The sequence below is a fragment of the Nicotiana tabacum genome, chromosome 2, assembly GCF_000715075.1.
Source record: "Nicotiana tabacum cultivar K326 chromosome 2, ASM71507v2, whole genome shotgun sequence".
Classification (NCBI taxonomy): domain Eukaryota; kingdom Viridiplantae; phylum Streptophyta; class Magnoliopsida; order Solanales; family Solanaceae; genus Nicotiana; species Nicotiana tabacum.
Genome location: NC_134081.1, coordinates 97,535,944 through 97,680,122, shown reverse-complemented (window position 1 = coordinate 97,680,122; position 144,179 = coordinate 97,535,944). Strand labels below are relative to the sequence as shown.

Genomic DNA, 144,179 nt, shown 5'->3' with positions numbered 1-144,179 from the left:
CACGGAATTAATCCCGAAGAGATTCAAAATGCCCGGAAGTGCCGAAGTAAGACGGAACATCAGATCCACAGGAGCAGATTACCACCTATACAAAAGCGGTGAAAGAAAATGATTTGGCTCCTCACGAAATTGAATCCGTATTGCTAAAGAAATTTGGTGAGACTCTCACGAGGGGAGCTTTAACGTGGTATTCATTATTGCCCGAGCATTCCATAGATTCCTTTGAGATGATCGCAAATTATTTCATCAAGGCTCATGCTAGTGACGAGCGCAAAACATACACTTAAATTGTGCTCGCTAGTCAAAGATAGTATAGTATAATTATCGTCTCCACAGGGATTCGATTTAAACAGTATTATCGTAGTTCGTAGTTCTTAGCTCGATTTCTATCCAGGAGGATCAATAATGGAGATTTATACAGTTTAAGAATTGAAACTAAATAAGAACCTAAACTATTGACTAATGACAATCTCAATAAAGGTAAGCAAGGAAGTGATCAATGGGAGCAAATATGGGTTGATAGGATAGGTGCAAGATAATTATTCGGGATCTAACTCTAGATAATTTACTTTTAATGTTCAAGTGAGCCTGTCAAATTCACTTAATTATCAGTACAATTGTTTAGTAGGAACTCCTCTCTCGATTAAGTCTCAACCTCACAATATGAACCAATTTAAGCTCAGTGAAGATATGCAAGAATTCGTAATGGATTGGTCTTTAGGAGAACCTCTTTCGATTATCCTGCTAACTAGGTTTAATCAATGATTCAACTAGCCTCTTTCGATTACTTAGAAGAATTTATGAACTTAACCAATAATATAGTGCAAATATATCACAAGTTATGCCTCTTTCGATTACAAGAACAAGTGAACATTGATGCAACAATTAAATCTTCCAAAAACGATTCAAATGCATAAACATAAAGTTATAATCCACTAACAACCATCAATACACCAAATCCATCAAAACCCAAAAGGTTCTACTCCATAGACATGAAGAAGTTCTTCACAAATGAAACAAAAGTATAGGAAAACATAAATACAATCCAAACTCGGATCTTGAGTGAGGAAGGAAGGATAAAATCATTGTGCTCTAGCTTCTCCCTCTTCTCCTTAGCTTTCTTAGGTCTTGGTATGTCAAAAGTGTGTCAAAATGGTGTTTTGGGGTATTTAATCCGCCCCCAAAGCAAATGCCAGATGAAAATACCCTCTCTTAGCGAAATAGGGCCTTTCCCGGACAGGACATGCACGACCGTGCACCTGGTCGCGCACTTTGCACACCATTCTGCCCAAAGTGTGCGCCCAGTGCGCGACCGTGCACCTGAGTTGTATAAGTTGGGAATGTGGGGAAGTGTAAAATATAAAAGTTGTATTCCTTTTAAATATATTTCCAACGATATATTGTGGTGTCAACACGGAGTTCCGAGCTAAAAGTTATATACATTTTACTTGACACTGCGCAATATGCCTGTTCGATTCTTCGTTTTGTTCCACTATCATCCGTTGATCCCGAACTCGATCCCGACTTAATCCTTGTGTTTTTACTCAAACTTCAAAACTAAAAATAGCATGAATTCATGCCACAACATCTACATAGCTCGGAATCACTCCTACAGGGCATAAAACACATAATAAGTGCAAAACGATTCAAATACATAAACATAGAGTTATAATCTACTAACAACCATCAATACACCAAATCCATCAAAACCCAAAAGGTTCTACTCCATAGACATGAAGAATTTATTCACAAATGAAATAAAAGTATAAGAAAACATAAATACAATCCAAACTCGGATCTTGAGTGAGGAAGGAAGGATGAAATCCTTGTGCTCTAGCTTCTCCCTCTTCTCCTTAGCTTTCTTAGGTCTTGGTATGTCAAAAGTGTGTCAAAAATGGTGTTTCGGGGTATTTAATCCGCCCCCAAAGGAAATCTCGGACAAAAATACCCTTTCTTAGCAAAATAGGGCTTTCCCCGAATAGGACAAGCACGACTGCGCACTTGGTCGCGCACTTTGCACACCATTCTGCCCCAAGTACGTGCCCAGTGCGCGACCGCGTACTTAGTCACGTACCTGAGTTGTATAATTTGGGAATTTGTGAAAGTATAAACATCAAAGTTGTAGCACTTTTAAATAGCTTTCCAACGATATATTGTGGAGCCAAAAAGGAGTTTCGAACGCAAAGTTATGTGCATTTTACTGGATATTGCGCAATATGTATGCTCGATTCTTCGTTTCGTTCCACTATCATCCGTTGATCTCTGAACTCGATCCCGACTTAATCTTTGGGTTTTTACTCAGACTTCAAAACTCCAAAATAGTATGAATTCATGCCACAATATCTACATAGCTCAGAATCACTCCTACAAGGCATAAAACACACAATAAGTGTAAAACACGCCTAATTAAAGCTCAGCATAAGTAAAGTGCAGTGAATTAGAGTGAAATAAGCGACTAAAATACGGGATTATAGCCTACCATCAACACCCCACACTTAAACCATTGCTCGTCCTCGAGCAATCAAACTACACTCCACTTAGACATGACCTTTTTAAGCAACTCTGCTAACTCATCACACCAAAAATATTAGAACAGATTATGCACAAGACCGTAACATCCTCGCCTCAAGAGTTGACTCAACAGCACCATGCATTTTTCACAACCTGCTCACTTACTCTAACACAGAGGTCAATGATATTACCATTCCTTCATAAATCAAGTGCCCTCACATAAGAATAGAGAGTGGTTCCACAAACAATAAAGTTTAAGAACAATTAGGAACTCAAGATAGGAAGAATTTGCTCACTCTCAGAACAACATTCATGTGCAACAAAAGATGTATCATAAGCTTGCCCGTAGTGTACTACTCTACTAATTGAGCTTATTTAGTCAAGGATCAAGTAGGACTTCAATTGGTTGTAATGTAGGCTGTGGGATGGGTAGGATACATTTGGATATATTGACTACACCTCCCTAAGCACTTTAATACATTCAATTGACCGTTCAAAATCCCACACTTATGTCAAACCATAACTCTACCTTCATATCAATATACATTAATTCCCTACTTCTTTAAGCACAATTACATCAAGCAACCACTATCAAGGAATATTTTTCACAATCATACACTTATTTTTTTTTCTTTTTCAATTCAACTGGCTCTTTCTTTTTCAAAATAGTGCACATTTCTCATTAGTTCAATAGTTCCACTCAAAAGCCAAACCAACCACCCCACACTTCAACTTTTACAAAGTTCATAGAATTTTAAGTGCTCACGAGAGGTAAATGGTTTAAATAGATGGTCAATTCAAATAAATGGATAAGGCTTATAACGTGGTTGCCAAAGAAACAAGATTATAGGCTCAAAGGGGTTAACTACGATACATAACAATTAGGTAGGTAAAACATATAACTGGCTCAATAAAGAAATGCCTATATCACTTCCAAGACTAAACAAAACTACTATTTCACTTTGCAAATACACGGGGCAAGTTGTAGACATCAAATGTAATGCACAGAATAACACAAAACCTCACACGCACATGGCACATGACTCACTCGATATTGGATTATCACAACACTCTAGTAAAAGCAATTAAGCATAGTTAAGACCATACAATTTAAGGTACTTATACAAGTGTCAAAAATTGAGTCTAAGTGTCACGACTAAAGCACTCACTATTCTCAAAGCATAATAAAGTCAAGAGATATTGTTTCAACTCAAATCATAGCACAAGGTTTTCTACTACTACAAAAATAAAAACTAACTACACCCGGTTCAAACAAAATCCTTGGAAAAGAACCGCGGCACAAAGAAAAACTAAGGGGGAATTATTATACTAACTAAAGAAAATATATATATTTTTTCTTAGACTTTAAAACTTTCAATCAAAAGAAACGAAAACACACATAAGAATAAGAAACGGAAAACAAACAGTTATTTTATTTACATATTTACATCTCCACCCTACACTTTAAATTGTGGCATGTCCCCATGATACACAAATAAAAAGCAAGAGGTAAAGAAAACTCCCCTGGACTTTTTCCGCTTCCGAGAACTTGTGAACTCCACCCCTAATTCTAAATGCATTTTTCGATTTTGCTCCTCGGGATTCTTTATAGAGCTCATCAGGCCAAAGTCCTTTAGGGATTTTTGAAAGACCCGCTCTTTTCTTTCTTTCTTGGCCTCATTTTGAGCGGAGGATTGTTCTTGTAAGATTATCCTTAACTTGTTTTTGCATTCATTTACAAGATCAATCCCTGCATATTCCTGTAAATCCCCAAAAACAAAATCCACATGATCAAGGTTAGAGTAAGAAAATGAAGAGGAAAGGTCATGTGAGTACTCCTCTGGAAAGTCTAAGACCATTTGTTCCTCATTTTCTTCTACTAAAAATTGTAATTGTGGATAGGTGTATAGAGGGTTGAACTCTTCTTGTATTGCTTCATAATCAACCAAAGGCTCATTTTCAATCATTTCAGTTGAAACAGAGTCCTCTTGCAGAGTGGACAACTCTCTGTAGATGTTCATCATCTCGGGTAGGCTCATTCTCACCGGTTATCTCCTCCATATATTCACCATCACAATGCAATGAGCTTTCTGAAAGTGTACTTATTATTTGACTCACTTGCATTGTTAGGTTGTTAATGGTTTCATCATCTTGTGTAAACCTCTCTTCCACCTTATTTATGAACTTGTACATAAGCTCTTCTAAACTACCATTCTCAGCTTGAGGTGGTTGTCTCACTTCGCTTTTATTCCAGTCATAATAAGTGTATTTATCCCAACCAGAGTCATAATTGTAACCATATGAATCATCATACTTGTATGGACTAGAGACAGAGTGGGAGTTTTCAAAATGTGAAACATAGGAAGAATACCTACCTGCTTGACAATTAACCCATAGATGATTTCTACCGCATTTAAAATACATAGCAGATCGTTAACAATATTCAGTTGCTAACTCTTCAACCGTTTTCTTAGGCTGGTTGTACTCTATCTTTACAACATTTAGAGTTCAGTATCAAGAATATGCTCTTCAAGATTTCTTCATCAAAAGAAATTTTGAAGAGAAATTAACATAACAAAACTAAAAATAAGAGAAAGAAAAAAAAATATAAAAACTAATTCCTGAATTAGCACTACAAACTATTTCAAACACTATTGATTGCCAATCCCCGGCAACGGCGCCAAAATTTAACGAGCACAAAACACACACTTAAATTGTGCTCGCTAGTCAAAGATAGTATAGTATAATTATTGTCTCCACATGGATTGGATTTAAACAGTATTATCATAGTTCATAGCTCGATTGCTATCCAGGAGGATCAAAAATGGAGATTTATACAATTTAAGAATTGAAACTAAATAAGAACCTAAACTATTGACTTATGACAATCTCAATAAAGGTAAGCAATGAAGTTATCAATGGGAGCAAATATGGGTTGATAGGATAGGTGCAAGATAATTGTTCGGGATCTAACTCTAGATAATTCACTTCTAATATTCAAGTTAGTCTCTCGAATTCACTTAATTATCAGTACAATTGTTTAGTAGAAACTCCTCTCTCGATTAAGTCTCAACCTCACAATATGAACCAATTTAAGCTCGGTGAAGATATGCAAGAATTTATAATGGATTGGTCTTTAGGAGAACCTCTTTTAATTATCCTCCTAACTAGGTTTAATCAATAATTCAACTAGCCTCTTTAGATTACTTAGAAGAATCTATGAACTCAACCAATAATATAGTGCAAATATATCACAAGTTATGCCTCTTTCGATTACAAGAACAAGTAAACATAGATGCAACAATTAAATCTTCCAAAAATGATTCAAATGCATAAACATAGAGTTATAATCCACTAACAACCATCAATACACCAAATACATCAAAACCCAAAAGGTTCTACTCCATAGACATGAAGAAGTTCTTCACAAATGAAACAAAAGTATAGGAAAACATAAATACAATCCAAACTCGGATCTTGAGTGAGGAAGGAAGGATGAAATCATTGTGCTCTAGCTTCTCCCTCTTCTCCTTAGCTTTCTTAGGTCTTGGTATGTCAAAAGTGTGTCAAAAATGGTGTTTTGGGGTATTTAATCCGCCCCCAAAGCAAATCCCGAACGAAAATACCCTCTCTATAGGGCCTTTCCCGGACAGGACATGCACGACCGTGCACCTGGTCGCACACTTTGCACACCATTCTGCCCCAAGTGCGTGCCCAGTGCGTGACCGTGCACTTGGTCGCGCACCTGAGTTGTATAAGTTGGGAATGTGGGGAAGTGTAAAACATGAAAGTTGTATCCCTTTTAAATATCTTTCCAACGATATATTATGATGTCAACACAGAGTTCCGAGCTAAACGTTATATGCATTTTACTGGACACTGTGCAATATACCTGCTCGATTCTTCGTTTCATTCCACTATCATCTGTTGATCCCTGAACTCGATCCCGACTCAATCCTTGTGTTTTTACTCAGACTTCAAAACTACAAAATAGCATGAATTCATGCCACAATATCTACATAGCTCGAAATCACTCCTACAAGGCATAAAAAATACAATAAGTGCAAAACATGCCTAATTAAAGCTCAACATAAGTAAAGTGCAGTGAATTAGAATGCAATAAGCGACTAAAACACGGGATTATAGCCTACCATCAGCCGGTGCCAGATAGGTACAAGTCCAAAAGGCCGACATATTCAGGATCGTATAGGGAGAATCTGAGTTATTATGAGAGTTCGTTACCCGATTCTAGAAGGAAAGGATGTTACTACCAGCAGTCCCGGATGAATGGGTAGCTGAAGCGTTCACCAAAGGTTTAAATCCAAGAAGTTCAGACGCTTCCCGAAAGTTAAAGTAAAGTCTGCTCGAGTTTCATGCGATGGCTTGGGCGGATGTCCACAATCGGTACGAGTCAAAAATAAGGATTGAAGATGATTAGGTTGGCTTTCCATCGTCTACCAAAGGACGGGAGAAGAACATAGAAAAAACAAAAGATGATATTGACACGGATAGACGAACTTCGAAGGGCCGATTTTTGCCCTACAAGCGGACAAAAGGTTGTGGCAGGAGCTTTCGACAACAGACAAGTTCACCGTTGATAGAAGGACCGATCGTGGCCGGAACAGCAGATCGCTGTAGGATAAAGCAATCTTGGGGTCACTAGATTCTTCTTACCCAAAGTTATTAGAGTATAACTTCAACGTTAGTGTAGTGGAGTTGGTGTCAACCATAAGAAATATCATAAAGGCACGATTCCCGAGACCTATGAGATCTGATCCCAACCAGAGGGATCCCAATTTATATTGTGAATACCATGGCACTAACGGCCACCGGACTGGGGACTACCGACACCTCCGGGAAGAAGTGTCAACACTGTTAAAGAATGGTCACCTCAGAGAATTCTTGAGTGACCGAGCTAAAAACAATTATGGTCGGAACAGGGGTGATGCGGAACCCTCAAAAGCAGGAGAAGAACCCCCACGTCAAACGATCAACATGATCTTCGGAGGAAATGAGATTAATGGGGTCACCTTTTCAGCAGAAAAGAAAACAAGAGTATCGATAACTCATAGTAAACGGCTCCGGGAAGACGATATCACATTTACGAACGAAGATGCAGACGGATTGCTGCTACCACACAATGACGCACTGATAATTTCTTTAAATGTGTTAGATATTAAAATTAAACGTGTTTTAGTGGATCCAGGAAGTTCAGCTAATATCATACAATGGAGAGTACTGGACCAAACTAAACTCACCGGAAGCATTATCCCGGCAACGAAACTCCTCGATGGATTTAACTTCGCAAGCGTGACAACCCGGGGAGAAATTTTGCTGCTCACGAACGCTGAGAGAGTAATGAAGACAACTCTCTTTGAAGTGGTAGATGGGGACAAGGGGTATAATATCATCTTGGGAAGACCATGGCTGCACGATATGAAAGTTGTGCCTTCAACATATCACTAATTGTTAAAGTTTTTGACACCCGAGGTAATTAAACAGATAAGGGGTGATCAACCGGCAGCAAGAGAAATGAATGCAATTTCATTCTCCAATAGCAAAGGAAAGGAACGTGCGGCATAGCAATTACTGGAACCGGCACCAGCCCCCGAACCAGAGGAAGTTAGCCCGGGGGCAGAAGAGTCGGAACAATATCAGGTACCAAGGTATTTTCAAGCACCAGAAGAGACGGATGCGATGAAGTCCACGGCAGAAGAACTAAAGCAAGTTGCATTATTCGAAGAATTCCTAGAAAGAAAATTCCATTTGGGAACAGGACTGCACCTAGTATTAACGCCGATTATTTTGCACCAAGGTATTAACGTCGATTGTTTTGCATGGTCGCACGAGGATATGACAGGAAAACCGATGGAGATAGCCATACACAAGTTAAGCTTGGATACCAACATACCTCCGATAAGGTAAAAGAAGCGCCCTATTGCTGAAGCAAGGGATAAATTCGTCAAAGAAGAGGTAACCCATTTACTTAGTATTGGTTCAATCCGAGAGGTACGATATCCGGACTGGCTAACCAATATAGTAGTAGTTCCTAAGAAAAATAATAAATTTCACATGTGTGTAGATTATAAGGATCTTAATAACGCGTACCCGAAAGACTCATTCCTATTGCCAAATATCGATCAAATGATTGATGCCACGGCCGGGCACTAGTTAACGAGTTTTCTCGATGCTTATTCTAGGTATAATCAAATCAAGATGAACCCAGAAGACCAGGAAAAGACTTCATTTATAACGAATTTTGGTACATATTGTTAAAATGTGATGCCCTTTGGGTTAAAAAAATGTCGGAGCCACTTATCAACGGCTCGTGAATAAGATGTTCGAAAAACAAATTGGATAGACTATAGAAGTATATATAGACGATATGCTCGTTAAGTCTTTGAATGCAGGTGAACACCTGAAGCATTTACAAGAAATATTTGACATCTTGAGGGAGCATAATATGAAGCTTAATCCCGAGAAATGTGCTTTCGAGGTCAGTTCAGGTAAGTTCCTAGGATTCCTAGTCTCACAAAGGGGAATTGAGGTAAATCCCGACAAACTCAAGTCCAGAGAGGACATCCCGGATCAATTGTCTAACGTAAAAGAAGTCTAGAGGCTCACAAGGAGATTGACAGCTTTGAGCAGGTTCATATCCCGATCATCAGAAAGATGTCATCGCTTCTTCGCACTACTCAAAAAGAAAAAACAACTTCGAATGGACAACGGAGTGTCAGCAAGCCTTGAAAGAGTTGAAGAAATATTTGTCAAGCCCTTCATTGCTTTCAAAACCAAAAGGAGGTGAAACATTGCTAGTCTACCTCGCGGTTTCAGAAGTTGCGGTAAGTGTAGTTTTAGCCTGGGAGGACGAAGATACGTAATTTTCCATTTATTACGTTAGAAAAATTTTAACCGGAGCAGAAACTCACTACCCACATTTGGAAAAACTAGCCTTAGCTCTCGTAGTCACCGCCCGAAAGCTGAGGCCCTACTTCCAATGCCACCTGATAGTTGTGGTGACTACTTTCTCTTTGCGGAACATCCTCCATAAACCCGAGCTCTCGGGTAGATTGACCAAATGGGCTGTCGAAATGTGTGAGTTCGACATAGAATATAAACCGAGGACTGCAATTAAGTCGCAAGTCTTGGTTGACTTAGTGGTTGATTTCAGTACGGGACTATTGCCTCTGGCAGCCAAGGAGGCAATAATGGTGTCAGAATCGACATCGGGAGTTTGGGCCTTATTTATGAACGGAGCTTCAAACGTAAAAGGGTCCGGGCTCGGAATAGTATTAGTCATGCCTTCGGGGGAAACCTTAAGGCAAGCCATCAGAACGATTCCTTTAACTAACAATGAAGCGGAGTACGAAGCTTTGATTGCAGGGCTCGAATTGGCCCGGGGACTTGACTCTAAAGTCATCGAAATCAAATGTCATTCGCAGTTGGTGGTAAATCAGGTCTATAGAACTTTGACACGAAAGAGAAACGTATGCAACAATATATGGTAAAGGTTCAAGCTTTATTGGCGTGATTCCGGGAGTGGTCAATTACTCATATCCCGAGGGAAGATAACGCGGAAGCAGATGCATTGGCAAATTTAGGCACATCGACAGAAATCCAGGGATCGAAATCAGGGACGGTAGTACAACTGATGAACTCAGTCTTGGACACAGATGGTTTTGATGAGGTGAATTCGACTAGTTTGGTCTGGGACTGGAGAAACGAAATAATCAATTATCTCGAGCATGGAAAGTTTCCCAAAGACCCCAAAGCATCAAAAGCGTTACTCGCCAAAGCTGCACGATATAGCTTCAAGAAAGGCCAATTGTACAAAAAATCCTTTCGAGGCCCGTTGGCCCGGTGATTAGGAGCATCAGAAGCTAACTATGTCATAAGAGAAGTCCATGAAGGGATATGCGGCAACTACTCAGGTGCAGATTCTTTGGTGCTTAAATTAGTTCGGGCAGGATATTACTGGCCCTGTATGGAAAATGATGCCAAAGACTTAGTACGAAAATTTGATAAGTGTCAACGCTACACACCACTAGTACGTCAACCGGCAGAACCCCTACATTCGGTTCTGTCCACGTGTCCGTTCATGAAATGGGGGATGGACATTGTCTGACCGCTACCACCAGCTCCTGGAAAGGTAAGGTTTCTTTTAATTTTGACTGACTATTTTTTTAAATGGGTGTAAGCAGGTCCTTATCAGAAGATTGGAGAACATAAAGTGGTCGATTTCCTATGGGAAAATATAATTTGCAGATTTGGAATACCAAAGGAGATTGCATGCTGCAGTTTATCGGCGCAAAAGTTACAAAGTTCCTTGAAGATCATAAGATAAAGAGGATCACCTTTTCACCCTATCATCCGAGCGCAAATGGTCAAGTAGAATCAACAAATAAAATGATTATTCAAAATCTCAAGAAAAGGTTGGAAGCAGCAAAAGGCAACTGGCCTGAAGAATTACCTGGGTTCTTCATCCTACCGAACAACGGCCAAGTCAAGCACAGGAGAAACCCTTTTTTCCCTTGTGTACGGCGCAGAAGCTTTGATATCGGTGGAAGTAGGGGAACCAACCTTAAGGTATTTCCAGGCGGACGAAGAATCTAACAACGAAGCAATGCTAATCAACTTGGAGCTACTCGAGGAGTGCAGGGACTTGGCGCATGTAAGAATGGCAGCTCAGAAGCAAATAATGAAGTGATATTATAATCGAAGAGCCAACCTCCATTATTTCAAAGTAGGAGACTTGGTCTTGAGGAAGGTAATTTAAAATACTCGGGAACTCAATGCAGGCAAGTTAGACTCAACATGCTTACCGGGTTTCAACTATCACTAGGAAAGGATCATACGAGTTGGAGAACCAGAACGGAGACAAGTTACCCAACAACTGGAACGTGGCTCACCTCAAAAGATATTACTACTAACGAACAACAGTCAAACAGAAAGTATATGCTATACTCTTTTTTCCTTTGTTCAGTTTTGTCCTAATTGGGTTTTTCTAGCAAGGTTTTTAATGAGGCAGCGACGAAAAGCATACTACGAAGACAACAGTGATAAGACCTTTGATAAAAAGGCAAACAAACAAGTTTCCACTCGGGGACGATTAGATAATCTTGCTTCGATAGAAAATTCCTACTGGGAAATTAAGTTTGCTGCCTAACAGAGGTTACCCGACTATTCACGAGCACAAACCACTAGAGGACTGTTAGGTATTCTTTCGCTCGATAGCATGAATTCCTAAGGGAAAGCAAAGTATGTTACCTAGTAGAGGATTACTTAGCAATTCATTGATGGAGCCTTCGAGGGTACAAGACTTCCAATGTTCCAATTCGCACTCTCCACCTTCGAACACTGGGGAAAAAATATGAGGATACAACAACAATGACTACCACGTCAACCGGGAACGAAAATCCGAAAACAAAAAGCTTCATCGGGACTGGGGATTGCACAGCCAGCCCCGCAGAAATAAGTTGTACAAGATAGCCACATGTAATGGAAATTTTTTTTGTATAGCAAGATGCTTATGTATTGTTTGAAATAAAAGGAATAAAATGAAATCCTTTTGCTTTTATCTTGTTTCTTGTCTGAACGATGAGCCAACCTTGTTATTTGAAAGTTAAACAAGTACTGCAAATGTTAGTGCCGTAATAAACAAGAGACGTCCTCTTCAAGAGCACCGTAAATATAAGAGGGCCCTCTCTTATAAAAACCCTCACGTTAAAGGGTTGGTTCTGGAAGAATTTATGTCTTGAATCAAAAATGCTATCGGAGAAAAATACACCCGAAACAGCATATGAAAAGGACGCAAAAAGCAAACTTCCGCAAATACTTATTGAAACCCTCACGTAAAAGTGACAATTCTTAGAAATAAAGTGCATCGAAGAAAATACATCCGAGACCACATACAGAAAAATGTGAACAGAAAAACATGCGCGGAATCCATAAAAGAATATGAGGGTTAAAACACTTGCATGGATATTCAAGCAAAAGTAAGACTCAAATAAAATATTTGAGCAAAAATATGTCTTCATGTACAAGAACGTGCCAAAAGAAATACAAAACGGGAAAAGATAAGTAAAGCTAAACTGCAGTGCCTCCGGGCCCAGGAGAAAGAGAAGTGTCCACACCCTCGGGAGTGGTAGACGGTTGCATCGATGGCTCGAGATTTTTCCCAGTCTGATCTTCAACGTCGTCGCCCTGCGATTCTTTTTCAGTTCCCAAAAATTTGGAACCAGAACCAGATGGGCCCGATACATCGGACCTCTATGATAGGCCAGTCTTAGCGGCTAACTCAAGCTCACGTGCCTTAGCAATTTTGGCATCAATATCAATGACACCGGCTCTGGATTCTTCCAAGGTTTTTCTCATCATACTGTATATGGCGTAAGTTTTTTCAATAATGAGGGAAGCCTCTCGGCGCTTGAGTTCTTCTTTGAGTTGAGTTATCTCTGCAGAAAGATTTTCCCGGGCAGACCTAACAGATTTAAGGCTGACGTCAAGCTCGCGAACAGTTGAATTAAAGAGCCTGTTTTGCTCTATAGTTTTCCTATACTTCTCTTCTAGTTGGGCATGTTTCGCCCCCGCGCTAGCAAGATCTTCGACTTTGGAGTTCAAGGCTACTTCCAAGTTAGTTAACTTTTCAGTAGCAGCAGCCTCGTGCTCGGTTGCAGCAAGAATGGCGTCCTGGACTTCAGCCCATTTAGCCTTGGCTTCATCAAATCTAACCCTCAGCGGGCCAACTTCTTGGCTGAGGGTTATCACTTCTTGCTAGCTTTAATGCAAACGAGCTTCCAAAACGTCGGCCTTGGTGGCTCTGGTTTCCAGTTTTGAGAGACGGAGAATGGTTTGGTACCGTTACACTAAAAGCTGATCCCGTTCAGAAGTAAGTCCTTCCTTCTCACGAATCAACCTTTGAAGGCCCTCAGAAGCAAGGAAGTTGGCCTACAAAACAAGAAGAAGTAAAACTTAAAATACATTATATTCATTCAAAAGTAGAAGAAATAATAGAGGAAGAAAGAAATGTACCGCTGCGGCACTATGCATAGCATTGTTCAACAAACACTCTCCCGATAGTGTCTGAATCTTTTCCCAATCCTTCTCTGAAGCCAAAGGCTTCAGATAGTTAGCAAGCTCCACCGGCCGGAAAAGAATATTTCACCCGGTAGAGACAAAAAGAGTATCATTCCTCCTCCTCTGAGGATCTTCAGAAGGGGCAGCATAATTTTGCCCTAAATTCCCATGAACTGGGGACTGTGGAAGAGGAACGCCCTCTTCATGGTCAGGTGCGGCCGCTGGAGATGATGTTGCTGGTAGAAGAGTGGATGAAGATGTAAGTGATGTAGTAGTTACTGGTGTTGAAGAAGGTGGTGATAAAGCTCATGGGGTAGAAGAATGAGAAACAGTTGTGTCAAAAGCAGCACTGGATGTTGGGTGCTCGCCAACCGAAGACGGCAAGGGCCCGGTACTCTGCCTCGCAGTGTCGGGCACAACAATTGGGGCCTGAGAACTGGAGTTGGCAAGATATACCAAATCAAATTCTCCCCAAAGTGCCGAGACATCATCCACGGTTGGTATGACTATCTCAGCAGGTTGAGCATCTTGTTGAGATGATAAGGATCGTCGCATTCTATGAAGAGAAACTCCCTCATCAATAGATTCTTCAGCATCATCAATTATCACACTGTCTATGACCGGCCCGGAAGGAGGACCAAGCGTCATCGCCATCGGAGCGTCCTGAAGCAACCTCGCTGCATCAACGGGATCAGGCAAAACATCCTCCTCGGGTACAGCAACAGAGCCCGCAGGTAGACCTAATTTCATAAACAAGTAAGAAAGGTTCAATCGATATGTAAAGCAGAGAAAGATAGAAGCGAGGTAAGTTCACATTACCATGATTTTTGGCCTTCCACTCGTATTTCGGGTCCAGCTCTTTCCACAACCGAGTTTCGGGCGTTGCGGCATCCAAAATTTTCTAAACCCATCGGTCTAAGACTTTCACCACGGGCGGAACCCATCGAGTTGCTGAAACATACGAAGAATGAAAACATAGCCATAGAAGAATATTTAATGAAAGAAGAAATATTCGAGATCTTACAAGCGCAGTTCCAAGCGGCTGGAAAGGATGAAGCCGTTGTTGGAATGATACTGCTACTGGCAACCGCAGCAAACTGTTCCGTCTACATGCGGTCACTATCATCATCCATGCTAGTCAACAAAGCATGGTGTCCTCGTTTGCAGAGATTTATCATAACCCCCCCCCCCCAACCCCTCGAAAAATCTTTGTGGAGTAGGGATTCATCATGTGAGCTAATGTTAACTATTCTCTAGTTTCTTGGAACAAGCGTCAAAGGAAGGCAACCGTTCTCTACACAAAAGGACTTACCTGCACAAACACACCTGATAGCGGAGGCAAAATTTCACAATCATGGAATCAAGCTCTCCACTCAAAGAAAACACACCCAAAGTAAAGGGATACATGTAAAAGTATGACCATCCTTGGGAAGGGCCATTCACTCTAATAAATCGAGAGCGATGATATCCAATTCATGGCAACGACAATCTTCCTTCATAGCGAGAATACTGGAAGGACGAATGAATGAAGGGTACCTTCCAACAGCCTATGTACGAGGGTTAGTAGAAGGGAATTTCTCCTCAAAATCCTTTGCGGTATTGAGTATTTTTGTTATGATGGAGTCTACGGTTGGAATGACAAAGTCGTCGGTTTTGTTTTTGCCTTTTGAAGAACCAGTACGTTTTAAGGAGAAAGCAATCGAAAAAGAGAAAGGGTTTTTGTTTGAAGAATATGAAGACTTAGTAGGCAAAATAAGATGAAGGAAGTTGGAATACAAGGGGGAAGTTGATACGTATAAGTAAAGTTTTGGCGGCTAAATTCTTGGCTAAGATTACCTCGATAACCGGTAAAAGGCGTACTAAATTATGGGAAGACGCGTGTTCGGGGCATTAAATACGGAGAGACAGGCATCTAATCAACCGGCAGTATCCTTCAAAAGAAATTATAGTAATTCCCGCCAAAAGAGTGTTTCTACCAACTTCCTGGTAACACAAAGTTATGTCACCGGAATCAGAGGGACTATCTGTATAAGGTAAAATCTGTTATGGTACGTGGCCACCCAAGAAGAGGACACGTGGAATCTAAGGCGGGAGGATGAAAAAACGGACGGAGATATCCCGTTTGTCACCGAAAAAGATAACGTTCATGAAGGCATTGAATACTCTGCGCCCGGTAGCATTCAATGAGGAATATTCCACAACATTAAAGAGCAACGGCCCGTTACAGAGAATTTGGCATTTATGTTCACCATTACGTCTTCATCAATGCTCCTCATAATTGACATTAAAGAAGGGCACGACACTAGTACCTTCTTCATAGCTATAAATAATAAGCTCAATGATCATTGTAAGGGAGAGGAATTTTCTCGTTAACTTATACTACTTTCTATACAGAATTTTAATGCCATTGTGTTTTCTCGCTTTTTGATCTCATCATTATTATGCTCGAAAACAGAGACGGACCTACCTTGGAGGTAGGGGGTCACTGGAACCTGTTAGGCTCGGCAAAAATACTGAAAAAATATTTTATGCACATTTGTATATATACTAGGGACCCCTCAAATAATTTACCTGGCCCCCTTAAGTAATAATAGCCGGACAGAAGTACTGGTTTTGTAGCCTGCTCAAGTGCTTTAGTTAGTTGATGGACCCAGGTTCGAAACTCAACTCCGTCACCTAACTCCTTCCCTTTTCCTTTTTTTAATTCAACGATTGTTTACTTAGTACTAATCTACTGCTTTTTTTATTTTATCTTTTCTGATTTTTTTAATGCTTGTACCAATACTCAACCTAGATTTTTAACCTTTTTAAAAACCCCTCGCTCACTCCTTCTGCTTAAAAATAAATATTCTTTTTCAATTGATTGTTTTAACCTTTTTCTGTATTTGCTGAACTCTAATTGTACGAATCAGCGACAGTGACTCAGTTTGAGACTCTTCTTCAGCTGAAACATGCCCTTAGTAAGTTTTTTTTTTCTTTTGAAGATATTAACTTAGCAAAATAATCTGCTATCGAACTTTTGCTTTCTGCAAAGAGCCGAGTTAAAAGAGAACGCCAAATTAATGTCGTGGCTAGTAGGCATTTGAAAATTGAGTGCTAATGTTAATTTGAAATATTCTTTCACTGAAGTGTTTGTCTTCAAACAAAATTGTATTTGAAAATTAGTATAAAAGCAAAATTTCGAATTAGGATATCTTTTATAGGATTAGGGTGAAATTTTAAACTTGTTTAATTTAATTAATACTTGTTTCCATAATAGTTAAGTTAAGTAGTAAGCCTTAAAATCTTATTATAACTTGAACATTGGAACTGTTTTTATTAATAAAGTATATAGTAGAATAATATTCATTTCTTACAAATGGATTTTGGTCTTTGGATAACTTTGTTGTCCACTTGGTAACTTTTGCTTTCATCAAAGAGTTGAGTTAAAAGAGAACGCCAAATTAATGTCGTAGCTAGTAGGCATTTGAAAATTGAGTGCTAATGTTAATTTGAAATATTCTTTCAGTGAAGTGTTTGTCTTCAAACAAAATTGTGTTTAAAAATTAGTATAAAAGCAGAACTTCGAATTAGGATATCTTTCATAGGACTAGGGTGAAATTTCGAACTTGTTTAATTTAATTAATACTTGTTCCCATAGTAGTTAGGTTAAGTAGTAAGCCTTAAAATCTTATTATAACTTGAACATTGGAACTATTTTTATTAACAAAGTAGTAAGCATTAAAATCTTATTATAACTTGAACATTGGAACTGTTTTTATTAATAAAGTATATAGTATAATAATATTCATTTCTTACAAATGGATTTTGGTCTTGGGATAACTTTGTTGTCCACTTGGTAACAATACGGTATTTACGTATATAAGTAATGATATTTAATAAAATTAAAGTTTGTATTTTGCTGATAATTTATCATAATTATATGTATTTATACTATGTATTGACTTCCCTTAATTTTTTGATATGTTTACTTTTATATATTTGGAAACCTCTTAACGAAAATTATGGATCCGCCATTGGCCAGTAATTGATACGCTTAATATAATAGTGCTCCCGTAATGCTCAAATCCTGGGTCCGCCTCTGCCCGGAAACCTTGTTCCCGGACTCGTCAGTTCTGTCATTTCATCTACGTTCTAAGGCTAAGTATTTTATATTTCATCAGTTATTTCGTTACTTTTTGGATCAAATTAATTCACTTGTCTAGAAATCACGAACAAATTCAAATATATCATTTTACGGGTAAACAAACAAATTTGCAAAAGTGGATTGAATTTTTTTGTGCCAATTTTGCGTAGTTAAAATATATTTGAGAGGTGAGTCTGATTTTGACACTTCTAGAATATTTATAATTTATTGCTAAAAACACACTTCAAAAGTTGATGGACTGCTGGTCAACGTCAACAAAGCAGCCAAGTAAGTGCCAATGCCAGCTAATAAGTTTAAAAACTCAATTTGCAAGTGGACTCATATCATCTGCAGTATAAAAGTGATGTTGTCTTTATCAGGGTCGTCTCTCTCAGAATCTTAATCACTATATCAAAATGAACAACTTTTTAATTAACCTCGTAATTTTTATGGGGAACCTATAAATATTACTACATAATTTAATGACACAAAGAACCCCACGATTTTAACATTTTTTGGTGGTTTCATAAATTTAAAACAGCCTAAATTGTGTCCCCATCACTTAGTATTGCCATTATTAGTGACTTAGTGTTGTCTCTGAAGATATGGGGATGAAACATTTTAAAACAATAATAGATGAAAAATATTCCATGAAGACATTAAATTATCTTAAAGAATGGGAACATCATTTATCAAAGTTGACTAGTTAAAGTAAAGTTTTTCGTAATTGCAACTATATAAGCAACACTTCTAAAAGAAACATCAATTCACCTTTAAAATTTTGAAACTCTAAGGGAGAAGATTGCATCTAATAAAATAAAGTGAAATACTCTATTGAAATTCACAAGAAAGCAGAACAGAAACCCAAGGAGAAAGAGCATCGAATCCAATTTTTGCACAATATTATGGAGTAACCTTTTTGAGGGATCTTTATCCAACTAGCCGAGCACATTTATTATTTATATTTTCTAGCTGGTATATATATATATTATACATAAATTATATATATATATTATACATAAATTATATGTATGTTATATATTCGTCGATTATTTTTTATTTAAGGTGGGTGGATGGTTATTTAAGTTAATTATTTCTATTTTAACTCTCCTCTGTTTGTGATAGTGTTGGTATCTACATCCTCAAATTAAATATGATAATTTGACTAAATTACCCATTTATATCTCCTCAATTCACAGTTAATGATTTTTGTTTTCCTAAAGCAACACTTATTTCGAACCAAATTAATTTACACTTATTTTTGAAAAAAAACTACTAGTATTCAAATGGTAAGCCAGTACAGTATGTTATTTCGTCTTATTCAAATTCAGATACTCTATCAAAATCAATTTATAACAAGATGAGCTTATGACAAACGCGTTTTCCTGCCAACCTTCTTGTCTCTAATTTCCCTTTCCATAATCATAAGCGCGTTTGGGCAATCACACCGCAGCCTTTGAACTTCTTTATAAAAATATTCGCCATGCATGCAAAATAAAGAAAGAAGGGACAAAAGAAGACTTAAGTCAACTTTTTAATTTTAATATTTGTTCTCATTCAAAGAACTACAATTTGAAAAAGGTGACGATTTTTTCAATTATTAATTATTCAAAAGATTATTTTATCTTGGAAGTGTTAGGATTTAGATTATATATATATATATATATATATATATATATATATATATATATATATATATAAAAGATTTTTTCAATTATTAATTATTCAAAAGATTATTTTATCTTGGAAGTGTTAGGATTTAGATTATTTATATATATATATAACTCACGTCCATAACTTGAAATTTATATACTCCATCAGTATTATTTTATGTATGTTTATTCGTCTTTGCATAGAATTTAAGATGTAAGGAAGATTTTTGTATCTTGTAATTGTTTACCCGAAAAATCGGATAATGTTAAATTTATGTATGATTCTAAGGATACGTAATATCCTTTGATACAAAGATAACAGTACAAGTGTTTTGACTATGAGAATGAGAATGAGAATGATGAACGGAAAAACATGCCCAAGGAGAAATCTTTGTCTATAAGAAAAGGTCTTTTGTTTTTCCAATCTATCTGATGTTTACAGGGATCCCCCTTTTATAATAAAGGGTCATTACATTATTTATAACAAAAATAATAAAACAAAGTATATAGTGGAGAACCCATGATGATTTGTCTCTCCCTCGATTACCGCCAAGATTCTCTCTCTTGGTGCGGTTGTAACGGCTCTTGTCTGTGAGCTCGATACTGGCTCGAACTCGGTACTGGCTCGAACCCGTCACTGGGCGGCCTTTCGGTCTTGGCTTGAGTTCGACCTTCGGGGTAGGCGTGATGCACTTCCGACCTCGAAGCAATGCCTCTTATCGAGCCGACTCCTCGAGCAGCCTTCGGACTCGAGGCTCGTTTGTTCTATTTTCGTAGCTTATTGCCAAAATCCTACTACGGTTTCTTGCCACTCGATCTCGATCGAACGTAGAAAAATCGAAATCTATTTTGACCGCATACAGATAGTCCCCTCGATTCTCATAAAAAATATTGTGAGAATCGACATGATCTTCGACGGTTCGATCGGACAACAATCTGACGTTTTATCAGGGACCGGTTATGACGTATGTGATAGATGTCCCATCGATTTAGTCTTTCAAGGTATTTAATGCTTGTCAGATGATGGTTGACCATTTCTGATATTGAATCGGCGTGATGCGAGCCTATAAATAACCCTTCCATCTAACTTTTACCACTTTTACGCCTTCGCTCTTCCAAATTCTCTTATCTTTTCCCTCTGTTTCGTTGCCCTAGAGCCATCTACACCAGAGTTTTGGTGTCGTCAATTTTTCATTTTCTTTTATCTTTCTTCCTCTCATATCAATGGCAAAAACTTCAAAAATTGTACCTCAGAAGGAGAAAGCTTCTTCTTCGCGGTCGTCCGGCGACAAGGCGCCGGCAGAGCCATCCACCTATGACTGCGTTCCCGGCCCGTGCACTCTGAAGATCGATTTTAAGATTGAGAATCCTTCATCTGTTCCGGGTCGATGCGAGCATGTGTCGATGTACATGTGCTCTATAATGGAGGGTCATCTCGAGACCGTCAGAAAAGACTGCAACTGGGGTCCCGAGGTTGTATTGCAGATCCCATCTCCTGAAGAGAACGTCATCACTCATGTGGAGGGGTTTTTAAGTGTTTACACTTATCCCTTCACGTTGGGACTCGTCGACCCGATGAGCATTGATTTCTGCAAAAGATATCAGGTCACCCTCGGTCAAATTCATCCCTCTCTATGGCGTATAGTGATCTTACTTCGCTTATTCTCTATCAAAGCCGGGGGGCTGGATATTTCTCTAAATTACCTCATACGATTGTACCGGCCTCAAATCTTTCGAGGACTAATTAGACTTCACCGTCGGTCATCGAAGGCTTTGATGTTGAGCATCGACGAAGACAAGGATCGAGGTTGGATGGGTCATTATATTTGGGTGAGGACCTGTGACCTTATTCCGGAAGGGAGGATGTCGTTCCCCGAGGAAAGGAATTTCGACCGTAAGTGTTTCTTGTTAGTTTTTAGTGTCTTTTCCCGATTATTTCTGATGTCTTTCTCCGATATTCAGCTGCCCCGTGGATGCCACAAATGGTACCTGACCTCGAGGACTGGGTTCGGAAGTTAGCCTAGACTTCCTCTTATGCCGAACGCGTTTGGCGTGATTTGGCTAAAGGTAGATGGGAGGCCAAGAACCATGGTAAGGCTTCGCTTTTTGTTTCCTTCGAAGTATTCTTTGTGCTCTATCTGTTATTGATTTCCTTTCATGCAGGTGTAACCAAGGATGCCACTTTGAGACCTTCGAGCGGTGAAGAAGAAACCAAGTCCCTGGCTCCGAAATCGGGGAAAGATAAGAAGCGAAGAGCTGCCTCTCGGTCAGAGGACCTCAAGCCCAAAACTCAGAGGGTGAGGAGGAAGGCAATTGCCCTTCCGATTGACTCGATCCAACGATTGAGAAAAGAAGAAAAAGAAGAAGAAGAAGAAGAAGAAGAAGAAGAAGAAGAAGAAGAAGAAGAAGAAGAAGAAGAAGAAGAAGAAGAAGAAAAAGATAACGCCTCGGCTTTGGTGATCAGATCTGCGAAAGCTATCGAGGTTGCTAGAGCTCCTGAGCCGATGGCGGCTGTACCGCTCGGGGTCGGTCCTGAAATACTGAGTCTTGATCGGAGCACCCCAAGTGATTTTCTCAGGGTTATGATAGTGGGTCATTCGCCTTCTCTTCCAACCTTTTCCGAGGAGGCATTAAAGGAAGCTCGAGAATTAAAGACCCCCGATATGGGCGGAGGCTCTAGTGTAGAGGACCCTTTTCGGGATTGCTTCACTGGTGTCGATGATGCTTCCGATATTGGTGACGCTTCTCTTCTGCTAGAGGAGGCCCAACGTTTCATTACTCGGGTAATGATTTTTCTACACTTGGTCTATTTGTTCTTTTCCATACTTGACTTGTATTTTTTCCCTACAGTGCAGGCCATTAGTAGGTTTCAAGTCGATCTCAGTCAGTGTGAGGCCGAGCTTCAGAAGGTCTCGGGTGAGAGAGACGCCCTGCGGCTTCTTTGCAGCTAAAAGGACGAGGCTATAAAGGACCTCCAAGCGGAAGGGGCCGAACTCGATAAACAGGTGAGCCTCGTTCTCTTAAAGTATGGGTCTGACTCAACTGTGGAAGTTAACCCTTCGTTGTCTCAGCTGCAGCAAAAGGTTGAAAAGATCGGGTTACTTCGGGAAGAAGTCGATCAAATAAAAGTTGAATGTAATCGGTGGAAAGAGACTATCGACCGCCTGGCAGCGGAAAAGGAAACCATTTTGACCAAATTACTATCGGTCGATGTTTAGCTTTGAAGTATCAAGCAAAATGGGTCGGCTCAGGCAAAAAGGATCGAGGAGCTTGAAACACGTCTCGCTGAGGCCAAGGCGGAGGTTGAGTGGTCAAAAGTCATGGCGGATAAGTCCATTGCTGTGTATCGGGACGATGCCAAGGCCGCTCAGATGGAGGCACGGGAAGCGGCAGATACTGCCGACGCTCGAGCTCATTTGGTTGCCGAACTTGCTAAATATACATCTCGGAGGGAGACCCTCGAGGAGATACATGCACGAGGTTTCGATCTTACCGAAGAGATAAAAAAGGCTAAAGAGCTCGAAGTTGAAGCTGAAGCCTTGGCTTCTGATGATGATGATGGGAGCAAGAGCGGATCCGAGGACGGGGAAGAGCCCGACAGAGAAGCGAACGCCCCTGAGGATGACCCGAAAGCTTAGTTCTTAATTAATTTTTCGTATATCATGTAGACAATTCTGTATATATCACGCCAATCAATCATGTAGACAATTTTGTATATATACAACTTGGTCGACAATTTTGACTTCGTAGTTTCTATGATCGATCGATTGTTTTTTCAGACTTGAAGTGATGTAGCCCTTAGGCTTGCTATTTAAGTTAATGGTTCGAACTTGAAAAAACATAGCCTTTAGGTGTGATGGTCGAGCGAGTGCTCGCTCAAACTTAAAATGAAAGCATCTTATAGGCTTAATATCCGTCAAGTGAATGGTTCGAACTAGACGTAATATAGCCCGTAGGCGTAATGGTTGAGCAAACATTTCTAGTTTAAAGTAATGTAGCCCGTAGGTGTAATGGTCGAGTGAGTGCTTTCTCAAACTCGAAATCAAATTAACCCGTAGGCTTATTAATCGAGTGATTATTTCGAACTCGAAGTAATGTAGTCCGTAGGTGTAATGGTCGAGTGAGTGCTTGCTCGAACTCGAAATCAAAGTAGCCCGTCGGCTTATTAATCAAGTGAATGTTTCAAACTCTAAGTAACATAGCTCGTAAGAATAATGGTCGAGTGAGTGCTTGCTCAAACTCAAAAATAAAAGTAACCCGTAAGCTTATTAGTCGAGTGAATATTTCGAACTCGAAGTAATGTAGCCCGTAGGCGTAATGGTCGAGTGAGTGTTTGCTCAAACTCGAAATCAAAGTAGCCCGTAGGCTTATTAATCGAGTGAATGTTTCGAACTCGAAGTAACGTAGCACGTAGGCATAATGGTCGAGTGAGTGCTTGCTCGAACTCGAAAATATAAGTAGCCCGTAGGCTTATTAGTCGAGTGAATGTTTCGAACTCGAAGTAATGTAGCCCGTAGGCGTAATGGTCGAGTGAGTGCTTGCTTGAACTCGAAAATATAAGTAGCCCATAGGCTTATTAGTCAAGTGAATGTTTCAAACTCGAAGTAATGTAGCCCGTAGGCGTAATGGTCGAGTGAGTGCTTGCTCGAACTCGAAAATATAAGTAGCCCGTAGGCTTATTAGTCGAGTGAATGTTTTGAACTCGAAGTAATGTAGCCCGTAGGTATAATGGTCGAGTGAGTGCTTGCTCGAACTCGAAAATATAAGTATCCCGTAGGCTTATTAGTCGAGTGAATGTTTTGAACTCGAAGTAATGTAGCCCGTAGGCATAATGGTCGAATGAGTGCTTGCTCAAACTCGAAATCAAAGTAGTCTGTAGGCTTATTAGTCGAGTGAATATTTTGAACTCGAAGTAATGTAGCCTGTAGGCATAATGGTCGAGTGAGTGCTTGCTCGAACTCGAAATCAAAGTAGCCCGTAGGCTTATTAGTCGTCGAATTTGTCTTGATTCTGATTGTGCAATAAATCTCAAAAATAGAGGAATTTTCTTGGACGTTGGTAAAGAGGGAGGACTTTCTTTGCAAGTCATTACACATGTGTTCACGTTTTGCACCTGAGTTCGGGCCAATCCACATGAGCATTGTTCGTTTTCGACCATTTGGCTCTTACAATTTATGGGAACCATGTTGTTGCGAAATAACTTTCTTGCATCTAAACTCGATGTATTTGAGGGATATATTTGAGGGCTAATGCCCCCCAGTATTCGAGGTCGATTGTAAAGAGGCCTCGGATACTGTTGTAAGTGCAGCACGATCATTGGTTGCCTCATTAAAAACCTTGCCGAAAAACCCATTTGGGATAAAACCGATCTAAGGGAAAAAGAGTGCAACGCGTGCTTTCAAGCGGAAGATCCATCTTAGCTCTTGTTCGGACTCCTGCAGGGGTCAGTTTCAAAATGTAAATGAATATGGAAAGGTCGTACCTTAGCAGTAGTATCGTTTTAGATGTGATACATTCCAGTTGCTTGATAACTGTTTGCCGTTTATAATGCCGAACTTATACGATCCCTTTCCGACGTTCTCGAGCACCTGATATGGTCCTTCCCAATTTGGTCCTAGTTTTCCTTCATTCGGATTTCGGGTATTGATGGTGACTTTTCTTAACACTAAGTCCTCGGGTTTGAAATGGCGGAGCTTAGTTCTTCGATTATAATATCTTTCGATTCGCTACTTTTGGGCGGCCAATTGGACGATAGCAGTTTCTCGTCTTTCGTCCGATAATTTGAGGTTGGTATTCATAGCCTCGTTATTTGATTCTTCGATCGTGAATCAAAATCTGGTACTGGGTTCACCGACTTCGACTGGTATCAACTCTTCGAACCCATATACTAAGGAGAATGGGGTCGCCCCCGTACTGGATATGCCCAAAGGACTTCGGGCAGGATTTCCCTCCATTTTCCTTTAGCGCCGTTCAGCCTCTTCTTTAGGTTTTGAATGATAGTTTTGTTCTTTGATTCAGCTTGTCCATTCCCACTGGGATGGTATGGCGTTGATATTATCTTTCTTATTTTGTGATCTTCGAAGGAATTTTGTTACTTTGCTGCCAACGAATTGTTTCCCATTGTCGCATACTATTTCGGCGGGTATCCCAAATCGGCATACGATGTGATCCCAAATAAAGTCTATAACTTCTTTCTCTCTTATTTTCTCGAACGCCTGCGCTTAAACCCATTTAGAAAAATAGTCAGTCATAAATAAAATGAATTTGGCTTTACCTGGAGTCGATGGCAGAGGGCCGACGATATCCATTCCCCATTTTATGAACGGCCCCAGGATAGGACTGAGTGATGTTGTTCTTCGGGTTGATGGATCATTGGCGAAAACCTTTGACATTTGTCGCATTTTCGAACAAATTCCTTCGCATCTTTGTCCTTATTGATCCAATAATACCCTGCTCTGATTATTTTTCGAACTAATGTATCGGCGTCGGAGTGATTCCCACAAGTGCCATCGTGCACTTCCTCTAGGATGTAATCGGTATCTCCTGGGCCCAAGCATACTGCCAATGGCCAATCGAATGTCCTTCGATATAGCGTTCCATCGGAAGCCATGGTGAATCGAGCTGCTCTAGTCCGTAAATCCCTGGAATCTTTAGGGTCCGATGGGAGTTTTTCACTTTTTAAGTATTCAATATACTTGTTTCTCCAATCCCAGGTTAAGCTTGTAGAATTTATTTTGACGTGACCGTCTTTGATTACCGATACCGAAAGTTGAACGACAGTCCCCGAGCTCAAGTCATCTACCCCGACCAACAATCCCAAATTCGCAAGCGCATCGGCCTCATTATTCCGTTCTCGTGGAACATGTCGTATAGTCCATTGTTTGAAATGGTGCAAAGTGACAAGTAGTTTGTCTAAATAACTTTGCATTCTACCTTCTCGTACTTTGAAGGTTTTGTTTACTTGACTCACCACTAGCAAAGAGTCACAATTGGCTTCGATGACTTCTGCTCCCAAGTTTCTAGCTAGCTCGAGACCTGCAATCATGGCTTCATACTCGGCCTCGTTGTTAGTCAACCTGGTAGTTTTAATAGATTGCCTATTAGTATTACCCACGGGCGATTTCAAAACTATGCCAAGTCCGAACCCTTTTACGTTCGAGGCTCCGTCCGTAAAAAGGATCCACACCCCCGATGATGTACCCGATTTCAATAGGAGTTCTTTTTCGACTTCGGGTACGGGGGTTGGCATGAAATCGGCCACAAAGTCTGCTAAAATTTGAGACTTGATGGCGGTACGGGGTTGATATTCGATATCGTACCCACTGAGTTCGACGGCCTACTTGGCCAATCCGCCTGATAGTTTGGGCTTGTGCAAAATATTACGAAGTGGGTAGGTGGTTAATACGCATATGGGGTGACATTGAAAGTACGGTCTTAACTTTCTAGGGGCGTTTATCAGTGCAAGCGCCAATTTTTCTAGGTGTGGATACCTGGTTTCTGCTTCTCCTAAGGTCCGACTTATATAATAAACGGGAAATTGCGTACCTTGCACTTCTCAAACTAGGACACTGCTCACGGCGACTTCAGATACTGCCAAGTACAAGCAAAGTTTTTCGTCTGTTTTTGGAGTGTGAAGAAGTGGGGGACTCGATAGATATCATTTTAGTTCCTCTAATGCTTGTTGGCATTCCGGTGTCCAAGCAAAACCGTTCTTCTTTTTTCGTAGAGAGAAAAACTTTTGACTTCAATCTGATGATCTCGAAATGAATTGGCCTAAGGCTGCAATCCATCCAGTTAGCTTTTGTACAGCTTTCACGCTGTCCACGATGGCGATGTCTTCGATGGCCTTGATTTTTTCGGGGTTAATCTCGATTCCTCGATTTGACACCATGAAGCCGAGGAACTTGCCCGAGCCGACCCCGAAAGCACATTTTTCGGGGTTGAGCTTCATGTTGTATTTCCTCAAAATCTCGAATGTTTCCTGCAAATGGGTTAAATGGTCCTCTGTGCATAGGGATTTGACTAGCATGTCATCAATATAAACTTTCATTGATTTACCTATTTGTTCTTCGAATATTTTATTTACTGGGCGTTGGTAAGTAGCCCCTGCATTCTTTAGTCCGAAGGGGATCACATTATAGCAATATGTTCCATATTTGGTGACAAACAAAGTCTTTTCCTGGTCCTCTGGGTTCATCTGGATTTGATTATATCCGGAATAGTCATCGAGAAAAGTGAGGATCTCGTGGTCGGCCGTGGCATCGAACATGCAATCGATATTGGGCAGCGGAAAGGAATCTTTGGGGCATGCTTTGTTCAAATCCTTATAATCCATACACATTCTAAGTTTGCTACCTTTTTTAGGCACTACAACTACATTGGCTAACCATTCGGGATATTTTACCTCCAGAATGGACCCTATCTTGAGAAGTTTGGTTACCTCGTCCTTTATGAATGCGTGCTTTTCCTCGGACTAGGGTCTTCTTTTTTGCTTCACCGGTCTGAACCTAGGGTCCAAGCTTAACCGATGCGTCGTTATGTCCGATGGGATCCCTGTTATATCTAAATAGGACCAGGCAAAACAATCAATGTTATCGATAAGAAATCGAACAAGTTTTTTCCTAAGTTCGGGGCTCAACCCTGTCCCCAGCTATACCTTTCGTTCGGGCCAATGTTCGATTAGTATGATTTGCTCCAGTTCCTCAATTGTTAATTTGGTGGCGTCAGAATTATCGGGGATCACAAAGGATCGAGGGATCCTCTGATCATCATCTTCTTCGATCTTCTGGTTATCTGGCTGGGTCAAAACCGACATCTGTGATTGCTATTTGGTGTACCGTTCTTCTTCTGATCCCGATCCCTTTATCGGCGAAGGTGAGGATATTGATTTCGCTTCCTCGACGGTGAACATTTCTTTTGTGGCCGGTTGTTCTCCGTACACTGTTTTGACACCTCTCGATGTTGGAAATTTGAGGACCTGGTGTAGGGTCGAAGGCACAATTGTCATGTTGTGGATCCATGGCCTTCCAAAAAGGGTGTTGTATCTCATATCGCCTTCGATCACGTGAAACTTTGTTTCCTGGATGGTTTCAGCCACGTTTATTGGTAGGATTATCTCACCTTTGGTGGTTTCACATGCCATATTGAATCTGTTTAGAATCAGAGTCGCGGGTACTATCTGGTACTACAGACCGAGCTGTTCCACGACCTTCAATCTGATGATGTTGGCCGATCTACCTAGGTCGATTAACACACGCTTAATTTTAGTTTTATTCACGAGTACAGATATTACCAGTGCATCGTTATGAGGTTGGATGACTTCTTCTGCATCTTCATCGTCGAAGGACAAAGTCCCTATGGGTGCATAATCTTGAGTCCGAGATCGTTTTTCCCTCACAATCAATGTTTTAGTGCGTTTAAGCATCGGTCCCTGAGGGGTATCGACACCACCGATGATCATGTGAATGACGTGCTGCGGTTCCTCTTGCTCGTTTTGCTTGCCGAAATCCCTATTTTTAAAATGATTCTTCTCCCTATCACTCAGAAATTCTCGAAGGTGCCCTTTGTTAAATAAGCGGTCTATTTCCTCTCTTAATTGCCTACAATCATCCGTTCTGTGGCCATGGGTGCCATGATATTCGCACATTTGATTGGGATTCCTTTAGGCAGGATCGGTCTGCATGGGTCGAGGCTATTTAGTGTCTTTGATGCGTTCGATAGCTGACACGATGGCGGATGCATCAACGCTGAAGTTATACTCTGATAACTGAGGTGCTTCTATAGGATCAGAATATTTATCAAATCCTCTTTTGCTCATAAGTCCCCGAGAATTTTTCCCTCTATCAATCCTTCGATTGTTCCGAACTGTATTGCATGCTGAACCGTTGTTCATCCGATCTGTGATGTACGGTTGGTAGCGGTCCCCGATTCTTGCTCGTTTGATTTGACTACGGCGGGCTCCATTCTGGGGTAATTTCTTGAAGCGGATTGGAATCCGGCCTGCTCTGTATATGCGTTTGGCTCTGTAACTGAGCTATCGCTACTTGTTGGGCTTGTAGCATCTCGAAGATCATATGCAAGTTGACCCCGATTTCCCCCGCGTTATGGGTGTCTCGGGCTACGGATCGAGTTCCGCCCTGAATGCTTCTTTCCGGTTCGGAACGCTGATGCGTCTCTAGAGCTATTTGTGAATTGACATCCAATGGTACTTCGGCTCGTATTTCGAGTGCTTCGATTCGAGCCTCAGTGCCATTATCGAAGGGCCTTCCGGCCCCGGGTGCCAAGTTATTGGTTTCACCTTGAAGGCCGGCTTCGTGGTCGATAGGTAAAGCCATTGCTGATTTGAAGTTGTACGCTGGTGTGTACTGTAGGTTTATATCAAACAATCACTGTTATCCTTAGCCCCACGGTGGGCACCAAACTGTTTACCCGAAAAATCGAATAATGTTAAATTTATGTATGATTCTAAGGATACGTAATATCCTTTGATACAAAGATAACAGTACAAGTATTTTGACTATGAGAATGAGAATGAGAATGATGAACGGAAAAACAGGCACAAGGAGAAATCTTTGTCTATAAGAAAAGGTCTGTTGTTTTTCCAATCTATCTGATGTTTACAGGGATCCCCCTTTTATAATTGAGGGTCATTACATTATTTATAACAAAAATATAAACAAAGCATATAGTGGAGAACCCATGATGATTTGTCTCTCCCTCGATTCCCGCCAAGATTCTCTCTCTTGGTGCGGTTGTAACGGCTCTTGTATGTGAGCTCGCTACTGGCTCGAACTCGGTACTGGCTCGAACCCGTCACTGGGTCGGCCTTTCGGTCTTGGCTTGAGTTCGACCTTCGGGGTGGGCGTGATGCACTTCCGACCTCGAAGCAATGCCTCGGACTCGATAAGATTATCGAGCCAACTCCTCGAGCAGCCTTCGGACTCGAGGCTCGTTTGTTCCATCTTCGGAGCTTATTGCCAAAATCCTAGTCCGGTTTCTTTCCACTCGATCTCGATCGAACGTAGGAAAACCGAAATCTATTTTGACCGTATACAGTAATCTTAAACTAAAGGTGTGTATATAACATTACCAAAAATACCTTTTGAATCTTATGGTTTGAAACAGTTCTTGCCATTCATATAATGTAGTATCATTAAGGATAATATGAGAATATTAAAATTATGAACTTATAAAATATAAAAAATAGCAGTTTTTTCTTAAACAGACTAAAAATAAAAGTAAAAACACGTTCACTGAAAGCAAAGGAATAATAATAAAATTTCAGCTCTTGCTTAAAATAATATTTTCTAAGTTAAATAGATCAACACCTAAATTCAGATTTATCGATGAACCAGAAGATTTATTTGATTTGATTTGTTAATTTCTGTCGGACTAAAGCATAGCTGAATACCCCCAAAAATAATGTAGCACTGTTTAGTTGTGCTTTCTAATGTTTGTTGTTATAATAAGACTTCAAAATATTTTTCTTCAAACTATTAACTAATTAAGAAAGCAACAAACAGATCTCTCCAATACCATCCTAATCATAGGTACCAATTTCGTGCTTTCGTTTTCTCTTATTTCACCCAATAGAATATTCCATCCAATGTTTCTCTAGTGTTAATTAGAAAAGAATTTCGTGTTACATAATGGTTTTTTCACAATCTTGCAATCCTTATTCACCAAAACTCTATCACCACACGATTTTACTATATCAAGTTAGCTGCTAAGTTGTGTTTTTCAAAAGTCAAACTAATAATTTTGACAATCACTTTAAGTTAATAGCTATTATAATTTGGAAAGTTTATAATATATTTATATATAATATACTTCCCAGTATTTAAATCTAATTGAAAAAAAAATTAGATTATGCCCGATAACAAAAGTGAAGCTAGCATGACGGACCAACCTCCATTGTTGGCTGTCCTCAAGCTTCTACAAAGAGAGAAATGGAAGGTTCGAGAGAGAGAAAATTGGGGAATTTTCTGTATGTTCTTTTTCTTTATTAACTACAGTACATATATACATGTATATTGAAAAACAAAACACTAATGACAGCTAATTACTAAACTACCCTTGTAACTATCCAACCAATCTCAGCTAACTAACTGATAAATATAATACACTGATGTGCTGCAATTCTATAATCTCAACACCCCCCTCAAGTTGGAGGTGAGGAACGCACTGGCAGCTTGTCTAGAAGATCTGAATGTTTAATTCCTGTGAGAGCCTTTGTTAAAATGCTAGCTGATCATGAGTAGAAATGTGATGAAGCGTAATTAGACCATCATGTAGCTTGTCTCGCACAAAGTGACAATCGACTTCTATGTGCTTTGTACTTTCATGGAACACAGGGTTCCTAGCAATGTGTACAGCTGTGCTTTGTACTTTCATGGAACACAGGGTTCCTAGCAATGTGTACAGCTGCTTGGCTATCACAAAACACTTGAATGGGATCAGTACATGGAACTGCGACTTCCTCCAACAATCTTTGCACCCATACCAGCTCTCCAACCACCTTTCTCAGTGATCTGTACTCTGCTTTTGCGGAAGATAGTGAGACAATAGTCTGCTTCTTTGATTTTCAGCTAATGGGGCTACCTCTAAAGAGCACTAGATACCCACTTATAGATCTTCTTGAGTCAGGGTATGCTACCCAATCTGAGTCACAATAGGTTATGACCTTGTAAGAAGGATCATTGGACAGAAAGATGCCTAGAGTAGGATCATTCTTCAGATACCTGAGTACATGTATAGCATCCTTCAGGTGAGGCTCTCTTGGTGCCTGCATAAATTGACTTAGGTGTTGTACACTGTATGCAATATCCAGCCTTGTGTTTGTGAGAAAGTTGAGTTTCCCAACTAGTTTTCTATAATATGATGGGTCAGACAGCAGAGTACCCTCTTCGGCCCTCAGTTTGATTGAAGACTCTAGTGGAGATGAAATAGCAGAATACTCCAGGCAATCATACTCTTTTAGTAGGTCAATGGTGAATTTCCTTTGGGAGATCAACACTCCATCACCCTTGTAAAGCATCTCTAGTCCCAGGAAGTGGCGTAACTTGCCTAAGTCTTTTATTTTGAATTGATTATGTAAGTAAGTCTTCAGTGCCTTAATTTCCCCAAGATTAGTCCCAGTAAGGATCACATCATCAACATATACAACTACAAAAACTGATGACTCACCTTGTTTTTTGTAGAACAAGGAGTAATCATTGGTTGAATGTCTGAAACCTCTAGAATACAGGGACTCTGTCAGCTTGTCATACCACTGTCTACTAGCCTGTTTGAGGCCATACAAAGACTTCCTTAGTCTGCAGACAAGTTGTGTGTCTTCTACCTTCAGACTCTGTGGGATTTCCATGTATACCTCTTCATGTAGGTCTCCATGTAGGAATGCATTATTCACATCCAGCTGATAAAAGTCTCATCCTTTCTTTACTGAAGTGCTAATCAGGGCTCTAACAGTGGTCATCTTCACCACAGGGGAGAAAGTATTTGTATAGTCAATCCCAGCTTCTTGTGTGTATCCCTTTACCACAAACCTTGCTTTGTATCTTTCCACACTTCCATCTGCTTTGTGCTTTATCTTGTACACCCACTTGCATCATATGGCCTTCTTTCCTGCAGGTAACTTAACTAGATCCCAAGTATGGTTAGTATATAAAGCTTCAAATTCTTGTGTCATTGCTACTTGCCAGGCAGGATTCAAGGTTGCCTCCTCATAAGAGTATGGTTCACACTCATGTGAAATGTTCTTAACTAATTGCTGGCTATTATGGCTCAATGTGTTGAAAGACACAGAATGGTTGTTGGAAAAAAGAGCAGTAAGTGAATTAGGAGTAAGTGAAGCAAGAGCTAATTGATGTTCAAGGTTTGTGTTGTTGTTTAAGTGACTATTTGGTTGTAAATTGGGCAGTGTATAGACATAGTCTTTGAGGTGTGAGTGTGTGCTAAGTGTCCTGCTTGATCTTCTATGTTGATTGGTTGGTTGATCAATATTAGGCTCTATGTTATGTAGTGCTTGGTTGAAAGATGCAGTGTGGAGTTTTGAGTGTTCTACAGATGAAGCATTTGATTCTGGATTTAGGCTTACATGTGAAATATGATTTGGTGTGCTTGTAGAGTTTGACAAAGGGCTAATGTCTGGTGTATCAGATATAGGACTTTCAGTGACAGAAGTTGATGCATCTCTATCATTATTACAATGATCATCAAGTGTATTTACTGTGGAATTGGGACATGGGGAATTGTGGTTTATCATATGCAACACAGAAGGGAAAGAGGAATGTTCATGTGAAATGGCAAAAGGGAAAACATCTTCATGAACATAACATCTCTAGACATATGTACCCTCTTTGTGGCTAAATCAAGGACTTTATATCCTTTGGTTCCAAAGGGATATCCTACAAACACAGGAGGAGTGGCTCTAGGTTCAAATTTGTCTTTGTGAGTTTTGAGTGTGGTGGCATAACACAAGCAACCAAAACTTCTAAGATATGAATATGTTTGTTTTATGTTGTGAAGAAGCTCAAAGGGGCATTTATTGTTGATAATTGAAGAAGGCAGTCTATTTATCAAATATATAGCAGTTAGTATACACTCTCCCCAGTATCTCATTGGCAATTTGGATTGATAAAGTAAAGCTCTAGCTGTTTCTAGCAGGTATTTGTGTTTTCTCTTAACCACACCATTTTGTTGTGGTGTGTATGGGCAAGTTTTCTGGTGGATTATGCCTTTCTCTTGAAAAAATAACATGGTTTTATTGTTCACAAATTCCAGCCCATTATCTGACCTGACAGTCTTGACTGATGTACTAAACTGATTTTCAATCATAGAAACAAGAGCTTTGATGGCTTGAAAAGTGTTACTTTTGCTACTTAAGAGATGACTCCAGGTTGATCTACTAAAGTCATCAACCATGGTAAGAAAGTATTTGTAACTGTCATGTGTGGTTGTGTGATAGGGCCCCCATAAATCTATGTGTAAGAGTTCAAATATTCTGGAAGTGGATGAAGTTCTTTAGCCAAAAGGTAACCTTATCTGCCTTGCCATAGGACAAACATGGAAAGTGAATGGCTGCTTGTGGAAAAATTCAACAGGTATAGTGGAGATAGTTCTCATTTTTACAAAGGGTACATGGTCCAGCCTGTTATGCCATAGATTCTAATTGTTATTTTCATGAGATGATGAAGACAACAAAAGAGAGAACTCACATTAAAGGAAGAGTCAGTTTTACTGCTTGAGTGAAGAGTATTTACATTGACAGTGTTATGTGACTGAGATAACTTATTTACACTTGACAAGGATTGTATGGGTGAATTGTGACTCTTTCCTCTATTTACAACATCAGTCAATGCAGGAAAACAAGAATGAGAGTAAAGATTGACAGGAACAGAAAATGAACCAGACTCTGAACACCCATGACACTCAGGGCAAAGGAAGTACAATCCACTCCTTGCCTTACCAATCTCCAGAGGCCTCTTCATTGAAGGGGCCTGCATCGTGCAAAGGTATTTACTGAAGTTAACTATGTAATTGAGGTAATCAGTTAAGGAGTAAATAGAGATGAGGTTGTATTTGAAAGTAGGCACATATAATACTCTAACTAAGGTTAGCATAGGACCAAGAGATGCATCTCCAATTTCTGTCACATTCACTATATATCCGTTAGGTAAGGTAACTAGGAAAGGATAGGGCAAGGTTCCAACATTATTTAAAAAGGATTTTCTATATGTCATATGATTTGAGGCTCCACTATCTAATATCCACAAGTCAGCAATTGATTTAGAACATCTACACACGGTTGTTTCAGCAATCTCTTTATAGGTAGAGCAAGCTAGAATACCTGCGAAGTTTGCAGCTCCACAAGTCATGTTGTTGTTAGGACCTTCTCATGTGTTTCTTCCTCGGAATTTCTCCAGTAAGCTAAGTAATTGGTTGTACTGCTCTTTTGTTAGGCTCTAAAGTCCCTGACTTTGATTTTCTTCTTTCATCTCCTCATAATCTACACGAACATTTGCAGCAGATGCTGCATTTCTCCCTTTTGTGAACTTGAAGTCCTGTGAAAACCCATGAATTATGTAACAGGTGTCCCTGGCGTGTCCTGGCCTTTTACAATAGTCACAGAACATTCGAGACTTAGCAGTTGGATAGTTTGATTTGTTTGAATTGTATGGGTTTAGCCCAGTACTGCCTCCTCTCTGATTGTAATTGGTCCTGAACTTGGCATTACCGGGTCCATTTGCACTCAATGAGGTGGACTCCATGACTAATTTGTTGTTTGGTCTGACTTCTCTCTATTTTTCTTCCTGGATAAGGATAGAGAAAGCCTGAGCTATGTTGGGCAATGGATTCATCATCAATATACTGCCTCTCATAACTGTATAAACTTCATTCAGGCCCATTAGGAACTGAATTAGTCTTCGATCCTGCTTAGCTTTATGCATATTTGCCTTTGCACCACAAGTGCATTGGCAATTGCACTGTGCATGTGCATTCAAGGTGTTCAATTCCTCCCAAAGTCGTTTCATTTTAGTGTAATACCCTGTGATGTCCAAAGCCCCTTGACTAAGGTCACTAATTTCCTTTTGCAGTTGATAAAGTTTTGCTCCATTAATTTGATAATATCTGTCTTCTAACTCTTGCCATAACTCCTTAGTGTCGTTGACATATTGTAGACTATCAGCTAGATCCTTTGAGAGTGAATTCAAAATCCACGATGTAACCATATCATCACAACGAGCCCACTGATCGTAGGTCGCTTCATCAGTGTTAGGCTTCTTACACTTTCCTGTGATGAATCCGACTTTGTTCTTTACTGACAAAGCCCTAAGGACTCCTTTTCTCCAGGATCTGTATCTGGTTCCGTCAAAAACAACAGGAACTAGCGTCGTTCCGGCACTTTCCGACGGGTGCATGTACAATGGGTTAGTTGAATTCAAATTACCAGTTGTACTTTGAGTTTCCTTATCTCCAGCCATCGATTGAAGTGGATCGGAGCAATTGATTTCTCAATTTGAAGAAATTAGATGAAAATTTTCAGAAACCCTTCCGTCAAGGCGTGAACTCGTACTTGCTGAATTTGAGAATCGAGAAGAGAAATTGATGAAATTTAGAAGGATTTATGTTGAGAAATTAGAGCTTAGCTCTGATACCATAACAAAAGTGAAGCTAGCATGACGGACCAACCTCCATTGTTGGCTATCCTCAAGCTTCTACAGAGAGAGAAAGGGAAGGTTCGAGAGAGGAAATTGGGGAATTTTCTGTGTGTTCTTTTCTTTATTAGCTACAGTACATATATACATGTATATTGAAAAATAAAACACTAATGACAGCTAATTACTAAACTACCCTTGTAACTATCCAACCAATCTCAGCTAACTAACTGATAAATATAATATACTGATGTGATGCAATTCTATAATCTCAACACCCGAAAATCTGAACATTGATAAATAGTGTTCTCGATAAATAAAAGAAAAAATAAATTTTCACAACCATACTCTTTTCATTCCCTTTTACTTGTCACTTTTGCCTTTTGTACAACACTTAAGAAAAAATAACTAAAAGGATAATTTGACAAAATAACCGTCATTATATTATCTCAAATTTTTTACTGCTTGTTGTTTTTACCACATTAATCTCCCTCTAGATTTATTAAAGTAAGGTTAAAATTGAAAAAGGGAATCAATTTTCTCTTGTTTTTTTTTTCCGAAATTGCAAGTCTTTTGAAACAGTAATTTTGTAGTAAACGTGACAAGCAATACGGAGGGTGTAATAAAAAATGTTAGAAGCGGATTTCACCATCAGCTAATAGAAAGGGGACCGTGCCGTACTATTTCACAACGCGTAAAACTGTGTGTCGTTTAATAAGTTTGACCGGTTCTCATATATTCTTTCTCCCAATTAGAGGCTATTATTGGTTAGCAAAAAGCATTTAAGTAACGGGTTGACAATTTTATGTATTTAGATCCTTTGACTTTACGGGTCAGATCTTGTCAATTAATATACTGTCGGTATTTCGCCTCTTAATTTTCTTTCCGAGAAATTAAAATAAAATAGTCCTTTTTTCGTCAAACGAGAGATAATTTGACCAATGAGAATAGAAGCTTAAATTATAGAGAGGCAAGAAAAGAGCCAAAACAAAAATATTGTATTATTATCGGACGTTCAAGTAGCTTAACCCAAGGCCTCGTGGTGATTATGCACACAATTGTTCAAGGAGTGGCTTACTGAACAAATAAATATTCAACAAATTGTGAGTCGCAGTTGGGAAATCGGACCACTGTAGGAAGCAGAGGCGGATCCAGGATTTAAATCCTATGGGTTCAATTTTAAGATTTTTAACATTGAACCCATTATATTTTTAAAGTTATGGGTTCATATCTACTATATTTGCAATTTTAATGAATTTTTATATACAAATTTTTACTCCGCATCGAAAGTTTTCAGTTGAACACGTAGCTAGTAAGCTACATCCGCCTCTGATAGGAAGAACATTATAGACAAAATGACAGTCCACTTCTATGTGTTTGACGCACTCATAAAAATTATACTCCTAATAATGCATTGTAGATTGGTTGCGCAAAAAAGATAACCTAGTCGAAGAATAAGGACATCAAAATCACTCAATAAACAAATCAACTTAGTAACTCAGCAACAACTTTTTGCAGCTCAATATTCAGCTTATATCAGTTAGTCTGTCATTTTTTTTGTTGACAGAAAAAAAGATAAGAAAATGGCTCCATGTGCTCTGATTCATTATTTGGGAGCATTACCAAAGTGTTTCAAAGGTGGGATTATCTTGACGTACGTCTGTCTCTGCCCTAGATCAACCTAAGTTTAATGAAGTCTCTATCGTTCTGCTGAAAAAATAAAATATGAATAAGGAAATCGCGGTTTGCTTTTTAGACTTCTATCGATTAGGACTACTTATGAGTTGAATAAAGAAGTGGCTTGTGTATATAGAGAAGTCATCTATAGCAGTCATGTAAGTATCCTATGTAGTTAGTACTTGAGTAAACTGTAAAGTATTTGAGAACATGATAGGCAATCTACTTCTGAGGATAGAGAATGAAGGGTTTGCAAAAATTGACTTAATTGTTGTGTAGCAAAATAAATGTCTGATTGTTCGAGCGTGTAAGAATATGTTTAACTAGTCAAATAAGTTGCCTATTCGAACTATGATTAGGCAAATAAGCCACTATAATCATGCTTAAGTTTGAAATTAAATATCTGGGAGACTTATAACAGAGAACACATCTAACATGAAACATTAGACTCTGCAAACAAATCCATGCATGGTAAAATTCTTTTGGCAAATCAATAAACCATTAGAATCGAGAATGATCTTAACCCAAAGAAGGTATGCAAAGTGTCTAAGTCCTTAATTTTGAACTGCTTAATTAAGTGATATTAAGATGATGAGAAGTGGATAATTTTTTTTTATTTCAAGTCACAGATTTTATTACCACTACTTATAAATGCAAAAGTTATAGTGTTGAGAAGAGTGGATATATTTACCTGCACATCGTGTATGTTTTAATAAAATAAACACATCACATGCGTATTTTAAATAAATATTATTTATTCAAATTAATTAAAATGTAGTCTTATCTTAATTAATTACTGGTCCATGGTAAATTTAACTCGGTCTAGTACATACTACATAGATAAAATGCAGACTTTTATCGAGAAAGAGGTGGAGTGGCTGGTTCTGTAGTGTGTATGCTACATTTGTATTGATTCCTTAGTGGCAAGCAATCTCTTCTTTTATCTTTTAAGGAAATCATTATCTGAAAGTACTAACCGTTTCCTGAATCGTGTCTAATTTAACATCTCAATTCTGGTCTAGACAGATACTTGAAATAGTAAAATAGAAGAATTATTCAGTGTTTAATATGAAGATATTAGGTCTTAATTATGTGCTAAGTACTATTATTGAATTTTTTAGAATAAAATACAAAAAATATAAACTAAATATAATAATAGTTTTATATAACTTTTTACAAAATATAATATGAGTAAATTTTATAATTTTGGAAAAGAAAGTTATTTTAACAAGTAAAGAAAAAGAAAAATAAGGTAGAGTAAATGTGGAGTTTGTTTCAGTTTGCACTAAAAGGTTAAATTGGTCGGTGAAATGAGTTCACTATTCAATCAAAACGCGCCAAGTGACAGTACCGAATGGGAGAAATTTAGTATACAGTGTTTCAAGAATCTGATTAAAATATTAAAAACACCACAAAAATAATTAAGAGAAAATTAATCTTAAAGAATTTACAATATACTAGAGTAATAAAAAGATCCAAGAAAGGGGTGTCGCAATTGTCACTACCAACCAATCCCCTCTTTGTTCAAATTAATTCTCTTATCTCCTACATATATATAATGCCCCCACCTCATCAGCACTTCACTCTTATAAAATGAACTTTCACCCAATCTTCTTTTTTCTTGTCCCTTGGAGTACTGAAATTCTCAAGTATTTCGTATTGCTTACAATTTAATTATAGGTAGCTAGAAAATGAGCATAATGCTTCTTAAATCTATATTCTCTTCTTCTTTTTTCCTAGTTTTCTTCACAGTTCACTGTTTAGCAGCCAGTAATTCCAAGTCCAAGCTCCATCCAGCAGAAGGTAATTATAAACTTGTTTAATTATTGTCTACACATATATATTCCTACTTTGTAAAATATTATCTGGTTTTTCAATTCCCCTTGGGTTCATTTTTGGCTATATATATGCAGTGAAAGCATTGAAAGAGATAGCCAAAAAGCTTGGGAAAAGAGATTGGGATTTTGACAAGGATCCTTGCAGTGGAGAAGGGAATTGGAGTGTTGCAGTTACTGTTAAAGGACTTGAGAGTTCTGTTGCTTGTGATTGCTCTTTTAACAACAATTCGACCTGTCATATTACCTCCATGTATGTATAACATCCCCTCTATTTAATTTGTTTTTGAACAAACATAATATAATCTGCGGGAAGGGAGTCTCGGAGCAACAGCAAAGTTATCTTCACGTGACATATATCACGGGTTTGAGCCATATAGTCAATCATTGAGGCTTGTATTAGGGTAGGCTGACTATCATTACACTCTCTTGGATGCGGCCCTTCCTCAAATACTGCATGAACACCGGATACAGACTGTCTTTCTTTGTTAATAATAAAATTTGCAGTTTTTTATTTGTTGGCAAAATGAGAAGATTGAGGTTAAGGGAGTTGTTCTTGATTTCAAGTTTGAAAGGTTGAGACTTTGATTGAATCTGTACATTTGTTTTGATCCTGCTAATTCTACAGGGGCTCACCTTTTGCGAGTGGGAAATGAAATGAATGTGTTCACTTTAAGTAACACTTACTTCTATGGTTCACTGAAAATTGAGTCAACGTCTTATTTGGCTGTCCACTCCAGCTTGTAATGAGGTGTCAGTGGACCCATGAGCTTAAGTAGCATTGTCTTAGTAAAGTTTTCAAAAACTTAGAGATATTTCAATTTTTCCAATAAGTGTATTAAAAAAATACTATTTCGAGAAAAAAATTAACTTATAAAAATTATTTAGAGTTCCAAGTTTTGTAATTCAGATTACCAATTTCATTATTATGGACGACACTGGTAGTTTGGTACAACGGATTAGTATAATAATTCGAGGATAAAATTTATAATTGTATTTATTTTATGTTTGGTCATAGGTATTAATTAATTTCATGATAAATTTTACACTAAAATGACGAGATTAACTATCCAATATGGAAGGCGTAGATAATTACATGAGATATCTAAGCCCATGCAAGTTTATCCCAAACGACCCCCCTAGTGTATTGAAGTTGAACTTTCTCAAAAACCTACCAAATAAACAACATTGTATACTTCGTCTTTGTCTCGATTAAGTTATGTAAAATTTCATTTAGCCCATCTATGTTGAACTTACATGCAAATTTAATGCAACGCCACTAGTCGCAATTAGCTAAACACCAAATTTTATATGCCACAGAGCTCTGAAAGCACAGAATATTTCAGCAAATGTTCCACCAGAATTCGCCCAACTTCGCCATCTTAAGCAATTGTAAGTCCTCGTTACAACATTACTTAATAGACTTTATCCTTTGATATATATTTAAATGTTTAAAACTTAGAATCTGCACTAATCCAACAAAATGATGATTATGCAGGGACCTCAGCCGTAATTATCTCAATGGTTCAATACCGTCTCAGTGGGCGTCACTGCGCTTGCTTGGCCTGTATTAACTATTTCTCACCTTAAATATTTTCATTACTGCTTAATTTTTCTATTCTGGTTTAGAATATGCTATTTGGCATGTAAACACTTGTTATTTAAATTTGCAGCTCTGTTATGGGAAACCACTTGTCTGGTCCATTTCCAAAAGTTCTCACCAAAATCCCTACGCTTAGGAACCTGTAAGATCAATTCTTTTTATGATTCCTACTAGTCATTTATACTGTTGCATTTAGTTTGTGCTGAAATGTGTTATTTCAATCTGTTTTCACCATAGAGTTTAAGTTCTCTTCACTGACTTTATATAATATTTATACAATTAGGTCATGTATAAGGTAATTACAAGTAAATTTCTATGATAAGCACCAACCTGGTCAAAATGGTAACTTAACCTGGCATTATAGGTTAAATTACACTGACAATATAAAACAAATCTTTGCACTGTCTGTGACTTAAATCCTTTACCATTTCAGTCTGGTGATTTCTTGATTGAGCATATTACACTACACTGTGATACTGAATTGAGAATCATATTGTGGCGTGTAGGGAAAAAAATCCCTATAAATCATGTCTCTATGTGTACATTTTTTTTATTATCCTTTTCCTAAAGCATTTTACTGGTAGGGTTTTGCCCTGAATTTCTTACCTATTACGACTCTCTTTTTTGAACGAGGAATAAATCTTCTAATAATAAATTATATGTAGGTCGATTAACCAAACCATAATAAACTATTATGCCTAGTTTAGTATATTTTTCTTTGCATGCATCATGTTAGCTTCCGCATGCACCGTGTTATTTAGATCCCAACATTTATTTCAAAAGCAAACTGCTGCTCAGACAAAGAAATTATGATCACCTGTATTGGGTTCTGTGAGAGTTAAAATACTTCTTCTATGATTGTCAATACAGGAGCATTGAAGGAAACAGATTTTCAGGATCAATTCCTCCAGAAATTGGCAATTTGGTTCATATGGAAAAGCTGTAAATTCTTTTTTTCTCCTATTATATTTATGCATGTTCTTTTTTTCGATCTGGATTTCTTTAGTCATTTTCACGTTTTATTAATGCATCTCTGCCTTAATTTTCAGCGTGTTGTCCTCGAATGAATTCACCGGAGCTTTGCCACCCACATTAGCCAAGCTAACCAACTTAACTGATTTGTGAGTTCACAGTTCAAATTCTCTCTCATTTTGCTCATTCTTTCTTTCCTTTGTGATGAATGATCACATAATTAACTTTCTTCTTTTTGAGTTTTCTTTTGATTGCGGTTATAGCACTAGCTTCTATTACTAACTGTCTATTTCTTCCACTGATTCTGCTACAATATCCTTGAGGATCTTAAGTTGACATTTCATTTTATAACTATTTTTGTTCTGCTATTTGTTCCTTTGTAATCAAATTCTACAACTAACTCATAATATGCCATGTTGTTTGGCGATATTAGGAGGATAAGTGACAACAATTTTACTGGAAAGATACCAAAATTTATCAGCAACTGGACAAAAATTGAGAAACTGTAAGCTTTCTTTTTCCCCTACTACTCAGTAGATGAACTCTAGTTTCTAGTTTCTCAAGAATATTAGAAGGCAAAACTCCAAATTTTCCTGCATATTTCAGTTGTTGCTTTGATCTCATGAACCTTCAATGTTACTCTAATTTTTGCAGGCATATACAAGGCTGTTCTCTTGAGGGTCCTATCCCTTCTGCTATATCTTCCCTTACAAGCTTAATTGATTTGTAAGTCAATGTGAAACTCCTGTTCAGCTGTGGTTTCTTTAAGAAGTAAACTAACTAATTCTTTTTTTCTGTGATGAATTTTAGAAGGATCAGTGACCTAAAAAGTGGAAAATCTGGTTTTCCACCATTAGATAATCTAGAATCCATGAAAGTACTGTGAGTTTCTTTACTTCCTCTTCCTCTAATGGACTGATTGGAGGGCATTCCATTTCAAGAATTTGGAAAGATTTTCGATCAAAGATTCTTAATTGCTCTTGCGCAATGCAGAATACTAAGGAAGTGCTTAATTCATGGTGAGATTCCTGAATATATAGGGGACATGAAGAAATTAAAGACACTGTAAGTTTTAAGAATTTCAATAATTCTTTTTCGATTGAGTTCTCCTGTTTATTGAAACCTTTACTTTGGGGAAGGGGGTTCTTTCTGGCAGTGCCCTGAAGAGGCAAATGCTGAAGATACCAAACCTCACTGTTCTGTGTATGGAGGAAACATGTTGTGATTAGTCAAAAATTAATAACGGCAATCAAAGATGATATTTTCCAGGAAATGGACTGGGGTAGCGGAGTATCTTGAATGTCTAACTATTAGGATATTGTTACACTGACAACTTTTCTATTGATGATTATACATCTGAAATGAAGGAAGTATCTTTTCCTCCTTTGAACCGATGAGTTATTCTATATTTTGTTCCATGAAAGTCTTACAAAAATTGAATGAGGTGCACAAAATAATGACTGTGGCCTTTTAATTTAACTCTGACAGTATCTTTTGATTTGTATCTTCAGGGAAAGAAAAATGTCTATCTGTTTTCATGCTATATACACATTCGTTATGATTATGAAAATTTTCAGCTGAGATTTGTTTTGCAATGGAACTTACTATTATTTGCTTTGTGAATTTAGGGACCTTAGTTTTAACAGCTTGTCTGGTGAGATCCCGTCATCTTTTCTACACCTATCCAAAGTAGATTTTATGTAAGTGGATATTCTTCAGATATCCTTGTTTCTTTCTAGCCATATGCTTATCAATGTAATTCTTACATTTTTCTCTTCTTTTATTCTTCTGGTACTTTGCAGGTATTTGACAGGAAACAAACTTACTGGACCTGTTCCTGAGTGGATATTATCAAGAAATAAGAATGTGTATGCTGTTTTCTCAACTTAATTCCTATAAACTTGCAATCAGTTGGCAATTGCTGAATAAAAATTTGTTTATGACCTGCATCCCTTTTGTGCAAATAGTGGCTTATATTGAGTATATCATTGCCAAAGAAGAACCGCAAAAAAAAATAAAAGATAGAATAGATTATTGCCAAGCTTCAAAACCGATCGAGGAAGAGGTTATTATTGTTATTATTGTTATTATTGTCGACTTCCTAAACTTTCGTTTTAATTTGGTCGTTTGTTTGCCTCACAGAGACGTTTCGTATAACAATTTTACATGGGAAACCACAGCACCTATTGAATGCCCGCGTGGAAGCGTGTAAGTTATCTGATAAAATTGGTTATTCTTCATCTGACTTATTTGTTTGCAGTAATTTCTAACAATAAAACAATTTATCCAGAAACTTGGTGGAGAGCTATTCTGCGTTGGGACAAGAATCGTAAGACCAATGTGCCTATGTCTCATTTTTCTGTTGCAGTGATCCTTCAGAGGAAACTATTGTTTTCTCGAGTTTTCCTATAACATTTGCTATATGATATAGAACTTTTCTAAGCACACTAACGACTTTTTTGTTGTGTCTTCTGTATAACAGAAACAAAGTTCATCCTTGCCTGAAGCATGATTTCCCTTGTTCAGAACCAACAAATAAGCGTAAGTAGAGTTTTACGAGTTCATTACCTGATTGATAGCAGAACAAAACCTTTGTCTCCTGTCAGATAAATAGGTGGACTTGTAGTGTGAGGTCAGCTGTTGGTAGAAAATACAAAAGTGAAACAACATTGTCATTTATGAGTTTTACACAAATTTGACTAGCATGCTGAAAGACGAAAGCTTATGGCTGTTGGATCGATAGAGAAGTATCTTCTTTTCTGAATTGAAAAAGATCTATGTATAATAACTTTCCATTTGCTTACAATTTATCTACTTAGGCATATGAAAAAATAAGGGAACTAATCATAGCGATATCCAGTAACATAAATTCAGGAATTCTAATACTGAGAATCCAATAACCGTATTACTGTCTTCTGATCTGTCCATATGATTTTCTGCTGAACTTTCATTAAGAATTCCATTGTTTACTGGTGAGCAGAACAGTATTCTTTGTACATCAATTGTGGAGGCAAGGAAGTATCGATCAAGAATGGTACAAGCCGCAAAACATATGAAGCTGATTTAGAAGCCAGAGGTGCTTCTATGTATTATTCAAGACATAACTGGGCATTTAGCAGCACAGGAAATTTCATGGACAATGACGTTGATTCTGATGTCTATATCGATACCAATGTCTCTGCCCTGCTTAATGTCAAGGCTCCAGAAGTTGAACTATACAAAACTGCACGTGCATCTCCCCTCTCCCTCACATATTATGGACAGTGTCTAATGAATGGAAACTATACTGTCAAGCTCCATTTTGCGGAGATAATATTCACAAATGACACTTCATTCAACAGTCTTGGAGAACGGATATTTGATGTGTACTTGCAGGTAAATTTCATAGACGGGAAAAAGAATGAGTATGAATTTCATGTTTGCTGTTACCAGTGTATTTATTCTGTCTTCTTGAGACAGGAAAATTTGGTGTTGAAGGATTTTAACATTGCAAAAGAAGCTGGTGGGCCGGGGCAGCCCATTGTGAAAACTTTCACTGCAGCTGTGACAAGCCACACGCTGAAGATCCATTTTTACTGGGCAGGAAAGGGGACTACAGGAATTCCCGTTAGAGGGGTTTATGGTCCTCTAATTTCTGCTATATCAGTGGATCCTAGTATGTACCTTTACTCTCTTCAAGTTTACAGTTATCTTACTCATAGTTGCATATATGAATCCTATTTACTGAATGCCATAGGGGGCATATATCAAGGCTTATAAAAGGTTTTTAGGTTGTTTTGAATGGAATAACCAATTCACACACTGGTAAAATTTCAGGTTGTTATGTGCTTTGTTATTAGAGAGCACAAGGCTTATCATTTTAAGGGTCTGTAACCATCTAATTGTCATATGTTAGTGTATTTACACTGGAACCTAAAAAAGGTTGTCATATACCCTTAGTTTGCATGATGCATTTTGAGTACAGTGAGGGGGCCTCTTATACGTCCCCAATTCAGTTCCTTAATCTTGTTTGGTAGTGGAAGCATCCGGATTTATACTACGATTTACTAGAAAAGTGTTTCAAATTGCATATGCAAGTCAGACTGGCTTGCCAAAATTATCAAAAGTCTTGAGATGTCACATTCTTTTTCCTTCTCCATGCAGATTTTACACCTCCTTTGCCTGCCGCTCAACGGAGTAAAATTCATGTTGGCATATTGGCCGGGGCAATAGCTGGATCGGTGTTTGTTTTCCTTCTGATCATTGGTATCTTATATAAGAGAGGTTGTCTTGGAGAAAAAGTATCTGCTGATAAAGGTAAATAACTATTGGAATTTTACTTTTGAAAGTTCTACCATAATATCATTTACATCCCGTTTTATTTGACCTTCCTATTGGAGGGTTAACAAAAATCTTCTTTGGTCTTCTTTGTACCGGGCATGTCATTCATATTAAATCATTTGACTACAACCTTCTTTTATAGACTGTTAACCTACCGCAACTCTCCTCCGTTCTCCTCCTTTGATAATTTGACCATAATCCTGTTAACTTTGTTTATGAAATGATTTTGAGTTCAGTGGTTGTTTATCTTGTTTCCAGATACTTTCCAACTACAATTGGCTGTTCTTGGGTACACAACCAAAATAAATATGGATGGGTACATGTGATGGCTAGACACCCAGACATGCACCTACTGGCACACACAACAAAGAATATAATGCTTTTGTACAATATCTTAAGTTAAACGCTAAGCTATATGAATAGTTCTAGCTATTATTTTACTTCTTACCAAAGTATATCACCTTATATACTTGAAGTTATTCTTTACATTCTTTTGACTCGTTCATCTCATCAATCAATTTAGGCTTTCAAAATCATTAATGGTCTGAAGAACTTGACCAGGTCCTATATGAACCTCGAAAGAAACGCAGTAGTGTTATAGCCATTAGCTCCCACTGAGATACTTTTCCTCTTTGAACAGAACTTCAAGGACTGGATCTACAAGCTGGACTATTTACTCTCAGACAGATTAAAGCCGCGACAAAGAATTTTGACCCAGAAAACAAGATAGGGGAAGGTGGTTTTGGCTCAGTTTATAAGGTAATCATCTCTCCCACAGCATATTAGATCAACCAAGGTGTACTATCTCCAGTAACTTAGCATGTCACAGCTTATTGTCAATTTGTCATCTATCTATAGTCATCTTGCTAGCTTAAGTTGACCATAAGCTGCTCAACTGTGAACTGAGTTTTGAATCATGATTCTTTTATACAGGGTCTATTATCTGATGGAACAGTAATCGCAGTGAAGCAACTTTCTTCAAAGTCAAAACAAGGAACTAGAGAATTTTTGAATGAAGTAGGCATGATATCTGCAGTACAACATCCGAATCTCGTGAAGCTTTATGGATGTTGCATTCAAGGAAATCAACTATTGCTAGTGTACGAGTACATGGAAAATAACTGTGTATCTCGTGCTCTTTTTGGTAAATACTTCCTTACTCTCACAAACAAAAACATGTCTGCTGCTTATGCACTTGACATTGTTTATCTTACTGAGCTGATTTATTCTTATTTTTCTTTCTCTTACATTAGGCAAAGGCCCAATCTGCAAAATGAAATTAGACTGGCCGACACGAAGGAAAATTTGCCTAGGAATTGCAAGAGGTTTAGCATACCTTCACGAGGAGTCAAGCATGAAGATAGTCCACAGAGATATCAAGACCAGTAATATTTTGCTTGACAAGGACTTCAATCCTAAAATATCCGATTTTGGCTTGGCAAAGCTACATGAGGATGATAATACCCATATTAGTACGCGGATTGCAGGAACTGTGTAAGTATGATGAAACTAGTTCCTCTTGTTCCAATACCATTAGAACGACCTTTGGTTGATACGATTCAGAGAAAATGGTTTGACATTTAATCCTCTCATGTATTTTGAAAAAATCATGGTACTGTTCTCATCACACAACATTTTTGCAGGTATAATCTCCTAAAAAGCAAAGAAAGCCAAAAACTTATTAGTTACCTAGAGAAATATAGCTTTTTTCTAGATATTAAACCGCCATTATATCATATACCTCCACCTCTCTTTCCCTGCCATGTAACTCCTTGGTTTACTAATTTTTAGCACCATGACATCCTACTTACTTTAATTGTAATTCCCATTTTGGATTTCAAAAGAGCTATTAGTGAACTTAAAAAAACACTAGCTATCTTATTGCTACTTCAAATATTAAGAACTGAGGAGATTGTTTAATGTCAGAATTCTCTGTAAATTAGCAAGTAACTATATTAATGGCAAGGAAACCAAGATCTGATGTGTTGTAACTTCTTCGGTTATTTGATGATACAGGGGTTACATGGCTCCAGAATATGCAATGCGCGGCTACTTAACTAGTAAAGCAGATATTTACAGCTATGGAGTTGTTGCATTGGAGATTGTTAGTGGGAAAAGCAATACAAATTATAGGCCAGCGGAAGATTGTGTTTATCTTCTTGATTGGGTAACTGTATTTTCCCTCTTAAGATTGAGTATTTTTGCTTCCATCATCCTTAAAAAGGACTTCCCCTTCTACTTTCAACTTAATTAAAACTGAGTAATGGCATATTATTATTGTTCCCTACATCAACTTGAACGTTCAGAATCAAAGAACTTCTCAAAATTTGCTTAGCATGTCATATTTTCCCAGTACATTAACTGTTATTTATTTTGATCTGTTTGGGTTAGGCTTATGTTATGCAAGAGCGCGGGAGTATATTGGAATTGGTTGATCCAGACTTATGTTCCAACTACTCAACACAAGAAGCAATGGTGGTACTAAATGTTGCACTTTCATGCACTAATGCATCTCCAACACTTAGACCAACAATGTCTCAAGTGGTAAGCATGCTCGAAGGCCAAACTCTCGTTCAAGATGTCCTTTCTGATCCAGGGATTTCAACAACCGGTTCAGGATTCAGATCGATGAGAAGTCACTTCTGGCAAACTCAAAGCCTGTCAACTGATGGTACGCGTACTGATTCCACTATCTCAATTGGAGATGGAGAAGAAAATGGTATACTTCAAAGAGTTGAATCTTCTGTACTATCTAATAAGTAAACAAAATGTCCGTTAACACATGTAAGTGTACATATGAACATTTAAATGTAGAATGAATCATTACTTTATCCAAAGAGCTGCAGCTTGAATCTTCATACCAGTCTTAAACAACTACTAATAGAATCTTTACTATGTCATGGTAATGAACATAATTTAAGAAACTAAAGAGGCCTTTATTTAGATCAAAGTGTTAACGAAAATCGTACAACAAATAGGCAAACGAATTTATTTGAATTGCGAAACGAATTGATGAAATGAGTTGAACATCTAATCTAAACCTTACTGAAGTGACATATAAAGCAGCTCTTTATCTTTTGTAAGATAGAAGGCTGAATCACTAAGAAAGGAATTCATAAGAAATATTATTCCTGTTTTGAAATTCCAAAAAGAATATGTTGGATATGTTTTACGAATATGGTTTACTAATTTGAACATTAAATATTGCATGATTATTGGCAAAGGACCTTAAGATAGGTTCACCACTGTAATATGAGAGGGGCCGCTTACTACTACCAAGTGCCAACCTCATCCTAATAATTGCCGATGATAATTTTGGACATCATCATTTATAGTTCTACTTTTTTTCTTTTTTGATACGGTAGAAAATACTAAATAGAAATATTAAAATCTTATGCAAGTTACATTGCTTAAATCTACCAGAATCAAAAACTCCACCTCTTTTTTCGCCTCTTCTCATACTAGTAGATCTTGTTTATGTCTATGATCTTCATTTGCGAGAAAGTCTGCATATTTGTTTGTAGATGTGTATGATATTTTTCTTTTTGGCTTCAAACCATTGTATCTGCAATCTAGCCCTAAGATCATGATATTGTATGTCATCTTCTTTGATAAGCTTAACAACAAATAGATAGTCCGTTTTCACTCCTTCAAATGAGATAAGTGGCTTACTAATCAGTTATAACTTGGATGTCCCTTTTTTTCCACTTGCATCCAACACTCTCTATGTCACCGATACCAGATAGAAAACCAACCACATCGACAATATCAATTGAAAGAAGTAGTCATTTCAAAATTACATTGGTATAAAGAAAAACGTACCAACAAACATTGATCGTAATCAGTATACCTGATAACATGGTGTTTGTTCAACCTTGAGTCGATCATTTTTGGTTTTATAAACTAAAATCCATTCATAGGAATATTAACAATATCTTCTCGTTGTTTCTGGAACGCAGTTGTTAGGAAGAAAGAAATTTTCCTCAACTTTACGGATTTAATCTTTTTGCTGTAGCGGCTGATCTGCGTGTGCTAGTTATTGTCGTTAATTTGATTCGACTTTTCAGTGAGTCCTTTGTGATTTCCACCACTTGCTCATCCTTTTGCTGGATAAATTGCCATTTGATGCAATATTTGACTCGTGTATTGAATTCTCTATTTGTGTGCAGCTCTCAACATTTGGAACTTTCTTTTACTTGCAATTAAACAACAGAATGATCTTTGTCAAGATTAACCTATAAAAAAAGATTTTAAAATATTAGTACTACTTTAGTATAAATTGGTAACTATTAGTCATCGTTTGCAAAGTCATTGAAAAATAGTGGAAAATCCTAACATAATATACGGAGATTGGAGCACCTGTGTTCTTCGATATGTTTTTTCATAGAAAAAAATTAGGAGCACTGATGAGCGGAATTTATTTGTAGTATAAGCAGGACCTTATAGTTTTTGATCAATCTGCCTCAGATGCAGTTTTAGCTATCTTGCGCTTGTAAACTTCCAAATCGTCAGCACAAAGCACAATGAATTTAATTATTCTATTCTCACTCGGAAAAGGTAATACTATCTCATGGTCTGCTGAGCTTACTTCTCTGCCCAGATTCACTTTAAGTGAAAGAAAGAAAAATTACCAGGGAAACCATAAACACTGATTTAACAATAACACTTGCATAGAATATGTACGGTTTCACCGCATCAATATCTATCGAAAGCCCATACTGCCATTAACATTCAACAACTGAAGCTCGACTCAAAGAATAAGCACGGATGATGTCCTTAATGCAAAGCTCAGGCGCCAATGTTCTCAATCACAGCACCTTTGTCCATCCTCTTCACAATACCGGCAATAACCTGAAACATAGGATTCCAAAACAAGCACTTGCTGAAGCAATGAGACTATAGGTTATAAAGCCATAAGCTGCCTCTCTGACCATAGTGATTTTTAAATCAAAGTCGCCTAATCAGGTATAGCAGTTAACTGAAGATTTCTGAGTGTTATGAGTCTCACCTTTCCAGGTCCTAATTCATAGCTCTTCTTTAGCCCTTTTGTTAGGAGGGTTTTCACTGTGGTCTCCCATTGAACTGGTGAAGTCACCTGCATAACTCAAACACGGCAAATCAACATTCGCAGATTGTGTCCATCCATAATTAATTAACTTAATGCTGTGGATATACTGTTTGTGTCCTTACCTGGCAAGCTAATATTTTCTTAATTGTGTCTGGATCTGCATGTGGTTGCGCATCAACATTTGATATTACTGGTATTCTGGGAGTTCTGATCTCTGTTGCACCTAGAGCAGCTTCTAGTCTTGAGACAGCTGGATTCATAAAACTTGTATGGAAAGCACCAGCAACAGCTAGACGTACCTGGAACAATCAAAATCCAACGTTAAGATGTGAACACCATTGGCAGTTGGCAGCCAAAACCACAGGATTTGGAGATAGGAAATACCGTCATTCGAGCTTTGAATGATTTTGCTTTTGCTTCTACCACTTCCACTCCTTTAAGACCTCCGGAGACTGCATAATTTCCCTACAAAATATACAATGTCAACAACAAAACTGGAAAATGCTTAGCCAGGTGCAATATTGCAAAATGTATAATAAATATGGAATTTAGTCTGGTTACAGAGCATTTGAAAAAACTCACAGTGCACAAGAAATTTGCAATCTGAACTTTGTTTGCTTCATCAACTTCCTCATTAGCTGCATCACACAGTTTTTGTACCTTCTCGGAGTCCAGTCCAATTATACTAACCATTGCACTTTTTGCAGCATCAGCAGCGTCCTGAAGGTAAGGGAAAGAGTAGATATTTTTAGAGTTCCATGCAAGATATATATTTTTTTTATCATTGGATTGTTGAACATTACCTGCATAGCTTCTCCTCTTAGCTTGACCAGCTTAAGCCCATCCTCGAAACTGGCAGAGGCAATAGATTAATGGGGACAATAATGAAATTTAAGTACATGCCTTTTAAAGAGTGGTAAACACTAAAGGATAAAAAGTAACATCTAATACATAAGCAACACCTAATGTATGTCTTTCCATGAGGTTATGCAGGGTAGCAACCTGAAAGCTCCCGCAAACGCCAGAGCAGTGTATTCGCCCAAGCTTAGACCACATGTGACATCAACAGAATCAATTATTTGCTGACCGCCCTCACGAGCACGGAGTATCTCTACTGCAGCTAAGCTAGTGACATAGATCGCTGGCTGGGAATAAGTAAGTTATGAGCGAGTCAAAAATTGATGTTAAAGTTATATCCTATTGTCATCACAAAGATGATCCATAAAATCATCTCTGAGAAGAGCAAAGCAAAAAAACAAAGGCATGCATTAACAGCAAAATGTGCATACATTACAGAAGCCTTCTACTTTTCCTTTTCAGCATATTGTTTAGGGAATCAATATGTTGTAACTATTAGGAAGTCATTTTATAAAACCTCAATACCAAACAGGATATGTGGAGCAACACAAAAGGAAAATGAGGAAATGATTAATGAAAGAATACCTGACTTAAAACAGTGGAGTCTAACTTCTCTTTTGGACCATTAATACATATATCCAAAAGGTCAAACCTGTAAACCAAGAATAAAGGAATATTAAAATAAAATGCTTGAATATCAATGAATACATCTAGACTAGAGAAAGTTAGAAATGACCACATTTTCAAGAAGGTTCAAGTAGTACACATCGAGGATAAAATGAGAGGTCGCTTGACAAGGTATGGTCATGTCCTGCGTCACCACCAGATACACCGTCCAGTAAATGTGAAATCATTGGTGAGTGGAAGTGTTAAAAGGGTATGAGGTAGACCTAAAATCACTTGGAAGAAAGTTGTACCGAAGGACCTATAATTTCTTGGTGAGTGGAAGTGTTAAAAGGGTATGAGGTAGACCTAAAATCACTTGGAAGGAAGTTGTACCGAAGGACCTATAATTTCTTGGGATCCATGCAGACTTACCAAAAGATAAGACACAAGGAAAGAAAAAGATCTATATAGGACATACCTTGTAGTTGAGAATATGTTTGGTTATGTTAGAACTTTTACTTTATGCCTATGCTTTTCTAGGAATTGTTTAGCCTTTTAGAGATTTATACGTCATAGAAAATATAAAGAACTTCTAGTACTTTTTGTCTTTATTTTTATTTTTACTTTATGTAATATTGGCCTGAGATGAGTTTAAATTGAGTAACATGGTCAATGAGGATTCGGATAGTCGACCCCGACCTCCCGACTTGTTTGGGACTGAGGTGTAGTCATTGTTGTTTGTATCAATCAATACATCATTAACCCTGAATATTAGAAAAACACAATATGAAGATTTTTTTAGAAAAAAAAAAAGATTAATTGCAGATGCACTTATGCGATAAAGCAACCTTCTGAGAATGTTGACTAAAGCATTTTAGGAGACTTGAACCAATGTATTTACCCCATAATTTCATTTGCTCTCTTGTATAATTCAGCTGCAGCAGGCACCTTCTGAGCCTCTGCACCCATTCCAACAGATTGTGCCCCCTGCAGAATATAGTGCAGATAAAATAGTTTGCTACGAACTTACGGAAGCTCCACTAATCGGATAATTGTGATCTTAGTGACATGACTGTTCTAGAAATTAGCCATCTACAGTAATGACCAAGAGCTACTTAACCAGAGACCCGATATCCACTAAATTAACAATGGGCAGATAGGTTTAAACTATAGCTGCTTGAAGGTAGACAGAGTAATTGAACCTGGTCAAAGTTGAAGCATGATGGCAGTAATTTACTGCATATTATCTGGAAATACTAACATGATAATATTCCTAGCTTCAGTCAATATCTGCCTTTCTCTGGTTACATTACACCGTGCTGAAGAAAACATTATTCAAGCATTCTTAGGGACAAATACTCATCAAGTGATTATGATCATTTTGATTCAGCAAGAATTCTAATCAAGTAACTAGACAAAATGAATTAGCACAAATCACACATAAAATGAATTTAAAGCAAGCAAATTTTCCAACATATTTTCAAAAATCAGTTGATGCAACAAAGCAGTTATACAACGTATTTAAGATGAAGAGAGAGAAAATTTATCAAATAATTATCGTCATTTAAATCAGCAAGAAGTACCAATCAAGTGACTAGACAACTGAATATAGAATTAACATAAATTCCACACAAAATGATCTCAAAGCTAGCAAACTTTCAATCTAACTTCAAATCACTTGAAGAAGTAAAGCAATTGTACAACATAGACTTTCCTTTTTCCATTCAAAATCTAATCAAGTAGCAGAAATGTAAGATAAAGAAGAGACGAAATACTTATCAAGTGCTGTTTCCGTCCCTATTTGTATGACATTGTTTGACTTAAAAAATAAAGAAAGGCTCTTGAAACTTGGGGTCTAAAACACGTCTAAGACATTAATGGTAAAATGACGATTGTTCCTAAATATAGAAAATTGTCACTCTTTTTGGGACAAACTAAAAAGTAAAGTGCGATAGCTAATATGAGACAAAGGAGTAATTATCATGTTGAAAAAAAGAGAGGGAGTAATTATCATCATTTCGATTCTGCAACAAATGCTAATCAAGTAATTAGACTAGTGAACTACAGAATTAGGCATGAAAGGCACCTAAAATCATCACAAGAGCTAGCAAATTTTCAACCAATCTTCAAACCAGTAGATGCAATTATACAACACAGACATTTTTCTTCTTCTCAATCAAATCCAGTACGAGAAATGTAAGAATACAAAAGAAATTGAGACCTGTCCAGGGAAGAGAAAAGCATTGGTGGGCTTAAAGTCAGCGAACAAGGCATCATCGACGGCAGTTCGAGATCCAACGGAAACGCTCATGAAAACCCTAGACTTATCCAAATGTATAGGGCTAAATCTTCGGGTGCCATTGCTTGAAACGAAGCAATTCAAGGTGGAGAGGGAGAGCGGGTCGCGGTTATGGAGAGAAATGGAAGGAAGAAGCAAGGAGGAGGATGAGCTCATTGTGGAGATGGAGTGAGTGAGTGACCGAGTTGATGGAAGAGCGAGTCGACTCAGTGGATGGTGTTGATATTGGCGGAGGAATGCATGCATTTGGGACAAGGGAGACGATTTATACTATGAGAAACTTATATATCGTGCTGCAATGGCGGAGTTAACGAAGTGCTCTGGTCTTGAATTTCATAATATAATATGTTAGGAGTTACAATATAAGTTTAAAACTGGACGATATAATGTGCTGGAATCAATATTACCTCCATAATTCAGTATGGTGGAACATGTTTCAATAAAAGTTTTTTATTACCAATCCGAAAATTAGCGGACTACTTTCAGCTGTAAGCCAATCACACAAGGAGTCCACTTCTTTTCTTCCAAAGCCCATCTGGAGACTGTTTTTTCACTAATTTGGGCCCGAATTTTTCAATCCAAATTCGAAGGCCCCATATTTACCTGCCAGCCACAGCGCGTAGGAACACGTGCTCCAACGCTTTCGATATTACTTTAGGGATATACCAACCAAACCTCTCATCGGCGTATTCGTCTTCTTCCATCAGTCGATCAATTCTTGTATTTTCAGTATTTTTCATGAATCCTCCAATGCATAGAAGTTTGTAAAAATCATATTGCAATTCAAATTCCTTTTTCTCAAGTTCAGATTTCAGATTTTTTTTGTCGGAGTCCGTCGGCCGAATTTCAGCTCCGATCACGTGCCGGTGAGTCAGTTCTCTTTTAGATCCTGTTTTCAGTAATAATTTTATAATTCGATCCGTAAATTTATATACCTGAAGTTCTTATGCTTAATTCACGTTTATTTGATTTGCAACTTCAATATTATGCCTACAGCTTTGTGGAATTCAATGATCCAGTTGATTTGATCTGTTAATTGTGATTACCGTTGACTTATAATCTTCCGGTCGGTTACTGTAGGATTAATCGACGCCTTAGATCATTGCTTTATGTATAATCCACAAATTCTAAATTTCTGAAAATTTTACTCTCTCCATGTCAATTATGTGAACTATTTGACTGAATGAGTTTAAGAAAGAAAGAAAGACTTTTTGAAGCTTATGTGTCCATATGTGTGGCGAGAGGCGGATTCAGGATTTAAACTCTATGGGTTCAACTCTTAAGGTTTTTAGCATTTAATCAATTATCTTTTTAAAGTTATGGGTCACATTACTATTTGTTGCAATTGTAATAAATTTTACACATAAATTTGTACTCCGCGATAAAAGTACTGGGTTCAGTTGAACCCGGTATCGAAGGGCTGGATCTGCCCCTGTGTGTGGCTAGAAAAACTTCTCATCAAGGGTAAATTGTTTTCAAATATAGAAAGGGTCATTTTTTTGGAACGGACCAAAAAGGAAACATGATCAAATAAACTGGTAAAGAGGGACTATTTTGAGTCTTTTCTAGTATTTCCTAAAGCAATAATTTTTTAAGTGGAGTCAGAGCTGTGTTACATTACTGAGAGTTGCTTAAATTTCGACATGTGTGGAATTATGTAGTAAGGAATATACTCAAGCATCATTTTGTAACTTTTCATAACCTGTAACGTGAAACAAGAAAATTCAACTATATATGTGCAAAAAGTATTTTTTGGAGTACAGCAAGAAAGGTGCAGAAGGTTAGAGGCCTCAAAGCAGGAAATTGTTGTTTGCCTGGCTTACTATTGGATATACTAAATGTTTCTAAATTTGGATTATATTCGGCCAATTTTTTCTTGCTGCTGATTAGCTTTTCCTGTGAAGGTGTAAGTGGCCAGAATAGATTGGAGCAAATAGTCGGCATAAACAACGTATAACAATGAGGCGTATGATTCCTTCACTGGTAGATTTATGTGTTCAGACAGCTATAGATAATGTCAGATACCTAGGGGATGTTGGTGAAACAGATTCTCATCTACTAGAGCGCATTTTGCCTCACTGTACTCTTGAACAGTTAATACATGTGGAGAATTCAACACAAGTAAGAAACTCTATGTTTAGGTTATCCTCTTACAGTGTTCCAGAGCAGGCTAAAAATTTTAACTTTTGAATTCTTCTTTCAGGGAAGAGATCTCAGTCAAGTGACGGATAGACTTTGGAAGAGGTTCTACCAGATTCAGTTCGGTGAGAAGAGCACCAATCAGGTGGTCGAGAGAATGAAGCAAAAGAAAGTAATATTTAAATGGAAACTGTTGTATGAGGTGATTTATCGTTTCATATCTTGTTCTCCCATTCCATGCTTTTACTCCTTTATTTTGATGTATGTCAGTATGTTTAGTATTAGATCATGTCTTTTTCTTATTGTGATTACCAAATCATTCAACATTTACAAAAGGGTATAAATTTACTTGCAGGCAAAGTCAAAAGAAGTGGAGGAGACTCAACAAAGGTCATTCGAAAGAATCAAGGAATTGTATCAAAAGGAAGATGCAAGTATGTGCTTTACTTCTGTTTTCTTTGTTCTTTGATTTGTTTTCCCAGTAAGTATTACCATCCTCTCCTAGTACTTTTAAGAATAAATTACAAAATTCCATACCAGCTCAAGAGTATTTAAGCAAATCCTCCTCAGAAATTTTAATTTGGTTATTATGGTGATAGGTTGTGTCGTGATCACATCTGACTATATCTAGTTCTTGAAACTTGTTTAGTTTATTTCTCTTGTAGTGGAGATGTGGTATAAGTTTACCATTATATTTGGCTTATAGTCGGACGGTCTCTTTTGTCTTTGTAGAACGGCAAAGCCGACAAGTTCGAGTCTGCACAAAGGTTCCACCTTCTAGCAATAAAAGAAGCTTTTGGGGTACGTTCATGTTTTCTTCTGATCCCTTTTCATTGTCAAAGTCAATACGTAATGTTTATTGGAGAATGTATGGTATTTTGTCATAAGATACACCTTACAAGGTAACAAGGTTACTTCTCTAAACCCTCAGGGGTTGGCCTGGTGGCAATTGACTTGAGCCTTGGGGTTTGCTCCCTTTCAAGGTCTCAAGTTCGAAACCCACTGGGTGCAAACAATTTCTGAGGGCCATCGGACTGGGTAAAACCTGAATTAACCGTGGTGCACTTGCGGGAAACTCCTTGCCGAGGGCCTGTGCACCCCCGGGATTAGTCGGGGCTCAAAGAGACTTGGACACCCGGTGCAAATCAAAAAAAAAAAAAGGTTACTTCTGTATTTGTTCCTGAGTAAAGAGGGTAATTTGTAGGTAGTGGACCTGGTAGCAGTTTTTGCAACACAAAGAGTACCTTGATGAAGAAGGCAAAAATAGAGTTTGTCAACAGGTAAGTTTGGCCTCCGTTGGAACACATGGTTCTGATATTGTATTCATGCAACTATAGGCACTCTTTCCCCCACTCCATATTGGATATCCTTCCCAGAGTTTGTGTTTGTGTTCTTAAATTTGTCCTCAACGGTCTCTATCTTCATGGGCGTGTGTCGAATGTATATTCTTGGTCTTTAGCTTATATGCAGTTTGATTGGAAAATTATGTTAAGAAGCTTAACATTTCTAGTAACTTGTATATGTTTTTGTGTGAGTTGCTCAATTAGCTCCGCTTCTTTGAAAGAGCCTCTTTATTCAGGTAGCTGATTCTGTTTCTGCCGTTTCTTACAGTCGAGAAGTAAAGAATCTCGCAGCTATGAAGAATAAGGCTGTGCAAAGAAATCACAGCCACAGGTAAAGATCTACTTACAGTTTTGATGCTTCAACATACTATATTCTATTATTCTCTAATCTTCTTTTTAAATTTTCAATTTTCTCAGCCAAATTTCCCCTGCAAAAAAAACAGGTGGTTTTTCCTCTATGGCTTCTTCCTCGAGATCAAAATTTACAAGGCGGTAAGAGAGATTCTACACTGGCATTTAAAGTATCAAAGTCGGCTGTTGAAGAAAATGATGATTACTTTGTTTTGTGCAACATCAAAGCGCAATTCTGTATTTTTTCATAAAACTTTTGCGGGCTTGAGTGTATACTTTCCATTGTTTTCAATCCATAGTATTGCAAAGTAAAAATGATATTGTATAGTCGCTGTAAAAATAATAGCCGAAAACATGTATAAAAAATATATATTTTTTGTATATATATATTCTGTATATTATATACAAAAATTATACAAATTTTATACACTTTTTCGGCTACCAAATGTAAATAGTTTCTGGCGCGGGCTAAAAGTGATCATACATCTTTTGCAAATAGTGCTTTTGGATTTCTTGTAAAATAGGAAATTGGAAGTGTGAGAACATCAAGAGCCTATTTGGAAAACCACTTAGGAATTGGATTTGGGTGTAATTGGGTGTAATTACACAATTTGGCATGTTTGTCTGGCCAAGTAATTATTTGGTCAGCATGTAAACTCGGTGTAATTGGAGAGGTGTAATTACATTCTCCAATTCTAAGGGGAGGTGAGAATTGGTGGTAATTACACTGTGTAATTACAAGGTTATTTTTTAATTTCTTTACATTTTGTTTATATTTTAACTTATTTTTTTTATAACTTTTTATTTTCATTATTTTAATTTTTTATTTTATTTTTACTTTTTAATTTCTTTTTTAATTAAAATATATTTTTCTTTATACATTATTTATCTTTTATTTCTCTACCTTTACTTCTTGTGATGCAATGTAGTTGCTCGTATATTTTATTTCTTATTTTCTTTATTTAGCGTAACTGTGTTACTATTCTAGTTTTTGAAACTACACCTCCTAATATAAGAATTAATGAGTCATTAACAAACTTGGCATATAATGAGTGTTGTCATTAAAGTAGAATTCGTTATTGAATGAGATTATAAACTTATTATGTTTCCTAATCTTAAATTGTATCGAAACTTATTTTTATTATGTTGGAATTTGACATATGTTCAACTGGTTTTTTTTTTGAATTTTGAATTTTGAAATTATGTTATATTTATGGTTTGAAATTACTTGTTTTTGTAGTATTGGCTTGTTATTTCATACTGCATGTTATTTATTTTTTAATTAGAATTGATAGATTAGTTTTGTCAAACATTTTAATAATGTTATGACATTATATTTATAAATATTAATTTATTTTATCAAACATGTAGTCCATGATGTTCTTACAAAACTTATGTTTTTTTTAGTTTATAATTAATTAAATTAAATATTATTAATTTAGAAAATATATATCAATTATTTTTACAATATTAGTTATAAATATATGATTACTAATTAGTGTATATTCAAGAAAAAATATGCTTCTTAAATACCAAATTTAATATCATTTATACTTATAAGAAATCATTTATAGGCATATATTTATTATATTAACTTTTAAGTTTTGATAATTACTTCTTTTAAATTTAATCTAGTTGTGTAATTACACGTGTGCAACCAAACAGTATATTTGTAATTACACTGTAATTACATTATGACAAATAAATAGGTGATCGTAATTACTACCTTAGTAATTACATCAATTTTAATTATCTAGTGGTTTTCCAAACAGATCCCAAATAAAACTAGTTTCATATGAATAGTGTAAGAGGGGCTCAATGCGAGATGTTTTACCTGATATAGGGCAAGGCATGGCATACGTCCCGATGCATGGTACGCCTTGTTAACTGTTAAGTTTTAAAATTTTACTATTCATAAATTAATAAAGTAGTAAAAGAATTCAAAATGTTGAAAATGTGTTACAAATATTTTCAACAGTTGAAAATTTAACATATTATAGAAGCATGCAAACCTAGTACTAACAGTATAAAAATGCCTTAAGATACTAAACAATTACAACATCCTAACAAATCAAACAAATATTGATAAGAAAAAAACCATAAATTATATAAAAATAATATTATCAGAGTGTACATCACCTCCTTATGAGTAAACAAAGAATTCTCCTCCAAGACTATTCCTTCAATATTGTTTTCTACTCTGAGATGTAACCAAATTTCAAAAGAAAAATGTGTTTATCTCCAAGTGAAACAAGTTACAATTACATTATATAACCCACGTGTTATATGTTCCTCAACAAGTAATTTAGTCAAGCAATAGCTCTTAGTACTGTAATTAAACTATGGGTATTGAGGAGTCGAGAGTTGGCCAATTTAAGTTTATTTTATAGTCACCAAAACTAATTAAGAAATTTCACGCTGACTTGTACAATGCAGAAATGTATGTCCGTGCATGTCTGGTGAACAAGTCAGCGTGAAATTTCTTGCATCAATGCATCAAGACGAAACTGTATAGAGCATGCCCAAACGCACGAGGTGTATGTCTCACAAAGAAAAAAGTCTATGTTACGTCTGTTTCATGGTATTAAACGACGAGATCCATTTTAAGACATTGCATTTGAATATTAAGTTTTCTCGTCTTTGTATACCTAAAAATCATCTCAAACTTCCCTAACATTCACTACAAATCAGAAATTGCGGGATTGCTCAGATGATCAGCACCCTCCACCTACAACCCAGGGTCGTAGCTCCAACAAAAGGGGGATCAAAGGGGAAGGGAATAAAAAAAACAGAAATCGCGGAGAAGTATGATGCAACCAAATAGTACCACAAAATTCACAACGAGGTTCTTTAAAATCTGTCTTAAAGCTTTTCGTGATTCTATACCAATGTCTGAACCCCACAAATTCTCGTCACAGGACTTACATGGATCTTGTACTAACTTGATTCTCAACCTGCTACGGGAGGTCAAGCTATGACCCCATTAGCTATTGTCTTCTGATTGCAGTTGCATCCCTGACCGACTATACATATTCTTGATAGACGAATATCCTTACCCTACTAGCTCGATGAATAAAATAAATAAGATGAAAGGAACAATCTGTGGGGAAACATGCGTAGACACACCAAATAAAAAAAACATAAGCTTCGCCTACAATAGAAGGAAGTTTGCCATGAGTTGCACAAAGCAGCGAAATTGGCATGGAGATGTCTGGAATGCACTCCCTTTTTCGAGGCTCACGGTACTGTATTTATATAAGAAAAGATTTCTTCGAAAAATAGTAAGAGAAGTGGCCAGACTTTAGTCTGCTTATACTATTCCAGTTTTGAAATTTGCCTATAACTTGATGTATTTCCCAATACCATGATGTCTGCTAGTAATTCAGAATATTCAAAAAGAAAAATTACATAGCTCAAACCCTCCAAGGGAAAACAAAAAATGTGAGAACAGATGGGCATTGCATTCACCATCCAACAAAGTGGAAAAAAGAGATTACATACAATTACAGGATGGCTTAAGAGATAAGAGCAGAATAAAATTGACAACTTTATTGCAACTTAATCTAGAGTTTCATCGCTATTGGCTGGTTTTGTTCCCAAAGCAATATAATTAACACTGATGTCATCAGATAAAAACCAGCGACCTGTCAAAGGGTTGTATACAAATCCAGCCATCTCTTGCACCTGATAAATGCACAAGATTACCATTTCAGAGTGGCGCAAAAACATAGAAATGGGGTTTGATAATGATTTAGCTGAAAACAGAAAGGCAGGTAGTCCACTCACAGTTATAGAAGCACGTTGAAGAATAAGGACTAGTTCTTCTGGGGTTACAAAGCTTGACCATTGATGTGTCCCTTTAGGAAGCTGCAAAGTCCATTCAGGGTTATTAGAATATGTTAAGTTAAGCTGGCAGCAATATGATCAATGTACAACCATTATGTTCTTGGAATGGTAAAATCAATCTAAACTCTTCGTCTCTTCTAACTCTATGAAAGCAAATACAAGAAGGCGACAAACAAACACAGACGTGGGAAGCAGGGCTCAGGGCTGATACTCAAGGAGCACCAACTTTCCATATTTCCTTGCTACAGATAATCAGCAGAAATTTTCCTGCTAACATGGCAACTCTCGTGCACAGATAACAATAGTATATATCAGCAAGAAGACTCGTAACAAATTCAATAGCAGAACGTAATTGGCATACCTTGAAGCATAATCATCTTTAAATCCAGGACATAACATGCTAAACAGAATTGTTTCCATTTACACGTATGATAAAGCAAGAACATAAAAATGATCCGCATAAATTGAAAGTTCAATTTAAGCTAAAAGAAGAAATACATAGAGAACTATACAAAAACACCTTTGCTTTAACTGGATCCATAGTTTTAAAGTGCACCGGCAAATAGCATATATGCATATCTATGGGACATTTTGGGATCATTTAAGTTTTGCAAGAAATCAATCCATATGTGTGTAGACATAAAACCAACAATGACCAGAATTTAGTAGAAATTACTAAATATATGTACCCATTGTAGGAGATACTCTGCTGCAACAATCGTTGTTGCATATGCTCTCATTGAACGATTAATTGTGGATATAACTGTAGCGCCACCAGGGATTGTCAATGCTGATAGTGACTTGCAGAATCCAGCAGGATCTGCTACATGCTCAATCACCTACGCAAAGACGAAAATAAGATTCACATATTAGTATAGATCGGATCAAAAGTTGGGAACTCAGAACAGGAGAAGTTTTGACCCGAATGTTGCATTTTCACTTCAGCATTCAGACTTCCTAGCTCATGTTCATTATGTCCATCGCTTTGTAACATGTCATTTACATTTAATCATTTAAGAGGTTACTTATACACTACTCCAGTCCAGTATATGCTTGTTTATCAGCTTAAACAAAAATTAAAATAACCAAACCCAACTATAAAAATGCAGAATAAAAGATCATGCACATGGACTTTTAAAAAGAAAAAACAAGGAGTTGCAATCACCTTTAAACCAGGCCCAAATATTCTCTTCCCGCACCCACTTCCCTCACCCACACGAAAAAAAGACGGACTTTAATTTCCATTATTCGTTTCATATGTTCATGTGTGATGTGTATACAAATGTTTATATCTGACCTGCTTGATCGCCATCAACTTCATCTTATTTAATTATAGTACAAGTATCAAATTACATAAATCCATCCGTATCAGTAAATGTCACAGTCTGACTCTAACAGCCTCCAATTATCAGACTAGAGAAAGTGCAACAAAGCTAAAAAAGTGTAAATCTGCTCAAAAGACCAAGGACTTAACTCAATGTACGGCGCAAACTCCAAATTAATAGTGAAAGCTTGCGAAGCAAAAGATACAAATAATGTAAGTACAGCTTACTAAAACTGTCGGATTGCAATTAAGAAGTTAAAATATCTTAGAACAGAGTTAGGTATTACTTACTAAATCATACCTCTAAAGAAATTACAGCATCAAATTGTCTCTGTTCTTCGACCAGGTTTTCTGTTGACATAACATTCAATAGTGTCATTTTTCGAAGAATAATCTTGAGATTCAGATAAACACAGGATTTTAAAATAAGGTTACCGAAATCTTTTTTCCTGCAGTTTCAAGACATATCTCAGCAGCCAAGGTTGTTATACAACATAATTAAAAACTATCAACATACACAAGCATCAAATCATTAATGTTTCCGTGTCTTTGTGACATAAGAGTAATTGCCATATAACTAAAACAAATAGCTTGAATGCTCAAACACTTTCAGTAGCCGCTCTGGAATTTAATTAGGTACAGGCGTCATGGCAAAGTCCATTTCTTTTTCTACTTATAATTTCTTCAGGAAAGCAAACATAACGACAAAGAAAAAAAATTTAGAATTTAAAGCAGAGACACAAACAACTAAGATCGCCACAAAATAATTATTGCATACCTTTTTTCTTTCACCAGGATCTCAAGCTCCAATAATTTTGCAAGTTCAAATACCATAATTGAATACGCAATCTGTTTTAAATTCAAGTCTTTCTGAAGCTTGACGATTTTATCCTTTTTGAGTAATAAGTGTTTTTTATTATGTTACACTGAAGAAAGCATTCATGGAGAGAAATAGATAAAGTAGACAGAATTTAATATAGTAGACCAAGTACATGACATTTCAATTGAGTTTTCTCTGCATTCATCTGCTGGAAAGTGAAATTCACAGTGAGGACATAACCAACCACACAGGTCAATGAATGCAGCGAGTTTGCGGCTTTAACAACTCTTGTGCTGATTATCATGAATAGCACACTATCCCGATCAACTACCGACCTCCATAATCTCCATAAGGAAAAAAGAGGCTAACCAATGATGATCTGAGGATCCAACAAATACTGAGCACTCTTGTGGTTCACACAGTTAAATGGCAATAATTTCAAAAATCAGAACCACACAAAATTTGCAAAAGGCAATGACATACAACAGTTTTGATCAGAATCCACTTCAATTATGTAGGAATGAAAGTGAGGGATGCCAAAATTCATTTCAAATTGATAGGTTGAGCAGATAAAAGCAGTGTTTGTCCATTGACATGGTTTCATAATGATAGCCGATGTAATGCAGACTAGTTCTCCAATTCTCAATCAAAGAAGGCACCAACAAATTCCGGCACCTAAACCTGCTCATAGATCTGTTCCTTTTTAAATGGTGTCCGATCACTGTATATTGTAATAGAAAATTAACATGCACATAGAAGTCAGCAATATTTGAACTTAATTATTATCAAACAAGACAGACATGTACCAGCGGTTGTGCACCGATATTCAATTGAAGAAGCTTTTGGATCCAAATCCTGAAAGAAATATTGAAGTCCATAAGTATCCACTACATAGCAAGGATACGGGTTTGACTGTCATATCTGTATAGGTATGACATGGAGACACACGAAGATAATAAGTGGAACTGAGTCACTGACACCATTAAAACACTATATCATGTATTATATATGTCACTCTCTACATAGCAGAATCAACAAAAAAGATACTGGAAGAAGCATAAGAAGTAAATTCAGAAATAATGCAATATCAATTTTTTATTCTTAAAAATAATGCAAAATCTGTTTTAACAGAATTTAACACCAGAACATGAATTCTAGACACACACCCATAAAACTAAGATAGAATTTAAAATAGGATTTACAGCTTAATAAAGCAAAAATAATGCTGAATCTATAAGTGTAAATATAGCTTAGAACTCCTTAAACTGGAAGTTAATCAGTTCTATGAAGTTGTTTCGATTACTTCATCACCAATAAGATTTTAGAGAACACACCCCGTGTTTTTCATTTCTTAAACTACTGTTTGGTACATAAAGACCCGAAGTTGTCACTGAAAATTGTTGTCGCGGGCTCAAGAGTTGTGCTTTGGTCTCTTGGAAGGATAAGCACATCTAGATATGGGGATATGCTGTGAAGAAAATATAACGTAAAATAAGGAACTACTTTTTTAGTTCATATACCAAAAGTTAGTACCCTACATATATTTTATCCAATATGATTACGACACAGTTACATGGACTAAAGTTCAATAAAAAATGCAATCTTTTGAATATAATCTATTTTTCTGGTATATATCAATCATAGGAACAGCTAGAGTGCAACTTCAATTGGCGAACATCCCAGAACATCACAGCATATATGATTGCACGAAAACAAAGATCTAGAGGATAGTCTGGCTTGTTCCCATTTTATGCAAAAAGGAAGAGACTCAAAGAGTGGAAGAGGCAAACAGAACTTTGCACATTTTGGTTAAAATATGGCAAAATCTATACATCTTAATCAGAGTGTCTTGTGCCAAATTTACTAAAACCCTGGACTTTGTAATGTGTCTACTTTATCTGCTGGTCAAACTTATGACACTATTTCTACGCCAGCAGCATGAACCACTGGTCTGAATGAACACCAGTTTATTGCTCCATCTCCCCCAATAATGCCTCAGATTTAACCATTTCTTTATTCTCAGATCACCTAGAAGGGAAGAAGAAAGATCTCGTTTCTTTAACAGTTTCATTGCTTCATCTCTAGTGGACCTTTAAGTAGGATTCAAAACCTAGACAGAAGGAACTTCAGATAAGCAAATGTTCTATATTGGAACTGTTCTTGCATTTTCTGTCAACATTGGGTACTTCTGATTCACAGTAAGCATTCTAGTGATAAGCTCAAAACTTTTCTAAACGTTAAAATCCTAGTACCCCTTTCTTCCCAATCTCTTTGACCATCAAAAGAACTATAATTTTGATGGGAGCAAAATTGCAATTGTCCCTCAAGGTAAGGTCGTAACGATGACTACAGTAAAATATTTCATGCGCGAAAGATCTTCAGAAACTATACATTAACCAGACAAGACTTAAAACAGCAGTTTAATAGTGCACAACGGGAACATCTAAGAGTAAAACATACCGCATGAAGGCGAGCAATCTTAATATTTTTGTCCACAGCGTCAACTCCCATGACAGTAGCTCCCATTCGAGCCAAAGGCTGAATTAAGAGGGAAAATGAGATGTGTGTATATATCTTGCAGCATGGTTACACACACACACACACACACACTGGGCGCCATTGCCAAGCCATACGTTTCAAATAGGCAAATAACTATATTCACAGGAGAAAAGTAATTTGTCATGCAAATGTACAAGTGAACTCAATCAAGTACTAAGCTTGAAGAATGCATACCTCAGTTAAAATTCCCCCTCCACAGCCAACATCGACAAACTTTAATCCTTCAAAAGGTCTAGTGCAATTTGGATCCTTCCTGATACAACGAAAAAAGGTTTAGCTTCCAGGGATACAACAAGAGTAAAAAGTGCATGTAGAGCAGTGTCAAGATGTACAAAATACACTGCATGAATAAGAATGCACCATCTTGAATCAGAGTAATTCACTCGGTTTGAGCCACACATTGTGTTGGTGTTATGTGCATTTTAATATTAAAATTATAATATTAAAGTGCATTTCTTTTTGTGATGTTAGTGGCTATAAATTGGCAAGAAAGTGGTCATTATCTTTGGTATAACTCATATAACCACTAACACCATGATCTACTACTAATTACCCACTAAAACTTAAATTTGTAACCACCAACCCATGTTCTAAAATTTTATTACCACATTACCTTGTTATTTATTTTATGGAAGAAATTCTACACCTATAAATAATGATGTTTCTTTCTTGTGTTTGGATATCGGAAAAGTGTTGTAGTGTACATGAAAAAGTGAGGTTAGTGTAGTGAAAAAGATAGTTGAGAGAAGAAGAAAACTAAGTTTCCAACTTATTCTCTACAATAGAGAATATTATTTCGTTAAGGAAGGTGTTCATTTTTTGTGGAGCTTTGGACTCAATAACTTGTCCAGAATTTGTTCGAGTCATACGACATTGTCGGGCAGTTGTGTCCTGGAAGGGACAAGTCAAGAGTGTTTACTGCGGGGCCGGTGAGATTCTATCGCAATGGGCTTGAATCTCCTTAAAAAGAGCGAGATATCCGTGCCTAAGCGGGAAGAATGTTTATTTATTTTTCTTCATCTTATTTTTTCAACTGTAATTCCTTGTATTTTCACCAACACATTGTTAGGACGTTGATACAATAAATACAAATAGCTTCTTTATAAAGACATGCACTTCTGAGAGTTTTCGAGTAGAGCCAAAGGTAGGGATAATTTGATTTTCTGTTTTTTAATTTTAAGTGCAAATTTTGTAGTAACTTTTTCTAGAAAGTGTAACGGAAAATAGGAACCAATTGGCTGATTACCCTATCTAAAAAGGCAGGGGCTTGTTACACACAAATTGCAAATAAGGGAGGTCAATGTACTAACGAACTCTAAAAACAGCCCAGCATGATTTTTTTAAAATAAGCATGAAAAGAAGGCTGCTAATATACTATAATAATTACCTGAAATGGCGACAAAGAGAGGACCTAATGAAAGCAAGTCTTGTAGGGTTCATCATATGTAATGGTTTAAACGGTCCTTCTGCATCCCACCTGATTTTAAACTCAAATTCAGTACCAAAAACAACTATGACTCAATTAGAAGAAAAAATTGCGAAACTTTATATGATACCAGGTCTCGGAAATGGCGGAGAATTTAGCAAGTTCAAATTCATTGAGAGAACTTGTAGAGGTGGTGGAGGGATTAGGGGATGGAGGTGGTGGAGGATTTATAGGAGTTGGCTGAGAAACTTCCGAATAAGATCGCCATTTTACTTGATTATGTAACGAAGGGAAGTTGGAATTGGGGTCTCTGAGTTTATTATTGAAACGAGCATTGCTGAGTTGAGAGATTCTGCATAGGGTTCTCAGTCGGTTACGAACGAGTTTCGAAGCCATGGCTGACGAGCTCGAAAATATGGTGTAACGTGTTGCTAATGGGACAACAGCTTTGTCACAACAGTTTGTGTTACACAGTTAGGTGACCCCGTCATCATTGGGCCTGATTGGGTTGGCCTAAACTTGTTTCTTGGGCCATCAACTTAAAAGGAATTGTTATACAAATAGCCGGCTAAATTTAATATTTACTTTATCTGGCCGGTATACATAGATTATAAATTAATTATACACAGTTATACATATATTGTACATAAATTTTATATATATTATACATTCGACTGCTATTTTTAATTTAATAGAAAATATGGACGGCTATTTGGATTAATTCTTCACGTTAAAATAAATAAGAGATCTTTACACAAATAGTCGGCCATATTAATTGTTTAGTTTTTCTAGCCATATACATAAATTATACGTTGATTATAGACAATTATACACATTTAATAGATAAAATATGCATTTATTATACATTCACCAGCTATTTTTAAATTAAGTCATAGGGTAGACGGCTATTTGGGCTAATTCTTCAATAAATAGTCAATTTTGGGCCGCTAATCAAGCTTTAGCCACTATTTCAATAACTATTACACATTTACCCATTCTTTTGACGCGAAAAATGTTGAAGAATTAACCTAAATAGTCGTCCACCCGACCGCTTAAACTAAAAATAACCGATTGAGGTATAATATATCCATAATTTATGTGTTATGTATATATATATAATTGTATATAATCAATATATAAATTATGTATATGGCTAAAAAAATTTAATAAATATGGACGGCTATTTGTGTATAGATCCCAAAAAGGTTTGGACAACAATACTCCAAACTAAAACACGAAACAACTCCACTTAAAAATTTGTTGGAATTTCAAATCTCAGAAATCCTCATGGGTTAAAAACCTTTATAAGTTTAAATTCACAATCTAAATATAAAAATTTGTCGTCACAATGTCGTAGTGACTCAATATTTCTTCGCTCCAATGGTTTAAAATCTTGAATAATTAATTCCTTCCCCCCTTGCCGTTGATTTAAGGAAGTCTTAAACATTTTTCTTTCTGATCTTACGGCTTGGGTATTTAAGGACAGGGAAGAAGTGGCCAAGGGACATTGCTAGTCTACAAAGAGTATTTGCACTATTCAAGGACTGGTTTGCCCACGTGAGGGTGTGACATTTACTGTGTTTTCTTCCTATAATAATAAGTGTGTCTATGTGAGGGCCAAATAGAGTTAATAGTTAGTGCTTCGTATTTATATCAGCCAATAGGTATTCTTTTGCCGAAAATTTTGAATTAGCCGATTGTAAATAGCTGATGGTAAGTTCGAAGTGCTAAATTTTTTTTTGTTGAAACTGATTTTTTAAATAAGCATTTACTTATTGGGTCATGGAACGGGGGGTGGGGCGGGAGGTAGGGCAGGGTTTAGGGGGTGGGGCGGGAGGCAAGGGAGGTAAAGGGAACAAGGGTGTCTGTAGGTTGAGAATTGGGTCATGGAACGTAGGTACATTGAGGGGTAAATCTATAGAGTTGGTGAAGATCCTCCAGAAGAGGAGGGTCAATATAGCGTGTGTCCAGGAGACAAGGTGGGTAGGGTCGAGGGGCGAGGGACGTGGACGGGTATAAACTTTGGTACTCAGGAGTCCAGAAAGGTAAGAATGGAGTGGGCATCTTGGTGGATAGGGAACTTAGAGAGTCGGTGGTTGAGGTTAGACGAGTGAATGATAGATTAATGACTATTAAGTTGATGGTTAGAGAGTGCACCATAAACATCGTTAGCGCCTATGCGCCGCATGTGGGCCTAGATGAGGAGGTTAAACGGCGCTTCTGGGAAGGGTTAGATGAGATTGTGCATCAGGTTCCGCCTGCTGAGAAGCTATTCATAGGAAGGGATTTCAATGGGCATATTGGGTCGACCGCAGGTGGTTATGGCGAGGTGCATGGAGGCTTTGGTTTTAGGGAGAGGAACGGAGGAGGTACATCGTTGTTCGACTTCGCTAAGGCTTTTGGGTTAATGATTGTGAACTCTAGCTTTCAGAAGAGGGAGAGGCATTTGGTTACTTTTCAAAATGCGGTGGCGAAGACCCAAATTGACTATCTCCTCCTCAGGAGGTGTGACAGAGGGTTGTGCAAGGATTGCAAGGTGATTCCGGGTGAGATACTCGCGACGCAGCATAGGCTCTTGGTAATGGACGTTGGTATTATGTTAAAGAGGAGAAAAAAGGTCTACTCGAGGAAGACCGAGAATAAGGTGGGGAGCCTTAACTAAGGATAAAGCCCAAGCGTTGGAGGGGCGGTTGTCGGCTATGGGAGCTTGGAGGAGCAGTGGTGACGCGAGCACTATATGGTTAACGACAGCAGACTGTATTAGGGAGGCTGCGAGAAAGGTGTTAGGGGTCTCGACGGGTGTCTCTGGTGGGCACAAAGGAGACTGGTGGTGGAATGAAGTAGTCCAAGGTAAAGTGGAAGCAAAGAAGGCGGCGTACCTGAAGTTAGTGGGGAGCATAGGTGAGGAGGAGAGGCGAGTGTGCATGGATAGGTATAAGGCAGCTAGGAAGGAGGCTAAGCTGGCGGTCACAGAGGCTATGACTGCGGCTTATGGTCGTATGTACGAGGAATTCGGGGGAAAGGTGGGGAGAAGAAGTTATTCCGGCTGGCCAAGTTGAGAGAAAGGAAGGCTCGAGATTTGGACCAAGTGAGATACATCAAGGACGAAGATGGTAGAGTATTGATGGAAGATGCCCAGATTAAGAGGAGATGGCAGACTTACTTTCATAAACTTCTGAATGAAGAAGGGGATCGGGATATTGTGCTAGGCGAATTGGAGCATTCCGAGAGTCACCATGACTTTGGGTATTGCAGGCGTATCGAGGTTGAGGAGGTCGTGGGAGCTATGCGTAAGATGAGTAGGGACAGAGCGACCAGGCCAGATGAGATTCCGGTGGAATTTTAGGAGTATTAGGAGAGCAGGTTTGGAGTGGTTGATTAGGTTGTTTAATATTATTTTTAAGGGGAAAAGGATGTCGGATGAGTGGAGGTGGAGTACGGTGGTTCCATTGTATAAGAACAAAGGTGATATCCAGAGTTGTAACAATTATAGGGGTATCAAATTACTGAGTCATACCATGAAAGTGTGGGAGAGGGTGGTTGAAGCGAGGGTGAGGATGACAGTGTCTGTATCCGACAACCAGTTCGGGTTCATGCCGGGTCGTTCGACTACAGAAGCTATACACCTTGTTAGAAGGTTGGTGGAACTATACAGAGAGAGGAAGAAGGATCTGCATGTGGTGTTTATTGACCTAGAGAAAGCGTATGACAAGGTTCCTAGAGAAATTCTCTGGAGATGCCTGGAGGCAAAAGGTGTGTCAGTTCCCTACATTATGATGATTAAGGACATGTATGATGGGGCTAAGACTCGGGTTAGGACAGTAGGAGGTGACTCTGAGCATTTTCCTGTTGTAATGGGGTTACACCAAGGTTCTGCGCTTAGTCCGTTCTTATTTGCCCTGGTGATGGACGCGTTAACACACCATATTCAAGGGGATGTGCCATGGTGCATGCTATTCGCCGATGACATAGTTCTGATTGATGAGTTGCGAGCCGGTGTTAACGAGAGGCTGGAGGTTTGCAGACAGACTCTTGAGTCTAAGGGTTTCAAGCTGAGCAGAACGAAGACGGAATACCTGGAGTATAAGTTCAGCGCTGAGTCAGGGGAAGTGGGTGTGGATGTGAGGCTTGATTCGCAGGTCATCCCGAGTAGAGGCAGCTTCAAGTTCCTTGGTTCGGTTATCCAAGGGGGAGGGGAGATCGACGAGGATGTCACACACCGTATTGGGGTAGGATGGATGAAGTGGAGGTTAGCATCTGGAGTCCTGTGTGACAAGAGAGTGCCACCGATACTCAAAGGTAAGTTTTATAAAGCGATGGTTAGACCGGCCATGATGTATGGGGCTGAGTGTTGGCCCGTTAAGAACTCACATATCCAGAAGATGAAAGTAGCAGAAATGAGAATGTTGCAGTAGATGTGCGGGCACACTAAGATAGATAAGATTAGGAATGATGATATTCGGGAGAAGGTGCATGTGGCTCCCATTGATGACAACATGTGGGAAGCGAGGCTTAGATGGTTCGGACATGTTCAGAGGAAAAGCCCAGATGCTCCGGTACAGAGGTGTGAGCAGCTGGTTACATAGGGCATGAGAAGAGGTAGAGGGCGGCCTAAGAAGTATTGGGGAGAGGTGATCAGGCAGGATATGGCGAGGCTCCAGATTTCCGAGGACATGACACTTGATAGGAAGATGTGGAGGTCGAGTATTAGGGTTGTAGGTTAGGAGGTAGTTGAGTCGTGCCTTACTTCGTAACATGGTGGGACTAGCCATGTAGGATTTTTGTCTAAGATAACTAGTGGGAATGTTGTGGCTTACTATTTCGCTTTTCAGTGCAGGTCCTATTTACTAGCTATCGCTTTTGCTTTACATCTTTCTTCTAGATTTCATGATGTTCCTATTTTTCTTATGACTGTTGTGGTGATACTAATATTTACTAATATTGTCTCCCTTTACTTTGCATCTTTCTTCTGGATTTCATGGTGTTCCTATTTATCCTATGATTGTTGTTGTGATACTAATATTGTCTCCCTTTTTGTCCCTTTTGTCGTTTTGTTTTTTTGAGTCGAGGGTCTTTCGGAAACAACCTCTCTACTCCTTCGGGGTAGGGGTAAGGTCTGCGTACACACTACCCTCCCCAGACCCCATTAGTGAGATTTTACTAGGTGGTTGTTGTTGTTGTTGTTGTTATTTGGATAGACAGGCGAAAACTGATAATAAGCAGTTGATGTGTTTGGTAGAAAAGTGCTGATAAATTATTCTTTTATTAACATGACTAAAATATCCTTAAAAACTTTACAAAAGGTTATAAATTAAAAAGTTTCTTTGTAAAGAAAAATATGAACAATGAATATGGAATGAAAAGAAAGTTAGAAAATTTATTTTGGGAAAAATATTTTGTGAATTAGAAAATATTATTAAGGATAAACTAGTAAAAGTCTTGGTCAAACTAAAAGTGCTTATAAAGTCATAAGTTGGGGGTGACCAACTTATGACTTATGGCTGATTTTAGCTTATAAGCACTTGGCTTATAAGTATTTTGGATATTTATCAAACGCGTAAATAAGCCAAAAAGTATTTATAAGTCAGTTTGACCAGCTTATAAGCATAGCCAAACACCCTCTTATTGTGTTCTCTCCAGTTTCTTGCTGTATTTAAGCTATCAAGTAACAATCCTTTTCCAAAGGCATAATGTGGCAAAACTGTATCAAGGCTTGGGAAAGCTCATTCATTGTATATAACATGAGTATAGTAATTGATGATTGTTGACATTTGTTGTACACTAGTGACAAGTGATTGAGTGAACATTACACTCGCTCCAATTGGAAAAATGTTCCCTATCTACAAAAACAAAAGGTAGGTATTATGTTCTTTTCAAAAATACTAGTTTTGATCTCCCTTAAGTTACCTTCTTCACGGGATGATTATATCGTAGATAAGTCATTTTTTTTCTTCATAAATCATAAATAGGGCCATTTTAAGTCCCCTTTTCCCAAACTTGAGTTAATATAGCACATGTAGGGTGTGCGTGCGTTAATTTGAGTCAATATTATCTATATCTATATTATATTAAAAGCATGAAGGCCCTTAGCAAAATATCGTTAGTCTCTTTGTAACAATATATATATATATATATATTGTTACAAAGAATATTAAACCAGTTATGTCAATTTGCTAAATCCATAAAACCAAATCAATTAAAATTAAAAAGCGTTTGCGCTGCATTGTTCATTGACTAAAATAATTAATGTCCTCGTGTTCAATATGAAGATTTTGTCTCATAATGGATTGAAGGTAAATCATGACTTTTCTCTTTATAGAATAATTGAGATTGGGTTTTGTGAAGCTATCAAAAAAGATGACTACAAGAGGGCTGTTACATTGTATCGTATTGTTACTTTAAATACAATATTTATTTTGATTGTTACTTAAATTTTATTGTATCGTATCGTTAAATCCCTCGTTACATAAACGACGAAATGTGTTACTTTATGTAACGACTGATTTGGTGTGGTCACATCGTTACCTTGTCTTTTTCTCTCATCTTACCCTTCATTATTTTTAAATAATTTTATTTTATCATTTACCCTATCTTTTTGTATAATAATTTTATCCCATATCATAATTTTTGTTTATAATATTGCAGTTCTATTCTTCATATTGTTGGTGCGTGATATCATAAAACGACGAAAAACGATAAATCCATCCAAGCATTGTATTCATCAAACGATAATGTACAATACAATATAATACAATACAATACAATACATTATGAAAAGATATGTAACAACCATCCAAACAAGTTGTAAGCGTGCAGTGAAAAAGAGCAAGTTGTTGGAGACTGAGTTTATGAGATTTTGTACATATAATAATGCACGTTCATAGCAACAAATTTTGAGAATAGATTAATTGAAAAGGTTCAAAATTGTCTCTCGACTGTTAGAAATAGGACGGATTTACCCTCCATTAAGAGTTGGTATCATTTGTGCCCCTGCCATGACCTAAAGGGGTCGTTAATATCCTCATTCACTAACGGACGCAATTTTCGAATTTTTTTATTCCGAAAAAAGTATTTTTCTCTTTTTTAAAATCCACCTAGCACACCACATCCCCTCCCTCTCTCCATTTCTTTTTTCTTTATAAAAAGGGTAAAAACAATGTCCGTGAACTATACAAAATGGAACAATTAAGTCTAAGGCAAACGAAGAGAGAACAAACAACTACAACAGGGAGAAAGTTATGACTTGGAGAAATCAAGAACCCCCCATTTGCGTGGTTGCCACTTTTTCACACACGATAAATGGTGATTTATGCCATCTGCTGTCTCGTATTAACGAAAGGGAGCATTTGGGATAAAATTACACTGACATGCATTGTATTTTTTGCTGTAAGGACAAAACGATGTATCTATTTAGGTTTTGATACTTGTAATTTTTTTTCTCCTTTATTTTCCTATCTTCTTAATGAAAGCACATATTGGTGAAAAACTCAAACCGTATCATGATTGGATTAATTCATGCGAAAAGAAAAATCTGGAGTTGTTGCTACAGTTTTGCACCGGAAAACAAATAGAACAATTATACCCTTTCCCAGCCCCTTATTTTATTTATTTTTTTAATTTCTTTTTTTCTCCCCCTCGTTTTCTTTCTCTTTTTTCTTCCTATCCTTTCAACCTAAATCGATGAACCTCACCCAAAACCTCCCAAGGACCCCAAAAAATTTTCCAAACAAAGTAACACATGCTAATAAAATTACACTTACGCTCACTTACAAATGTACAAAAGTAGCACACCATCATGAAACTTTCATGTTCAAGTGAATCTTTAGTATAATTGTACTTACATACCATGCGTGCTTTAGACGACTTATCTTTCTACTGATTGCCCTTTTTCCTCTTGGTTTGATTTTCTTCCGGTGAATGGATACATCAACCGATATATACTCCATATGTTACGACTACATGTAAAGGAAGAAAGTAACTCAAACTAAAGAAAATTTCAGACATAACACTAGTGGGAGTTAAAACATGATTTTTGGTAGACAAGGCTTCTTTGGCAACCTTTTTATGTAAAATTTAAATTTAAATTGTAAATTTTGTAACACAAAGCATTCAAGGGGAGATCAACTCGTGAGTGAAATGAAAATTTTGCTCTTTTTAAAAAAAAAACTATTTAGTTACATAAAAAGTTAAAACTCTATTAACGGTAAAGCTATCCTAGTCTTACATGTTCTCTTTGCAGCTAGCATCGTCCTCATTAATCTTGGAGGGTTCTATGCTATTAATAGATGATGGTATACACAACGTAAATTTATTAGGAAGTAACTTATCGAAAAGAACCAATTAGAGTTTAAGAGATTATATCAAAGAGAACCAATCTATTTTAACTGTTGTATGGGTCAAAATCTATCTTTAAAATTTTTAAGTAAAAATAGTATTGGTGGAACGTTCCAAGTTGTCACTTGTCGAAGTAATCTAAGAAATGGCGAAGTCTGTGGTCGATGAGTCAATAAGAGCTGAAGCTGAAGAGTCAGCAAGGGCTGAAGCCGAAGAGTCGTCAAGGATTGAGGCCGAGGTCGAGCACCTTTGACAGAGCTATAACGGTTAGTTTCAAGATAGGACATAAAAGAGAATATTCTAGTGGATATTCTCTATACTTGTATTATTAGGGTTTTTAGGAACATGTTCCTTATAAATAGAAAGAGACACAATGATAGAGGACATGTAATATTCATTTGTAAAATACACTTTGACTATAAATGAGAGAATCGGATCTTATTGCAAGCATACAAACACAACCTTTTCATTAAGATTCTTGTTTATATTTTTTCACTGGATCCGAGAATAACCCAGATATTCAAAGGATGTCCATCACTCATCATTGTCAGAAAGAACATTCTCTGATTCCATCTTTTCTTGGATGACTCATTCATTCTATTTACTGTCATTTACTATTATTCATCAATATTTAATACTACATTATTTCCTTGGACTTCTTAAATATTGGTTGTGTGCTACTGCTGCTATAAAAATACATCTACATAGTATTTATTTCACTTCTGAGAAATTCATCTTTGGCATATTATTGTTAACTAAGATTAACCCTCATTTATATAAATTTAATTAGTTGAACCAAGATCTATATTTTTTGGTCAAATAATTTGGCGTCGTCTGTGGGAATTTCTTAGGTAAATTTTCAGTTTCCTCTAGATCTATAGCTAACGCAAGTCACTAACCTAACAAACCCCGAGATCTTCTTCTTTGTATGTACAAAAACCTACATGGAAGGTAACCAAAGAGAAAGGACAAAAATAACAAGTGATTTCCCTTGCAACCTCATGAACACTATCAACGAGAGTTGCGAAACTGTAGGTGAGGACGTGACACCCAACGCTTCCCCTAGGCGAGATAGGTTGCCTCCCTCTCACTACATCATAACAAAACCCAGTGGAAAAGGGGCCTCCACGTACGCAGAAGAAGGGATACCCCCAGCTATGAAAAAACTCCTCGAAGCATGGCTAACCGATATGCTGGTGAGCGTCCTCAACAGACCCGCTCCAGGCATAACTACAGAAACCAAAAAGATCTTGCACGATACGATAAATGGACGAGTAATGCAACTAACCAAGCCCTCCGATGACAGGTATGACTCACAGTATTACTAACAGTACAAGTGACAGTGCCCTCGCTGTCGTCCTAAAGAAGATGGAAGAAATGGATAATGAAAACAAAATACTCCGAGATCAAATGAAAGAACACCAAGAACGAGTCGACAAGATACCGGGCGCTCCTAAGCTGTTGCCAAAAAGGGACGCCGGTAGATTCGTAGAGCAGCCGTACAACGATGACGCTTCCCCACATGCCATACCAAATACCTTCAAAATGATGCCTTACCTCAGGATATACGATAGAATGACCGATCCTGAGGATCATGTGACTCATTACGTCACCGCCGTGAAATGCAACGACCTCGCCAAGGAACAAGTATCCTCTATTTTGCTGAAGAAGTTTGGCGAAACCCTTACGGGAGAGCATTAATATGGTATTCACAGCTACCAGCCCGCTCCATAGAAACTTTCGAGGAAATGGCCGATAAGATTGTAACCGCCCATGCTGGAGTCAAGAAGGCCGAGGCAAGAGTAAACGGTATGACAGACTCGAAGAAAGTATCATTTTCGACGAGTCAGATGCCAACGGTTTGACTTTTCCTCATAATGATGCCCTCGTTATTACTTTACGTATTTTAGTAATGATGTCAAACGTATCATGGTGGACGATGGAAGTGGTGCATGCATTATCCATCCCCGAGTCCTTACCCAAATGAGACTCGAGGATAAGATAGTGTCGCGCTGCATCACGCTAACCTGTTTTAATAATGCAGTTGAATGGACATCTGGGGAAATTACACTCCCCGTCTTGGCCAGTGGCGTGACTCTGGAGAAGACATTCCACATCATAGACCAGGCCACCGCGTACAACGCCATAGTGGGATGACCATGGATATATCCCATGAGAGTCATCCTCTCCAGCCTATACCAAGTAATTAAATACCCAACATCATGGGGAATATTCAGCATACTCGGAAAACATCGCACGTCACGAGAATGCTACCGCATTGCCTTAGACAGCACGACAACCCAACAGAAAAAAAAAACAAGGAAAAAGAGGCATAGCAATCAACAGGGCCGAGGTCAACGCAAAAAGAGACCGGGGACGTCATCATGGATCCTGAAACGGTCGAGGCTATAGACTCAACCATAGAAGACCTCGACCCCCTTCAATTGGACATCAATAACCTTAGAAAAAAAGGCCTATATCGGGTGTAAACTCTGAGAGCCAAGTAAATTCAGTCAATTCTTAATAACTAATGCATATTTGTTTGCCTTCAGCCATGCAGATATGTAGGGCATCCTAAGGGAAATCACCACACACAAATTAAACATCGACCCATTCTACAGGTCAGGCATAAATTCAAGTCCACCATCAACGATGCGATCTGCGAGGAGGTAGAAAAGCTGCTAGAAAACGGCTCCATCAGGGAGTCAAAGTACCCTAAGTTGATCACCAACGTAGTGATGGTCAAAAAGAAAAAAGGGAAATGTAGATGTGCGTGGATTTCACAGACTTGAACAAAGCATGTCCGAAGGATTCGTTCCCATTACCCCACATCGACCAACTCTTTGACACAACATCCGGGCACGAACTATTGAGTTTCTTAGACGCATACTCAGGCTATAACCAAAATCTTATGGAGGAAGAAGACCATGAGAAGACCACGTTCATCACCCACCAAGGAACGTATTGTTATAGGGTCAAGCCATTTGGGCTGAAGAATGCGGGGGCTACATATCAAATATTGGTGACAAAGATATTCAAAGACGACTTAAAGTACAAGGGCGGCGAATTGACGTTTTTTTTTATTTTCAGTATTCTACGTAGTTGACTAGTTTGCCAATTAATCGACTAGAGATAAAAATAGAATAATAATAATAATAATAATGCAGAAATGAAGAGTAGGAAATAAAGACACCGGGATTTTTATACTAGTTCGGATTCAATGTGAATCCTACGTCCAGTCCCCTTGGGTTGTAAGGGTGATCTCTTTCAGTATTTGAAGTATCTCGAGTACAATATGGTTGATGTAGCTTTACACCAACGACTTAGTTTTTATGTCGCTTTTCTCTTCTTGATACAATGCATCACCAATGTTTATCTCTCTTTCTTCTCTCACTAATTACACAACAAATCTACGGAGAAGTACACGGCTTATTTGGAGTAGAACAAAAAGAGTGATAATGGTTCGTTCAAAGTAAGTCTTCTTTAAGTTTGGAACATATGTATATATATATACTTCGTGAGGCCTTCTTGACTCTTGATTGGCGTGAATCTTAAGAGATTACAAACCCAAGGGAGTTAATCCTTGAAATGAATCATAAATTGATTCTTTCCAAGAATAAAGTTAAGTTTCTGTTGATCTTCCTTGATTTGTGATCTTGACAGGCTTGTCATCCGCTAGGCATATCTTTTCCATTACTTGAGTGATCAACGATAGATCCCTTGATTTATGGCTTCAACGATCTCCAATGTAGCACTTTGCAATCTTGTTTCCCTTTGATTTGGGACCTTCCTATAATAGCTTCCGTCAATCATCTATCAAATCATTGATTGATTCTTCTTCTGGATCTCCACTGCTTTTTCCTTTTTCATCTCTAATCATTGATTCTTGTCCTTTGCTTTGCTTCTAGAGCTCCCGTTAATAGATTGTTTCCTTAATCTATACTTGAATGATAGGGCATCTTGATTCCTTTATTTTATACCTTGTGATCCTTCACCAAATGTGATATATTATTTTTTATCATTGAAACTCATATTTAACAATCTCCCCCTTTTTGATGATATATATATATATATATATATATATATATATATATATATATATATAAACATTTTAGTTCCTTGTTGTCTTACTCTGCTGTAGTCGACTCCGCCTCAACAGGTGTTACATATACTCAGTTGACTCCCCCTCAACAAGTGTTGTTATTTGTCCCGCAATGTATGACTTCTTTTCTCCCCCTTTTTGACATCAGCAAAAGAGGGGATATGCATATATAGAGCTGAAATTAAGTAGAAATAGGCACATCATAGGCAAATATTTACAAATTATAGGCATGCAGAGTTTAGAAAAAGTTAAAAATAATATCCAGCGAGTGGTTATCCGGTCCAAAATAGTGAAATAGCTAAAACATTGTCTGAAACATCCATAACTAATGAGAAATCTGCCCCTTATCTTTGAAACGTTGGGCCCAGTCTCTTTGGAGATTGCATGGATGTCCCCAACAATGGATTGAGTTACAACAAGAAGGTCCTTGATGATGGTCAACCTGTTGTCAATAGTAGTCAGTTTCTCTACAAGATCAGGATCACCTACACTATGATGGAAAACAGAGGCTTTGATCTTAGAATCGGGATGAACATTATTGACTTCACCTTCTTGTTTCTTCACCCAGGAACCCTTAGTTCATGAATATCCCATACTGGTAAAGGCTCTAGAATTGTAGGACTTTGAAATAGAGACAAAGGGGTATTCTGAGATAGAGATGTTGTGGCCTTCCAAGATGTGGGTGATAGCCATACCATAGGGTAGACTGGTGGGATCATCATCACTCTCAATCATGAAGTTTATGACCTATGAGGATAGTTTATCCTTAATTTTGGTCACAAGACAGTAGACAAGAAAGGTTGGGAATGAGCCAGTACGAGAAACAAGAGTAGTTGCAACAATGTGGGCCAGAACTCGAGTTTCAAAACTAACATCACTGGGACATAATTGGTTAGGAAGGAAATCAGATGGACACTCGGCAATACAACATTTTGCTTGATCAAAAGAAATTTTAAAATTATCAGGACAAGTATTCTTTAAAATCATAGGAAAACCGGAGCACTTACACTAAAAAATTGAGTCAAACATGGCACAATCAAGGACAATACATTTTCCTAGAACTAGGGATTCTAACTTATCAGGCTTGCTAGAGCAAAGATTGGCATAAAATATTTTCACTAAAGGTTCATGGACTTTGGGAGGGGGTACAGAGAGAAATTTAGACCATCCTTGAAAATCAAACAGATCCTTTATTTTGGATTACTCTACCATGAGCAATAGGCTTGTCTTTCAGAGCAACAAAGAAATCCCTATTTGGGGTATCCCATAAATTGAGGTCGGACTCTAGAGAACTTGAGAGGTCTATTTTGGATTTCTTGGGGGTAAAAGATTCAAGAGGGTCTTCCATGGGCCTTTTGCCAAGAGCTTTTTCTCCTATTCGGTGAGAGTTGTCAGATGGTTCTGCTTGAGAAGAGGAAAACCCTTCTGAGTGATCAGACCCTAGGTCTACTTGTTCTGGAGGCTGAGAAGAGGGTTTTCCCTTGGAACGAGTACTTTTTCTTGTGGAGGCAGACGGATTCTTGGAGTATTTAGCCATTGACTAATTTTGAAGAAGGGTTTGAAGGATTCTGAAGAAGGGTTTCTGAGCGATAGGAACAATGAAGACATACGAGAATGGTTCTGAGGATTAGAAAGAAGGGATTTTGACGGTTGAGTGCAGGAAAGGAAAGGGTATCAGTGAAGGGTCATGATGATTGATTTTATTTTCTTGAATCTGCGACTGATGGGAAAAGAGAGGGAAATCAAAGGCGCTTAATAAATGCATACTTACAGAGAGAATAAAACTAAAAGCATTAGACACGCAAGAATTAAAACTACCACATAGGTCCTAATTTTTTTTTATCAAGCGAAATAATGCCAAGTAGTTCTCTTGGGTAGGAAAATCTATCTTCAAGTAAAGGCTTAGTAAAAATGTCTGTTAATTGATCAGTGGTGGCAACAAATGATAATTCTATATCTCCCTTAAGGACATGATCTCTAATGAAATGACATTTAATGTCTTTATGTTTAGCCCTAGAATGATACACAGAATTCTTTGAGAGACATATAACACTAGAGTTAACACAAAATATTTGAATAGGTTTAAAAAATAGTTCACAGTCACCCAGTTGATGAGACGTCGATAGTAACTGTGCACAACATTGCCCAATGGTAATATATTCTTCCTTAGTTGTGGATAATGCAACTGAGTCTTTTTTCTTACCGTTCCATAATATTAATGCCTTTCCAAGTAATTGACATGTTCTGATGGTGCTTTTTCTGTCTTCCTTATCACCTGGAAGATCAGCATCTAAAAAACCTTCTAGCTTAAAATTGTTAGAACGTGGGTACCATAGTCCATAAGAGATAATTCCGATGAGATAACGAATTATTTTCTTTACTGCAGTCAGATGCGATTCCTTAGGAGCTGACTGAAACTTGGCACATTTACACATACTAAACATAATATCTGGTCGACTAGCAGTCAAGTAAAGCAAAGAGCCAATTATTCCATGATATTTAGTTTCATCAATTGGATTTCCTTTTTCGTCCTTGTCGAGACTTGTTGACGGGCTCATTGGTGTACCAATTGCTTTAGCACTGCTCATTCCAAACTTTTAAATTAATTCCTTTGTATATTTTGTCTGGCACACAAAAGTTCCTTCTTTAGATTGTTGAATTTAAAGTCCAAGGAAAAACGTAAGTGATCACGCCCAACTATGACTTATGAAAAGGACTAAGCAGTCGTTGCAAATATAATCCGGTTTACAAGTCCGGATTCAAATTCCACAAGGAATTAACCTATTAATCACAACTGCCAGTTTCGCAAGAATTCAAGTAATCAACTTTCAGAAATATTGAATAATGCGTTGAGTGTTTACTAACTAAAAATAAGGTAATTAAAAAGTTATAATTTTATTACTAACAAAGTAAATATTGTAGACAAGATTGGAAAGGTCTAGGGTTATGATTTTCCCTCTCGTCGGAATCCTCCCCGCCACGTCTCATATAATTTTGCTTAGATATTTTCTACCGATCGTGAGTACTTTAGGTGTCGTAACTCTCTTCCGAGCAACTACAACAATATACTAGACGTATTTTGCCGAAGTACACTAGCTAGCTTTAGTTTAGAGCTCACTAAGTTCACACCAAGGTTTCGTTATTCCTAATCCCACCTTTAAACCCTCCGTATTGATCCCTCATATACGTTAGGAGTGATGTTGTTCAACAACTACCTAAATATGTACCCTTTTCCAAGTAATACACACTAAATAGGTATAGCCGATTGAGGGCCCTTCAATCAACCACAATAATCACGTAGTTGAACAAGTAGAGAAAATCCAATGGCAAACTTATATTAAATGCAACAAAAATTCATCCTCCAAAAGGTTCCATCAAACCCTAGAATAAAGAGTTTAGCTACTCATAATTGTTTTCAACACTACAATATAAGAATTCATCACCAATAATAGAAAAAGGAAGAAGAAAGATAAAAACTCATTTTTGAATCTTCCGTCTTGCTCCTTGCTCGTTCTTGCCTTCAAGATGTTGTGTAACCCTTAAAAAGTTATTATTTGATGTATTTATATCACTTAGGGTTGATTAGGGGCGGAACGTTTCCATCGAACTTCATATGGGAGAAGCTGGAATCCGCTTCTACCTTCACGCGTCGTGCGCCCATGGACGCGGATTCAGCTTTTGAAATTCTTCCATTTCGCGAAGCGATCTGTGCCTTTGCTTCACTGCGCTGTTTTGTGCCTTCACTTTTCTCCTTTTTCGTGTCCGTTTTTGTGCCACGCACGATAATAGACTAGCTCTCAATCCTTCCATTTTTCTCCCTTTTGTAATAATTTGATATCTTTTGCTCCATTATCATTCAAGCTCACTCCTACAAATAAGAAATATGTAATGATTGTAGTTCACTTCAAATATCATGTAATCTCCCGCATGATATTTCTAACCACCACACACTTAGACTTTTGCTCATCCTCGAGCGAATAAAATTAAGCACATTGGCAAGAAACAAATTTCCAAACCTACTCAAGCCACATGCCAATGACAATAGTTTATACCAACGCTTAGAACCTAGCGTAAGCACTATTCATACTTTTCCTCAAGATTTACGTCATGCCAAGACTAATTAAAATAATTGTGTGACTCTCGCTAACATCCTAGCCTTAAAATTTGACTCCAATACATCTCAAACTAAGACTCGCTTCTCGTGCCAACTCAAAAACCAAGGCCTTTACCAATCTTTTGCAGATCATGTGCCCTCACCAATAAACCAAAGAGAGAAAGTAGTTCACACATGCAAACATAAGTTTAAGTATATTTTAAGGACTCTCCAATCGAAAGAATTCGCTCACTCTCGCAAAAATAACTCATATGCCACCCAAGTTCGTACCGTAGGCTTGCCTGTAGTGTAAGACTTGACTAATTTAAGTTCGCACAGACTCAGATCAAGTAGGACTCCATAGGTTATAATGTGGGCTAAGGGACGGGTAGGATATATTTGTAAAACAATAGTGATTATCCCTCCTAAATACTTTAATACACTATACTTCACTTTTAAACACCTTCTCATCACGACCAAGTCAATATCATGCCACGAACCAATACATAATTAGGCCCTTCTTCTTCAAGCATATCATAATGTAGATGCTCACTAGCCCGGATCAATACCTGGGAGGTGTACTTCAAAATCTTTTTGTTTTTTTTCTTTTTTTTTCTTTTTACACTCCCCTTAATTTTGGTGTTTCTAGCTAGTAATTCATTTAAACACAATGCGCCTTCTCGGCCTTCCTATGGTTCCATTCAAAAGCTACACAGTCTCTTTCTTTACTTTTATAGTGACTTAAGTGCTTTCGGAGGTAAAGGGTGAACAAGATTTGATTAAGAACAAGGAGAATTTAGTTTGTAATGTGGATTCCAAGAAAAAGATCTACAAGCTCAAAAGGGTTGACTATGGATAATATTAGCACCGGTGGACCAAAGTGGCTCAATGGTCAATCAAAGAAATACCTATATCATCTCCTAGCCTAACGATACTTAATCATTTCGTTTCGACTCACACACGGGACAAGTTCTAAACTAGATTGGGATGGCACAAAGTACAACTCAAACTTCTCACCTCGCACAATGCACATGACCTACTCAAGACGGCTCAGACCCGACTCTCAAGTTAATGCAGCTAAGCACTGTCATCATAGAACCAAATCATATACGAAGTACATAACATGAGTCAAAAGATGAGCCCAAGATTCAAAGTAAAGTCACATATATTCTCAAGGCACATAATCACAAGAATTACGAGGAAAGTACTAAGCACAAATGCTCCAGGTCTAATCCCCTATATAAATTATGTCATGAAGCACAACACTCAATTTCTTCCCATTCCAATATTAGTTCAAAACAAACAAAGGAAAAGAAAAAAAAATTGCATTTTTTTTCTTTTTAGACTTTAAACCCTCAATAAATTTGTCTAGGAAATCCATCGTCGGGCAAAGTCTACAAATTCTTTTACAAAGTTTGAGAAAGAAAAAAAAACTACCTAAGACTACCCGGTGCAAGAAAATGACATCCTCGGGAAAAAACCTTGGTTTAACGAAAACTCGAGATTACGCCAATAAAAAGCTAACTACAATTACAATGACCTTGAATGTGATCATAGCAAAATATATCACTAACATTTAAACACATGCCACAAAAATCAAATTCTGACACCTCCACCCCACACTTAAGAGAGTGCACTGTCCTCAGTTGCACAATATCACAGAAACAGACAATAAATAATCAATAGTAGAGTGGGTGTCAGAACTCCTTCATCATATCTCAGGCTGTGGGGAGGACCGGTAGCAAACCTCGGTCCGCAATGCCGATGGATCCTCCAATGCGACACTAGATATGTCGACGGCTGCTATCATCTCACCCTCCCTAGTCAGAGCAACATCCCCAACAACCATCTCTTGAACCTCCATCGGCTCCTCAGTAGCAGTGCCATCAGTAGCACTCAAAGCAGACAACTCTGCATCCCCCAGCTCCTCAAAGTCTGTCTGAACTCCAATATGTCATACCTATCTTTCTCCACGAACAACCTCGAGTAGCATAGCGAACTGCTCTCACATCCACTAATCTCTAGTCTCTTGTGCGGCTAGGAAAGCACGGTCCCGTCCCTCTAAATCTGCTCGCAACTGCTGAAGTGCACCCTCCATATCAGTGATGCGCTCACCATGGCCCTTCTTCTTTATAGTCATTTCTGTTGGGTCCTGAACAAAGAAAATATCATGGAATGCCGAATTTGTGCCTCCACCTATCTCATCATTCTTCTTAGTCAATTTGTATTTATTAAGTAACGCAGTCAAAGTATGCACAAAGTAGAGCGTCCACTGCATGTTCTTTCTGGTCTTCCCCATTTGACTTCGCAAGATAGCTCCAACGTTCACTGCAATATCTTTCATCAGGGCATATACCAAGAACACTCTCTCCCAAATCACAATAGACTTGTGCGTTGCTGGCATGAATCTATTGCAGACCTAATTCAACCATATTCAAGCCTCCTTGTTCATGTACATCTTTGCCAACCCATCAGTTTCTAACTAATCGGCTGGTACAGATCCCCCACACAAGACCGCAATTATCTAGTCCACATCCAGCCTTTGCTCTCTCCTCTAGTACTCTGATTCGGACTGCGAAGGTATGCGGTAGTACTTATTTATTGTCGTGGCGGAGATATCAACTTGAGTCCCACGAACCCAAACAATGTCATTGCCCTTGTCTTGTTCCCAATTTGCATACAACTCACGCACGAGAGTCAAATTTTCCTCGCCCTTCGGCCCTTGAGCAAAGCGTGTCCACTTATTCTCCTCTATTGCTCGCAAAATATCCGGGCAACTTGACTTGGTAGCCCCAAAATTCAACGGTCTTTCAAACAGTATTGGATTGATTTGCTTAGTCTTTATAAGCTTCCATTTGTTTCACACACTTTCACTCACTTTCACTCACAAACCTCTTTTCCCACACGGCCGTAGCACCCGAAACACTCGACTCCCCTTCACATTCGGGCAACGGAATCGTTGCCTCCTCCTCATCAGATGAGTCATGTTCAGATTCTGACTCGACAACCTTTTTTGCCTTTCCCTTTCCTTTCACCTAAGCTACTTTCCGCTTCTTAGCCAGTGGTAGCTTTAAAGCCCCCTCTCTAATTTGTACCAGAGCCTCTCTTAGCCTAGGTGACCGTAATTGATGCGCCCTTTGCTTTATTTGTGCAGGCTGCTCAGTGCTCAGATTGGTGGCCTCAGTGTCCACCTCGGAATTTCCAGCCTTTTCCTTATCATGACTAGCCTTTGTTCGCGCCTCTGCATCACCCTTCTCCGCTACATTCTTGTTAGTTGGTGGTTTCTTTGGGGATGGCTTACCACTACCACCTGCACCATGGCTTCTATTTGATGTCTTAGAGACGGCCATATCACCTACAACGATACAAAATGCATATTAGTATAATGTGTAACATTGAGTCCTAGCGGTATACATTGCACCCCACACTTAGCCCGAAAGCGTAAGTGTGCAACCAGGGTACAAATTTCTATTACAACTTAATGAAATTTATATAAGGTTACTTATCATCATTGTAAATCAAGTGGGTAGGACGACGCACACGTCGTGCACGAGTCGTGCCTAAGTTGGCCGCGGGTCGACATTCGTTCTAAAACAAATGCAATTTAAGTGCAAAAACCCCCCAAACGGCTACCCCACACTCACGAGATGTTCATATTACCAAAACAATGAGTCTTGCTACTCAGACTTCACAAAACCTATCAAAATTCTTATTCGGTCAATTTTTCGAATACCATATATGCATAATATTTACCATCATGTTTCAATGCAAGTACATGTGTTTTGCCCTCCCAATTTAAGTAAGGTGGTGGTAATTGTAGTTTCCCACCTCACTATGCACAACAACCAACATAATCTTGAGCAAACTATGCTCCAAAATTCAGAATTTAATTATCCTACCAAAATAAACCATAACAAGAAAGAAAGAGAAAAACAAAAATCAAACTAAGGGAAACGGGAGGGGTCTGTTACGTGGAGGTGGGGGTAAGGACAATGAAACAAACAAAGAAAAAGAACAACATACAAACTACTTACCTGAGGCATTGAGGGGAGGAGGCAGAAACAAAGAGTGGGAATTGGGATAAGAGGAACGAACACGGGAAGGTTTGTTTTTTTGAATGAATTGGGAAGTGGGGTGTTAGGGGTTCTGAATGAGGAAAAATAATTAAACTAACCTATTTAGGAGTATAGCCCAAAAAAAGAGAAAAAGAAAATTAATAAAGGAAAAAAGAAAAGAAAAAAATCGCGAAGTGGGGCGCACCATGCCCCCACTTTACTGTTTTTTTTGGTCAATTGGCTGGCCTGGGCCGCGTCTGCCTTCGCACCAGGCGCGGATTTAGACGAGCCCAATGCTGGCTATTTTTTTCAGCTGTTCAAATTTAGCCACTTTCGGCCTTTTGTCATGATTTATTCACCTCCAGACATTCCAATTCGTACAACCTCATTCCCGAAATATTCATAAACATGTCAATACTTCCACAATTCAAAATCAAACACGAAAAATAAAGAAAAAATACAAATATTGGGTTGCCTCCCAACAAGCACTTGATTTAACGTCGCGGCACGATGAATTACAACAAAACTATGGGTTGCCTCACAAGAAGTGCCTGATTTAACGTCGCGACACGACTCGTGCTATCCTTTATCAAGGATCTTTCAAGTACAAGGTCGAGATCACTTTTTCTTCCTCAACCATGCCTTGATAATATTTTAGTATTTGCCCATTAACTTTGAACTTGTGGGAGCCATCTTCCGATGTAATCTCGACGGCTCCAGTTGAATGCGAATACATATATACCACACGAAGTCTTGACCATCTTGACTTCAACTTACCCGGAAACAACTTCAATCTTGAATTGTATAGCAATACCATATCTCCAGGTTTAAAACTCCGCTCAAGAATATTTTTGTCATGCATCATCTTCATTCTCTCCTTGTATAGTCTTGTGCTCTCAAAAGCATGGTAGCGAAACTCATCAAGCTCGTGCAACTCTGTGATTCTATTTGTACCTGCATCTCTATATCGAGATTCAGCTATCTCAATGCCCACAAAGCTTTATGCTCCAACTCTACGGGTAAGTGACATGCCTTCTCAAACACCAATTTATACGACGACATGGCAAGCGGAGTTTTAAAAGTGGTACGATAGGACCAGAGTGCATCATCTAACTTTCTCGCCCAATACGTTCTTGTAGCATTCACAGTCTTTGTCAAAACTCTCTTTATCTCTCTGTTTGAAACTTCCACTTGCCCACTCGTTTGTGGGTGATATGGGGTGGCAACCTTGTGGCACACACCATATTTTTCTAACAACTTTGCAAAGGCTCGATTGTAGAAATGAGTGCCTCTATCACTGATTATTTCCCTTGGAGTGCCAAACAGGGTGAATATATTCTTCTTAAAAACCCAATGACACACTTTGCATCATTTGTAGGGAGCGATACAGCCTCCACCCATTTTGACACATAGTCCACTGCTACGAGTATGTATTTGTTTCCATATGAGTTGACAAAAGGCCTCATGAAATTGATTCCCCATACATCAAACACTTCTACCTCCTGAATTGGGTTTATGGGCATCTCATGTCGGCAGTAAATATTCCCGATCTGTTGGCATTTATCACAACCCTTCACCCAGAAGTGTGCATCTTTGAACAATGTCGGCCAGTGGAAGCTCGACTCCAACACTTTTGCAGCTGTCCTTACTCCCCCATTATAGTCACCATATGGGGATGCGTGACAAGCCTGCAAAATAGAAGATTGGACCATCTAGGGAATACATCTCCAGATCATGTTATCAACACAAATCCTGAACAGATAAGGCTCATCCCAAAAGTACATACGACAATCACGAAAGAACTTTTTCTTTTGTACAGAGGATAGGTCATGGGGGATAATAACGCTTGCCAGGTAGTTTGTAATATCTGCATACCATAGCGCTACCTCAAGGCTTGTGGCCAACAGTTGTTCATCCGAGAAAGTTTCCATGATCTCGTCTACCTCAACCTTCTTCTCCTCTCTTTCTAACCTGGATAGGTGATCTGTCACTTGGTTCTCCGTTCCCTTTCGGTCCTGGATTTCCAGGATGAATTCTTGTAGTAGCAACACCCATCAAATCAGGTGCGGCTTTGAAGCCTTCTTCTTAATTAGGTACTTGAGGGCAGCATGGTCAGTATAAACAATTACCTTCGAGCCTAACAGGTATGACCTGAATTTGTTGAATGCGAATACCACTGCTAGAATCTCCTTCTCTGTCACTGTGTAGTTTAGTTGGGCACCACTCAAGGTTCTACTTGCATATTATATTTGGTGCATGACCTTCTCCTTTCGCTTCCCCAGCACTGCTCCCACAACATAATCGCTTGCGTCGCACATCAGCTCAAATGGTTGCTCCCAGTCGGGTGCAACTATGATAGGTGCAGACACCAGCCTCTTCTTCAATTCCTCAAAAGCTACCTGCAGTCATCAAAAAACATAAAAGGGTGATCTTTTCCAAGCAATTTACACAAAGGGTTAGCAATCTTGGAAAAATCTTTTATAAATCGCCTGTAGAAACCAGTGTGGCCAAGGAAACTTCTTATTGCCTTGACGGAAGTGGGTGGTGGAAGCTTTTCGATTACATCAACCTTTGCACGATCTACCTCAATGCCCTTACTCGACACTAGGTGCCCCAAGACTATACCTTCATGTACCATGAAATGGCACTTTTCCCAGTTCAGCACCAGATTAGTCTCCATACATCTCTTCGACACTCTTTTCAGATTCCTAAGGCAGTCATCAAATGAGTCTCCCACCACTGAGAAATCATCCATGAAGACTTCTATTATGTCCTCTACCATATCTATGAAGATGGCCATCATGCACCTTTGGAATGTGGCGGGTACATTGCATAGGCCAAACGGCATTCTCCGAAAAACGTAAATGCCATATAGAAAGGTGAATGGAATTTTCTCTCTATCCTCTTGGGCAACAAAGATCTGATTATACTCCGAGTATCCATCCAAAAAGCAAAAGTGGAATCTCTCTGCCAATCTATGTAGCATCTGATCAATGAACGGCAGGGGAAAATGGTCTTTTCGGGTGGTCTTGTTCAATCTTCTGTAGTCCAAACAAATTCACCATCCCGTGACTGTTCTTGTTGAGATCAACTCATTGTTCTTGTTTTGCACCACAATCATTCTACCTTTCTTTGGCACACATTGAATTGGGCTAACACAGCTACTGTTGGAGATGGGAAAAATGATTCCAGCATCTAACCGCTTGATCACTTACTTTTTCACGACTTATTTCATGTTGGGTTTCAACCTTCTTTGATGTTATCTGGAATGTTTGTTCCTATCTTACAGTAAAATCTTATGCATACAGAAGACCGGGCTGATACCCTTAATATCTGTAATGGTCCAACCAATTGTAGTCTTGCACTCCATTAACACCTGCAAAAGTTGTTATGCTTGCACATCTAACAAACCAGATGAGATAATAACAGGTAAAGTCGAGTTAGGTCTCAAGAAAGATACCTGAAGTGAGATGGTAGCGGTTTCAGTTCCAACTGTGGTGGCTCTTCGATCGATGGCTTAGCTTGAGGGGTCTTTCTTTCTTTTTAAGTGTAAAGACTCGAATTCGAGCTCTCTTTTCCAGTACCCTTGGCCTTCAAGATCCAACACCCACTCCTCCAAGTCCTCACTATTTACCTCTTCTAAGTTCATGAGGCAGGCCGTAAGAGGGTCGTTTGCATTAAGTGCCTCATCATCTTCTTCCATGATCACATCCACAGCTTCTATCAAAGAGAAATTTGCAAACTCACTGGGTCGCCGCATAGACTTTTTCACCTTAAATGTTATTTCTTCATTATTCAACCTTATCTTCAGCTCCCCAGTTTCACAATCAATCAGAGCCCTTCCTATGGCCAAGAACGGCCTTCCCAAAATTATGGAAATCTCCTCATCAACCTGGCAGTCCAAAATGACAAAATCTGCCGGAAACACAAACTTTCCAACTTGCACAAGTACATCGCCAAGTATACCAGATGGCCTTTTCACTGTTCGATCAACTAGCTGTAGTAACATAGATGTGGACCTTGCTCTTCCAATGTCTAACTTTTTATAGATAGCTAATGTCATCAGATTTATGCTCGCCCCCAAATCACACAATGCTTTGGCGAATGCATAGCTACCTATGGTGCATGAAATTGTGAAGCTTCCAGGGTTGGATAGCTTCTCCGCTATAGGTCTAGTCAAAACAGCACTACAGGTCTGAGTCAATGTCACGATTGCCAAGTCTTGAATGTCAAACTTGCATGACACCAAGTCCTTCATCATTTTTGCATAACCGAGCATCTCCCTCAAAGCATCAATTAGAGGAATGTTTACCTGAATTTGCTTCAAAATTTTCATGAATTTTTTGTACTGCTCATCCTTATGATATTTAGCCAACCTCTATGGGAAGGGTGCTGGAGGTCGCTTCCTTCTTGTAACTTGAGTTAGATCCTGCTCCGACACTTTTTCTGATGCCTTCTCTTACACTTTATCATTCTCCTTTGCAACCTCTTTTTCTTTGCTTGTTTCCTCTTGTGCATGTTGTACCGTTACCTCTGTTAACACTGTTGAATCATCTACCTCAATTGGCACTGGCATAAGTATCTCAGTTGGTCGGCTTTCGTGAGCAATTTCTTACTCTAGATCAAGATCTCTATCATTTCTTAAACTCACTGCCATAAGCTGCTTCGGGCCCTGATATTTCGGATTGACATGTGTGTTCGCAGATAACGTCCCTTGGGGATGATTATTCAGAGCCATAGATATCTTCCCTAATTGAATCTCAATGCCTTTTATCGCTGAGTCATATGCTTCAACCTTCTCTTGAATTTTTCCATTAGACCCAATCAGTTATTGTAGCATCCCTTTAATTTCAGTCAACTCATCATCTTGTCTCACTATCTGTTGTTGTTGAGGCTGTTGATAAGCTAGCAACTGATTTTGCTAATTGTATCCTTGTTGCCTTTGGTAAGGCACGACTTGACCCTATGGTCGCATAGCTCCAGGATTATTGCTATTATTATACTGCTGTTGTGCTGGCCTATATTGTTGATTTTGCTATCCCCAAGTCTGACTACCTTGTCTCTGGCCTCCATAGTTGCCCACATAGTTCATATTCTCCTGATAGTTATGGTTGTCACTTTCACCACTCCACGAGCACACATATGGTTGGTTGATGCATGGTGTACATAAGCGCCCTCATTAGTCGTGTCAACTATGTATACCTACTTCTGGCCTGATTCATCAATCTCCTTGGTGAGGATACTCATTTGCGTCATCAGAGTGGCCATATTCTCGGCTATGGAGTTGTTTGGGTCCAAATCTACTGAGTGAACTACAAGGGTGATTGTAGTGTCTATTGTCATCCATCCTGAGTTTTGAGCGATTTTATCTAGCATGACCTTACACTCTCTAAATGATTTGCTCAAAAATGCTCCACCTGGTGAAGCATCAACATTGGCCTTCAAGCTATCTGCCAATCCCATGTAAAACCTTTGTCCCAACATCTAATCTGGATTGACATGATGTGGACACTTAACTAGCATCCCTTTGATCCTCTCCCACATTTCTTGTAGTATTTCAGCCGGTTTCTGCCTAAAGCTCAATATCTCATCAACTTGCTTAGCAGTTTATTGGGTGGGTAGAACTTGATCAAAAACTGCTTGACTAATTCCTCCAAAGTGGTGATGGAGTTTATGGGGAGCAAATTGATCCAAGTCTGAGCTTCTCCAGTCACTGAGAATGGAAATAATAACAGTCTAATTGCTTCCGGTGTCATATTCAGTTACTTTTGAGTGACACAAATTGACAAAACATTTTTCAGATGTTGTTGTGGATCTTCAATGCAAATCCCGAAGAACAGTCCCTTGTTCTGCAGCAGTTGTAGCATGTTGTTTGTGATTTGAAATGACTCTACTTGTATCTGATGGACTGTAATTGCATTTGCCAGATTTTCAGCGTTGGGTTGCGCCCAATCATACAAGGCCGCTTATGGCACAAGAGGTGCCATACCATGATTGTTCGGGTCATTCCCATTGTTTCTGTTGTTTGGGTTGTCTATTACGTCACCCATGTCTAGTTTGATTCGTTCTGTTGAGTTATGTTATCGTTTGTCCTTCTTGTTTGCACGATTTAATGCCTTGAAAGCTTTCTCATGATCCGATAATGCTTCAAATAATTCACCAGTTCTTGAGGAGTTTCTAGGCATGCACCTGTAACACCCAAGACTACAACCATTAGAATTTCAATATAATGAATTTAAAATGAAGAAAATTGACTAAACAAAGAATCCTAGCAATTCTTCTAGCTGTAATTAATAACACCGTTAAATCCCGCGGCAACGGTGCCAAAATTTGATCACGCCCAACTATGCCTTATGAAAAGAACTAAGCAGTCGTGGAAAATATAATCCGATTTATAAGATCGGAGTCGAATCCCATAGGGAATTAACCTACTAATCAAAACTGCCAGTTTCGCAAGAATTCAAGTAATCAACTTTCAGAAATATTGAATAATGCGTTGAGTGTTTACTAACTAAAAGCAAGATAATTAAAAAGCTGTAATTTTATTACTCACAAAGCAAATGTTGTAGACAAGATTGAAAAGGTCTAGGGTTATGATTTCCCCTCTCGTCAGAATCCTCCCCGCTACGTCTCATATAATTTTGCTTAGATATTCTCTACCGATCGTGAGCACTTTAGGTGTCGTAACTCTCTTCCGAGAAACTACAACAATATACCAGACGTATTTTTCCTAAGTACACTAGCTAGCTTTAGTTTAGAGCTCACTAAGTTCACACCAAGGTTTCGTTATTCATAATCCTACCTTTAAACCCTTCGTATTGATCCCTCATATATGTTAGGAGTAATTTTGTTCAACAACTACCTAAATATGTACCCTTTTCCAAGTAATACACACTAAATAGGCATAGCCGATTGAGGCCCCTTCAATCAACCACAATAATCGCGTAGTTGAACAAGTAGAGAAAATCCAATGGCAAACTTATATCAAACGCAACAAAAATGCATCCTCCAAGAGGTTCCATCAAACCCTAGAATAAATAGTTTATCTACTCATAATTGTTTTCAACACTACAATATAAGAATTCATCATCAATAATAGAAAAGGGAAGAAGAAAGATAAGAACCCGCTTTCGAATCTTCTGTCTTGCTCCTTGCTTGTTCTTGCCTTTAAAGATATTGTGTAACCCTTAAAAAGTCGTTCTTTGATGTATTTAATCACTTAGGGTTGATGAGGGACGGAACTTTTCAATCCAACTTTGGATGGGAGAATCTGGAATCCACGTCTGCCATCGCACGTCGCGCGCCCATGGACTCGGATTCAGCTTTTGAAATTCTTCCATTTCGCGAAGCAATCCGTGCCTTTGCTTCACTTCGCTGTTTTGTGCCTCACTTTTCTCCTTTTTCGCATCTATTTTCATGCCACGTACGAGAATAGACAAGCTCCCAATCCTTCTATTTTTCTCCTTTTTGCAATAATTTGATATCTTTTGCTCCATTATCATTCAAGCTCACTTCTACAAATAAGAAATACGTAATGAGTATAGTTCATTTCAAATATCATGTAATATCCCGCAAATCACATGACAAATGAGATAAAAATACACTCAAAATAATATATTTTTGGTAAGTAAGCTCTCCTGTCATGCTCATTTCAAACTCACTTTGCATAAGACTAGTGAATTCCTTGCACAAAAGAGGGTTAGCACTTCCAAAAATAATATCATCAACATAAACTTGAATAATAAGATTACATCCTGATAATCTTTTGATAAATAATGTAGTATCTACTTTACCTCTTGTAAAGCCATGGTCAAGTAGAAATGAGCTAAGCCTTTCGTACGAGACTCGTGGAGCTTGTTTGGGTCCATACAGAGCTTTAGTCAACTTATACACATGGTGAGGGAATTTTGAGTCTTAAAAACTAGGAGGTTGTTTATATATACCTCCTCATAGATAAATCCATTTAAAAAGCACTTTTGACATCCATCTGAAAAAGTCTAAATCGTTTGAAGGATGCATATGCAAGAAGAATCTGTATAGACTCTAGTCGAGCTACTGGTACAAAGGTTTCATCATAGTTGACTCCTTCCTGTTGTGAGTAGCCTTGGGCTACTAATCTGACTTTGTTTCTCACAACCTTTCCATCTTCATTAATTTTATTTCTGAAAACCCATTTTGTTCCAACTACAGTAGCATTTGCAGGCTTAGGTAGCAGTTCCCAAACTTGATTTTTATCAAATTGATCGAGTTCCTCCTGCATTGTTTGTACCCAGCTGGAGTCTTTTAAGGCTTCCTCAACCTTCTTTGTTCAATGTGAGAGATGAGTGCTACATTTACCTTTTTATTGAGAGCTCTCCTGGTTTTCATTGTGAGCACCTAATTTTTGACCATATTTGATTTTTTTTAACCATTTTCTTTAGTATATAAATATTTTAAAGTTTAATACATATATTTTAGTCTTTATTTCACCTTTATAGATTTTATTTTAGAAAATTAGAAATCACAACAAAAAAAATATTTTTTAGAAGTAAATATTTTGTTTTTGTTTATAAAAAAAGAAAATTCACAAAAAGATTTCTTTTAAACTTTGTAGTATTAAGTTAGCTAGTGACTTTGTAATTCTTCCTTAATGACTTTATATGTTCTTGATTTTAAAATATTTAGATAGTATTTTTATTTTACACTCTTAAAAGAAAAAAATAATAATAATTAAAGCAAGAGCCAATGATTTATTTTCATGTGGCAAGATTCTTCCTTATCTTCTTTTAACCAACCTCACATGCTCACTAACGGAAATATTCCATCACAGCACACACACTCTTTGGGTTTTCTTGCCCACCAATTCATCTCCATATAGACCTCACCCACATAACACCTAGGGAGAGGGGATAAAGGACGAGCAATAGAGAGTAAAGAGAGAGGGGATAGCAAAACAAAAAGGGGAAGGCTGCCTTCTTTTCTTAAGATCGATTTTTACTCATCTCGAAGGCAGCCAAACATTCAACAACCTTCAGCCATGGAATCCAATACCAAACCACCATTTCCAACATCATAGACCTTCCACTAAAATCCCAGAGCAGTAGCTCACCTACCTTCCTCCATAACCAGCCATCAAAACCACCAAAAAGCCACATAAAACTCCAACCAAACCACCCTTTTACCACCAGTCCAAAACCTAGTTCCACAATATCTCCAAACAGCCCTTTTTTTAAATATAAAACAACCCCTTTAATATCTGAAACTGCCGTCCAACTCAGTCGATTTGAATCCGTTCGAGGTTGTTGATTTCGGCTCGAGTTTCTGGGTCCATAGCTCGTCTGAGGATCACTGTTTGTGGAGTGCCCCTTCCTCTGTAATCGTTTGAAATTTTAAGCAGTAAAGGCCCATCTGAATTTTTAAGCTATAAAGGTCCATCTCTATCCCTTTTACTTTATCTGAACTTTTGGATTTTAATTCTACTACTTTAGAATTTTAAAATATATTTGGTATTGGTTTTTTTTTTGGATGCCATGCTTTTTTCTATCATGTCTATTTTTTTAATTATTTTATTTTTATGTCTTTTCCTATTTAATGATTGATCATGTTTTGATTCATATTTTTGAATATTATGAAGTTTTGCTTTATTGGCTTATTGAAGTTGATTATTCCAAATTCTCATGGACTTTATGTTGGGTTGAAACAACAGAATGGTGGTATGAATAGTTATTTTAATATGTAATTGGCTAGCCAGGGCACTTTATAGTTAATCGTTCTATAACTAACCGAATCAATGAACTTTCAAAAATCTTTTAATTCTTTAGTGCTCTGTTGTACTTTTATACTCTGGCACTTGTCCTCATTTAATCTATAATTTAGTATCAATTAGAAAAAATCAAGATACATTGTTGGTAATTTATCACGTTGTAAATAGTTTTAAGGTTAGAATAATTTGTTACTCTTAATAGCTAAAATCGTACATCTCTCCACAATAGTATCTTATCCATAATTTTTGAACTTTCACATTTAACCTCAAACATAGGAAATTCATTAATGAACATTCGTAGCTTGCTTTAGGCACGATTAATAATAAATTATCGTGATTATGAGTACGGTTTCCGTGGCATGATCACGATACGTAAATTCCAACTCAAGTGTGCGTTTCACGCAACTTGATCACAACTTCAAATAATAATAATAATAATAATAATAATAATAATAATAATAATAATAATAATAATAATAATAACAACAATGACAATAGTATTATCTAATGATGATAATCGCGGGTATGTTTCACGTGGCGCGGTTTGCAATGTGTACCCAAACGACAAGTGTACGACATCATAACTTGTTCAATAAATAACTCCATAAATACTAAAAGGCAGTTTAAATACATAATTAAAAGCGGTCAAAGGTAAAATGCACAATAGGTTTAAAATAGGTAATAAATCAAATAATTAGGCCAAGTATTAATTGTTAAGCGACCATGCTAAAATCACAGAATTCGGGAGTGCCTCACACCTTCTCCTGGTTAATAGAATTCCTTAACCGGTCTTCTGTATTCGTGAACCATAAATAGAGTCAATTTCCTCGATTTGGGATTTTAAAATAAATCGATGACATGGTATACCATAATAATTATTTTAGGTGGCGGCTCTGATTAAATAAATAATGTCATTTCGAATAATGTCACTTTAATTAGAAAAACTCCCATATTCCTCGAAAAAAGGAGGTGTGACATTCATTCCTTCACTTGGATCTCCTATGATAAACTTGTGAGGATATTCCGGTTCACTTCTCTACTCATTTGGATGTGTTGCAATCGTATGAGTAGTTGACTCCTTCTGTGATTCTGGTTGACTGTTGGCAAGTTCATTAGTCGATTTTTTGACACCGTCTATCTTATCAGTCAACTTTTGAGATTTGCTTGACTGTGATGTTTCTTGGCTGATCTCTTCATCACCTGCAATAATTCATTTCTCGATCGTAGTGTTATTTTTATCAAATATGACATGTACTTATTCTTCTACATATAAAGTGCGTTTATTATAAACTCTAAAAGATCTATTGTTTATGGAATAACCCAAAAAAATACCTTCATCACTTCTTGGATCAAATTTTCCAAGATTGTCCTTATCGTTGTTATGGATAAAACACTTGCTGCCAAAAGGATAAAAATAGCCTATGTTGGGCCGTTTACCTTTCCATAATTCATATGGAGTTTTCTTCAAGATGGGTCTTATAAGACATCTGTTGAGAATGTGACAGGTTGTGCTTACTGCTTCTGCCCAAAAATGGTTTGGCAGGGAATGTTCCAATATTATTGTTCTGGACATATCTTATAGAGTTTTATTTTTTCGCTCAACTACTCTATTCTATTGAGGTGATCTTGAAGTTGAGAAGTTGTGAGTATATCCTTGATCATTACATAAATCTTCAAATGCTCTGCTTTCGAATTCTCCTCCATGATCACTTTGAATGGTTGTAATAAGGTACCCCTTTTCTCTTTCAACTCTCTTACAGAAAATCTCAAAGTATTTCAAAGCTTCATCTTTATGAGATAAGAAAATCATTCATGTAAAACGTGAGTAGTCATCAACAATAACAAAATCATATCGTTTTTCTCATATGCAAGCAGTTCTGGCGGGTCCAAACAAATCCATGTGAAGCAATTGTAAAGGCTTGGTGGCAGACACAATGTCTTTGCTTTTGAAAGAGTTTCTGCTTTGTTTACCAATTTGACATGCATCACATACATAATTTCTAGAAAAATTGAGTTTAGGAAGACCAATAACTAAATCATGCTTGGAGAGTTTCTCAATTAGATGCATGCTTGCATGACCAAGCTTCTTATGCCACAACCATGGATCATTAGATATAGATGCTAAGGAGATGTGACTATCTAGATTTTCAATTCCATCAAGAATGTAAACATTTCCATACCTTTTTCCTGGAAGTATTATTTTACCTGACTCATCTTCAATAGCGCATCCTGTTTTCTTGAATTTAACTTTGTACCCTGAATCACATAGCTTACTTATACTTAGAAGATTATAGTTGAGTCCATCTACAAGATATACTTCAGTAATATCACAGTTGTTATTGAATGGAACTGTGCCAGTGCTAACTATCTTTTCTTTTGAAACATCACCACATTTGACACTTCCTCCATTTATCTCAGCAACTTCTTTGAACAGGTTTTTGTCACCTGTCATGTGACTAGAACACGCACTGTTTAAGTATCATTTTTCTTTGCGGATCCTTCTGTGGTGTTCCTGCAAAACAGAATTATCACTTTCTTTTAGGTACCTAAGCTTGCTTGGATCCTTGTTGGTTAGTTCTACTAAGATCAGGATTGTTTTTGGGTTTCCAAATCCATCTTGAAATATTAGATTTATGAAATCAACAGAAAGAATATTTATGTCCAATTTTGTTACAGTAATGACACATAGAGGCTGATCCAGTTCTTGATCTACCACTTATGTTAGTACTTGTGGACTCAGTTCTAACAGGTCCTTTTCCAGTTGACTTGTAAGTCGCCTGGTTAGACTTCATAGAACTGTGACTTATGGACTTGCGCATGCCATTAAGTTGCATTTGTAATTCTTGAACTTTATCTTGAAGTACATCTCTTTCGATTTCACAGACTTCAAGCTTGAGTTCCCAGTATTTCTTTTCCCTATTGAGTCTCCTCAGTTCATTCATCATTTTTTGACTCTTTTAGGGTAATGTCAAGAATATCCTGTAATTCATTACATATATCATAGTTATAAGATCTTACCTCGCTTGTTTCACCTCATGCCATGAAATAATTTTCAGTATATTCTTTACATTCATCGTCTGATGCATCTTCATCGGTCCAGCAGCCTAAGTATTTGTTCATGTCATTTTTCAGAATGGTCATGAAGCACATATTTATTATTTCTTCGTGTTCTGAACTGTCTTCATCACTCCAGCTTCCGAAAGATTTGTTTTTATTGAATCCTCTGGAAACCTTTCTTTTAAGATCTGGGCATTAAGTTTGAACATGCCCATACCTTCCACACTCATAAAATTTTCCATCGTTCTTGTCTTGTTCATTGTATTGCCTGGTTTGCCTAGGTGGCATCCTACCCCTTCTTGTGTTTCTTTATCTTCTCATTAAACCATCCATGTTCCTTGATACCATGGCAATCTCTTCTTCAAGAGTTTTTGGGTCGTCATTAATATTATTTTCAGGTCTTTCAGTTGTAGCTTTGAAAGCAACTGTTTTCTTCATTTCTTCCTGGTTTGTTTTCTTGAGATGTGCTTTCTCGAATGCTATAAGATCTCCTTGAAGCTCATCATATGAAAATTTCTTTAGATTTTGAGATTTGAGTGCAACTACGTTTGTCTGTCAAGTGGTAGGTAGACTTCTTAGAATTTTCCGAACTTGATCACCATTTGAGTATAGTTTACCAAAGGCTTTTAGATCGCTAATGATTTTGCTGAACCTTGCAAATATTTCCTCAATGGATTCTCCTTCTTTCATCTAGAAGAGTTCATATTCATGAACTAACATGCTAATGTGAGTTTCTTTCACTTTATTGGTTCCTTCATAAGTAACTTCCAATTTATCCCATATTTCTTTGGATGTATCACAACTTGGGATTTTCCCATACTCCTCTCCACTTATAGCATTATAGAGTAAATTTTGTGCCTTAAGATTGACCTGAACAACTGCCATTTGCTCATCTGTGTATTCATCTATATCTTCCGGATCAGCAGGTGGTTGAGCTGCTGCTGGTAGTGGATAGTTCCCCTTTTTGATAATGTGCGATACTTTGATATCATAGGATTTTGCATATATTTCCATTCATACTTTTCAGTGAGAAAAGTGTTGTCCATTGGAATATGGTGGTCTAACTTGCGACGTTCCTTTTTGAAAGAGTGCTCCAACAGTTACTTGATTTATCATGATCTTTTCTCACAAGCTGTTAAGCAAAAAGTGTGAGACTAGCTCTGATGCCAACTGAAAGTACAAGAGGGGGGGGGGGGTTGACATTTTTTTTTATTTTCAGTATTCTAAGTAGTTGAGTAGTTTGCCAATTAATTGACTAAAGATAAAAACAGAATAATAATAATGCATAAATGAAGAGCAGGAAATAAAGACATCAGGATTTTTATACTAGTTCAGATTCAATGTGAATCCTACGTCCAGTCCCCTTGGGTTGCAAGGGTGATCTCTTTCAGTATTTGAAGTATCTCGAGTACAATATGGTTGATGTAGCTTTATACCAATGGCTCAGTTTCTATGTCGCTTTTCTCTTCTTGATACAATACCTCACCAGTGTTTATCTCTCTTTCTTCTCTCACTAATTACACAACAGATCTAAGGAGAAGTACAATAGTTATTTGGAGTAGAACAAAAAGAGTGATAATGGTTCGTTCAAAGTAAGTCTTCTTTAAGTTTGGAACATATGTATATATATATATATACTTCGTGAGGCCTTCTTGACCCTTGATTGACGTGAATCTTGAGAAATTACAAACCCAGGGGAGTTGATCCTTGAAAGGAACCATAATTTGATTCTTTCCAAGAATAAAGTCAAGTTTCCGTTGATCTTACTTGATTTGTGGTCTTGACAGGCTTTCCATCCGCTAGGCATATTTTTTCTGTTACTTGAGTGATCAGCGACAGATCCCTTGAGGCTTCAACGATCTCCAATGTAGCACTTTGCAATCTTGTTTCCCTTTGATTTGGGACCTTCCTATAATAACTTCCATCAATCATCTATCAAATCATTGATTGATTCTTCTTCCGGATCTCCGCTGCTTTTTTCTTTTTCATCTCTAATCATTGATTCTTGTCCTTTGCTTTGCTTCTAGAGCTCCCGTTAATAGATTGTTTCCTTAATCTATACTTGAATGATAGGGCTTCTTGATTACTTTGTTTTATCCCTTGTGATCCTGCACCAAATGTGATATATTATTTTTCATCATTGAAACTCATATTTAACAAAGACCATTTGGCAAGACCATGGAAATATATATAGACAACATGTTGGTCAAGTTTGAAAAGGCATAGGATCGCATCGATCATTTGAAAGAAACTTTCGACATACTAAGACGGTACGGAATGAAGCTAAACCCGGAGAAATATGCATTTGGCGTAGCCTCGGGAAAGCTTTTAGATTTTCTGGTGTCACAATGAGGAATCGAGGTCAATTCAAACCAGATCAAAGCTATCGAAGGGATACCAGAGCTCTTGACTACCAAGAAGCAAGTCCAAAGGTTGACGGGACGAATCGTCGCCCTATCAAGATTCATCTCGTTGTCGTCTAGATGTCACAAATTCTTTGGCCTACTCAAAAAGGACAACAACCTCGAATGGACTCCTGAGTACATCCAAGCTCTCAAAACCGAACCTGGGGAATAATTCCTCGTCTATCTAGCCGTCTCTGAAGTAGCGGTAAGCTCAGTCTTGATCTGCGAAAATAAAGGTACGTAATCTCCCATCTATTACGTTAGAAAATCACTCATCTACACCGATATGAGGTACTCGCACCTCAAAAAATTGGCTCTGGCCTTGGTCGTAGCTTGACGAAAGCTTAGACCTTATTTACAATGCCACCCCATCTCGGTCGAAATAACATTTCCCCTGAGGAAGATTTTGCATAAACCCGAGCTATCGGGGAGGCTAGCCAAATGGTGTATAGAGCTAAGCGAGCACGATATTACATACCAGCTGCGAACGGTGATAAAGTCGCAGGTGCTCGCCGACTTCGTCGGCGACTTCAGTGCAAAAATAATGCCTAAAGTTGAAAGGGAAGCGGTTCAAGCTTACCTCCAAACATAAGACCTCTGGGTTTTATACACTGATGGCGCATCCAACACATTAGGGTCCGAACTGGAACTCGTACTCGAGGTCGCTACAGGTGAAGTAATTCGCTAGTCCATAAGATGCCCGGATATGACTAACAATGTGGTCGGGTATGAGGCAATAATTGCAGGGTTGAGGCTAGTACTCAAGTATGGGGAGAAACAGTTGAAACTCTGCTGTGATTCCCAGCTCGTAGTCAAGCAAGTCACAGGGACTTTCCAAATTAAGGAACAAAGGTTGCAAAAATACCAGACCGAAATCTGCAAGCTATTACCTGAGTTCGACGAATGCAAGCTCGGCCAGATCCCATAGGCGTAGAATGCGAAAACACACGACCTCACCAAACTAGACGCTACTACCAAAAGTATCACGATCGGGGATAAAAGCATAGTCCATCTCCTCAACCCATCACTAGACCAAATCGAGGTAAGTATCATAAGCTTAACTTGATATTGGCACAGTCGTATTATCGCCTATTTGCAGGACTGCACACTCACAAGCGACAAGAAAGAAGCCAAGAAACTAAGAATGCAAGCGGACAAATATAACCTTCTTTGTAGCGACCTGTACAAGAGGACCTACGGCGGCCCTCTGGCGAAATGTTTGGGCCCAAAACAAACTCAGCGAGTCCTCAAAGAAATCCATGAAGGACATTGTGGTGCTTACTCTGGCAACCGGGCACTAGTTAGATGCCTTATATGGGCGGGATACTATTGGCCCACCATGAAAAAGGATACCACAGACTTCGTGAGGAAATGCGAACAGTGCCAAAAGTACGTCTCGATGATTCACCAAGCAGGCGAGCACCTCCACTCAGTCACCTCCCTCTGGCCGTTCATCAAATGGGGAATGGACATCATGGGCCCCCTCCCAGCAGGGCGAGGTAATGTACGATTTGTTTTGGTGTTAACTGACTATTTCTCTAAATGGGTGGAAGCAGGACATTCTCCCAAATACGGGAACAAGATGTCATCACCTTTATATGGAGAAACATCATCTGCCGATTTGGCTTACCCAAGGAGATCAGCTGTGACAACGGACCCCAGTTCATGGGAAAGAATATCGTCGAGTTCTTCTAGAAATGGCATATCAAGAGAATACTCTCAAGCCCATACCACCCATCGGGTGACAGGCAAGAAGAATCCTCCAATAAGTCCATACTAAACATCATGAAGAAAAATGCTCGAAGATGCCAAGGGACTATGGCCGGAAATACTACCAAAAGTATTATGGGTCTACCGAACAACTCCGACGACGAGCACATGAGAGACGCCCTACTCTTTGGTCTATGGGACCGAGGCAGTAATATTGGTCGAGGTCGGAGAACCCAACCTAAGGTACTCCCACAAAAGCGGCACGAGTAATGATGAGAGCAGAAGGAAGGAACTTGACGAACGAAGAAATATGACGTACATAAGAATGGTCACCCAAAAACAAAAAGTAGAATGCTATTACAACAAGAAAGAAAAGGTCTGACCACCTAAAGTCGGGGACTACGTACTGAAAGCCAAAACTCAAGCGAGCAAAGATCCCCGAGAAGGCAAGCTGGGAGCAAACTGGATGGTCCGTACAAAATCATAGCCAAAGCGAACAAGAGTTCATTCCAACTAGAGACAATGGAAGGAAAGCAACTATCAAACAACTGTAACATCATCCACCTCAAATACTTCAAATTTTGAGAGAAAAAGTGTCCCCCAAGTCGTACTCTTTTTTCCTCACTTGAGTTTTGTCCCATTTGGGTTTTCTCAAGGAAGTTCTTAACGAGGCGACGAAGGGAACACTTCGAGTCAAAGTATGCGAAGGTAGGACCGTTGTTACTATTTTATTGCTCGACTTATTAATACTCTCCAAGTCAAACAATGAAGGGACTAGGTAGACTAGGATTGGGATTGGAACACCAGCCAACACCCAAACCTGTAACTTTCTCCAAGTATGTAACCAAAGCAACAATGTCGAAGTAATAAGAAACTTATGTTTATCAGGACACCTTTTTCGTATTAAGGTTATGTTCGACCATGCTCGAACAACATCTACCGGCTCTCGGCCTCGATTTAACGAGAGGTTATGTCTGACTAAGCTCGAACAAATACCTACTGGCCCTCGTCCATGATTTACCAAAATATAATGTTCGACTAAGCTCAAACAAACACCTACTGGCCCTCGGCGTGATTAAACCAAAGGTTATATTCGACCCCGCTTGAACAAAAACCTACCAGCCCTCGGCCGCGATTTAACGAAAGGTTATATTCGATTTAGCTCAAACAAACACCTACCGGCCCTCGGTCGCGATTTAATGAAAGGTCATGTTCGACTAAGCTCGAATAAACACATATCGGCCCTTGACCGAGATTTAACGAAAGGTTATGTTCGACCACGCTCGAACAAATACCTATCGGCCCTCGGGCGCGATTTAACAAAAGGTTATGTTTGACTAAGCTCGAACTATTACCTACCGGCCCTCGGCCGCGGTTTAACGAAAGGTCATATTCGATTAAGCTCAAATAAACACCTACTGGCCCTCGACCGTGATCTAACAAAAGGTTATGTTCGACATCGTTCGATCAAACACCTATCGGACCTCGGCCATATCTCAACAAAGAAACGCACTCGACCTATGAATATTCAGCTCCAAGTCCACAACCAGCGAAAAGACAATAACAATAAGAAGGACAAAAGCGAAACAAGCAAACAGTAGAAGCAAAAAACATACAAGTACAGAAAATAAACCACAGAAACGGAAAAAATGCAAGGAACAACTTTGATATTTCACACTTAAACTGTTTACAAAGGCTCGTGAAGATGTCGGAAAAAATACACAAAAAATCAAAAAGCAAACTAATGGTCACTGCCATCACGACCTACAGTGCCCTCGCTAACTCAGTCTTCAATGACGTCACCACCCTGACCACCGATACCCTCACCATCTCGATCCCCCTCGCCATCGCCACCTTTGCCCTCAGGACAAGCGGTATCGTACCAGGCGTTCTCATCAAGCCAGTCTACACCCTCATACCCAGCCTCCTCATTGGCCTCAGGCGTAACGGGATCATATCCACAAGCGACTCGAGCTTTACGAACCTTAACACGATTATCTTCGAGGGCAGCCTCAGAAATGAACCCCGCTGTATGCAAATCTCGAAAGACATCTAACTGGGCCTCGACACGAATCCATTCCTCATATAACTCCCGAGGTACATTAAGAAAATCTTAAATACAGAAAGAGGACAGTTGTGCAAGTAATTGAGCCTTCTCGTCCTCTAAAGCAGTCACTCGATCATGAAGAACATAATTGTTTTTCTCCAGCTCTCTGATCATCTCCTCGAGTCGATCTTGCTTAGCTCTTGTCGTTGATTGCTCGTTCTCCCACTCGGCTCGAATAGTCTTATTTGCCAATTCAAGAATCTCCGTCTTCCTCCGAGCATCCAAACCAGAGGACTGCGCTTTCTCAAGCTCTTTTTGCTTCTCGGAAATTTCATCATTAAGGGCCTCCAGCTGAAGTCGGCACTCTTCTAACTGCCCCCGCAACTCGACTACTTGAGCTTCAAGGTCACTGTATTGGCCCTCCACACCCCTGCTGACCTCAAGCTCCTCTTCCCTACTCCTCAATGTCCCCTCAAAGATGTTACATTTCTCGATGGCCTTTACCAGCTCATCATCCTTCTCCTCCAACTCGTCCCGAAGGGCCTGCATATCGCCGCCTTTGTGAAATAGCCTGCGGAGATCTCGATACTTGCCACGATACTCAAAATACGTATATTTCAATTTCACAAATATTTCTTTATGCCTCTTCTCCCTCCGGGCGCTCTCGATCTCCAAAATCACCGTCTGCAATCATAAAAAGGAAAGAGAAAAAAGAAGTCAAAAACAAAGATGCCATGAAAAATAAAAAATAAAAAGAGAAAAGAGGTCGAAGCACAAACACTCACTCTAAGAGCAAGGCCAACAATGCTCCTCGACAAAGCACTATCGTCTATTTCTTTAAGGGTCTCACCCTCTATCTCGGAACAGAGAGGGCCGAGGGCGGGGACTACCTCTTCGGTGTTCTTCAACAGGTCATGATCCATGGGGATCGCGATAGTCTTTGTAGACCCCTCCAACCTTATCTCAAGCTGGGTAAGCCCTTCTTCTTTCATCCTCAGGTCATCCGCATCAACGTTAGAGCCTGACTCATTGCACTCCTCAGTAATGTCTTTGCCCCTCACATTAGCCGGCAATGAGGTATCTGCAGTTGTTCAAGAGGTCGATGCCTCCTCTCGCCGCAAAGTGTTAAGAACATCAGCAGCCTTCCATTCAGTCTCCATCACCATAGAAGGAAGAGACACAACCACATCGACTCCCACCGACCTTGGAACCTCGAAACTCGGCTAAATATCATCTCCTACAATATATGGTCGCCATCTCACGCAGCGAAAAGTCCATTTCCATTGCATCAACGGCCCTGGTGACTCCGTCGCCAATACCCATTGACCTCCTTTTTGAGGCAGGAGATCTCCATCACTAGGCAAAGGTTCATCGTCCTCGTCAATGAGAGAATATAGACGAGAAGCTGAAATCTCCATGGCCGAAGTGGGAACAAATTCGGACGCAGTGACGGGGGGAACTGGAACAAAGATAGGGTCAGTCACGGTAGAAACAGATGCGGAAACTGAGGGCATAGTAACCTTCCTCTTCCGAAATGAGGGCGCGAGAGCTCTCGACCTCCTCGTAGACCCCCTGGTCGGAGCTAAGGAAAAACAGGAAAAGGGAAAATCAGCAAAGGAAAACAAAAAAAAAATTAAGACGCTGATGGTAAAAAGGAATTTACCAATCGAAGGGAGAGCAGGCCCGAACTTCTTGAAAAAACTTGGCCATTCATGGATCCCTACTATGTGAGGGAGGATCCGCTCGACCCTGTCAGAAATATGATGTCCAAAGGAGGAGGTGAGGTCTTGGCTGCAAAAAAAAAGAAGGTGAGAAGCCAAAATTCAGGACCGAACATGGGGAGAAACCAAAGTACTTACGAGTATAGTTCCAAGCCTCGGGAAAGCCGTTGACATTGGCCACAACGTCCTAAGTTCTGACAAAAAAAAAAGTTAAACTAGAATGGATGACTGGCCTTTTCATCCATCTTCACCACCAAGCATTTTCCCCATCGGTGGCAAAGTTTTAGCACCGTTCCCGTATAAAAGCTAGGAGAGAATATATGATTTAAATGTCGGAGTATCAATTCGACCCCGGCTAGCTCAGCAAACTTGATGAGCATCTTTATGGCTTTATAGAAGTACAGCACGAGCTGAGTAGGAAAAACACCGCAGTGATGACATAGTTCCTCCACCAGCGGAAGGAAGGGAAAAGAATAGCCGACTTGGAAGGGGTAGGCATAGAGGCGTAATACCTAGGACGGTGGACCTGTACCGTATCCCCCTCGGCCGAGATCAACTCGATATGATTGGGAAGGCTGAATTTGACTTTAAGCTCCGCTAATTCCTTCGCCGTCATCACTGACCGAAAAGCTCCAGGTGCGGCCTCTGGTGATTTGGTAAAATCGGATATGGAATCAGGGTTTTTTGGGATTATCTCCTTCACCAACGAGAAGGTTTCATCCTCAATGGTGGCAGGAGTGCTCTCCCCATGGGAGGGGAACACCACTGCCAAGGGACCAACACGACTCCCCTCTCCAGCCTCAGAAGGTATGTTAGACATGATTCAACGTAAAGAAGGAGAATAACCAACGAGAGGGAATAAAGAACAATGTAAGTCGCTAACACAGAGAAGATAAATTCGGAGAAGAAGAGAGCAAGAGAAAGGTATGGGATTTTGAAGTGTTAGAAGATTTAAGCTCCAAAATCGTGTTCAAAGAACTCTATTTATAAAGGTCATGACACCGAAACCGAAAACGAAAATGGCTCATCATGATTGGCACCGAAACCGAAGCGACAAGTCTAATTAAAGGTCACGCGCGAAACAAAACGACACATCGGGAATATGCGTCATAATGACGCATGACATCATGACGTCATCCTAACTCGTGGACAGCATAACTCCAGCAAATCACTCGGGAAATTCGAAGCATTTGAAATGTGCGGCCCGCAGAGGGCCACATTACTTGCTCGCCGCAACAATTATGACCTACGTAGTCTGGTTTATTAGCTCGACCACCAACGACAAGATCCGCTCATTGAACTTGTCCGCGAAGCTGACCTTAATAAGCGGAGGGACTAATTGTATGGGTCAAAATCTATCTTTAGAATACTTAAGTCAAAATAGTATTGGTGGAAGTTCCCAGCTGTCACTTGTCGAAGTAATATAAGAAATAGCGAAGTTCGTGGTCAAAGAGTCAGTAAGGGCTGAAGCCGAAGAGTCAGTAAGGGCTGAAGCCGAAGAGTCGTCAAGGATCGAGACCGAGGTCGAGCACCTTTGACAGAGCTATAACGGCTAGTTTCAAGATAGGACATAAAAGAGAATATTTTAGTGGATATTCTCTACACTTGTATTGTTAGGGTTTTTAGGAACATGTTCCCTATAAATAGAAGGAGACACAATGATAGGGGATATGTGATATTCATTTGTAAAATACACTTTGACTTGGAGAGAATCAGATCTTATTGCAAGCATACAAACACAATATTTTCAATAAGATTCTTGTCTACACTTTTTCACTGGATCTGAGAATAACCTAGATATTCAAAGAATTGTCCAGCACTCATCATTGTCAGAAAGAACATTCTCCGATTCCGTCTCTTTCTTGGGTGACTTATTCATTCTATTTACTTAAGTGTTATTTACTGCTATTTATCAATATTTAATGCTACATTATTTCCTTGGACTTCTTAAATATTGATTGTGTACTGCTGCTGCTATAAAAGTTATACATAGTATTTATTGCACTTCTGAGAACTTCATCTTTGGAATATTATTGTTAACTAAGATTAACTCTCATTTATATAAATTTAATTTGTTGAACCAAAATGTATATATTTTGGTCAAACAACTGTAATATATGCAAATAAAAATACATGTACACTCACTCACAATTGAGGTTTAAAAAGAGAGAAAGAAGAAGGAGAAAGAATATGAAAGAGAGGAGATAAAAATATAATTTTTATTGGCTTGAAATTCTTTGAAAGGTTTGGGTGAGATTCTTGAATAGTGGTTGAAGGTGAGGAAGAATAAGGAGAATGAAAAGGAAGGGGAGAAAAAAAAGAAAATAAAACTAAAATAAGTGGTGGGGGAGGGGTATAATTGTCCCATTTTGTATAGTTCAAGGGTAGTTTTTTTAAGAAAAAAATAGGGAAGGTGGGGGTGTGCCACGTGGATTTTAAAAAGAGAAAAATATTTTTCTCGGAATAAAAAAATTCGAAAATTGTGTCTATTAGTAATAGAGGATAGAAATGGCCCTTTTAGGTCATGGTAGAGGCACAAATGATGACAACTTTTAGCTAGCGTTTGGCCATAGATTCTCAATTTTTAAAAATAAAAAAAAATTGATTTGGATGAAGTTTGGTTTGAAGATGAAAATTTGTTTGGACATAATTTTTCAAAACATATTTCACTTTTTTTTTGAAAAAAAAATGAAATATGACTTATACCCATAAGTTTTAAAAACTATCAAAAATACCCAACAACTCTGAAGAAAATTCATACAAAACAAGCAAAACAAATCTGAAGAAAATTCATACAAAACAAGAGAAACAAATCTAAAGAAAATTTATACAAACATTAGCAGATTTTAGCAAATTACCTTCAAATTTTATCTTTGCGGTGGATTGTCACATATTGGCACAACAACTTTGGGGAAGGTTTTCTTCTATTTATAGAGAAGGGCAAAGTCGAGTGAGTTTAATGAGGGAATAGTAGGTAGATATGGATTAGTTGAGTCATAATAACCGAAAAAAGGCTTTTTACAAAAATTTAGGGCAATTTTTGAAATTTTTTTAAAAACCAAACGGTAATATTTTGAGCCAAAAAAAGCTCTTGAGCTGGTTTTAGGATTTAAAAATTTGCTAAAATATGAATAAAATCTATAAACAAACGGGTATTTTTCAAAAAAAAAATTGAAAAAAATCTATGGCCAAACGGGGTCTTAATAAAGGGTAAACCTGTCCTATTTCTAATAGTGGAGGGGAAGTGTTGAACCTTTTCCGATTTGGAAACATGCACCAGGACTCGAATCCGAGACGTGGGAAGAGCAGTCTCAAGGTTCAGATATTTCAATTAAAGCAATTGGAAGGACAACTGGGGCACTTACACATCACATCTTCACAGAAACCGTACCAGTGCACGACTCACTGTTTATGCAATAGTGAACTCCTCAGACCCTATCTATATGTCACCAATTTTACAAGCCAGAACTTGGGATCCTTTGGGATAAGAGAAGAGGCCCATGCAAAGTTGTAATCAATACATTGCTTACTGCTTAGTAGCTTAAACTATATATTACATAAAATCAATCAACAATGCTGATTAACAACCAATTGCAACATGCTAAATTTATATTGTATGAAAGCAAAACTTGGAATTAAGCATCGGTGATGATCAGAGGCACATTCAGGATTTGAAGTTTATGGGTTTCTACAGCAACCTCGAGTAATTATACAATAAGTAATTGGGTTCACAATCAAATATTTATGGATATTTAGTGAATTTTTCAATACGTATACAAGATTTGTGCAAAAGTTACTTGGTTCATGGAAACCCACACCTACTAAGATGGATTAATTTGACTGATGGTCATCCAACTTATCATTTATTTCACAAAAGTCACTTGACTATTTTTTATCACTTAAAAATCGCTCAACTTTACCTTTGTAACTTAAAAGTCATTATAGTTCAAAACCTACAAAATATCCAATAAAAAATATGATCATCCCGTATCTGTTTGCCCGCACCTTGGTTATTCCACATAATATCTGCTACTTCTGTCACTACAAGTACTAGGTAATTGAGCAATATGCATCAGGGCTTAAAAGAAACCATCCAGCATCTTTTTTATCTCTTGCTAGAATTTGAACGTGATTTTCAGCCATTTCATCGACTGCTAAGCAACAGCTAGCCTTTGGTGTTTTAATGGCAATGGTCCTCAATCATCATGCAGATTATAAGGATTAAATATACACTTTATAAGAAATTTTTTGGTGAAAACATCTACTTGAAAGAATAAAAAAATACAACAAACCTACACTAGTGAAAATAGATAATGAAATGCCACAATACCTATTGCAGCCACAAGAAAGAATGATATGTTATATTCAGATGGAGCTTCAGATTTCTTAAATGGCTTGGTTATGGAATTATTAGTGTTGTTGCTCCCACAGACTCCAACACCAATGAAGACTGCATCTGCTTCAGATGGACTTAAACACAACCCTGGATTACCACTAAGGTTCAAATTCCTACCTAACCTTTTCAAGAAACTAGAATTAAAAGGAACCACACCTCCCAGAAAATTCCTGCTCAAATTCAAGTGATATATGTGTGAAAGACTGGAAAATCCAACTGGGATTTCCCCTGTCAATTTGTTATTCTGTAATGACAAGGTGGTTAAGTTCAAGAGCTGTGAATAGCTTGCTGGTATTGTGCCTGAATAACCAGAGCCAGCAAGTCTTAATTCTTGGAGTTTCTTCAGCTGACCAAATTCTACTGGTAATGGTATGAACATTGGATTGTCATCCATAAGAAAATATTGCAAACTCAGAAGCTTTGCTAATCCTTTAGGAAACTTCCCACTTAATTTGTTGTTACTTAAAGCCATGAAACTCAAAGAAGGCAAGTTTTCAGTGCTCTCTGGAATACTTCCAGTAAATGCATTGGAGCTCAAGTCCAGTTTTTGGAGCATACCAAGTTGGCCAATTGTGTCAGGGATTGGCCCAATGAACTTATTGTAACTCAAATCAAGGCCTACAAGATTTTGGAGATTGCCAATTTGGTGTGGAACTTTACCTGTAAGCTTATTGTAGCTCAAATCAAGATGTACAAGAAAGCTCATGCTGAAGATTTCTACTGGAATTTGTCCAATTAAACTGTTCTGTGACAGTGTAAGAACTTGAAGCGACTTTAGTGAAGAGAGTTGAGAAGGGATAGAACCAATGAGTGCAGGGTTTGATCTTAGACTCAGCTGCTGAAGTGAAGAGCTGAAAAGTCTGTTTCTTGAAACAGATATTCTTGTTTTACTGTGTGTGAAGCATTGGATAAAGAAAACAGATTCCAGATTTGGGAGTTGGAAAATAAGATTAGGGAATGTGGCTGTAGGCTTGCATGTTGGGTTAGGACGTGTGCCAAAATCAAGCCTAGTAACATGGGATTTATTATCAAAACCCTTTTTGCACCCAATACCAAGCCAAGATGAACTTAGTTTACAAGGATATGGGTGTGAAATTCTCCAGTTTTGATCAGAGGAAACAGTTTCCATAATCTTGAAAAGAGTTTCCAGCTCATGAGGATCCATGTTTGTTGACTGTTGATTGGTGGAGACACAAAGGGTAGAAAGAAATGAAATGGACATGATGAGCAGTAGAAGCAGAGGAAGAGAGAGTGAAAATGAACAGTACATTGTGTTGAAGTCTGTGAAAATATGTTCAGTTGTAGGTGTTATATCTGGTTTATTAAGAACAGAATCATTTTTAAAAAGGCTGTGTATGTATGGGGTTTTGGGGTTTGGTTTCTTTGGCCAGGGGAGAGGGTGGAGAATTTGGTGGGGTTGTGAACTGAGTGCAATGTGATTGAATGATGGGTGAGGGACATGATATTCAGTGAAAAAATAAATCCTAGGTAGGGTCAGAAAACTCTGAAAACCATAGTGAGGGGAGACAGAGATAGAGAGAGTGGATGGAAAATAACAGAGAATATGTTTTCATTTTCCTAGGTTTGTTTTGGATGGACCACATAGAAAACATATCAAAATGTAGGAAACTACACAATTTTAGGTAGCTTCATTTTTTTTTAATCAACACTAATGAAGACATGGCTTTGCAACTTCATTCTCCAATCTTGCCTAAATTGAGAGATGGGCCAATTCCTAAACCCTGTTATCAACTATAGCTTTTTTTTCTCTTTTTGGCACTTTTTTCTTGATTAATGTAAGCATCTTCTCCAATCGTAGACAGTTTAGATTAACAGATATTAGTAATATTACTTGTTCATTCCCTCCATAAAATCTGATGCTCAATGACATTATGGCTTGTTTGACACATTGCTTGACTCAATTTCCAATGGCTGCTACTCTGAAATGATAAAATAAAGGGAGAGAAGAAAAAGAAACAGTATTATATGATATAAAACATTCAAAGCAAATTCCTTTTACACCTAAATCTAGAGCCTAGACAGACGCACGAGTTCCTAGTTTCCTTAGGTAACTAAGAATCAATTTTAACTTTTAAATAAAAGAGAAAGAGAGAGAGAGAGAGAGAGCATGAAACAAAAGGAAGAAATTTTTACATCTTGGTGAGGTAAACAGTAAACTGACTGGTAGTTGGATTAGAGACCTACTAAATTCTCCCAAATTTACCCACCCAGTCTCTGTACGATATTTTGGCAAAAGATGTACAATGAATACCTGTTGGAAATGTTAGATTTCAGTAAAAATTACAAGCAAACAGCAAACGGTTAAATTTCAGTAAAAAATACAAGCAAATAGCAGACAGATGTCATTAAAATTACAAGCAAACAGCAGACGGTAACATCTTGTAAATCAAGCTCTAACGCAAACGGTGAAAAAATGATTCCTCGACATTGGCCACATGCACAAGTGCTAGATTGCAGTGAATTATCAGTGACCTATTAACACCTTTTTTTTTCAAGAAAATATCTCAGTTCATTGGACTGATTCAGAATTTACAAGAGCTCGATTGCTCAACTCTTAATCGCTTCTTTACCAGCTCAAAGCATCGAACCTCGTCAGAACTCAGCTCGAACTTATCTACGCATGGAGAAACTTGAATGGCACCAAGGGACTAAGTTGAATGTTTTGTAGCAACACTTGCTCGCGTGGCAATTTACTACAACGCAGCACCTTTACAAATTGATAGAAATTTTGCATTCGCTCATTACAAGCTGTTATGTATTATTATTAAAGAACCAAAAGCCAGGAAATGCTAGTGACCAATGACCAGTAATCTGGCCACAGGCACAGACGAATGACAATCCAATCATCAGACACAAGTTGTTACACATAGCTGACAGGTGAAATTACGGCCTATTGAATCAAGAAAATAGAAAAAGGAAGGACCAAAATTTCAACTGATCAAAGCTCCCAGTTTGGACATTCTAAGAGAAATGAGAATTGCGACAATCTTAAGCAGAGGAATATAAATAATAGAAGGGACAATCCACCAAACATCTTACACAGCATTGTTATTGTAGTGAAGCGTTTACACCTTAACCCAAGTCTTTCTGTCCACACAAAACAAACGAGGTGAGGATCCTCACCAGCTGCGGGCAAGTCAGGAAGTTGTCCAAAAAGTGACACCGCAGATAATTGGATGTAAGTACTAACTCTTCTGCCTCCTGATGTGCATGCACTTGGTCAGTGAGACAAAAGGTTGCATCAATTGTAATACTGCAAGTTAGGTTTCAGGGTTTAAGAGAACATTCGAAGGAAGTTGTTCGCATAGGCCATCGGCTTGACATCAGGATGTGGCTGCATATTAATGCAAAGCAATGAAGATGCAAAGATTAGTCCAGTCTTAAGCTTAAACTGAGCCAACCCATGAAAGGTAGAGAATTTTTTTTATGTATTTCTAAACGCATTAGTATCAAGGAGTTAAAAGAACATTTCAAAGATAAAAGCCACTAACCACTGCTGAAAAGGTCACAACGTTTGGCTTCATATCGGGAGCCTCAAACCGTATAAAAGCACCCTTGTTACCCATCTGCAACATGCAAAGCAATTGTGTTTGAGTATATTGATTAAATGATTTCCATCCACATCAAGGGAACTTCATATAGGAACAAAACCATGCGTACTGAGTAGTACGAGCAGAAATTATTTACAAATTTCAGGATACTCGCTCTAATTGAAAGACAAATGTATAGATAACACACTTCAAGCTATCAGATTATCCTGTCAGATTTAATCACCACTTATGTCTCAGAAAAGTAGCAGATAAAATGACTATATGTACTCTAAAATTATATTATGAGCAATATACAAAACTCACAATGCTTTGGTGTATCAAGAAACTCCAAGGAACATGATACCATGCCATTTACCAAATATGCTCACAATGGCATCCACAAAATTGCCGACAAAGTCGATAATATCAAAAAAAATCCAAATCCACCTAGAAACAGAAATGCCCCTAGAAGTTCTTATCGAGCATTAGAGTACATCCTTCTGGAGGCACATAACATGATTTGTTGTAATTTCAGTTACTTTTTAATGACATTTCCCATAATTTTAATATCCTAAATGAAGCAATAAACTACCAGCTGATTCAAGTGCTAAAGGCACTATCTCTTTGGGCTGTCCTCAGGCACAACTTCAAGGCTAAACTTGACCGACAATTGCAGAACTACAAAATCTATACATGGAGGAAACTCGGTAGAGGTTTGGATGAAATGTTACATTTCATCTAAAGGCAGCTTTTAACTAGAAGGTTTTCTTTTACTTGCAAATTGTGATTTTTATTGACCTTAAGTTGCATTGAGCTCAAATAGGTTCCTGAGGAGAATACGTAGAGACAAATAACCTGGTCACAGTAATTTGGAGCAGAAAACACTGTGATGAGCTTGCCGTCATGCTCAATCTCATAACCTTCATCCTTCACTTCATGAGAACGGACCACTAAATCTGCAAGCATGCACACTTGTCAGCATCGAATATATGTGGTAATATACATCAAGAGGACAGAAATAGACTGAAATGTCAATTCTCTGCATTGTCAAATAACAGAATAGGGGAGAAAGGAAAAGATAAATACCTAGATTATTTTCCTGCAAGAATCTTTTAGTTATATCTGCCCCGAAAGAAAGACCAACACCTCGTTTACTAGGTCCTCTACCAGGCTGAGGTTGTGGATCACTCCATAGCAATTCACACATTAACCCTGAAGGAGATCAAACAAAGCCCCAGTTATTACCTAAAACAGCTTGGTCATGTTACTATGCCTGACCAAGGTAAGAAAATATAAATAAACAGCAGTAACAAGTCAGGAAATTTTTTATTCTTTATGAGAAACAAGTCAGCAAATTGATAGTAAGTATCAAAAAAGTAAGTCAATAAATCAACTAGTAAATATGAAGCATAACTGGAGAAAGATCCATGTTGCTCGGCTGACAAAGCATGGATTAAATAATACTCCAGTCTGGACTGAAACTGTCTCTATTAAGCATGTATCAACAAAGTGGCGTGCGGGAACAATGTGTCAATGATAACCACCAAGCAAGTGAGAATGGACAGTGTTTTATATTACAAACTTGTTGGCATGCATAGTTTATCCTACCTGTTGTTTAGGAAAGTTAGTCAGATAACTAATGGAGCATCAAGGATCTCAGAACAGAGTAATTAGCAGTTGTGCTACAAGCAACAATAGCATATTGAAAGGCTAAACAAAAATACTTCTCTACTTGCATTACAACTTACCCTCCTCCGGGGGCTCACAAAACCGATCGATTGTTCTAATATCAGAAAGTTTCACACCATCAACACTGAAAAGACCTCCATGAACTACAAAGACTTTCCCATTTATGACATGAGCCAAAGGCAAGCAACAGAACACTTCTGCAAAGAGTTCCACAAAGGTTTCACTTAACTTAGATCTGACCTCGCCCTCAAACCCATATATCTTGTTCATGCTCTTGCTTTCATGATTTCCTCTTGCAAGGTATATAGCTGAAAATTTGAAGCTGTTAGCAAGATACACTTGGCCCATCTAAACAACTCTAAAATCAGTGATAAACTCACTGAATCAATGAAAAAACGAATTACTTTTAAGGTCATGCTAGCAGAGAACTGATGGAAAAAAATCATATGTAAACAAACAAAATCTTAGCTTTGATCTAAGAGCTTAATGTATTGCAATATCAGAATGCTCAAACAAAAGCATTAAGACACCACTTATACCTACAAGGGGCCCAAAATGGCACATTCACTTGTTAGCTGACTTAGCTCTAGTTGATGTACCAAAAAAAAGAGAAAAACAGAAAATGAGTAATGGAAAAAAGAAAAATGACTCAAAAAGATTAGTAAGGTTAAGGCAAAAAAAGAGGAGATTGGAACTTGTATCCAGAAAACCTTTAAATACCACCTGATACTAAATGGGAGTAAGAATATAAAAGAACCCGAGCTTACAGCACTGAAGAAGAATGAGAGCAAGTGGTCTACCTGATGGACACATGCACTTGAAGGCAAATAATGTCAATATGACCTCCAGAGAGAAAGACCCTCTATCAACAAAGTCACCATTGAACAGATACGGATTGTCTTCGGAAGGAAACCCATTGAGCTCGAAAATATTTAGAAGGTCATAAAACTGCAACAACAAAAGTTTAGAGCCATGTTGAGACTTATCACCAGGAATAAAAAGGAGTAAGTCATTCAGCCAGCACAAAATTAGAAGACCCAGCAAAATGTATTCTTACTATATAAACAGCAAGGAGAGTAAAGGACTAAATGCTACATCCTGCAGGCTGCAGCACATATCCAAAGGCACAAACAAGTTCTCTTTAGGATCTGTTCCTTATTTGAATCAGAAAAAACTACTGTTTTACCTAATCTTACTGGCCAATTATTTGTTTGTCAAATATTTTTCCAGTTAGCTTGACAATCACACAAGCAAGCCGAATTTCATTCACGAGACCAGCTGTGGTGCCTGTAAAAGGAGTTCACAAGCCTATGCTCAGGTTGAACAAATTAAACAAACGCTGGCAATTCTGATAAAGGTAAGTAAGTGAAGCAAGGGAAAACGACAGGAGGAGGTTGAGGGTGAATAATGACGAAAAGATACACTTTATGTAGAGGTTTTTGGTACAAAGATTTGGTGAAGAGCGTAAAACAACCGAAGGTTGGATGGTCTGGAAGTGGGTCAATCACAAATGGTTGTCTACAGCTAAAGTAGAAAGGTTTCTTAAATTCCCTTCAAAAGGGGAAGCCGGCCATCTTACCAAGCAAAGAGTGGCATTTCAAAAGGATGGAGTACCTCACTTATCAGGGAGACAGTTCAGAGTTGGTGTTGGATAGCGCCTGGATTAGTCTTGTGGGCTTGCCAGCTCAGTTCTGTAGCCCGGGGATTCTGAGGGTTGTCGGACAGGCCAGAGTGTTAATCAAAGTTGACAAAGAGACAAGATTGAAATTTGAATAGAAGGTTCGTGATACTGTGTGGAAACCTAATACAGGCTCCTCCCCACCTTCTACCAAAATTAAACTTCAAGAGCTTTTATTTTATAATGTTCCTTTCTGAGTGGAAAGAGAAGTGCATACTAAATATGAAGGTGACCCAGTCTGGTAAGAAGGAAGGTGAAGAAGCTTCTCCCAAGTAGAGAGGAAAAAACTGAGAGGTGGGCCCACTGAGTATGTCATCAGGGAAATCCAAATTCGGATTTCAGTGAAAAAGGGAAAAAGGGATGTATCGGCCGTGCGACAAGTATAAGAGGAAGGGACTGCGGTTCAGATATGGTAGATAGGCCTTACATATTAAATCGCATGAGCGCTAGAATTTAGCTCACGAAAGAGCTCTAATATTTAATTAGGGAGGGGGGAGGGTAGACGAACAAATATGATAAAGGGTAAAAGCCCACAATCTTTAATAGGTTCCAGCGCCTTAAATTTGCTTACAGGTTGGAGCCACTCAGAGCCCAACTTTTCTGGCAATAGGAATGCACCCTAAAGTTTCTCCAGAGAGATTGGTGAACCAAGCAGCAAAGTTTGAAAGAAACAACAGTTTCCTGTTTTAGCTATTCTTGCATGTAATAGCACAACTAGCAAGCACCTTAAAGTTCTGGGGCTTTCTATAAATGCATGTTCCTTGGTTGATATCATTTGATGGCATAACAATCTTGTGCTAAAGGGCAAGGTGAAACTGGAAAAACAGAACAAAGGACAAGAAGTAAATGACAAAGATGACAGCAACAAGCTTTAAAAAGGCATCCGTCGTCAGGATATTCATTACCTGACCATGTACATCACCACATACAGTGAAGTGTTTCCCTTCGGGGACAACAATGTCAACAAGGGAGGGCAACGCTCGCAACATTTCTCTTGTTTGCAGAACTACTTGGTAGGCATATCTATCAAATAAGAGCAGCCATTGAAAGATAAAGAAGCATGTCAAAAATTAAAGAGAAGATTATGACCACATAAACGAAACATACCTTTTATGTAAATTCTTCTGGTTTTTGAAGTCATCCAGCATCTTCTTTACAAAATCTAATGTTACAACATCTCCCTCTATCCTTGCACCAGTATATTGAGGCTCCACTTCTACAATTTAAAACACCAAACCAACATGGTGAATTCATGTGCAGCAAAGGCAGCAGATTCTGATTCATTGAATTAGATGACGTATAGGCAGTACTAAACTATTAATAAAGCTTAAGCCATTGACAAATTGCCAGTTCCCCAACACAGACTCGTCACCAGGAGGTCTTACCACATAAATACAAATTGTGGAGTGGAAAAAGTCTCACATAAAAAATGGAAAACCTGAAAACATTTTTAAGGGAAAATGATCACACAGCCACTAGGAGTAAACAGCGTTGGCACATAAAAGCAACGAAGAATCAGAAGGAAGAAGAATCAGAACATGCTCAATGTCCAAATCCCCTAAACGAGTCTTTACTAACATATCCAAACTGTAATGGACGAGGACCATCAAACTAGCAATTACTGCATACATAAAGCTAATGCAGTAAATGCATAAGGCAACAGATGAATGTCCTCAGCAAGGGGCAGTTTAGAATTCTAAGCATGAAGTTCAAAATGAGACCTACATGGCAAAACACTGCTGTGTTACTTCACGCAGAGAGAAAATCTACATTCCCCACACAATACAATAACAGATGTGACCCAAGCATTGAAACGCATCACGGTAATGATGGGGTGAAGACTGTTAGCTGTTCCGACTAAAGATATACTATTATCTTACTATATTTTAATGGTTAGAAAGTAAGGGTGCTGTGGTACTCTAGGCGGTACAGTTAAGCCGGTGATTGATAACCCACCTATAATCGGGTAACAAAGGTGAATAGTTAACATCATACCATATGGCCATAGGAGAAGGGTAAAAGAATCAAATAACTACTGTCAACACTGAATATAGGGGGAGGAAAATGTTTTTCGTTGGAATACCATGCTCCTGGCAATTGGATACATAGAACATAGCATCAATTAGACAGGAACAGCCTTTACTCAAAAAGCAACATAACGCAATGCAACATAAATTAAACTACGAGCATTTGGTTCAGTTTGCAGCTAGTCCTTTTTTAGCTATTCCCTGATTCTGATGTATATCCTTTTTGGAACTACGACTGACTTGGGTTATTTACTTGTTGGCTTTTTTTCTTAGAAAGGCTCAAACCTAATTCAAGTGTTCGATTCTTGGTATCATTGTAGCGAGCCCACCGAAATGTTAGCAAGACCATCATTAAGGCTGCCAAAGCTGCTGCTGCCACCGCTGTGGCTGCCTTAGTCCCCATATATACCACCAGTACTGCCATTAGTGCTGCTGCCGCTGATACAGCAGTTACTTTGGTGGAAACATATGATGAGCCAGGGCCAGACCCTATAAGGATGAAATAGGTAAAATCGTACTATTAACATTTACTTTTATAAGAACGAAAATTATATGGACTAACATGAAAGGTTGAAAGTTGACTAAGCTTAAAGGTCTTTTATTTTAGGTTACTAAGTTTAAAGATCTTTATTTTGTCCTGTTATTTAAAATGAAAATTTATTGTTGAATCATCTAAGGGGCAGTCCCATATCAATTCAAATGGTCATTTAACTAAAAAATTACTTTAGTAACTAACATTTGATTTAGAGGGTTCCGTATTTCCTGAATTGGTCAGGAGAAGTGAGCAATGGCTCAATTAGAGTTAATTAGTCGGAAATGCATCCTTAACAACATCTTGTTATGTTCTTATATTCTTACAGAAAGTAATGAAGCAACATATCATCATCTGTAATGAAACAAGGATGTATAAAAGATCAAAATGATTTATCTTTATTTTGTTATGGTAACTTCAAATGGAGCATCTGAAAGAGGCGTGTAAGAGATAATTCGACAATTCCTACCATCTATCATCAGCAAAATGATGTCTGTGCACAACACAAATCTCTTTGACAAAAACAATCTAACCTATACCCTATAGACTGAGAAGTGAAGATAAATAGCATAACTAAACTACTGATGCATCAGGCTACACAAAAATGCGCAAACTCCTTCTAAGCCCTACTGATAAATAGAACTCATGACAGTAAATTCACCATTTTAAGGATATTGAGCAATTCCCATTTCCTCAATTAATGGATCAAATGTGTATGGCAACAAGCAGTAGTAGAAATTAAGAAAGGAGAGGGAAAGAAGCCTTTTTCCATTATAGTAACCATGTTCCATGCACCTTGCAAAGTGTAATGACACGTAAAAAATTCACCCAACAACTATAGTCATAGATGAAAGCAAGATAACTTCATACAAAATCCATGCTAGGAAGAAATTTATTCCGAGACCAGCTTGGAAGAAAGATCAGCTTGGAGCTGTCATACCTACGGTGTGATAATCAATAAAATCAGCTACTGAACGTCTCTGAGATTCTGGGACAGAAATAGCTTCTTCAAATTTTAGCTTCATGACAGCTTTCTCACATTCCTTCAATTTCTTGGTCGCATCTGGGTCGTTTGGACATAACTTCTTGACCTGAGTGAGAAAATAAAGAAACAGGTCCCATAAATTAGCAGATAGGTAAAACCTTCCATATGCTAGACCTAGAGAAGATAGGGGCATCTTCTGCACAAAACAATAAGGCAGACTTCAAAGAGACATGCAGACAACATCAGAGCACAGTGCACATAAAATGCAGAGACACCCAAGAAACCCACTTGGGAAACAAGACCATATAGTTAAGTTTTCCAAAATAGTGTCTACTTTGCGACCCATAATAAAGAATAAAAAACTTTCAATAATCCCTACTGAGACAAAAAATAATAAATTGATACGCTTTATCATAGGAAATCAGCAGTCCAAAAAGATTACTTGATATTTCTTCCAGTGTCCAAACACTAAAATTGCGTATGTATGTGTGCAATGTGTGTGTGTGTATATATTGCTTAGATATCAAGTACCGTTTTGGACTAATGTTTTTATATGTATCATATAGAGGAATTTTTATATGCGGTGACTAAGCTAAGACTAAAATTCAGTGTTGTGATACACTGCGAATAACCCAACTAGCAGTTCCCCCATTCGTCGCCAAATGCAACACCCTATGTTGCTCGGACTAGGGTGCGTGTATCCGATCCGGATGTGGATCTAGAGGTGTGGATCTAGAGGTCGGATCATTCATAATCTAACTTTTAAGATTCGGGGGTATGGATTCAAGTACGGATACGAGTGCAGGAATTCCACTAAAAATAATTCAAAAATCTAAAATTAAATCTATAAATATATCCAAAGTTATGAGAGATATTATCTGGAAAACTTATAGGCAACAGAATGCAGCCAATAATTCAATCTTTCATTTTGGGAATTTCTCAAGTTGTAGGCACTAATAGGCAGCAGCTAAAATTCAATCTTCCATTTCTAATTTTTCATCAAATTTGTCCATGGTTTATGGTCAAAGTATCCGATATCGATTGACCACACCCGGTACGAACCCTACACCCTTACTAGTACCAGTGTCGTGTCGACACGGGTGCGGCGGCTAAAATGAAGAGTCAGTGCAACATAGAATAAAACAAGCTGTATATTTTTACATGGACTAGAATCTCTCATAAAAGAAGGTTTGATATACATATGAATTCGGTCTTTTCCACCATTGCACAAACCATCAAAAGAACAAGTTGCTAAGACAATCCTAATGCCAAAAACACCTAAGGAACTAACTCTGAGTTTTAGAGCTCTATTGTGCACGGGTAAGTTGATGATGTCACAAAAAAAAAGGCACACCCCAAAAGTAAATCTGAGTCAAAGCACTTAAGCTGCCAGTCAAAATTAAACATTACAACTGTGAATTTACTTCTACACCTATTCTCTGGCTCACCCAGACTACTAAGAAATACATCAAATAACATCGTGGTGCATTCCCTTTTTTTACCCTATTTTTTTGGTGATTAAGAAAATTGATAAAGCATGCAATATCAGTATGTATTTTGCATGTGGTGCTAATATCCTGAGTAAAAGATCAGCTTTAGCATTCACTTTAGCCGTTATTTGCACTATGCTTTCTTTCTTATATCTTTGCCTTATATACTCTTCCGTAAATTTTGCCTTCTAATTCCCACTTTAGCTGATCCAGTAGTTAGAGAAGCAGCATTGCTCAATACTTTTCCATTTACCAAACAAATTCCTTCTTGCCAATAAATGAATATCTCATAACTATGGACCAAAAAGACAAGCCAGACCGGCACAAACTTACTGTTGATGACTTTAAACTAGTTGCAATTTAGTACAAACTCTGACCTATTTTGTTCTTCTATGTTGACTTTCACCAACATGTCATTGCACATGAATCTGATGTCAAATGTTGTTAGTATTTCCGGATAACTTATCTAGTACATCCGGAAGTAGCTAGAGCATAGAATTGGCAAGAAACCTAAAAGGTCACAAATGACATAGTGACGTACAATGTCAATTATCATTTTCTCTTCTAATGTTCTACCTATTTCAACAAGCAATGTTCTTCTCGACGCATTCCTTTGTACCTAATTAAAGCTTTAAAAAAATAATACCCAAGCAATTTGCAGCTGATATGACTGAAGAATTACAAAAAATAATACTCCACCAACCTGTTGAAAATCCTTGAGAGCGTCTTTGAACTTCCCCATTGCCAAATATGCCGCACCTCGCCTATAATAACCCTTCAACCCCAATCAAAACTTGTTAGAAATTATATCAAAAAGAATAACAAAGAAAGCACAGTTTTTTTCCCAATATTTTCACAATTAGGAACTAAACCTTTGAATATTTAGAGTCAATTTCAATAGCCTTAGTTGCATCCTGTATTGCGCTGCCATATTCCTCCAATTTGGTATGAGCAAACGCACGATTAGCCCAGTACACCGCATTCTCACTGTTCAATTCAATCGCTTGTGTGTACAAATCAATAGCTTGCGAATACTTGTGCCCTAAAAACACATTTGAAATCGAAAATATACTTTTTATTTGGAATTATGCATAAATGGGCACGCAGTGTAAAAAAGGAGGCTAAAATCAGTGTTATTCTTTTACCTTTGAATGCTTCATTTGCGAGTTGCTTGAGTTCCTCAGCTCTAGAGGTGTTTGATTTCTCAGTTTCCATAGTGGGCATAATAAGGGGGTACGGAGGCTAGTGTTGTTATGTGCAATCACAATACATGAACTTTCATGAATATGGCGTTTGTGTGTGTGTTTGGGGGTTTTATCAAAGAAGATTGAAAGACTTTGCTCAGTGCTTTCTAGCCCTAGTTTATAGTTCCGGCTCTCCTACTCATTGTTATTTTCTACTATACTTTAAAATTTTATTTTCAAATATGATAGTCCATTTTGAGTTGTAAATGGTAAAAATATATATATGGTGTTCGGGTAGATTTATTCGTATTGATTTATCATTCACCATAGAAATAATGGATAACTTTGCCAACAAATGTTTGAATAAAATTGCAAGAATTCATATTGGTATAAGTATGTATTAAATTTTTTATATATGTATTCTTCATATAATGGAATTATTTTTATTATTTTTGTTAATGGTATCGAATGAATTAGATGATATGTTATAGTTGTACAAGATGTATTTTGGTAATTGTCTGAAGGTTTGAGATGCACCGTATTAAAAGAATTTAATGATTTTTAAAGAAGTGTTGTTTTGACAACTAATGTTGCATAACATTCCCATATAATAAAATAAATTAAGATCAAAACTTCGACATCTCTTCTAATTACTTAGGAGTGTTTCATGTGTGTGTGCACACACCAATACTTCCCTGGCTTGTTTTATTTTGTTAAATATTAGTACTATATACTTTTTGTATCATATATTTGAGTTTGAGTTTTCATACGCATTATATGGTTGTATAAAGTATCACATCATTTATCAAACAACTACCACCTTAATGTATTAGTAAAAATAATTTTCTTTTAACCAAATAAGCGAATAATTATGTGTATTTGTACACCTTATGTATTCATAAATTTTATGTTGTCTCGAGAGGAAAAAAATTACTCCAATAATATGTGTGAATTGTGATGTATTTCTTATTTTTTATTGATGGTAATTGATACTTTAACGAGATTAATTTCTCGAATTTCATTTGTTACAAGGTTACATAATCACTAAAGTTGGAGTAGATGGACTTGTCTTACACCAAGTTGGGAAGAAGAAAATATACTCGCTGTATATAGAGAAATATATTTTCGACGTTGTCATTTTAAAATGACCGAGAGTTTTGCTTTTTGAAGTGTCAATCGCATAGGGCGACTAGGCCGAGTCAACCTATAATCCTCCACTGGTTGGATTAATGTTTCATCCAATTAGAAATGATAACAAAATGCATAAGTCATTAAAAGGAGTTCTAAAATACATATACATATTGTACCACCTAATTACCCTATTTCCCTTGTGGGGGAAAAAAGAAACATTATGTAAGGTACTACTAACTCTAAAAAGAGGAAATAGTCGAGCTACAAGAAAAATTTCCGCCGCTACCTATTTTAGTCCACTATAATAAATTTCTATCTTCTCACTAAAGTTAATAGTGATAAACTTAGTTTTATGTGGATATGCGGCAATTGCATGTCCATCTATCTTCAATTGCAATTCTTTAATCAAAACACAAACAAAAATGTCAACCATGGAAAAAAGTCTAGTCAGGACTTCAGGTACGCTTTGCCCATCTGCTGTAGGTCCAGATATGGCGTCAAGCTAGAGTCCCACTATGCCCCTAACCAAAAGGAAGAACACAAGTACAACTGTTGCTTCACTTAACATTCTTCAACTGATACATAAATACTCAAAATATAACAAAAGAAACATTCTCATATCCTCCACGTTCTACTATTATCATATAGTAATACTTTATGTTCAACCAAACCCCGGAAAATATTCCAGAAAATAGTTCTAAAGCATAAAGTTGCACGAAATGATTTTACATTATACAGAACACATTATCCAACCTAGTTTGAGCTTTCGAAAGTTTATATTGGAGCTGAGTGCTAAGAGAAACCATCCAAATCAAGTATACTTTCATACTATGACGCTATCATAGGCAAGACACGTGATGTAGCAAATGCCATATTAAACAACTACGCGCGTTCAGCTTGTGATACCTGAGCAAGTCCTGGCGAGGGAGCTTGGCACCGAAATATGTTAGACCACTAAATTTATGTGAAAATACAGCTCGCAGGATTAATGTATTTGTTTCACTAGCCAAACAGTGTAGTCACATGTCAAAAAACACGAATTACACTAAAGAGTTAACAGTAGCTAAGTCTCAACCAGAGTACAGTAGGTTGTCATGGATCAGGATCCCGCCCTAGCTGAATCAGTGCTCCGTTGATAATTATCAAGATATACAGAAATATGAGAATACACGTAGGAGGACCATGAGCTGCGCCTCCGTAGTGTCTGTAAATAATGGATATAGCAATTTTACAATAACCTGTCTTTACATAGTTGTGGTACTTCACGTGTTCTTAGGATTCAAGTGACTAAATCAAAATCATGGACGTTGCATCTTATGAAGTTTAAGGTTCTTGTAGGTAGAAGACCCTCACATTTTCTGTAAATATAAGGTGCTCATGTTTGGCCAACGAATTTACTTACCTAGAAGCAATGATGAAACTCAAGGCCCTGTTTGCATGATCAAATATTGTATCTTTCTTATGCCTTCACTGCCATGGTGCTAGATATTCCTTCTTGCTTGCTTTCATAATGAAAAACGGTCACTTTCTACTTTGAAGTCCCATAAATATCTTCGCATACACATAGCTGTTACCAAGGGGGCAGAGTAGGCTATGGTCATATGTCCTCCTGTATCTCTCAAGACCTCTACCGCTCACACTTATTGGTAGTGTAAATAAGCAGCATCAATACAATCTGCACATGGACGACACTCTAAAATGTGTATCCTCCCACTGCCTTAAACTATTTCAGCCCAAAACTTGTCAGCACCCAACTCTACCATAATGAAACAGGAAAAACAGGAAAAGATAAAACTAATCCATTTAATAGAGTATAAGAAAACGAGAGACAAGGATAACCTTAGTGGAATCCATATTTTCCAGATCATCGAAGAGTCTTTTCCGACTTCAACTACCAAAGCTCAAGGGTTTACATCAAATACTTCCAAATTTAAATCTCATCAGATACAGCATCTTCCTTTAGTTCATCTTTCTCATCAGACAGCCTTTGATAGAACTGCAAAACCTTGGGGTGCGCCTTGATCTTTGACGGGTTGAAATTGACTAGATGAAGTCCATCCAAGCTTTTAACGCGCGAAAGAGCAACATATACCATCCCAAAGCCAAAAACCCGGTAGAGATCTGTATGGAGGTTGTTCAGAGTCATTCCTTGACATTTATGAATGCTTAGAGCCCAAGCCAGCATGAGGGGAATTTGCTTTCGCATGGCAACAGCTTCATCTCCATCCATTACATACCATTTTTCTAGACCAATCATTAGTTCTTGTCCAGAATCAAATTTAACAACAGGTAGCAGGTTCCCATTTATGCAAATGTCAGAAATTTCATGGTCATACAATTTATGAGTATCTTGAACAACAGCAAAATCTAAGATTGTACCAGTAGCACCATTCACAAGTCCACCGATAACATCAATGTTCTTTGTCAAAAGCACCCTAGCTCCTACACACAATTTGAGCAGCTCAGGTGCAATTCCATTCTTAAGCTGCTTCTTCCAAGGATCCTTACCACTGTCAAGAGCTTGATAATGATATAATACCTCATCTAAACGGTCGAGTCGATCGGCATTCACTCTGCTCACATCCTCAATTCTTGGGTAAAGCTGAACAGCTGAAGCATCTGGCTCAACCTCTGAGCAGCATTGATCCAAGAGCTGCAAATCCTCAGAATCATACTTCCCTTTCCTAATCCCCTGCAGCAGCTTTATGAGTTGTGCATCTGATTGCCTAAAGATAGTCTTAAGTTCAATTTGCATGTCAAAACTAGCATTCCAACACTCAGCTTCAAAGGCAAATTCCTTGTTTTGTCCCTTCTTATTGATAACAGGTGGAAGCTGAAAGAAGTCTCCGCTCACAACTAGTTGTATCCCACCCCAACTCTTGTCCTCACACCCAACTTCATCACTTCTAATGCTCCTTGCAATGAACTCAAGATTATCAAAAACCTCACCACTAATCATGCTAATTTCATCGATAACCAAGGCCCTAACTTTATTCCATCTTCGATACGCTCTCTTATCCAATGTAACCCTACTAAGCAAATCCACAGCACTAGCATCACCTAGTCCAATTCCAGCAAAAGAATGAAGTGTTTGTCCATTGAGGGAACAAGCAGCAACCCCAGTTGAGGCTGTCACGAAAACCCGAGATTTCCCATGAATCTTCCTAAGTTTAGTGATAATATCCTGAAGTAAATAGGTTTTTCCAGTGCCTGCAGACCCAGTAATGAAAACAGAATTCCCATTTGAAATGGCTTCCAAGATTTGATTTTGTTGGTCAGTTAACTTTACTCTAGGTTTTTTGGGGGTTGTGAGTTTCACCTTGCTTTTTGCACTAGCTTGAGACCAACATGTAGCTTTGGAGCTCAAAAACCTGTAGGCTGTTGTAGCTGTGTGCAATGACAACTTCATATTTGCTAACTTCCCCCTTACCCCTTATTCAGTTAACTCATAAAAATCAATTCTTGGCTAATCACAAATTTCATCACACAAAATGGTATTTTGACTGTAAGGAAAAGAAAAATGGACAAAAACGTAAACTCTGTTCATTAGAAAGAGGTTTAGGGCGTAAGTTCCTGCTGGGGAACAAAATATTTCTCTATATAACAGCATTTAGAATCTTGTGTATCAGGCATTATAGGAAATGTAAGGGGAAAAAAAGAAAGAACTCATACGTTCAATGTTAAAGGGTTTGCTTACCGAACTGAATGAGGCTTCATCCTGCTTCATTTCCAGTTGAAACAGAAAAGAGAAGTTAGTTCTTACTATGTAACACGATATCATGGGCTAGTCTGATTTGGGCTCACCTTCGGGATTGTTACACAAATAGCCGGCCCAGATTTAATATTTACTTTTTCTAGCCGATATACATTGATTATATACAATTATACATATATAATACATAGATTATATACATATTATACATTCGCCGACTATTTTTAGTTTAAGAGATTAAGTGGACGGCTATTTGGTTGGGTTAATTAACATGCTTCTTTCTTAATATGGGCCTTAATTAAGCTCATAATGGACAAGTGGATTCCCAATAAAATTTGGTAGAAATGATACCATGTAGTCGCTTTATAGGGTTATTATTTAAAAATTAGTCAGTGCATCCTAAGTTTTAGCTTTTCAGTTTAGTTTTTCATGATAAAAATATCTTGAATTGTTCGGAAGTTAAAATTTTTAGTTTAAAATTTTATGACAAAATAAATATTGACTAATCTTTAAATATCATCCATGAGAATGGCTATTTGTGCCTTTGCCCTTATAATTTGTGCTGACACTAGCATTCATATAAGTAATACATTTATGTTCCGCCCTTCAATGTTATTCTAGTGAAAATGTGAAATTGTCTATTTGATAAATGAGTAGCGGGTTAGTAGTACAGCTGCTAATTGTATCTTAGATTAGAAATGTTATGTTCATTCTCACCAAACACCCTCGGGTGTTTATAACAACTCAATAAGTACATGTGCTTTTATTACTTAATTATAACTAATTAATTAACACATATTATTGCCTCAAATTTGTCACTAATTATAGGAAACTAATTTAGTTTGGTGTAATCCCCCTATGGATAAGTTTTCCCCCCTTTCATTTCACTTTTTCATACGTGGGCCTCCCAAGAAAGTTGAAAAAGAAAATGGTCTTTTTTTTTAAGCCAAAATTTGTTTAGTTCCCAGCACATTAGTTATTAAAAGTTATAGTCTGTTTGGCCAAATTTAAAAAATCAGCTTATTTTGAAAAGTATTTTTTCTCAAAAGTACTTTTAGAGAAGCAGTTTGTGTTTGGTAATTAATTTGAAAAGCGTTTTTGAGCAGCAATTAGTATTTGGCCAAGATTTTAAAAGTGTTTTCAAGTATATTTTTCTCAAAAATATTTTTCAAAAAAGTGTTTACGGAGAAAAAAAGTGTTTAAAAAGTGTTTACTTTTTTCTCCGTCTTTAAAACATTTTTTACTTCTACTCACAAGCATTTTTTTCTTTTAAAAGCTTGACAAATACTTCAACTTTAAAAAAAAAGAGTACTTTTTTGATAAAAACAGAAAGAGTTTTTGGCTTTGAATAAGCTTGACCAAACGGGCTATAAATCACAACACTCTCTCACAAAATTGTTTAAGAATATTGTAGACACGTGAACTCTAGTTTAAAAGATTACACTTACATGCTCTCTCTCCTTAAAATACAGCCACCACTGATAATTCAACAAATCCTAAAAGTTTTACCTAAGCACTTAATCCCTAGTTGGAGTGCGCAATTAACATGTTAAACTAAAGGCTTACACTTCATTGGATGTTTGGCTCATAGATTTATTCGTCTCTTCAAATCACAAAAGTGGAAATATTGCCCAAAAAGTGGAAACCCCTTTCTGTCATAACCAATGACCCAAAAAACAAATTACTTATCCATCACACGTGGTTGCATGTCCATATTTTAGGAACTTCCTTTACTTTCCTTGATATTCGCAAAAGTGGCATTAGCTTATGTCCAGAGTCGAAATATTTGCACTTCTTTCAACCTATGGGCTATGAGCAAGGGAAAAAGATTTACTAAAGTTGTAAATACTCCTACTCTAGTTAATGTTTTCTTATTAAAAAGCTGACACTTCTTGTTATCATTTATCATTTCGAATCTTAGCATAATGTTAAAAGTGTATTCCATTAAAGAAAATAAAATTGATCATGTAAGAAACCCGAAGCATGGTATATTATATATGGAGTAATACTTATTGGAGATGTCTTCATGTTGCCGGTCAACACTTCGCAGAAGCTAAGAGGGTATTTGGATTAGTTTTTAAGCGGGTCAAATCATCTTTTAAATTTTTTTTAGTTTTTTTATTATTTGTCAAAGTTAAAAAATGCTTAAAATAAGTTAAAACTACTTAAAACAAGCCAAAAGTAATAAGTTGGACAATCCCAACTTATTATTTTTTGGCTTAAAAGTTATTTCTGTTAAAAAATTACTTTTTTAAGTCAATCCAACGGGCTCTAAGTATGTAAAAGGAAGTTGATAATTTACCAAATGAATACATCTTAATAGAGGCTGAGTCAGTATTTGAAATTTATGATTTCGAATTCTAATCATTTTAAGGTACTGGGTTCTAAATTAACAATTTGTGTATAATTAATCAAATAATTTCTTAAAGACAAATATAATGTTTAGAGAAAAATTAATGAATTCAATCAAACCCGCAACTGCAAAGCTAGTTCCCCCATGTCTTAAAGTTGACATTTAAAATCATAGAATCAACTATCAAAAAGATACGTACATACTATATATACCATAGTACGATCCAGAGTTGAACGAGGGTTTACTAGTACAGTTTTAAGCTTGTTCCTAGCTCTTTCATTTCCTTTTCCTATCCTGTCCCCCACGCCAAAAAGAAAACAAAACTTAAGAAAACATATGTAGTACTCCAGACCAATACTAGCTAGGACAACACAAGGTTTTTCCTTTGACCAGTTTTCTAGACTTGAAAAGGACATCAATTATACAACTGTTTTCTTTTGAAGCAACAAAGAAATTAACTAAACTAATCAGTACAATATAACGTAGATGGGTGGATGAGTATTTTGGAAGAATTAGACAACAATGAATAATTAACGATATTATTTTTATGGTATAAGCAATTGACTTACGTACGCGGTTTTAATGGTAGGGTATGAAAATAGAAGAATTTAAAGCTTCAGTAGTGAATAGAGTGACTTGAATATGTTGCATACTCTTCTAATTAATTAAGGTATATTCACTGAAGGGCACATCGTTTGTCACAGCCCTGGGTACATAGCAATGGAGACTTGAGAAGCCAGGTTCCATGTGCTGTATCTTTCAATGAATCCTACATGTTGGTTCCATCATTTGCTTGCAAAATTTTCCATGCATCAAACCATAGGATTCGACACAGAAGCGGAGCCAGGATTTGAAATTTATGAGTCATGAACTTACCATCGAACTCATAGCTCGTTTTAGTTACTGAATTCTTACATATATATACAATACATGATCAGAACAAAAGTTATTGTTTCGTCCGAACCAGGACAGATCCACCTCTCGACCTACGGGTTCACGTGAACCCAAGTAGATTTTGTCCAAACATTGTAAATGTATTCGAAAATTTTACTAAATATTTATAAATATTTGAATACGAACTCAATTACTATTGAAAATTTATTTCGAACTCGTTGCAGGAACTCGTAAGCATTAAATTCTGAATCCGCCTCTGGTCCGAACCAATAGCAAATATTGTAGCTAGATCCGCCCTGCGCGGACATCAATGGCGCGGGCGTCCATATTTCTACCATATATGTGCAAGTGAAAAGGTCTCTATGAAAATGTACAGATAAGAAAAAGTTAGGATAGGAAGAGGCAAGTTTACATGTACGTCAATTATTATCAAGTTGCCAGTTTGGATGAATCATTTCAAGAAGAGAAAAAAACCAGAAAATGTAATACACACTCCAACAACTCAATATATGGTGTTGAGAGACAGGAGTCCGAGACAAGTGGTCTCGTTTTCTGTTTCCTTCTTTTCTTTCTATCCATTTACGTGCAACATTATGGGGCAGCTACCTGTTAGGGTTATCATCACTGTCCACCCTAACGGATTCACGATTTAAATTTAAGTTTGAGAGTTCAAAATTCTATCACGGTTCATTTAATTTTTTTGGTTTAAAATTTAGTTGATTTTTAACGTGCATACAGAATTTGAACTAAAGTTACTAAATTAGAATGAACATATAACTTATGTCTGCCCTAGCTTCCCTTCACCGTGAAGCATTTCAATTTCGAGGAAGACTTAGAAATTTCTCCTTATAAAAATGAGATCTGTTTACAAAATCTTCTTGTGATTCAAGGAATATCTCATTGTAATTATACTTACGTCGGTCGTTTGTTTTCCACAAGAAAAATTAGGAAAAGCTATTTTTCTTACACTAATAGTGAAGTATTTATATGTTATGAGTAGGGTATTAAGTAGATGACTAGTTAATGAACTAATGGGCTAATTAGCACCCTTACTCTTTGAACTTAATTATAACTAAGATGCCCCAATTCGGTCATGATCATGAATTATGACCAAGAACTTTATACTACGTTAATTAATTGTACTTTTAATATACACAAATCATATATCGTCTCAGCAACTAATTTGTTCCCATGAAAATAGATGATCCTATGGGTCATTTTAGGATGGAGCCTTGCGTAAAGATGAACTCTCCAGCTGTAGCCACAATTCTACGCGTTAGGAGAGAATTTCTACACATGAGTTTTAAGCCTTGGAACTCACATGTAGTTACCAAAAGGAACGATATAATTTGGAATGACAATTGCCAGAGAAGTCTTGGCATAGTAGTTACCAAGTTAAGGTGGACGTGGTAAGCCTCATATTGATTTCTATTGTAGCTTAGCTTATATCCAACTTTTATGTGTTAGTATTGGTTAGTGATGACTCCTAGTTCTAACTTCAATCTTGGAGAAATATGAGTGGGTTAGGATCGGGCTATTGGATCGAGCAATGTCGTCTTTCCTGTCTTTGTCAATAGAATATATTGAATTCTCAATAATGTCTAGCTGAAGTGGTAGGTATAAACTTTCATTCATCTTCTTCTATCTTCCTAGGAATATCCATCATCTTGGTCTAACTTATACTCCATGTGAGAAGAGGTATCGATTTCTTCCACGTAGATAACATAAGAAGAAAAAAAATACGCTTTTTAAACAGTGAAATATAGTGACTGTCTGGATATTTTTTTTATATAGAGAAAATCATATTAGGGGATGTTTAGACAATTGGCCTAAAGTATAGAAATAATTAAATTGGAGTAATTGTTTATCTAAAAGTGTACCTGATACATTGACACTTTGAAATATATGTTTTAAAAAACGACTCGCACGTGAGATTTTACTGGATCCTTGTTGTTGTTGTACTATTTTAAAGTTCACATAAATAAAGATTCATGTCTATTGAAGACATCAAAGATGTGTTTTATAACTGTAGTTATCCTAACACACAAAAACAGCATATCGTTGTTCTTTCTATTCTCAAACTCATAATATTCACAACTGGTTAATTTTGAGAAAATTTAAGATGTTGATTTCTTGAATTTCGATTAGTTTCGAAACATTTGAAAAGAATCCTGATACTGGCACTCAGCAACACATAGTGGGGTATACATTATTTAAAGATAGTCACTGCAGAGTACTAATTTACTTGTTTTAATACCTGCATATTTCCCAGCACTATGTCGTACTGCAGAGTACTAATTTATTTGTTTTCTGCATATTTCTTAGGTCTCCTTACCGGGCGGATCAGATGAATATTTATGCTTAGCGGTTCGACTTTTAAATATACTAATCATCTAGCCAACCGATTGATATCTGACGGTTCGGTATTGGATTATTAGCAATTATCTATTGGTTATCAGGTAGTTTTATCGGGCTAAATCTAAAAACAACGAATCTGCATTTTAATCTCAACTGAGTCTCCTTTGTTCTCTCTCGTTCCGTTTGGTCTCCTAAGTCAACATAAGGTTTTCATCTCTTTCTCTACTAATAGTTGTTGATTAGCAATGAATTCTCAACCTGTTGAGCCAGTCGGTTGGGCTTTCTTCGTGGGTGCATGTTACGTTGTTAGTCCATGGCAGGTTCAACTCAAATTCAGTGTTGTTAAGTATTGTAAAAAACAATTAAAAACAGTCTTGTGGAAAAATCTGTCATATTGAAATCTTAAAAAAAGAAAATCTTCTTGCTTTAGAAGTTCCAAATCACAAGGTAACTGGGAGGTGTAGCATGCTTTCTGGCACTAAACACAATTTTGAGTGAAGATCAATTAATTCTTTGGGCTCAATTAGAAGATGTATATTAGTCAGAGATGACAACATTTGTGAGAAGTGAATGGGGCTTTAGCCTTTAGGGTTAATAATAAAGCACTTTATGCTGATAAGAGTAAAAATATAAATATAATAATTCTTAACGGATTAACCCGATAAGAAAATTGAATAATCAGTTCCGAATATATAAACTGTTAAATATAAAATTTTTCAACCGTTAATTCGATAACTGAATACCAATAAACTAATAAGTTAATTTTACGATTGTCTTATCGATTACGATTCGATTTTGAATAGTCCTAATATTTTTTAATATTATATTGCTATTCTTCCAATTAATTTGTGTTAGAGGACGTTATTTTGTCGTAAATTGGTAGCGTGTAAACATTATGAATACTCCATTAAAGAAAAAGAAGATAACCAAAGATATGAAACAATTTCCATTGGAAAACAATGAGTGATTTTTGTTCGTATTTTTAGGTTAGGCGAAATAATGAAGTCCCTTTGTCTTTATCAATGGGACAGTCATTTTACCAGTGCGGGTCCCACTTAAACTCCGCTAAAGTTGACAGTTTCGGGTTGATGACACATGCATGTATGACATGTCGTAATGATGTCCACAACTCCACGTACGTTTTTGTCTACAGATTACATTTTATTAAAGCTACCAATTACGTACTTAATACATCGTATACAATAGTTGTACATAGCGACAGACGTAGGAACCCCACAGTCATTACTTTCCCAACTACGAAAAGATTTGTACACGTAGGAGTACTACTTTCCAGATTGTTAATTATGTCTACTCCCTCATTCATTCTGCTGTTTCTCTACGCGCTTCAATGGAGACTTCTCAGTCACTAGCATTATATACGCAAACTCCCATTTAAGTTTCATAGCCGAATTTCTTCAAGGTTAAATATATATTTTTTCTTATAAAAAAATTATTATTTTAAAGTTGAGGTGTTTAATTAAATTTTTAGGAGGAAGAAAATATATTTTTGAGTAGAAGCAAAAACTGTTTTTGAGAAGCTAAAAAAGTAGTTTTTTCCCAAAAGTATTTCTGAGAAAATACAGTTATAAATATTTTTTAAAAATTTAGTCAAACACTAATTGCTCTTCAACGAAAGTACTTTTTTTGAAAAATAATTTTCAAAATAAGTTGATTTTTGATACTTCTAACAAGCTATCAATTACTACAAAATTTTGACCACAAAATATATTTAAGAGCGTTACACATGTAATTTTGGGGATTCCATATAGTAATATATTATACGAAAAAAATCTTAATAGTTTAGTTGGTTGACTACTTAAATTATTACCTTGTTGATGAAGATTTAATTTTTCATCTTGTAATCCTCTTCCCCATTTCCCTTCCCCCTTCCTCCTATGTATAATTACAAAAATTAAAAAAAGAAAAGAAATTGATAGTGTTACACTAAGTTTTTCATATTTAGTGCACATTATATTGGTTAGTTATACGTTAACTTTAAATGGATATTTTGCGTAATAAATTTACTTTGCTTAATCTTAATATTTTATCGCTGGGTGCCATTGACGTTAACCTTTCATGTCACTCATTTTAGATTATATTCACTAGGTGCCATATACGTTAACCTTTCATGCCACTCATTTTCAGATTATATCCATATATATATATATATATATATATATATATATATAAATATATATATAAAATGCTTCTCCTTCTAGTTTCTTTTAAGGACTGCCTTCCATTTTTATTTGGTAATCCTTCTTAGTTTTAGTTTTTATTTAATCTCTTAAATGTGCAAAAATTACTTATATTGCTCTACAGAAAAAAATGGAAGATGGTAGTGTATATGTCGAAATCTGCTGCAGAACATTTAGAGCGAGAAAGCATTGAGAAAAAATCAGCTGAAATTGATTAGGAGATGGTGAAGCTCGTGGTCGAGATATTTATAACATTTGAGAACGAAGTCTGCGGAAGGAATCGTAACGGATAGTTTTTAGAATAGGACAATAGAGGGAATATAAAAAATAATATTCTCTGTACATGTACTATTATGATTTACTAGGGGTATGTCCCATATAAGGAGAAAAAAGATAAGGACAAAGGGTTATGTGATATCAATCTGATAAGAACATTTGGCTAGAAAAAAATTCTCTCCCTATAGAAAGGATACAAACATCACCTTTTTATCAAAATCCTTGTTCATATTATTCCACACTTTTTCATCAGATCCGAGAATAGTCCGAATTGTCTTGGATTTATCTGTCACTCATTATTGTCAGGGGGGAACAATCATCTAATCCATTCTTTATTGGATGAATCATTCCTCCTATTTACTTAAATGTCATCTATTGCCATTTATTACTAGTTACTCTTCCATTATTGCTAATACTTTATGAATATTTAATGCTTATTATTATCAACCCCATTTTGGATTTGTCCCACCTTATCTACGCTCTCAGGATTTGCATCTAGAGATATTATCATTAACTAGGTTCAACCCATTATTACATAAAAATAATAGTTTCAACCAAAAATTATACTTTTTGGTCAAACAATTTGGCGTCGGCTGTGGGAATTTCTTAGTTAAATTTTTAGTTTCCTCTAGATCTATAACTAACATGAATCACTGACGTATAAAAAAAAAAAAAAAGGAGAAAACAAGAACAAGATCCATTTCCCCTGTATTCACAAATCTAATATGGTAGGTAACAAAGAAGAAAGAACGAGTTAATGAGTAACCTCCCAACCAACCTCATGAATATCATCAATGAGAGCTCTGAAGCAGTGGACGAGGACGCCATACCCAATGCCTCCCCCAGGCGAGGCAGGTCGCCCCCTCCTCATTATAACATCACAAAATCTCTTGGTAAGGGAGCCTCCACATCCGTGGTGGAGGAGACACCACCGATAGTAAAAATAGCTTCTTGAAGCTTGGCTAACCGACACGCTAACCAGTGTCCTCCATAAATCCGTTCGGGACGCGGCTATAGAAAATGCGAGGACTTGCGTTGTACCACCAGCGGACAAGCAGTATGATCAACTTCCTTCTCTGACAACAGGTATTACTCATAATGCCGTTAGTAGTGCAGGTGATGACACTCTTGCAGCCATTCTGAATAGGATGGAGGAGATGGAGAATGAGAACAAAACACTTCGGGACCAAATGAGAGAACACCAAAAAAGGGTAGATAAGATACCAAGCGCCCCTAAGCTCTTACCGAAGAGAGATGCCGGTCGGTTCATCGAGCAGCCGTACAGTGATGATGCCGCCCCACATGCCATACCAAAGATCTTTAAAATGCCGCGCTATCTGAAAATATATGATGGCACGACCGACCCCAAAGACCATGTGACTCATTATATTACCGTCATGAAAGGCAATGATCTTGCCAAGGAACAAGTATCCTTTATTTTGTTAAAAATATTCGGCGAGACCCTCACGGGAAGAGCATTAGCATGGTATTCACAAATTCCTGCGCGTTCCATTGAAACCTTCGAAGAAATGGACGATAAGTTCGTAACGGCCCATGCCGGTGCTAAGAAGGCTGAGGCAAGAGTAAATGACATATTTGCTATTAAATAGTCTCCAGGAGAGGGACTAAGGGACTTCCTCGCCCGTTTCAATCGAGTAAGAATGACCTTGCCAAATGTATCGAAAGGAATGGCGGTCGCAACTTTTCAGAACAGACTGAGCAGAAATGGTTCAAGGGCAACGGAAAATTTATTAAGTCGGCTTATGAAGTACCCCCCCCCAACCACTTGGGATGAAATACACAACGCGTATTGTGCTGAGATCCGAGCAGACGAGGACGACCTCAATGGGCTGACTCATCGATTGACCTCGGTACAAGCCGAATCCATAAAAGATCGAAGAAGTGATATCAGAAGTGACCTCGTAGCTCTGCGACCCAATAGAGAACGACATCTACCGTATGTCAGAACCGCCATTACGCCTCTCTCCCTCCATAAAGAGGGCCCACCCCAATCAAGAATAGGGACTCACTGGAACTAAAGAGGTATGCCCCACATAAGCTGAACGTCGATCCATTCCATCCCCCGGTGATGTAGGTTAGGCATAAGTTTAACTCCGCAATTAATGATGCGGTACGCGAAGAAGTGGAAAAACTATTGGAAAATGGCTCAATCAGGGAGTCGAAATACCCCCAATGGGTCGCCAATGTGGTCATGGTAAAAAAGAAGAATGGGAAGTGGAGGATGTGCGTAGACTTTATAGATTTGAACAAATCATGCCCCAAGGATTCATTTCCACTGCCCCATATCGACCAACTCATCGACGCGACAGCCGGGCATGAACTACTGAGTTTCTTGGACGCCTACTAGAGCTATAATCAAATCCTCATGGAAGAAGATGATTAGAAGAAAACCACTTTCATCACCCATTATGGGACGTACTGCTACAGGGTCAGGCCCTTTGTGTTGTAAAAAGCAGGGGCAACTTACCAAAGGTTTGTGACGAAGATGTTCAAAGACCAACTCGTCAAAACGATGGAGGTCTATATAGACGACATGCTGGTTAAGTCCAAAAGGAAAGGGGATCACATCAACCACCTAAGAGATACCTTCGACATACTCAGACGGTACGGGATGAAACTGAATTCCAAAAAGTGTGCATTCAGTGTGGCCTCTGGAAAATTTTTAGGTTTCATGGTGTCGCAGCGAGAGATCGAGGTCAATCCTGACCAAATCAGAGCCATCGAAGGAATACCAGAACACCTCCCCATAAAAAAATAGGTTTAGAGGTTAACTGGTCGTATCGCCGCCCTTTCAAGGTTCATCTCGCGATCATCGGATAGGTGCCACAGATTCTTCAGCGTGCTCAGAAAGGATAATGACCTCCAGTGGAC

At 37.8% G+C, this 144,179-nt stretch overlaps 8 protein-coding genes across 9 annotated transcripts; 2 read left to right on the top strand and 6 right to left on the bottom strand.

Moving 5' to 3' along the window:
• Positions 1-35,663: 35,663 nt before the first annotated feature.
• Positions 35,664-36,347, bottom strand: LOC142167675 (uncharacterized). The gene has a single exon (XM_075227617.1). It carries the CDS (start codon positions 36,345-36,347, stop codon positions 35,664-35,666), a length of 684 nt encoding a protein of 227 aa, XP_075083718.1.
• A 3,348-nt stretch (positions 36,348-39,695) lies between these two features.
• LOC107822449 (putative LRR receptor-like serine/threonine-protein kinase At1g07650) lies at positions 39,696-49,765 on the top strand. Its single transcript, XM_016649031.2, has 24 exons — positions 39,696-40,001; positions 40,112-40,286; positions 41,354-41,425; positions 41,532-41,600; positions 41,707-41,778; positions 42,507-42,578; positions 42,686-42,757; positions 43,042-43,113; positions 43,263-43,334; positions 43,419-43,490; positions 43,602-43,673; positions 44,237-44,308; positions 44,411-44,476; positions 44,751-44,816; positions 44,899-44,937; positions 45,091-45,149; positions 45,589-45,983; positions 46,068-46,263; positions 46,752-46,904; positions 47,569-47,687; positions 47,862-48,072; positions 48,182-48,422; positions 48,945-49,095; positions 49,320-49,765. The coding sequence occupies exons 1-24, from the start codon at positions 39,890-39,892 to the stop codon at positions 49,689-49,691; spliced, it is 3,072 nt and encodes a 1,023-aa protein (XP_016504517.1). The 5' UTR covers positions 39,696-39,889; the 3' UTR covers positions 49,692-49,765.
• A 1,609-nt stretch (positions 49,766-51,374) lies between these two features.
• On the bottom strand, positions 51,375-56,130 carry LOC107822543 (uncharacterized). The gene is made up of 10 exons (XM_016649124.2): positions 55,682-56,130; positions 54,362-54,447; positions 53,440-53,506; positions 52,999-53,141; positions 52,800-52,848; positions 52,579-52,716; positions 52,381-52,461; positions 52,119-52,295; positions 51,937-52,023; positions 51,375-51,779 (listed from the first exon to the last, which is right to left on the bottom strand). Exons 1-10 carry the CDS (start codon positions 56,003-56,005, stop codon positions 51,717-51,719), a joined length of 1,215 nt encoding a protein of 404 aa, XP_016504610.1. The 5' UTR covers positions 56,006-56,130; the 3' UTR covers positions 51,375-51,716.
• Positions 56,131-56,439: 309 nt separating this feature from the next.
• On the top strand, positions 56,440-60,088 carry LOC107822617 (uncharacterized). Its single transcript, XM_016649192.2, has 8 exons — positions 56,440-56,625; positions 57,664-57,880; positions 57,963-58,100; positions 58,254-58,332; positions 58,631-58,699; positions 59,103-59,178; positions 59,510-59,572; positions 59,659-60,088. Exons 2-8 carry the CDS (start codon positions 57,719-57,721, stop codon positions 59,735-59,737), a joined length of 666 nt encoding a protein of 221 aa, XP_016504678.1. The 5' UTR covers positions 56,440-56,625; positions 57,664-57,718; the 3' UTR covers positions 59,738-60,088.
• A 2,804-nt stretch (positions 60,089-62,892) lies between these two features.
• On the bottom strand, positions 62,893-70,015 carry LOC107822696 (ubiquinone biosynthesis O-methyltransferase, mitochondrial-like). The gene is made up of 9 exons (XM_016649289.2): positions 69,698-70,015; positions 69,529-69,618; positions 68,316-68,394; positions 68,043-68,120; positions 66,389-66,437; positions 65,064-65,113; positions 64,128-64,277; positions 63,379-63,459; positions 62,893-63,276 (listed from the first exon to the last, which is right to left on the bottom strand). The coding sequence occupies exons 1-9, from the start codon at positions 69,961-69,963 to the stop codon at positions 63,151-63,153; spliced, it is 969 nt and encodes a 322-aa protein (XP_016504775.1). The 5' UTR covers positions 69,964-70,015; the 3' UTR covers positions 62,893-63,150.
• A 44,704-nt stretch (positions 70,016-114,719) lies between these two features.
• LOC107825345 (uncharacterized) lies at positions 114,720-116,632 on the bottom strand. Its single transcript, XM_016652194.2, has one exon. The coding sequence runs from the start codon at positions 116,497-116,499 to the stop codon at positions 115,126-115,128; it is 1,374 nt and encodes a 457-aa protein (XP_016507680.2). The 5' UTR covers positions 116,500-116,632; the 3' UTR covers positions 114,720-115,125.
• Positions 116,633-118,157: 1,525 nt separating this feature from the next.
• LOC107825344 (serine/threonine-protein phosphatase 5) lies at positions 118,158-128,617 on the bottom strand. Of its 2 annotated transcripts, XM_016652191.2 has the most exons (13): positions 128,327-128,617; positions 128,054-128,223; positions 127,885-127,956; positions 125,647-125,797; positions 124,460-124,663; positions 123,255-123,363; positions 123,053-123,170; positions 121,270-121,417; positions 120,529-120,777; positions 119,867-119,992; positions 119,636-119,736; positions 118,742-118,816; positions 118,158-118,584 (listed from the first exon to the last, which is right to left on the bottom strand). In XM_016652191.2, exons 1-13 carry the CDS (start codon positions 128,403-128,405, stop codon positions 118,525-118,527), a joined length of 1,662 nt encoding a protein of 553 aa, XP_016507677.1. In that variant the 5' UTR covers positions 128,406-128,617; the 3' UTR covers positions 118,158-118,524. The 2 variants fall into 2 exon arrangements, with proteins under 2 accessions (XP_016507677.1, XP_016507679.1); XM_016652193.2 differs by lacking the exon at positions 124,460-124,663.
• A 2,809-nt stretch (positions 128,618-131,426) lies between these two features.
• On the bottom strand, positions 131,427-132,905 carry LOC107825343 (uncharacterized). The gene has a single exon (XM_016652190.2). The coding sequence runs from the start codon at positions 132,903-132,905 to the stop codon at positions 131,427-131,429; it is 1,479 nt and encodes a 492-aa protein (XP_016507676.1).
• Between the last annotated feature and the right edge of the window lie 11,274 nt (positions 132,906-144,179).

Excerpts from the sequence above, each read along its gene's own strand:
- LOC142167675 (XM_075227617.1), bottom strand. The coding sequence starts at position 36,347 with ATGGCTGGAGATAAGGAAACTCAAAGTACAACTGGTAATTTGAATTCA.
- LOC107822449 (XM_016649031.2), top strand. The coding sequence starts at position 39,890 with ATGAGCATAATGCTTCTTAAATCTATATTCTCTTCTTCTTTTTTCCTA. Across the intron at positions 40,002-40,111 it reads CAAGCTCCATCCAGCAGAAG|TGAAAGCATTGAAAGAGATA; the intron begins GTAATTATAAAC and ends ATATATATGCAG. Across the intron at positions 43,335-43,418 it reads CTTACAAGCTTAATTGATTT|AAGGATCAGTGACCTAAAAA; the intron begins GTAAGTCAATGT and ends GATGAATTTTAG.
- LOC107822543 (XM_016649124.2), bottom strand. The coding sequence starts at position 56,005 with ATGCATGCATTCCTCCGCCAATATCAACACCATCCACTGAGTCGACTC. Across the intron at positions 53,142-53,439 it reads ACTCCACTGTTTTAAGTCAG|CCAGCGATCTATGTCACTAG; the intron begins GTATTCTTTCAT and ends ACTTATTCCCAG. Across the intron at positions 52,849-52,998 it reads GCGTTTGCGGGAGCTTTCAG|TTTCGAGGATGGGCTTAAGC; the intron begins GTTGCTACCCTG and ends TGCCTCTGCCAG.
- LOC107822617 (XM_016649192.2), top strand. The coding sequence starts at position 57,719 with ATGAGGCGTATGATTCCTTCACTGGTAGATTTATGTGTTCAGACAGCT. Across the intron at positions 58,101-58,253 it reads AATGGAAACTGTTGTATGAG|GCAAAGTCAAAAGAAGTGGA; the intron begins GTGATTTATCGT and ends ATTTACTTGCAG. Across the intron at positions 58,333-58,630 it reads GTATCAAAAGGAAGATGCAA|AACGGCAAAGCCGACAAGTT; the intron begins GTATGTGCTTTA and ends TTGTCTTTGTAG.
- LOC107822696 (XM_016649289.2), bottom strand. The coding sequence starts at position 69,963 with ATGGCTTCGAAACTCGTTCGTAACCGACTGAGAACCCTATGCAGAATC. Across the intron at positions 69,619-69,697 it reads TCCGCCATTTCCGAGACCTG|GTGGGATGCAGAAGGACCGT; the intron begins GTATCATATAAA and ends GTTTAAAATCAG. Across the intron at positions 64,278-65,063 it reads ATGCTGTAATTTCTTTAGAG|GTGATTGAGCATGTAGCAGA; the intron begins GTATGATTTAGT and ends GTCTTTGCGTAG.
- LOC107825345 (XM_016652194.2), bottom strand. The coding sequence starts at position 116,499 with ATGTACTGTTCATTTTCACTCTCTCTTCCTCTGCTTCTACTGCTCATC.
- LOC107825344 (XM_016652191.2), bottom strand. The coding sequence starts at position 128,405 with ATGCCCACTATGGAAACTGAGAAATCAAACACCTCTAGAGCTGAGGAA. Across the intron at positions 121,418-123,052 it reads GTGGTGATGTACATGGTCAG|TTTTATGACCTTCTAAATAT; the intron begins GTAATGAATATC and ends TTGTTGTTGCAG. Across the intron at positions 118,817-119,635 it reads CTCCAAATTACTGTGACCAG|ATGGGTAACAAGGGTGCTTT; the intron begins GTTATTTGTCTC and ends TGCATGTTGCAG.
- LOC107825343 (XM_016652190.2), bottom strand. The coding sequence starts at position 132,905 with ATGAAGTTGTCATTGCACACAGCTACAACAGCCTACAGGTTTTTGAGC.